Here is a 125406-nt window from a genome sequence, read left to right on the forward strand (position 1 = left end):
TGGAATTGAGAATGTGGAATTTAGTAGCAGTAGATGTCCTTGAGAAAAAGTTCGTTAGGTAAGTACTGCCACCTTACCTATCTCTGTCGCCAAGCAGTAATGTCAGCATTACTGTGTTCCGGTTTGGAAGGGTAAGGGTGCTGGTGATATTACAGGCACATGGGACTTGTCAACTTGTCTCAGGGTGGCGGGCGACGCGACAGGCCTTTCAGATCTATTTAAAGGTGTGAGTGGCACTGTAATGCTATGGACAGGCGTGTCGCTTAGCACCAGGCGCACGACTTGTTCGTTCTGTCACTTGGTGTCATAAAAAAATGTAGTCGTCTTTATTATATTCGAATTTTAAACTATAAGGTGATTCGCAGACTGACAACAAATACATAATAATTTTAACAGATATATTGATATAAATACTATGAAACAAAGTGGTTTAACAACTTTTAAATAGACCATCGTTGACTACGTCTGTTCTTATTTATCAATTACGTTTGTTCTCAGACAAACCAGTATCATCTTACGTGCAGGCTTTCATGTCGCGTAAATGGGGCGGTGTGGTTTTGTCGAATCCGACAGTTGGGGAATGTAATGACGACAAACCGGTGCATACGCCTGTCGTTAGAGTTGTCATGGGGACTTTCTTATCGCAGCTGAGGAAGTTACTTGGCATTACCAATACAGTAAGATTTTTAAAATTTATTTATTTCTCTAAGAGAGACAGTTGCGTGCGAGAGATAATGTAGTTACGAGGATAAAAGGAGGAATGCTTCGATGGTTTTAGTCATAAAGAAAATATAAATGTTATAATGTGTCTGTTCTATTCTATTTTTAAGTTTCTGGCGTCTCTTGAAGATTCTGCCAATGTCTAATCGGTCATGGAGTTTTTTTTAATCACTTAACACTGCTCTTTGAGTCTATTCCGACTTCTGAAACAATACAAAACATAACGACTTACCGACACCGTTAGAGATATTTAAATACATAAGTTTATAATTTAAATTTGTTAATACAAATAAAATCAGTTATTTAAGAGGGGGTTTGTAAAGTATAATGTGCCTTTTTTGAAGACGGAGTAAAATGTCATTTGCAGGATTGACAGTTTTTATAAAATTTTAAATAGTCATGTAGTTGTTGTCGATAGTTTTATCGATGGATTGTGAAAGAAGGTAAAATTTTGCCAAAAATATCTGAATTGTGAATGTTACGACATTGTAACGATTGCTAATTGCTTTCTTTATTTTTGTTTTGACAGTTAGCCTAATAGTATCTGAGAAATATCTGTCTAGGGAACCAGATGAAGTCCTAATCCACGGAGCGCAATAAAACACGTCCGTTCGATACTGCGTTTAATTGACGTTTACGACGAATACGTTTTCTACCCACATACACCACAGTATCAAAATCGATTTTTATTCGTATACATTTAATAAGAACATTATTTAATTATTTTTTAATACTAACTGCCTCCGTGGCCGAACGGTTACCATGCCGGACTGTCACACAGAGGTCCCAGGTTCGATTCCCGGGCCGGGAGAAATAATTGTATGGCCTACAATTATTTCTCTCGTGAGTTTGGGTGTAATTTGTGGTTGTCTATGTGTGTGTCCATGGACCCGCGACACAGCGTTTCCCTAGTGCGGGGCTATGTTTAGTGTGTGCGTTATTTATTTATTTATCTATTAATGAATGAATTAAAATAAGAATTTTAAAATATGTCTCCTCCTTGTATTTTTAATAGTTCTAAATGTGGTGAATGTATGAACTTACAAAAATTGACAATTCAAATGTGCCTGTGCCTAGTAGTTGGACGATAATAACTCAAATTAAACAAGTTCGGCTATTTATTGTATAAGCGTGACCAACAGTCAGTCGATAGTCGATAGAATATTTATCGACTACAATCACCAGCTGCTTGCAAGCAGAGCAACACTATTGCGCAAAGAACTGTCATTTTACTCCACCTTTATAAAAGGCTGTAGTAGATTTAGGGCACAAATTTATAGAGATGATGTGGATGGAAACGTGGACAGAGGTAAACCTCCTTTAATTACCAAGAATAATATGGTATGTACGAAGAGAGAGGAGGCGAATTCACTCACTTATTGGGTTTTACCTCGAACCACTCATTAATTAGATTACAAACAGATCTATTGTGGATGTTGGGTACTGATAGCAGCACGAATCTGTTCGATACTGATCCAATACGAAATAGTATTCTATGAAATCACTTTTATGAACTATCATAAAAGTATCACACGTGGAAATGAACTTCGACATGAATTACACCCACTTAATTATTGCTAACGCAAATTGTCCACCCTAGGATCACATCCAAGGCGCACATATGGAGCCTCTACGCTCAGTAGCTCCACGTCTGTGGGAGATCGACAACCTGCTCCGCATGAGGACCTTAGAACAGCTCGTATCTGCTGAACGGACGCTGCAGTCTTTGGCACAATTGCTTGGTAAGTTAGTACATTAAAAAAACTTGCAACGGATTCTCGAACATTCAGTGTAGTCATAATGATTTGATTGATAACAAAAAAGTTACAGGTCACGAATAACAAATAATTAAATTGATTTACAAGAAATAATTAATACGATAATTAAATCTTAATAATAAAATAATGATAATAATAAAAATAAGCTACACAAAAACAATAATTAAAAAATACAAATAAAAATATTATCAATTACATTACAAGTAAGTCACATTAATAGCACCACACGATACTATAATCAAACGTGTAGAGTGATTGCTCAACAAACCACGTTTTCAGGAGAAATGTGAATGAATTCCTTGATGGTGCACTTCGCGCGTTATATAAATTTGCATATATGCATATTGCATATATATACATAACTACGTTGACTATGTTAAAATTACATAGTACAAAACTTGTACTGGATATTTGTAATTTATTGAAATGTAACATTTATTACTATTTGTAACGATTCTTGTAATACAATATATTGTATATAATAATGTAAAGCTTACAAGATAATAAAATAAATCTAAATCTAAATCTAAATCATAAAGAAGTTTTCATAATAAAGGGATAATTGAAATTACGTTTAGTACATACAACCATTTTCTTAATATGTCTCGGCAATTTTCGTGTTACGGCTGTCGTCGGGTTTCTATCAGATGCCGTTAGCGGAGCAGTAAATTAATTTACTTCCATTTTTATTAACATTGACTTCCGCCAAGTAACGCCTGAATCTATCAATTAGTTTATTTTTACGTTACTAACGAGACTGGACTTCTTTTCGTTGCCTGAAAAATAAATATTATTATTGTGGATTACTATTCGAACCTTTGGTATAATAAAGCCATACGTCAAATCAAAATTGCTTTTATCACACGAAGGTCATAAAAATACTACGAAATATATGAAACAAATTATGTTTATATGAAATTGTATAAATCTATCGAGTTCTTAGGTTTTCGCGATTGTTACGCATAGGAAATGAAATCAGTCAACCGTGACCATGGGGCCTGTAAAGGGCCCGAAACGTCGGTTTGTTTGAAAAAACAAATATACGCGATTTAAATCCGGAAAAATTGTTTCATTTCCTTTGTATAAATCTCCTATTTAAGACTAATTTCGTTCTCCAAACCTTTCTCCTGAAAAGTTATCGTTTTGGAGATGTTATCTTATTTAAACTCTCGCCTCTACCATGGCCGAAACAATGAACTTTAAATTTTTGAAATAATATAGGCGGTATAGTGATATTAGTGAGAACTCGGAATTGCATATGTAATGGTATTGTGTTTACAGAAGAATTTGTGGTTGTTGTGTTGTGTGAATATAAGAAACTGAACATTTAAAAAAATGCAAAAAGATGAGGAGTAAAAAAGTGACAGTTATATCAATTCAAATGGCTTTGGTTGATTTCGCATAACAATGAAGTTGTTGAATCAATCTCTTTGGAAAAAATTAATAGCAAAATTGAGAACATATACTGATCACTATACGGTGTAAAAACACGGTTCCTAAAAATTTTCACGATAAAAAAAAAACACAAATATACTTCGAAATTTTATAAGAAAACCGCTGTACTTAATAGGTACTTTACATATCGCACTGTTAATACAATAGTGTATTAACTCGAAAAGTGTATTTTGCTCAGAATCGACGAAAAACTAATTACTCGCCTCCCGTGAAATATCTGTATAAATTTATGTATAGGTTATTTCCTACCTACCAAATATACATATTTAAAAAGAAAAGAGAAAAAATAATTTATTGTTTTTGAATAAGTACTATTTTGGCCAGAACTACCTCACATAAAGCGTGTCTCATTTTGAGTTAAATAGTTAAGTAGATATATTTTAGTTGTTTTTTACAATATTCTAACGACGGTTTTATTGACGTGTAGAGAATCAAATTTTACGTTCAACAATGATATAATCTTGATTTTCACATATTTCGAGTTTATAACACTATTGTAATAGCAGTGCGATATACCAATTTTTTTTTTTATATCAACTGAACTAAATAGAACACGTATAGTAATACGACATACATTTTTCAAATGTAATAACAATAATAAGAAATAATAATGCGTACACACTCATAGCCCCGCACTAGGGAAACCCTGTATCGTGGTTGCCATGGACAGACACACAGACAACCACACATTACGCCCAAACTCACGAGAGATAAATAAATATACGCCATACACATTGACTTACATTTATATGGACGTCGGGTCCGCGCTAAAAAGTGTCCGAACTTATAGGGCGTTAAAATCGTATACAGAGCGCGACACTCCGCTTTAGTCTTCATTTGTTCTACTGACAGCGCGATACTGCGATGACATTACAATTTAAATTTCGAATAGGTTGACTTGGGACATTTTTTTCGTGGTTTTTGTATTAGACCCGTCGTCCATTTATTTGTAAGTCAATGGCCATACAAATATTTCTCTCGGTCCGGGAACCGTATTAGTACGAGAAAAATTGTCTATATAATGCAGTTCCAAGATCTTGCTAATATCACTATACTCCCCTACAATGGCACAGTCGGCCGGGATCAAGGATCCAAGTTCAACAACCTGTCAACGATGCGAGCTTTATCGAGCAACACCCCTATCTACATTTGTCCTTGTAACCATTATTATTATTATTATAAAGGGTGATGGTGTGATAACTATGTAAAATTCAATTTTAGGTGAGATATCGAACATAGTAATCAACGACGAGGTGGGAGCTTCCATAAATTCGGCAGTCAGGAGTATCCATAATGCCAGCGAGTTCATGTCAACTGGGCGGTTATTGGAAGCCTATGAGACGTCGCAGAAGGCTTTCCAAGCTGCGGAGAGTGCGTTTATGGAACCCAGTCTTCTGGCGTTGTTGTACTTTCCTGATGATCAGAAGTGAGTTTTTCTTACAGGTTTTTTTTTATTAAATTACCTTTCTTATTGCGTCACATACGTTGCTCTGATCCCAAAGTAAGTAACTACAGTACTTGTGTTATTGAAATCGAAAGCAACGACCGTACCACAAAAAAGTTTAGTTTTTCTATATTGACTCGAACCCGGGATCTCAGACGGCGACACCATGAAAACCGGCGTGCAAGCCACTCGTCGTCGTCGTCAAATTACGTATTATATATAGTCCATGATGGTTACAGTGACTTTTCAAATTTTTACGTTGCATGCTTACTAGCAGTAGAGCTTCTTATGACAGAGTTCGTCCAGGGAAATACTGCCACCTTACCTATTTCTGCCGCCAAGCAGTAAGTACTGTGAGCATTACTGCGTTCCGGTTTGACAGGGTAAGGGTATTGGTGAAATTACACGCATATGGGACTTATCAACTTACGTATTTCTTTTTTGTATAATTGTTCCGGTCGCACACAAAAAAGAAACCCTTGGGCGAATTTCACTGGAAGTTATAGCGCTTCTTTGTGGCCTTTTATAAATAAAATCATATATTTGAATGAATGAATGAATGGATGAATGAATGGGTTGATATTTGTAATTGACGCTGCTGCTTTTAGGAATAAGTTGACAATATGTGCCTGTAATTTCACCAGCACCCTTACTGTTCAAAACCGAAACGCAGTAATATGTGCATGTCTGGCGGTAGAAATAGGTATGGTTATCCTTTAAGGCTGCCTTGGATGAACTCTTTCACAAGGAGCTGTACGCCACTAATTAAAGTACACTAATTAAACAATGCTGTTTCATGTTTTTTCCGCTCATTATTAAACAAGGCGTCTCTATGGTAGTACGGGAGGGACTTAAAATTACCCACCGTACTACCAGTGGTTCGCTTAGTGGTACGGTGAGTCCGGCGCGAGTGTGCGTCCGTACAAGGCGCGCGGTGGGCGTGCACACATACAAGCCGCGCTGCTACGTTTGAACTGAATTACCATATTAGTCTTATTATACTAAGCTAATACGTCTTAGGACGCTTAAGCAGAACGCCGTTGTATGCCTCTCATATGTAATGTTTAAAGTTTTGTTTTGTTTTCAGGTACGCTATTTACATTCCACTGTTTCTCCCAATAATGTTCCCAGTGGTTTTGTCGTTGAGAAACCTGCTGCGCTGGTTCCGCGGGAAGCCTATACGAAAAGAGAAGAAAGACTAGTGGCATTTATTGCTAGTACATAAGTTCTGTTGAGATTTAGTATTACATTTGAGATTCTTTTTTACTTTGTTGGTTTTATTGGAATACTCTGCAATAAAAAAAACCTTCTGTTACTATGACTAACCGTGATCATCATCCACCTAATATGCGTCTCACTGTTGGGTACAGATCTCCTCTTAGGACGTCTCTTCACGTTATCTACACGTATCTAAGTCATCAGTTATCTAAAGGTTGTGAATCTTCTTCAACATACCACTGTGTATGGTGTGTCGTGATAGAATGCCAACGGCAGGATTGTGCAAAGTTGAGAGCAGTGGCTTGTCACTGGCAGTCATCGAGTTACTATTCAAGTGCCATTGCAATTTATTGGATTCTGCTCTTCAATGGAGAGTCAATGGCACGTAGATCTTTCGTTCCCACTAGTACCACTATGTTACTAGTGAACTGTTTTTCCCACTAGTACCACCATCCGAAATTATGGCTCAAGTTAGTCCTTTGTTTCAATCCATTTTGAACAAAAAGTAAACAAACCTGTTTGGTTAAAATTCTAAAGCAATCACTCAATAAATCGAATAAGTGACACTTTCACGTATATTTCGAAGATTTCGACTTGATATATCATCACTTTTTCCAACAATATTCATTTGAATAGCATCGTAAATTATTTGACAAAAAAATCAATTTGAAGACTAAATTCCTGCTTCAACGAGATAAAAATTAACATGTGCCTGTAATTTCACCAGCACCCTTACCTTTTTAAACCGGCGGCAGAAATAGGTAAGGTCGCAGTAGTTCTCAGGACGAACTCTTTCACAAGGAGCTCTACTGCTGCTATCGTCTTCTAATATTTAATGTTACGGTAAATAACATTACTGTGTGATATTTCGACCCCTCCTACGTAAAATATCGTGTGTCGAAATCGCCAAGTTTACAGGGGAGCGTTTTAAAGCTTTGAATTCACTGAAATGGGCATAACACGTGACTTTAGCATTTCTCAGTTTTATTCGGAAAAGCTCGTTACTTTAAAACTCGTTCTCGAATAAAACTGAGAACTGCTAAATTCACGTGTTACGCTTATTTTAGTGAATCCGGAACTTTAAAACGCTTACCTGTAAACTTGGCAATTTCGACATACGATACTTTACGTTGGAGGGGTCGATTTGTTTATAGGCTAAGTTATGGTGTGTTTAAAAGATCCATTAATTGCACATACGTTGCATACTAAATATTGCGTGGTGTGATATGTCACACTGTGATATGTTATATATGTATAACAATAAATATTATTATGAATGATACATGCCGTATCAAGCAATACCGTATTCTGTATTTATATTGGAAGTTACACGGAACAAAAATCCAACTTGAGAGCCAGGCTAATTAGAATTCACCCTTTTCAAAACTATTGGGATTCGTGTCGGTGATTTCATGCAATAGATCGAAATACTGCAGACGTTTTCCGGTTTCGGCTTTTACAAGATCCTCATCATGCGAGGTGGTAAAGAAACACGAGCTTATTCGCTCGCAAGAGTAGTTCAACGGTTATGGATGGATCTCAATACATTTTAATGCGGTCGTTTTCAATTATTTCAATAGTTTCAAATATATATTCTAAAAAGGCAACTTCTGTCCAACAGAACTGAAAAAAATAAGTATTTTCTTAGCTTGGAATGTCTTTATCTTCTCCAGAATATTTATGCATGAAACGTCCGATTGGCTAAATATAAATATTCTTTACAAAATATAATAGATTAATTTAACCTTTTTATACACTGCCGTACACGTTACGGGCAATTTGATTAATTGGATATTATAAATAATAACCAGTTACACCGGGCCAAAATGATAGAGTACTTTGGCCGGTCCGTATTAACAATACCCGACCGCCCATGGTCCATTTGATTGGCTTTATTTGGAGCCTTAACGTGAATTTATCACTAATTCCCTCTCTACTTCTCGCTGGCAATAACCAAACCTGACCAAAACATTGTAGATCATTTTTTATTTGAACATTTTATGATAACATGAATGTTTGTTATGTTGCAGTACTCTACCAGGGGTGACGTTCTGGGGCTGAAAGTTTTTAAATGTACACCTTACCAACTACATGATTGCAATAAATAAATAATTACTTTGACCAAAACAAGGTGTTCATTATTTTTATTACAGTGCCTATTTGACGCTTTATTAAAACAGACCGGTCATTATTCATAGTGTTCATAGGCTTATCAAATCCGATACGTACACAAAAATACCTTCCCAACGTCACGCATATTATTTGTGTATGGTACGGTGTGACGGGCTGTTGCCCGCAACAATGACATCCAGGCGCCTATTTTGCGTGTGTTGGGTGCAGGGTCCTCGTGTCACCCAAGCTCTTCCAAGAATCTCAGCACCCTCCTGGGTTTGCTGAAGACTTCGGGGAGCTGACGTCGGCACTCCAAAGTAGTACTTCGCCCTTTAGTTGGCCACGCCGGAGCATTGTAGTAGGATGTGCGCGACAGTTTTTATTTGTATATCAATATATCTATTTATGGCTCCTGTACGTAAATTTTGACATTCTGACGCAAGTATTTAGCACATTGCAAATTCTAACACAATCGGAATTTAAAATACCGTTCTTTAAGGGTCAAAGCGAGCATAAATGGAAATAAAAAGTTTATATTTGCTTCACATTACAATATTTTAATATGTAATACTGAGGTACTTTGTCACAATCGAAAATTATTCAATAAAATCACTTACATACTAATTCATGCTACGATATAAACGTGCAGAATTACAAAGTCGTGTGTTTTATTTATTATAGCCTTATATTCTATTGAGTTTTATCAAATTAAAGTTATACATGTTGAAATGTTTTCGTCCATTTTGAAAGCTGTTGATATGTGTGGCAACATTATTCAGACTGTTTTGAATTTTTAGCCTACTAGGTCTTCCTTGCATTGAAGATAAATTAATGTCTTCATTCGCTGTATACATGTGTAACTTGAGACTTCAAATTCCTTTATCTCATGCGAAACCTTTAAAAGGAAGAACGCCACCAAGAAGTGGAAAGCACTTCACTTCGAGATGTAATAACGAGGCATGCGCACGCCAGGGCACTTATTTACATAGCAATGTCTCACTTATATTCTGGTGTGATCATTATTCTAACTGTAATACACTTTCATTTACTTTGCATTACTATTATCTAGCTTGGGTTCTATTTTGAGCGGGGTCACTACGTTAACTTCGTCCAATCGTCTATGATGGATGACTCGTTGACCGTTTACAGAACTGAGGCTTTAATAAACGATAGACATTTCATCGAGAGTTCTTTTCACCTAATACCATAAGGTCGAGCAGGTTCACAAAAAATACTTTTCAATGGCGACATATGTTATAACAAAATATCATTTTATCAATTAGAAATATACTTGCTAACTAGCAATTCATTGATTTGGATGTTTCCATTTTTGAAAAATTTGCTCAAAACTTATTTATTTGGGAAAAATGAAACGTAGATCTTTGGTCCTTCGATGATTTATTTTTAAGTGAATGTGCACTGAGCCACAGTATTTAAATTAAATTACTTACTTGTTCTCTGATGTAGTATTTATCAAACGTACTTCGATGTGTCAAACATTGTATGTACAAATTATATAATCGATGAATCATCATAGGTGAATGTAATTAGACAAAAGTTTTTTCGTGATGACGTAGTGAACCCATTAGCATTTAAGTGCATTATAAATTATTAATATAGGAAACTTAGCAACACTTAAGTTTTAGTAACAGCCGTTTTGTTTTCATATGTTTTAGATATTTTCTTATATATTTTAGACACATTTCTGGTATAGACACAAACACTAACATATAACTGCATCAACAATAATATGCAATAGGATATTATGATTCAATCCAATCAGTTTCAGTTATCATAGCGACATTTTCTCCTTTGCCTGGTAAGTATTCGAATTCCCAAAGGGAGTTCCCAAGGACCAATGTTTCCCCTTCATTTACTTCCAAGTGTTGGGTAAAGCAGTCATCTTCACAAGGAGAACGAGGTCTGAGTCTCACCAAGGTCTTCCCTTTGAGTTGCGACATTATTATCAAACCGACGTCAAGTTCAAGATTCTTATATCTATGGGTGTCATAGTTTTTGGACAACAAGAGCCAATTGAAATGGGAAGGAGGGATATGGGGGGAGAGGAAATAAGGCCTAGGAGCTAGAATCCTAAAAGATTTAACTGCCTTTATATCGCAGTTTTGAAAATGAACGAACCAACTCGGTATGTTGGTGTTGGTTATTCGGGAGACTACTTCTTCTAAATCCATTGGCTGGCGACCGATTCGTATATTGGTAAGTATGCGACAAGGTACGGAGTCGCGAAGTCGGTTATCGTCGCTTATCAGACTGGTCAGGTTAAGTTCTGAACGAGATATAGACCAATCGTAATAAGCGTCCGTTACAATGACTGGAGCACCTCTTAAAAGGTGGTGGTTGAACACCTCGTGGTAGTTTGTGTCTGAGAGCCGAACGACATTTTCTGAAATAATAATTTATAATTAAATTTTAAATAAATTACTATCTAAATTATGTTGAAATAATTAACTGACCTATTATTATTTAGTACTGCTAAACTAAAAAGATTTTACGAACAAAATATTTTATTCTCCTTACATTTTGCAGTAATCGATCTCTACTGCAGCAAAATAAAATTTAGGTTGGCATCACGTCGGCAAATACTATGATATCTTCAATGAAACAACATTATTACTAAGTCTTACAAAGAGCCAAAATGACCATCAAAGTAGGAACTTACTGATAGCTTCACAAGCAATACAGTCTGAAGGCGAAACGAGGTTGTTGTCCATATTCTGAGGCTGAGAACGTTCGATCAAGCATTTATTGTAATATAGAGGTGTCCAGTCCCAAATCGGCAATATCTTTATCAATATAATTCTTGTGACTGCCGAAGCATGCCATTGGAACGTGTCGGTTTGGCTTACAGTGTATCCGATGGCGAACACCATCACCAGAAATAAGAAGAATCTTGTCCATCTCTTAATCGATGCCTTTCTCACTGCACTGGTCAAAGGGCGGCATATAATATCCATTTCCTCGTCAGAAATTCCCGCTTCTTTACAATATTCGTAAAATGAACGCACTTCATTGTTAATAAACTCGAATTTCTCGCGTTGGGACATTTTCGCCCCGTTTTTAAGACTCATCATCGCGGTGACCTACAAATTCGCACTTCGATCAATAATAAACTCACGACGCGGTCTATCGATAATGAAAATTCGCGCGCGCGCGAAGGATGTCATTCTGTTTGTAATGTTGCCGTTCTGGAGGATGTCAATGACACAGCAAGAATGTCATACAAAGTATATTTTGCATCTTGTTTATAGTCATGTATGTAACATAGATTCTGCAAGTTCCTATACCTCACTTCTTTGTTTGTTGCAATGCAACTATAATATTCTGTACAAGGTTATTGCCATCTGCAGACCAAAATAATTAATAACTGAATTGAATGAACTCAAAAACAAAATATTTGTTGTAAGTGTTGGATCAGCAATTCGCAAGAGTAATGCAGAGTGAAGTTCACATGTTACACGTTCAATCAATTACCAACAACAGAGGTTGACTGGAAACAATCAGCAGTAACAATTATATTTTTATATATCGCTTTTAAGCCACTTTGTTACGTGTATGGGGTCACATTATTGCCACATTTAAATGGCAGCACTGAAAAGTCAAAATTAATTGTCGGCCATATTGAAAGTTCTATAATGGGAAGTTGATCAAACGTTGACCCTATTATGAATTTCTATTTATTGTGAAGTGATATTTATTCCAAACGTGGTCCAAAAATTAACTCATATATTTATTGAACAACTTGTGATGAAGTGCATGTGAAAGATTGCGTATTTGCTTTTTTGCAATCCGTTTGGTGAATACGTCACAGCGCCATGTTGTATTCCTGCGCTGATCGCAGGCACGAGAAATCTGCCAATCTTATTTTTCGGGAATAGTTCCCGAGAACTAAATCGAACTGCGATTTTGTACTCAAATATATTTTAATTTATATTTGTTGGCAAATGTAAGACAACTTTAGTGTATTCGATGCATCCCTGTTGTCGCATTTCGAGTGCTAACTCATAATTTCAACTGCAGTTTTGTGCATCCGCGAAAGTTGAAAGGACTGTGTTGTAAAAGAAAGAAGTTCCAATAATTAGCCAAAATTCCGGTCCCTACGCGCAGACGAGAAGGTGCCTACCCACCGGGGCAGTCAGGCGAAGGAGACATGAACAACAAACGCAAAAATCGACAAGGGCCGCCGAGGTGAGTGTAGTTTTGGTCATCAACTTTCGTGGTTCGGGATGTCATGTCTTTGTTATTGAGGGTGCCCATCAACATGGGCGCTGAAGAGTGTGGTGGCTGATCGTTGTCAGAGTGACAGTTAGTGTGAGCGCGAGCTGTAGTGCGGTAAACAAAGCGGCTGGTTTGCGAATTGGATGTTTTGTGGCGCGGAGCACGTCGCGAGCGGCGCCGCGGCGCGGTGCGGCCGTGTACGTTAATCTAGATGTTTGGCCTACTTTTGTCGTGTACTCGAGACGATTAATTTAGCCGCGTGTGATCAGCTGATCCCAGTGCCTGTGTCGCAAACTTAGCTAATTAGTCACATTTAATATCAAATAGTAGTGCTGTACTAATTTAATTTGGGTTTATACATTGATAAGTGATTGGATAATTAGTTGAGACATCTCATGTGTAAATTGTGGTGATGACAGGCACTTCTGAATGGAAAAAGAAGCCGAGGACCAATTCTAGGCCATAAGCAGTATGTACATTTACCCTTACAGCTGCTTTCTTGGTATAATATGTAGGAAGAATAATGTTTGGCTGTGCTCCAAAGTTCTTAATTAGAAAGCTTTCTTTTCTTTAGTTCAAGCATGGTCAGTTCAAAGTTTAAAAATAGAGTGAACAAGGCTTGATGTGTGCCTATTGTTGTAATATTTATGTTTAGCAGTGTAGCATGCTGATCATGTACTGTTGTAGTACTGTCATATTTAACTTGATATAAGACAAACCTGTACAATTGTTATTTCATTCTAAACAGTGACTTCAAAACATACAATATTGGTGTTATTCTTTGAGAATGTACATTTGGTGGTTCGATTTGGCTTTCAAAAGTGTCCAATCTAACAATTGACACTTAGTCACTGTATGTGTTAATAGAAATAACACATGCTTTATAGTCATTGTTATAACCAAAATGAACCTATGGTAACATTAGGCATTTACAAACATCTTTATTCTTCTACTATCTTGTTTCTTGTCATATTAACTATTTTATTTATGTTAAATCTAAATCAAAGCTACTTTGTTTGACGTGTAGTACAATAAAAAAAGAAAGTACAAATTAATAATGAAACAAATATGTCAAAAGGTCTAAAAGCAAAGAAGGACCAGTCTAATTTATGTTTTTTGCGCAATATTACTTTTTTGGCAGACAATATTGCCTTTAAATTCGACTTTAGTGTTTTCAAATAAAAGATAATTTACAAAACCACAAGCCTATTAACAACTGTGTTGATTGAACCATAACATTGTGGTACACAATGATATAGTGCTGTCCATCTTAAAGTTTATTCATTATTGCAGAAAGTGTTTTTAGCAGGAGCACTGTAGTTGTAGCAATGCTAACTAAATTAAAAGGTCATTTGAATAACCATAAATTACTTTGCGAAGCACTGGGTAGTTCCTAACAGTGTATAATTACGTTTTATTGAACTATAAAAAGTTATTGATATGGGAAACAAGTTCTTGTGTACTGTGCAGTAAATTGCTTTTCGAAGTTTAACACTTATTCAAAAACTTTTTCAAATTTAAAGTTTCCTCCTTGTCAGCCTCTGCAGATTTTATTCTTTTATCACTATCAGATCTTAATTTTATCTGTACATACATCAATGGCAGTTCAAAAAGTAAAAGACATTAACTGACACCAGGTTGGAAATGGGTTACGCGTAGATGATAAATCCTGGTTGGAGAAACAAACAAACAAACAGCATTACAAACAAATTTTGCATGCAATTAATTCTCCTACATTTACGTTTTGACTGTCATAATAATGCCCAAAAGAGTAGACAAAGTCCACTAGAAGAAAACTAGTAGAAAATGGAGACCCATTTTACAATTCTAAAAAACTTCTGTCTTATACTCCATTCTTAACAACCCGTACATGTATGCTCTTAAGGCCACTCTTAAGTGTCTACTTATTCTGTTTAAAAGTGAATTCAATTTCTACACAAATTCTTACGCTATCGTACAAGCTTTAGTTAACATAATTGATTAACAATGCACAAAAGCAACTTAACATAAAAAAAAAATTTGAACTTGTCATATTTAAGTGTGAAGACTCAAATGGGTTTTAACAGTAATTACATTACAAGTATTTTTTTACTCAGTAGTCTTTGTGTAACCATATGGCTGATGACAGCTAGTAAATAAGTACTTGAATGTTCTTATTAAAGACATTTAATATATTTTAGAAATGTAGTGTAGGACCCAAGTTACTCTACCTCAATTCAATTTTTGTAAGTCCGTAAACCATTTTCGAAAATATATTTGATGTTTCATGTCGAATGTCAGAAGAGCTGCGTACAACGCTTAGGCTTGTATTTGTTTACATACATTACACTGTACATTTCTATTCAAATATTGCCTCCAATGAAATGGGAGAAAATTCGTCAATGTGTAGCTTGATTTGCTGCCGTCTGTAAAAACCCACTGCTAGAAACTGCTGTTTTTTTATAGTATCAATATCAAAGTTTGGTAAGCCATGGGTGTCCATTTAGGTTGTGAAAGCCCGTACCCTGGCAGAAGGCACAATACTGGTGAAACATTTGCGGTTTCACATGTTTCAGAAGAAATTATTTAACATTATCCAGTATGCAAATTTAATGACAATGTTTGACTGCACTGTTACATTAAGCGACAATGTTAAAATTGTTGAATGGATTTGTTCTTTCCCAAATCAAAGAGGTGTGTGAATGTTTTGAACTTTGGTTCTTAACACAATAAAAAACAATTGATGGGCAATCTGTATAGTTCGACATTTGTACGCATGAATTTGAAGATCCTGAAAAAAGATATATGATATTTCATGTGGTCTCCAAATGTTACTTATTTTTTAAATTCGCACTCAAAATGTGTTTGTGCAATAATAACAAACGAGTGAAAAATTGATTAAACACTATCACTAATTTATTACTCTGATTCTCTGTATCTGGGGGTCTACTCTTGATATCCGTCCGACATCCGTTCAATACAATTACTGCCAAATAAGCAATACTTGACCAAATGAAAAGACGCGTGATGCGAATGAAGCTTCATACTTCAGGATCACTTCATATTTGTCTTTTAATTTTGTCGAATATTACTTATGTGACAGTAATTGTTTCGGACGAATGTTGTACGGAGATCGAGAGTAGACCCCCTGCACCAAGTCCAGCTTCCCCTGTAAAGTATAAGTAAGAAATTTAAAGGGTTCCTCTTTGTAAACAGATATTTGTATTTTAAAATATCATAAGTAAAAGAAACCTGAAAAATTTATCAGTATCTCTTCTTACTACAGATTTATAACATAGCACTGCTAAACTGTTTTTTTCTGGACTACACTGTAACAGTTGATATGAAATCCTACACGTGTGTGATACATTAACTCATATGTTCTTCATGTCAACTGATCTCAGAGGCAGCCATAAGTCTTTCCAAACTTGCTAGATCTTCTGGGCAATAGTGCACGATCTGTCAACAAAAGGCCTACCTCCTGTATAGGATATACTAACAGAATGAAAACTGTGTGACAGAAAGGGTACTTATAAGTCACCAATCTCCATATAACCCTCAACCCTAGAGGATATTTGTGCCAAATATTGATGTAACTTGATAATGAACGAAGAAGCTGCGAGTCTGGTTGATTAGAGATTGGAAAATTGAGTAAATCTAGTACATACGTATAAATCAAATGGTTTATAGAAGCAATGTAATGTAAATGTAAGTTCTAGATGTGATGAATGTGGCTAGATCTTAGGTTATTATATGTAGGTAGTTTAGAAGTAGCTCTTTCTCTGACTAATTTTACACAATATTGAACCGACATGCTTTATTGGGCCCTGTCTACCAGGAGACTAGCTGGTGCCTTGGACGGATATTTTTCAATAGAGAACATATTACATTTTACAGGATTCAGTGATCAACGAGCTTTTGCAACCATTAATAAACTAAAACATTTAATATAAATGTTATCTAAGTGTAATTATTTAATATTAATTACCTAACATCATAGAATTTGGATTAGGCTGTCTTTGAAAATAGGCCTCTTCCAGCTTATCCCATTAACCGTTGTCTCCAGCTCATATAATAGGAGTTTTAGTTAGTGATACCAAACTGACATCTTCTAATGTGACTGTGGAAAATAATGTTGCCACGTTTATTGTATAGTATTGTGCTTGGTTTAGTTCTCATTAAACTCATTGAAAAACAACAAAAAATGAAACGTTAGCAAATAATCTGATAAACAATATTTCATTTACATTTAGTCTCTACATACTTCTGTTATCAAATTCTTGATCATTTTTTTATGAACACCTACAAATTTTTGTAGTTTACAATAATTTGTAGTCCAAAAAGTCAAAAGTTTTATAGTCTACAAAGTTTTGAAAAAACAATTATACGCGATTTAAATCCGGAAAAATAGTTTCATTTCCTATGTCGCGAAAACCTAAGAACTCGAAACCTACAAATTGTTAAAAATGTATAATTTACTGATTCAGTGAAATAAATCCTTTAAGACAACGCTATTTTTACCGACTTCAAAAAAGGAGAAAGTTCTCAATTTGGCTGCATTTCTTTTTTTGTGTATGTAACATACAATTACACTGCATTTGTGAGTCGATTTCGATGATTCTTTTTTGTTGTGAAGAAGTGTGAGGGTACTTCAATATCGGACCCATTTAAATTTGAAAAATATGTTTTAGCGTTCTCCGGTTTTGCGCACTTTCAGGTAACCAGTTCGATAAAACTTGGCAAATATATGTAATTCCACAAACATTTGAGGTCGTTTTTTTAAAAAAAATGTTATATAATTATTATTGTGCTAAGCGTCAATTCTCTAATTTTCCGGCTATAGTTGTACGCCATCCTTTGGGCAAATACTCTTACCGCCTTTCACATACCTTCTTTTTCCTTTTTTGTTTTTCTAGAGTACCAACATATTATGTCTTGATCATTTCGACCCCTCCTACGTAAAGCAACGAGCTTTGCCGAATAAAACTGAGAAATGCTAAGGGTCTTATTCTAGAACTCTACTCAACGCTCAAGTCAGGATTTGAGTATGATTTAAAGCACTCGAAATCGTAGTCAAGTCCCTGCCATTAGGGTCGTATTTCCAGTGCATGTGTTTCCAGTGCAATCCTGACTTGAGCATTGAGTAGAGTTCTAGAATACGACCCTAAGTCACCTGTTATGCTTATTTCAGTGAATTCAAAATTTAACGCGCCCCGGCAATTTCGACATACGATACTTTACGTAGGAGGGGTCGATTTGTCCTTGAAGGATCTCATTCACCTTTATTGTAGCATCTACCACTCCCTACTGTCTCTTGTGTAGTCTCCATTAGTACTTAAAAATTCAAATATTTATTTAATTATTTCATAGGTAAGTAAATTACAGTTGAAATTGTCACATTGATTGAACCGTACTACTCATTCGTAAGATTTCCTCCCTCAGAAGAATGAATAAGAAATTTTATGTGTTACTCTTTGTAAATAATCACAGTACAGCTAGCACGACAGGGCGTGACTTGCGCGAGATCTCTATGCGAGAATAGCGCCCTGTCGTGCTAGTCCTTCAGATCGAGACAACCTGAAAGAGTTTGGCGAGTCGCTACCATAGATTGCCATCTAAGTACGTAGAAGCTGTATACCTGATTATAAAGTTTTTGTTTCACTGTAGTTTTAAACTTCGTAAATAGGAAGTATTATAGAAGCGTATATATGAATTCGTAATCTTTTAATCTTTGTAAAGACGACTGTTAAGACCAATCAGTTTGTTTTATTTCTCGTATTAACTTTATGTTTGTCACTTTTCATAAGTGTACTATGATGTTAGTGTAAATTTATCTTTCAAACACACTCTGTGTGTCTTTGCCTTGCAAAAACGTGCGGTTTTGCAAGGCAAAGATTCTAATATCGGCGGCGTTACCCCAAAGAAAACTGACGTATGGTTTTATATCGTTCATCACTTTTTACAACCTCTTCAAACGTTTTAAGAGTTATATGGATGATTATTATTTAGTTGATAGTGATGTGTTACGTGCAGTCAACAGTACATCAAGGTACACACTTTGGAATATCGCCTCCAGTGCAAAGGAACAACTTCTGTCAAATGTGCAGCTTGACGTACTGCCGTCTGTACATCAGTGACGCACTGATCAAAATTGCCTACTGGGTTATAAACCAGTGATCGGAAAAGGCAGAGTAGATTCACTTAAAGTTGAAAGAACACAACGTATAACACCTTTATTCGAAATAGCCTAACTATTGTATTTTTAATCGACTTCAAAAAAAGGAGGATGTTCGCTATTAGACTACTATGTTTACGCGATAACTCCGGTAAAAATTTGTGAACCGATTTTGATGATTCTATTTTTGTTGGAAAGGGGGTACCTCAGATGCAGTCCCATTTAAATTTGAAGAAAATATTCCACCTCTAAGGGTGGCAAACTAGGGGACGAATGACTTTTGAGGTCGGTTCTTTTAGTACTTTGTACTCAGATTATTGCATTCCAACAACTTTGTGCTTTAAGATACGAGTTTCAGAAACAAAGGCGACGATTTGTCGCACCTACCTTATAAGGGTCACCACAATTATTAACGCAGAATCGCATTAATCTGGTCAAAAAGAGCTTTATCTCTATGAGCGTAAGAGCGAAAAAGACGTTCATGAGTAATGGTAGCGGCTAGCGCACCGCGCCGCCCGTGCATGTCCCCTCGCCCTATCCGCTCCCCTTAGTCGTCTACACATAGTATATGGTAATTATTAATAATATTTAATTAAAAACATTATATGCTTGTGTTGTATTTTTAAACGATTTCAAAAAAGGAGGAAGTTCTCAATTCGACTGCATGTTCTTTTTTTTGTATGTATGTTACGCGATAACTTGTGAACCGATTTTCATGATTCTTTTTTTATTGGAAAGGTGGTACTTTCATAGTGGTCCCATTTCATTTTGAAAAAAATCATCCACTTCAAAGGGTGGCTATTCACGCATGCCGATTCATTTTTATAAATAGCGCCTAACTTTAATTTAGGAGCAATTACTTTAATGCTTGATTTTGCTATTTCTTCAATTCAAGGCGTTTTTCTCTTAATACACTTTGAGTAGTTTCGTAGTGAGAACCTATTTTTATTGTCTCCAGTGTCAAGTCCTGTATAGTGGCGAACTAGGGGATATTTCAATAAAACTTAGCAAATAGACGTAATTCCACGTACTTTTGAGGTCGGTTTTTTTTAGTACTCTGTACTGAGATTATGTTTTAAATTCTCATCTGGGCATTATAAATAAATCGACTCATCCGTAGAACAAAGATCTATGTCCAAGACTACTTGTTTTTATTACATAGTACATTTCGTTTGTTCTTCTTCGCTGTGGATGTCAAATCGACCGATGTTCGGTTTTGTATTTCCGAAACGAAATAAGATATATAAATTCTCAAAACATCTTTACATATGCCTTAGTTTGAATAACGAAATTATTCTCGTAACGTGCTTATTTTCTTTTCGCTATATAATCACATCGGACTCTGTTCTTCGGATGAGTCGAAATATAAATAATGCACACACTCATAGCCCAACACTAGGGAAACCCTGTGTCGCTGGTGCCATGGACACACACGTAGACAACCACAAATTACACCCAAACTCATGAGACAAATAAACGTAGGGCATACAAATATTTCCTCCGGCAATGGAACCCGGAACCTCTGCGTGGTAGTCCAGCATGGTAACCGTTCAACCACGGAGGCAATTCATTTCAATATCGCACGTTTGGTATTTGACAGTAAATTTTACATAAAAACCGTGACGCACCGTGCTCGGCATGTGGAAGCTCTTTAAACTTACAAAACCATTAAAATAATTATTTAACTTCGTAGTTTATTACTGTTTTCAAGTAAAAGTTAAAAAACAAACATTAATGTAAGGTTTTCGTGGCGTATGTACATGATTAATGAACTGAAGTTCAAGGATGTTAACAATTGTATTATCATACGTACGGTAACTTCATACAAACGCAGCAGCGCGGTTTGTATGTGTGTACGCCATTCGCGCGCCGTGTACGGACGCACACGTTCACATAATTTCGCTGTGCACTTAGGGCGCGTTCCCACTGTGTCGTGACGACAGTTTACAGTGTCGTGGCTTGCATTTTTAAATGAAGTTGTTCACATATAGCACGACACGATTAATTGTCGTTCACGATTTTTTATCGTTACAACGACAAACTGTCGTCACAGTGGGAACAGCTGGAATGACAGTCGTCAGACGATAAAAAAAACGTCACGATAAAAACATGACGACAGATTGTCGCAGCTCCTATTGTCTTCACGTTTTATTTATCGCTGTCCGCACGTATTCGGCTCCCTGCCCTCCCTTCTCGTACCCTGCGCCCTCTGCTCGCTTTGCAGTAGCGTTGGGTCGTAGCCAGAGATGGGCAAGGAGAATGTCGTGAAACGATAAAAAGTCGTCACGACAGTCGTTCAACGATAATAAAACGTGACGACATAGTGGGAACGCGCCCTTGCGTTGCATAGCGCGGGTTGTCACACCCGCCATTATTTATTATATATTTTTTTATGACATCAAATGACGGGACGAACAATTCGTGCGCCTGGTAAGCTACACGCCTGTCCATAACAGTTACAGTGCCACTCAGAGCTTTAAAGTGCAAAGATCTGAGGGGCATTACCACTGCGCCCGTCACCCTGAGACATAAGTTGACAAGTCCCATGTGCCTGTAATTTCACCAGGGAGCCTACCATAACCTTTCCAAATACAATATTATTTCAATGTAAGCTTAGAGTAAGTATATATTATTATATATATTACAACATATATTACTCATATTCGTACCATCACAAACCTGTCAACCAAGCAATGTATTATTGCAAAAGTGATTGAAAGAACGAATGATTTTCCAATATTGTCTATTCCTTACTAAAAATAGGAAAGAGATAACGCTATGTGAAGTACATAATGCCATCTCTTTCTTTTTTTTTTGATATTCCGAATCGTCTTATCGTAGTATAAATGTTTGAGTACTTACTGTTATTTACATTTAGAGAATTTTAACTGCCAAAAAAAAGAAAAGTATGTAATAATGAAATCTATTAAAATTACGTTGTTTTCAATTATTTTTTTGAAGAAAAATAAATAAAACAAGCCGAATCTTGATAGTCACGTTGTGAATTCGGAACAATAGTCTGGTGTCAATTGTTAGCTTCGCTAAGGAGCATATAGATGGCGCTGTTATAATTTTACGAAATAAACGTCGCGTATTTTTATTTAACGAAAAATTATTTTCTATGTGCTAATAAATAAAAAATAAACAGAATATTGAAGATATATGTGTAAATAAATAAGCTCAACTTAACTTTTAATCATTACAAATCAATATTAAGACAACAAAACTAAAAGTGATATTGTTTCCATTGCATTCGTGTAACTATTTTAAGATTGCTAAATCTGACATAAGAGCAATATTAGTTAGGAAAAAAAAAAGAAAAGTCAATGTAAGGTTGAACTAATATTGTTTTGAGAGGTTGTGGTAAAAGGCCCCCAGCACCCTTACCCTTCAAAACCGGAACACAGTAATGCTAACATTACTGCTTGACGGCAGAAATAGGTAAGGTGGCAGTACTTCTCTGGCCGAACTCTACTGCTACTAAAGTTATAGAATAGAAGCGGTGTTTCAAAAATGACACAGTTTGTGCTTCAAATTCAAAATTGTTCAGCATTTCGTTTCTATTTCATAATCTTATTCCATTATCTATGTGTCAGTCCGCGATACTTGTATAAAAGTATTGCATATAATATACCTACTGCATTTAACAAAGATTCTTTCAATATACTGCCCTCGGAACGAAAAATGGCACAAATGACTGAATGAATGACAGACTGGTTCAGTAGAGAGCTCCTTGTGTTCATCCAGAGAAATTCTGCCGCCAAGCAGGAATGGGAGCGTTACTGTGTTCCGGTTATGAAGTGTAAGGGTGCGGTACAGGCTTATGGGACTTGTCAATTTATGTCCCGCTATCCATAGCCGCTGCAGTGCCGTTTAAATCTCAAAGATCCTATACGCGCTATATTCTAAGTTTGCTGCCGACTTAATAAGCTTCTAACGAAAGTTCTTTACATAGTAAGGCTCATTATTAAACGTTGTGCTCGGAACCAATGCCACATCTTTATGGCACGACGAACATTATAATGTTACAAATCACCACTCCGCCCTTGTTAGGCAGATACTGTAAACCTATTTCACATTACGATAAGCATTAAATTGTCGGGATTCTTATCAAATTTACTAGAAATGATAATGCCAATCTTGTAGAGAATATCTGGTTTTTCCCTGGTTTTACACCAGTTAGGTCTAGCACGACATGGCGCGAGAGCGACAGAAAGCGCGAGATATTGCTATTCTCGCATAGAGAATTACTTTCGTGCTAGATTGATTGTCGCAGTTATTTTTATTTATGCTTAAAGTGTAATTGCATCCATGTATTTATTTTTTTCGCTTTATATAACGCGAGAATATAATTCCATTTATTATTATATGGGTAGATTTTTTTCGAACTAGGTTAAAAGTAAAAATTAGTGATAAAACGAACTACCTGTAAGTGAAGTTCTATCGTAATTACACGAGGCGCATCGTCCATCGCATCAAACTTAATGTTCCGTTTCTGAATTTATCTTTCTTTTTCGAGATGACTAAGGCATTTTTTGGAAAAAGAAATACGCTTAAATTTTAAATTGGAAAAAAGTTGATTTAATGTAAATAAACCGAACACTAAACAGCGAATGAAAACCAAATGGATCACCAAGCGAGAGCTGGTGTGCGTATTATCTGCCTACATTGTTTTTCCGTTAACTTAGGGTAGGAAGTGGCCACACGTATGCGTTACTACAAGTGCCAATCTCGTGCTAATCTCGAAGGACGAACCGTTAGTATAATGTAAAATATAGTGTCAATATTAAATATAATAATCAACATTGTGCGCAAAACTTTCCTTCACTGAAAAAAGTGTTCTTTAATATTTTTATCTATACTAAATCCACGTTGACTCAACTAGGATATGCGTCAAGTTTCGTTCATTTGGAACCACCGTTCTCCCAGTTTACCCGTGACCGGCAGTGCGACTTAAATTGCGCTAATACGTACTTTAATGCTTAACAATTTATAATATTCGTCACCAGATCGCCGCGCGGGCGCGTGGTCCCCGAGGGCGTCTATAACAACGCTCACTTTATGCACGCGGCCACATCCCACGTTGGGGATATTGTGCAGGTGCTCACGCAGTCCGGCAGCGTCTGGGAGGGAGTGTTTAAGACTTTCAGCGCTCAGTTTGAGGTGAGTAACATAGTTTAAGAGACGACTCAAATTCCGCATCAAATTGTGTCCGACTCGTTTGCGATTATGTCGACAGGTGGCTTCTTTCAGTGTGGTTATTGTACAGCTTCTGCGTAATTGGGTGTTAAAAATCCGTTTGGATCTAATTTGCTCTTTCAGGTTGCTTCTGCCTTATATATAATATTTTTAAATTATTATTCTTATTGATAAATGTGAACAAAGGTCTATTTACAAACAGCGACCAATGTAGTTTCTTTCTCGTTATTCTAAGGGCGCCTCCAAATTAGACGCTTAATAAAGTGCCACTGCACCACTACCCTGCCGCTACTACTTACGAACAATTTTTGAAGCGCTGTTGCAGCGCCATTGTCGGGACACGCGCGCACCAGTTTGGCAGTAACACTAAGTGCCATTTTCCACTAATCGACTAAACTAAATAGAGTATTGCACTGCTGTTATTGATAAGAAAGTATAGGAAAAAAATACAAAGAATATTCACAACGCAGGAATGCGCGATGCGGAACCATTCGCAAATTCTTGCGATGCGTCATGCGAGCTCGTAGATTTTGTGTTTCGACCCTTACTTCTTAGTCGCGGCCGCGTCAATGGGTATGGTGTAATGACTTAGGTAGCCGCCCGCGACTAGCGCTTAGTGGAAAATGCGTGTAAAACTGAAGCGCTACAGACGCGCGGCTGCCGCGTCACAGTAACGCCACTACAGAGCTACTACAAGCGTCTAATCTGAAGACTTAACTAAGGCTCTATGTACATTGGAATGGAAGCGCATTGTTGTAAGCATAGATAATAAACTTTATGCCAATTGTGTAACTTACTAACTAGATACGAGCCGAAATGTAGGTCGCGCGTCTTCCGGAGATTTCTCGCGCAGTATTCTACCGTATCGTATCTAGTTTGTACGTTACAAAAATTGGATTAAAAAATTATAACGTAAATTCAACCTTAGGGCACGTAACGCAGATTTACGAATGAATAATAAAAAATAAATAAGTATTTAATCAATTTCACTATTTCAAAGGCAATTATATCGTCTGCTTAAAGGTAAAACCACATAACATTCCACAAATCCACAAAAAATGTCCAATATGTACCTGTTGTAAGAAAATCACCATCTTTCTGCAGATAAAACCACTTATTGAGTTTATATCTTTTTTGTTATTGAGTTTCACCTGCAGAAAGATAGTGATTTTCTTACCATAGCTATGTCTTTTTGTAGAAATGTCACTTATGTGGTTTTACCTTTAAACAGACGATATATTACCTATGTTATAAAGCTAGCATGAATTAGAATTTACGAACTTCTAAGTTAAACAAAAGTGAAATAGCTATATAGTCTTCATATACATACAGCTTAATTTAGACTGCCGACTAAATCTGAAATCCAATGGGAGAAACAGAAAACTTCAGTTCACATCTTTGTGATGTATACTGCCTCCGTGCCGAACGGTTACCATGCCGGACTGCCACACTAAGGTCCCAGGTTCGATTCCCGGGCCGGGAGAAATATTTGTATGGCCTACATTTATTTCTCTCGGGAGTTTGGGTGTAATTTGTGGTTGTCTATGTGTTTGTCCATGGCACCCGCGACACAGGGTTTCCCTAGTGCGGGGCTATGTTGAATGTGTGCGTTATTAGTGTTATTATTATGTGCGTATAGACTCTTCTGCAACTTTGACGACCTGTTGGGTAGCACGACACGGCACGATTCGCGCGAGAGGGACATGAAGCGCGATATACTGCTCTCGCACAAGTCGCGCCCTGTCGTGCTACCCCTACTAATAACCAAGAAAGAACAAACTCAATATTAAAAGTTTATTTTAAAATACCATGTGACGGAACAATCAAGTCGTGCTCCTGGTGGTAAGCGACTCGCATGTCCATAACAGTTGCAGTGCCACTCAGAGCTTTAAATCATAAAGACCGTCACCGACCGACCGTCAAAGTCCCATACGCCTGTAATTTCGTCAGCATCTTTTTTACCTTTGCACCAGCTTTTACCATCAAAATCGAAAAACTAATGATCACATTACTGTTTGAAGGCAGAAGAAATTAATAAAGTGGCTTAGTGCTTACCTGGACGAACTCTGACAAGGAGCTACCGCTACTCACAGAAATATTACGTATTTTTAAGAACTGGTAGCTCAGTGATAAGCTCAGGACGCTAGATAAGGAAGTCGCAAGCTCGAATCCCAGTGGGATCCAATTGAAAAGCTAATCTTTCCAAATTTCTAATCTGAACGTGTAGGATAGTACCCCGGAGATAATGTACTATATGTACACTTTAAAATTTTCCTCTTTACCGAGGAATTCCACTTTTCCATACCACCTGTACTAAGATAGAAAGTTAAAGGGTTAGTCCCCACAATGAAACCGGATTCGAAACGTGTAAACAAACACTTTGATATAATATGTAGAAACAAACGGATCTAATAAATAGTTAACATTCCTACAGCGAGGTAATAGGGTCAAAATATTGTTGCCAAAATAAAGGTTCAGGGGATTATGAACCTTTTATTAGTCATCATAATCAACCCAACCCAATCAATCCAAGACTTCACATGTTTTCCGAGGGTTGAGAAGGTTCTTTCTACGTGCAGGTTCCAACACGATGTTGTCCTTTACCGATAAGCTCGAAGTAAATTTCAAATTAAATTTCGCACATAAATTCCGAGAAACAGAGGTGTAAGTTGGGATTCGAACCCACGGTCTCAGCTTGAGAAGCGGTAAGACAAACTATTAGCGCCCAGTTTCACGAGGCGAAAGTTTTCGCGCGGCCGCCGCTCGGCGACCACCCAGTTACCACGCCTTCATGTACATTAAGACCGTCGATTACGCTTCACTTTAAAGCGTTTTTAGGAAGATTTGCCCCCGTAGCATGGCTACGCATGATAGGCGCGCGCTATTGGCTGTATCAATCAGATCTAATTTAGATAGCCAATAGCGCGCGCTTATTTGAATTTCACGTTTTTTTTCACAATTTCAAAATTTCACAATTTTTAGTTACAACACTATTGTAATAGCAGGGCAATATCATGCAAGCAAAATAGCAATTATAAAAAAGTTTAAGATTAATGGTAATCGTGTGTTTTTTTACGCTTTTATGGAATTATAAAGACAACTGCCCCGTAGCATGGCTACGCATGATAGTTGCGAAGCGCGCGATAAAATTGAAATAAGCGCGCGCTATTGGCTATCTAAATTAGATCTGATTGAGACAGCCAATACCGCGCGCGCTTATTCCAATTTTATCGCGCGCGTCGCGACTGTCATGCGTAGCCATGCTACGGGGGCAGACCTAATTTAGATAGCCAATAGCTCGTGCTTATTTCAATTTTATCGCGCGCGTCGCGACTATCATGCGTAGCCATGCTAGGGGGCTGTTTGACTTGTGGCAGTGAAAAAAATGTGTATTATTCATCATATTATCTAAAATGCTGTTGTCCAAAACACGATTTCACAACATTTTCAATTTAAAAAAAAATTCAACGTTACCTCTTATTCGACGCTTTTAACGCAAATATGTATATCCGTAATATACCAAGTAAAATTCATAAGTTTTTGACGAATAAGGTATTATTACTCAACAATGAAAACCGTGGTTGTTTTATTTTTAACATTTTGAACCTAATTTTGGAAATAAACCCTTTCTTTGAGACGCGCGCAAACTATTGGTAGTTTCTTCTCTTTTACACATACGAAGGTCGGCAGTGATTGCTGAGACGCGTTGCTGGATCGACCTATGTCGCCCGCACTGCACCTAGCTAGCTAATTCACTTCATAAATTGTAATATAGTAGGCATGGCTTAAAACATCGATCGCTCAAGGTCATCGACGCTTTCTGCGTCTTAATGGCAAATCTGAATTCTATTTACTAGGCAACAATATTTAAATTCCTTTTAATAATACAACCGCGCGAGTGCCGTCGCGTGGACCAAATTTAAGCCAGACGCGCCCGCGTGTCGGGTCGCTCATTTAAGATAAAACGTAAAATCTACACGAATAGAGCGTATTTTGCCATGACAGTTAGACACACGCGGTCGCTGCGCGGCGGCAAGGCGGGTCCGCTCGGCGACCGCGGAGGCGACGCAGGGTGAACGCGATAAAATTCGTGTCCAAGAAATGCGCCCTTAGACTACCACGGATTTAATCTATATGTGCTTAGGTATTGGTAGGTATTATCTTTTTTTAGCGGCTAGATATCGCTCAACGTTAAGAGGGAGCAGAGGAAAAATTCCTAATCTTCGATTTAATTTTAGAGCGGTATATCCACGTTAAAGTTAAAAATAAAATATTGTATGAGTAACTACACGATATATTCAAGCATAGACATTAATCAGAAACATAAAACAATAAAATTTCCTCGATAGATATTAATCACGAAATGACATCTAATTTTCAAATTTTTTCGATTTATCCCCGAACTGCTACAGGTTATTAGAACAAAAATTAGATAATTAATTATATTTATGCATGATCGACAACTGTCACTACGGATTTTTTTTTAATCCCTTTAGTTTTAGAGTTATTCCGCTAAAACGAATTTGGTACTTTTAATGCGCAAAATTCAACATCTCCTGTCGCATGTGTACCCCTCTTTCCATGTGTACCCCTCTTTCCAACAAAAAAATAATCACTGAACTAATATTACAAAAGTATCCCAAAATGATCCTTCTCAAAATCAAACCTCCTTGCCCACATTGCTAACCGCAGAGCCACCGAGGTCGTCAAACGCGATCTCTACGCAAATAAAACGGTAAAGCTGTAAATGCCATTAGATACCCGTTATCGGTCAGTGTGTTTTCAATAACTGACTCATCGTGATTTTTCTACGCTGTCGCGAAAAACAATACGATTCGGTAGTTTATATTTTTCCCATGCACGATATTTAAATAACAAAATTTAGACTGATGTTCTATCTTTGTATTAATAATTATAATAAAGTAGTTAAGTAATGTCACAAAAAAAAGATAATCATGATAGTAAAAGTCGTGGTAGTCCATATCACATTACTAATAGTAAAGCGCTGGTCAAGGCAGTCGCTGGTAGCTGTAAAGGTTGAATGAAGAAAAACTTTGATAGATTTCTTCTATCAAATTGATAGATTTGATAGATTTCTTTAAGATTGAATAGATTTCACAGATAGCGCTACGGCAAAAAAATCGTTAAAAAGAAACAAAAACAAAGATCTGCAACAAGCACACACAAAACTCCGTTGGGTCGAGCATCAGACTGGTATGCTGAAGACGCAGGCTCGAATCCAGCCGGATCGAAATGAATTTTTGTCTGTATTCGATCTTTGTATTAATTATAACAAACAAGTGAAGTAATTTGTATGGGATTTGACGTCTTGATTGTAGGTAGTTAAGTTAGTTGTAGTTAGTTGTAGTTTGTAGTTAGTTAAGTTATAGAGTTGACGTACAATCGTAAAGTTTTATTTTTGTTTAAATACAAGTTATTATATGGATGCTTATGTGACCGATTGCGACAGAGTTATTGAATCAACTAAATTATAATAAAATGTGAATCAGTCGATTCACGTAAAGTAGAGCGCAAACTCAGCGTCTAAATCTTGTACGTGACCCGTACATAATTTACAAAAAAAAAATTGAATATCATGATAGTACAACATCGTGATAGTCAATAAACTTGTATTAAAATCTAAACTCATTAAGTACAGTCTATCTGTTACAATGGTCTTCGTGTTGGCGCGTTTGCACATTACATCCGAGAATTCGTTCCGAAACCGAGACTATATAAACTCGGACCCGCTCCGGAAGTCCCTCGTGCAGTAAGTCCCATTCGAATCCGAGAAAATGCGAATAATGCTTGTACATCTATACTCTAGCCAAATTCGATGTAGAACGTTGAATAACAAAACGTTGCTAGGCAACTAATGATGGCATAGAAAAACAACATTTTTTCAATACTCCTTTAATTGGAATTTAAATACGTAAGTAGGTAATTGAGTTATGTAGAAGTAATACTTACCTAGCCAATTATTATTATAAAGTTTACAAAATACGTTTTGATACGTGTGAGTTATGAATAAAAATAAGATGGTAGGTAATGGTAGATGAAAAGAAACAAAATGGTAAGATTTTATTTGATATTAATTTACCACATATTATATTATCCAGCATCTATCTCCGATTCTGAACTTGAATTACCACCAGAACTCGAATGTTTGCAATCTCTCCCTTCAAATCTAAAAGTCACTAGGGATGGCACAGTTTTACAAATAATTAATTACTGGTAATTTTTATGGGGATTTGAAACTTGTGTTGAACAATATTCATTATAAACATGACTTCAAGATTTAGTATTATCCATAATCTAGTTCATTTAGGGGGAAAATATTGAAATTGTGGTAATGTGAAAGAGTCTGAGATGAAAACCCTAAAAATCATATGTTTTTGTTTGTTGACATTTTTTTCTACATCGAATTGACCAGAGTATAGAGATAAAATGGTCTCTGTGACATTTAGGACCGTCATGTCTTGGATTCGGAACTGATAAATAGCTCTTGTGTTCTTTTGTTAATTATTCCAACTTTTGCCTTCCTCCCCACAATATAATATGACATCAATTTTATTGGACATTCCACAACTGTGCTTGTTATTTCGTGATTATTATATAACAAGAATATCAACCCATTTATACGTCCCAATGCAGAGCACGGGTCTCCTGTCTGGCGGGGTTTAAAGCCATAGTCCGCCACGCTGGCCCATTGCGGGTTGGGAACTTCACACTTTTCCGAGGGTTGAGAACTTTCGATGTGCACGTATCATCACAACGTTTTCCTTGTTCGAAAAGCTCATGGTAAATGTCAAATTATATTTACCTCAGGCGTGCAAGCCGTTCGAACCCACGGCCTCTGCTTCATTATTAATGGATCTCCGTTTTAATCCCATACGTTCAAAGCAATTCTAATAAAACTCTTTGTAAATAACTAATCACCATAAACAAATAACTAGTTCAGAATTATCATAATTTAATGAGTTCGCGTATGATTGTGATTAACTTACTTGCTTCCTGTACCGAGACACAACACCATAGCTTCTTGTAACTGTATTTACGGGAAGTTATAAGAAATGATTTAATTAAACGTTTCTTACGCTTTTATACGCTTTGCTACTACTACATAGTAAGTTTCTTACATTAAGACTGCGCCGAGGCAGCGATACGTAATCGCGAAATAATTGCTTTCGTTTGATCCCTTGCTGTATCGTTATTAGTAAAGCTTTAGTTATGAAATTAATGTAAAAGATGTCTAAGGATTCAGTCTATAAATCATACCCTTTAGAAACACGATTACTAAAAAAAATTCCAAATTATCTGTAAAAAACAAAATAAACCCTTAGGGTCGTATTCTAGAACTCTACTCAATGCTCAAGTCAGGATTTGAGTATGGTTTAAAGCACTCAAAATCATACTCAAGTTCCTGCCGTTAGGGTCGTATTTCCAGTGCTTGTGTTTCCAGTGCAATTCTAACTTGAGCATTTAGTCGAGTTCTAGAATACGACCCTTAGTATGGCGTGAATACTTTACGAGAAAGTCATCAGTTTTTGAATAATAACAAAAGTACATCTTTTCTATAACTTATACTCCGTACATTACCAAAATATGTATTTGTTTTAATAATACGAAGGAAATACCTAAATTCGCGGCCCGCCCATACTATCCGCCACGCTTCCCGCCTGTCCTTTTTAGTCCTGCTTCGGCCGTCAGACGTGGAGGTTGTGTCGCTTACACACGGCCGTAAAAACGTATACCACACACACACACATACACGGAGCGTATGGAATACCTAAAATCAATTAGCACCAGAAGCTCGGAGCCCTCTTAAGGAAGGTAACCAATTCTCAGGTTCTCGATTATTATAGATTTGCAAATTCTTCTTATCGTGTCAATACTTCTTTTATTAGAATAGGGTGGAATTATTTATTTCAGTCCATAGTAACGTAAATAATACAGTAAATTTTTCTTACGTGCTATGGTTAGTACAATAAAAATATTTTAGGACTATATTCACTTTTAATAGTATGTTGCGACTTCTTCCCTCGTACAGGTATTAGGGCACAAGGGGTACAACAGTAAGTGCTTCATGGACTGTGTTGAGGCACCGCATTCACCTAAGTTAGAGTAGCATCCCTGTAACCCCATTTACACAATTTGCCTCTTGAGTGTGAAGTCGGTTTAAGGACTTCCACACCTGCCACCGCAGATCGCAGTTTGGTGGTTGTTGCTCTGGAGGGATGATAAAACCAGGTTGTTGGGAGGTTTTCTGTTCATACAGTATAGTGACAAATTTTTATGGTTTTTAAGGCGAGCTCGGAGAATTTTATGACCATATAAAGGCTGTCGTTTGGAAATTAATCTAATTTTCAAATATATAATCGCTTATAATAACAATTCATTTATTTCTGACACATTCATCCATAATATTTGTTAGTGAAGAAAAATACTTAAGCTAGTGTTATGTTTAAAATAATAAAATAAAACAAAATTATAGGTATTAGGACGGGAACATAACGTACCCAGCCAATGCCGGGACAACTGCCTACGCATTGGCAGCAGTGTGTAAGCGCTTCCACCGCCCCAGCATTGGGGACTCCTTCTTTCCACCAATGTGCTCAAGATGCTGTTCGTACTAAGACGCATGCGATGGAGTAGCGATCCACTACGCTTTCGCATGATATCGTAGAAATCGTCTACATGTTTCGCAGCAGACATGGTTGACGCGCTACAGAAAGGTGGAAATCGGAACAGCATCCTGAACTTGTTGTTATTTCAAACAAAGCAATCGCTCTCTTAACAGGGGATCTACTCCCGTACTCTCCATCCAACATTCGTCCGAAACAATTACCGTCAAATAAGTAACACTCGATCAAATTCAAACTCACGTAATGAAACTTCATTCTTCACATTGCCTCTTACAGGTCCCGTGGTCACGGCTGACTGATTTTAGATGTTTTTTTTTATGATACGAAGTGACGGGACGAAGAAGTTGTGTACCTGATGGTAAACTACACGCCTGTTCATTGCGCCTGTCACGCAAAGACATAAGTTGACAAGTCCCATATGCCTGTAATTTCACACTTATCTTGCAAAACCGGGAAGCAGTAATGCGGATGTGAGCTTGGCGGCGGAAATAGGTAAGGTGGCAGTACTTCCCTTGACGAACTCTTTCACATGGAACTCTATTGCTACTAAAACTCTGAACTAATATTGTTGAATTTTGGTATAGAGATAGATAGGACCTACCTAAGAGAAGGACATAGGCTAGACTCACACTGGCGCGGAGTCGAAGCGTCGCGACGCGTCATGTTTTTCGCCTACAGCATATTTTCCCTTTATTAAGGTACAAATTTGTGTTATGCAAATATGGAGACGCGCGTTACTTGGGCGCGTCAGACGCCGACCACACTGTAATCCGGGCGTACTAATGCGATCGTCGTCGCGACAGTCGTTGTAATTGAAAAACAAGACGCGAAGTTTCGACTGCGCCAGTGTGAGTTGAGCCATAGGCTACTCTTTGTCACAAAAATAAATCTTAAAGGGAGTGAAATGTGTGGATGAAAGTTTGTATGGAGAATCAATAAAACTATGAAAATTAGTATAATGCGGTAGGCTACTCTAAGTAGTTATTCTTAGAGCGCGTTTATTCGACACGAATTTCATCGCCCCCACGCCGCGCGGCCGCCGCGCAGCGACCGCGTGCTTTTAACTGTCATGGCAAAATATACTCTATTTATTTAGCTTTTCGTTTTAACTTAAATGTGCATCCCGGCCGCGCGGGTGAGGTTGGCTTGTCTTTGGTCTACGCGGCGACCGCGCGGTTGTATTATTCAGAGAAATTTAAATGTTGTTGCCTAGTAAATAGAATTGAGATTCGCCAGTAATATACCTGAAAGCGTGGTACTCGTCGTGTAACTGGGCGCTTACGCAAACGAAGTGGCGGGTGCCAGCTAGTTCAAAATAAAAATGTAAATTGAAGAAAAATCCCGTTTTCTAATCTAACTTTATAATCGTAATTTTTTTCAAACATCTCGCAATTTTATAACCCAGAAACACTTAACGCGTTATTTCTATCATACAAAACAAATAACATTTGTTCTACATGCCTTACAATTCGATGAGCTGATGATTTATTATTTTATTACATTTGTATTTTTTAAACTCATAGAACCAAATTTATTTCTTTAAATAATAGTAATGCCGTGTAAAGAGATTTCGAGTTACTTATTGACGATGGACTGTGATGCACCTAACTTTTTCTTTCGATAAAAAAAACATAATGACACGTTTAACTACGCGATTTGCCGTAAATACATTCCTTAAGTAATATAAATCCGTTGTTATATTTTATTCTTATTGTTGACATTAAATTGACAACGATAACTAATTTTGTATATTAAAACTGATTTGTTATTGTTCAACTGTTTTTCTTTCATCTACCATTTTCCTCGCTAAACTTAGGTGAAAAAGTTGTGTGTTTCCTTCGGCAACAAGTTGTTTTGCGTCTCGTGCCTTAAAACCCTCGTTACGCTCATGATTCTATTTTGGAATCCTAGCATCTTTCGCTTGCTCAGGTTTTAATACAAGCACTCGTGTCAAGCAACAACTTTTGCAGCCTTGCATAACAAATAACTATTGCTTCTCAATTGCGTTACCGACTTGTAATTTCTAAATTATGTATTTTTGTGAATGTTAAGTAGTAATATCCTCGTTAACGGTTACAGAAAACATCATGGTGAAAAGTTCACATCCCTAAGAAATCGTATGAACTCCATCGGGGTAATGTAGCAGATGACTCAATACTCAATATATTTATTGTTTTCATAAGATACATAAGGTCTTAAAATTAAAATAATGTTACACATGAGCCCTGTCTTCGGGATAACAACAAGAGCAGAGTCAGGCCGTGGCTTAGATTTGTCACTTTATTGTTCACTATCAATATATATATATATATATATATATATTGATATATATAATAAAAGTATGTCACTGAGAAAATTTCGATTAAATTACAATAATATAGAATATATAACATAGTTCAAGATTTATTTATTATGTATTGATTTCATTATTAAAATTTATTTACAGTACTATTTTCACTTATCATGCTCTTGAAGTTCGTATTTATGCTGGATGTAGGCTGCATAGAATAGAATTTTATGCTCTAGTGCATAAAATAAAATCGTCGTTTAAGACCGAGGCAATGACGCCTGCGCCAACAGCCACGCACACCAGAAATTTATAAAATGAAGTTTTACTTTTATTTTTTAATCCGCGTTATATTACAAAATTAAAAACGTAGGCAACAGTAGTTCTAATAAGTTATAAGAAATAGAAATGCTTAAAAAATAAAAGCTTGTAAAATATAACTGACCATTATGTAGTCCGACGTGAGTCACGTGTAGAAAAAAAAGTAGTACATTTCCCGCCAATGTTCTTATTTTTTCGTGGCAATAGTTGTGTTGCAATTCGAAATTGTTCTACAATTTACGCGAAATAATGTCGTCAAGTGAAGAGGAAATTACACTCACACCAAACTCTTTAATGGAAAGGAACGCGACAAACGTCGTTGAGCAGATATTGCCGCCTAAATCTAAGCAACTTTATCTTAACACGTATGAAAATTTCATGCGTTGGAGGGTCGAAAATCAAGTGAATACTTTCTCGGAATAATCGTTTATTTGTAATATTAATGTTTAATTTCCTCGCAATCGAAGTGAAAAGCAGAGTGTATAACTCGTTTATAAAACCCATTTTACCCTCGACTTAAGTATCTAAATGACGCGTTTTATGCACTTGTTGTACAATCTACTATTTTGTCATTTAAATATTCACTTCAATTGTAGTAACATTTATTAATTAGGTATAATTTCAATTTATTAAGAAAGAGCGAATACTTTTTCTCATTCTTAATGATTGGCCGTTGAATATCTTGTTGATTATAACTTCACGAGTTGATGACAATGGCAAATTTAGCAGCAGAATCTTTCTGAGAATTCGTTCAGGGAATATGCCACCATGCCTATGTCATCCGCCTTGAATGGAAAATTTCGGCACATGAGACTTATCGACTTTGTCTTTGTCACGGCCGCAGTGGCAATGCCTTAGAGGTCTTTGCGATTTAAAGCTTTAAATGGCACTGCAACTGTTATGGATAGACGTGTCGCTTACCACCGCACAACTTGTTCGTCCCACCACTAGAATCTAATGCAATGTAACATCCGTTGCGGGAAGTACATAATGTACGAGTAAATAGTGCGTAAGAATCTTCTTGTATTACCATAGGGTCTCAGTCCATTGGGCATGTAGGCATTTTATCACGTATTTATTGTTCTTGGAGCAGGAAGCGGCAATCAAATACATAATTATGTGGGCCCCAATTCTGTTAATTTTTTTGAAATCATTGTAACTCTTTTACAAATAAATGGACGACGGGTCTAATACAAAAACCACGAAAAAAAATGTCCCAAATCAACCTATTTAAACGTAGTGACATGTAAAGGAATATGAAAAAGCTAAAACGTTGAATTCAAATGTAATGTCATCGCAGTACTGTCTAATTTTGCTTGCTTTGCTGTCAGTCGACCAAACGAAGACTAAAGCGTGAATGACGCTCTGTATACGATTTTAACGCCCTATAAGTTCGGACACTTTTTAGCGCGGACCCGATGTCCATATAATTGTAAGTCAATGTTGTAACTTCATTGTTTAACTGCCTCTGTGGCCGAACGGTTACTTTGCTGGGCTGCCACGGAGAGTGAGAGAACCCCGGAAGGGTTCGATTCCCGGGCGGGGAGAAATATTAATATGGCCTACATTTATTTTTCTCGTGAGTTTGGGTGTAATTTGTGGTTGTCTATGTTTGTGTCCATTGCACCCATGACACAGGGTTTGTCTAGTTCAGAGCTATAGGTGTGGGTGTTGTACATGTTCAACATTTCATTTTTATTTCATAATCGTACTCCATAATCAAGATACCATTCCGCGATGTTGGTATAAAAATATCAATACGTAAGGACCTGCTGCATTTAACACTAGGTCATTGAATCAACATAGCGTGAGATTCGTGTCGAACAAATGTCATAATCATAAATATAGAAAAACAATAAATATGGTAGCTTTTTGTGATTTCTTACATTTGTAATACTCTTACGTCAGTTGATTCCGTAGACCTTTGATATTTACCAGAATAGGAACGAATAGCATGAGAAAAAATTTCGGTGAAAGTTGCCTTTTTAGCCGACTTAAAAAAAAGGAAGAGGTTATACGTTCGGCTGTATGCATGTTTTCAGATATCTCAGTCAATTGTAGACCGATTTTGAAAATTCTTGTTTTGTTTGAAAGGATGCACTCTCGTGGTGGTCCCATTGTCACCAAGTCAGAATCTGATGAGTGAATCCCACGAAAATCGAAGGAAATCCTTAAATTTTATAGGCATGTCCGTGTATTCACTAATTTCTCCATCAATTGTGCACCGATTTTGAAAATTCTTCTTTTGTTTGAAAGGTTACTCTCGAGTTGGTCCCTGATGCTGTTCCGGGTTCGTTTCGGCTATCGCAAATTACTAATTATTTTCTGCAAATAAACGTCGACTTTTCACTTGACACAATACATGCACCTAATCAACACATCATCGTCAACTTGACAACCAGAAAAGAAAATGTACAAAGGAGTCTAGGAGTCTGTATCAGTCTCATTGTCACCAAGAAGTCAGAATTTGAGAGGGGATCCCAGGGAAAATGAAAAACTTACAATTAAGATATAATTTAACTAACTAAACTAAAACTAAATTTAGCTAACTTTTTTTTCTTCAAAATCTGTGAATGCCAGTTATTAATGGAGATCCATTTTAAACCCACACGATCAACGATTCCTAAGAGTTGTGAACTATCTTCGACGCGCAGGTTTCATATCGACTCATCCGAAGAACAGAGTCCGATGTGATTATACAGCGAAAAGAAAATAAGCCCGTTACGAGAATAATTTCGTTATTCAAACTAAGGCATATGTAAAGATGTTTTGAGAATTTATATATCTTATTTCGTTTCGGAAATACAAAACCGAACATCGGTCGATCTGACATCCACAGCGAAGAAGAACAAACGAAATGTACTATGTCCTAAGAAGAAGTACTCTTGGACATAGATCTTTCTTCTACGGATGAGTCGATATTATTATTATGACGTTTTCCTTTCTGTTTTTTTGCCTCTGTGGCCGAACGGTCACCATGCCGGACTGCCACGCAGAGGTCCTAGGTTCGATTTTCGGGCCGGGAGAAATATTTGTGACCTACATTTATTTCTCTCGTGAGTTTGGGTGTAATTTGTGGTTGTCTATGTTTGTGTCCATGGCACCCGCGACACAGGGTTTCCCTAGTGCGAGGCTATGTTGAGTGTGTGCATTATTATTACTGGTAGCGAGATTTATAGCTACTAAATATGTACAAACTTAGGAATTAAAGTCATTCATATTAACGAAATTCAAATTGCACTAACATCACATTATAAGTAATTGGCAAATATGTGAGCTATACACAACTCAATCACATTTACATTGTTTGCGATGTAAACATTCGTGTTTACAAAAATAATTTTATCAGGAATTACCCATTTGGGTATAATTTTTTTTATATAAATTAGACGCCACTGTTTCATCTGATGTCAAGCTACATATGTAAAGGACAATGATACGCGTTTGTCTAAAAAATGCCTTTTTACTCTAATTTCCCTTGAATGGCTTCAGATTAGTGTTGTAAAAATATTTGTTTTTTGTCTTGCGTCGGTTTTTTTCTTAAAGTACCTATGAAAATAAAATAATAATTAATATTATCTATATTTTTTTAGATTAAATTTGGCTCAACATTACCTACTTTTCTGTGTGATATCACTGTTAATACAATAGTGTGTTAACTTAAAAACTGTAATTTTTCAGAATTGATAAAAAGGAATTAATATAACAAAAAAATTATATAATCGTAAGTTAAAGTTTATCACAGGCATCTTAACAGTTTTCTACTTGCCTTATATATTTAACAATAAAAGGGAACAAGTAATTTCATATTTTGAGTAAGAACTGTTTTGTAAGTTTTGAAGGTTTGTCTCATTTTGAGTAAGTAGATATCTTTTAAATCTTTCTTACAATATTGTAACGACGGTTTTATTGACGTGTAGAGAATCAAATTTTATATTCAGCAATTATATCTTGAATTTCACGTTTTTTTTCACAATTTTTAGTTACAACACTATTGTAATAGCAGAGCAATATGATAAAGTATAAAAAAGTTTTAGATTCATGGTAATCGTGTATTTTTTTACGCTTTTATGGAATTATAAAGACAACTGCCCCGTAGCATGGCTACGCATGATAGTCGCGACGCGCGCGATAAAATCGAAATAAGCGCGCTCTATTGGCTATCTAAATTCGATCTGATTGAGAGAGCCAATAGCGCGCGCTTATTCCAATTTTATCGCGCGCGCCGCGACTATCATGCGTACCCATGCTACGGGGCAGTTGTCTTTATAATTCCATAAAAGCGTAAATTACTGCCACCTTAACTATTTCTGCCGCCAAGCAGTAATGTCAACATTACTGTGTTCCGGTATTAAAGGGTAAGGGTGCTGGTGAAATTGCAGGCACATGGGACTTGTCAACTTATGTCTCAGGGTGACGGGCGCAGTGGTCGTGCCCTTCAGATATTTGCGACTTAAAGCTCTGAGTGGCACTGCGACTGTTATGGACAGGCGTGTAGCTTACCATCGAGCGACTTGTTCGTCCGTCACTGGATATTTTATTTAAAAAAAAAACACTTTCCGTTAACCGGTTTTTACACAACTTGGCACATAGGTGTAATTCCAGTGGAATTAAAATTATATGGTGTCCTCGAGTTGATCTGATGATGAAAATGGCAGACCAATGAGAGAAACTCTTCAACAGTGTACAGCGGCTACCTTGTATTTAGGCTGATGATATTTCGTTTAGACAATAACTTCCATCTGTGTAAATGTAGTTGAGGAGGCCGCGGCAATGTTCACGGCCAAAGGTCTGACCACGCAAGGCGGCCACGGAAGCGTTCCGGGCGCGGGAATTTGTGTAATGTACGAGTTTATATGAACACTGGCACACAGAAACTCGCGGACGCGCGCTTCAATTCATTGAATTTCCCGCGCCCGGAACGCTTCCGCGGCCGGCCTCTGTACGGCCTGAGCTTAATAAGCAAAGTTTTAGACGTCGGTTTAAAAAAAAATAAAATTATAAGCCTAAATTAAACGCCTAAGAACCACACAGACCCCGTCAACCAATAACGTTGCTTTATTTTTTAATCGACTTCAAAAAAGGAGGACGTTCTAAATTCGACTGTATTTTTTTTGTGTGTTACGCGATCTCCGGTCGGCATTTGTGAACAGATTTTGAAGATTTTTTTTGTTGGAAATGAGATACCTCAGTATTGTTCCCATTTAAATTTGAAGGAAATATATTATTAGGGGTTAAAGTATGAAATTGCCGTTTTATTGCAATAGGTTCTTTGAATTTTCATAGAATCTTCATGGTTTGAGGTTTTCGAATGAAACTTTTTTCAAATGGTTTCTGTGATTTTTTTTTTTTAAATTTGAAACATTTGAATATCGACTTTCAATTGTTTTTGTTATTCAATTTAGACAAGAAAGATGGATACTGCGAAAATTCGAGTGATTTTTGAATACGAGTTCCGACGCGGAACTAACGCGGCAGAAACAGCCCGCAATATCAATGCTGCGTTTGGAGAGGGGTCTACTAATGAACGCACCGTGCGATTTTGGTTTAAACGCTTTCGTGATGGAAATTTCGACTTAAAGAACGAGCCACGAGGAAGACCGCCCACACAGGTGAATAACGATGAATTAAGAGAGATAGTGGAAGCCGATCCTAGTCAAACTACCCAGGAATTAGCGGCATGGTTTAACGTTACCTTACCCACAATATTGACTCACTTGCGTCAAATCAATAAAATAAAAAAATACGAAAAATGGGTGCCTCATGATTTGACTGATCTGCAGAAAGAAACGCGTGTTGAAACTTGTGTTGCCTTGTTGAACCGGTACAGAAATGAAGGAATATTGGATCGAATTGTAACATGTGATGAAAAGTGGATTCTTTATGATAACCGGAAAAGAAAAATGCAATGGCTGACCCCAGGTCAAATGCCACAACAGTGTCCTAAAGCAAAACTTACCAATAAAAAGGTAATGGTAACTGTTTGGTGGTCTCAGCATGGTGTTATTCACTATAGTTTTCTCCGATCTGGTCAAGCAATAACGGCAGATGTCTATTGTGCCGAACTCCGAACCATGTTGACAAAACTAGCAGTAAAACAGCCCCGACTCATGAATCGATCTTCACCATTATTGCTGCACGACAACGCGAGACCTCACACAGCACGAGAAACCATTTTGACCCTTCAGGAACTGCAGTTAGAAACCATTCGTCATCCTCCGTATTCACCAGACCTTGCTTTAACGGACTACCATTTTTTTCGTGATTTGGACAATTATCTACGTGACAAGAAGTTTTCTTCCCAGGAGGCAGTACAAAATGCTTTCACACAGTTTGTGCAGTCTAGATCGTCGGAGTTCTATCGCAAAGGCATTAATAACCTTCCCATTAGATGGCAGCAATGTATAGATAATAATGGCAACTATTTTGATTAAATAAATTTGTTAAAAATTTAAAAAATAAACAATTTAGATTTTCAGTACAAATCGGCAATTTCATACTTTAACCCCTATTATTAACATGGGGATAAATCCGGTTTCGCACACTTTCCGGCAGTGGTGGATTTGCAGTCTTGGGCGCAATAGGCCCAGGCCATGTAATCATTACCAGCTGCCCCTTTCTCAGCACTCATCATATACCTATTGGTAGATTACATAATGAATTATTTTATTGCCAACTTTTGTCAAAATCGATTCAGAAATTTAGTTAACAAAAATAGCTGCTTGTTTTTCATATTTTCGAAGGTTTCAGATTTAAATAAAACATTTAAAACGGTTTTTTCACGATTGGCCGCCCTAGGCCCAGGCCTACTGGGCCTTAGGGCAAATCCGCCACTGCTTTCCGGTAACCTATTTCAATAAAACTTGGCAAATAGGTGTAATTCCAAGAACTTTTGAGGTCTTTTTAGTAATCCAAAATAAAAGCGAGAGTTATAGTTGGCGAAATATTATTTGCACCGATTCGTCTTATCGCTACATCTTTAGAATACAATAGGACAACAGAGTGAGCCGTCGCGGTAAAACACGTGCCATCTGTGTAGTGCAAACAACTAGTTTGCAAACAACGATGGCACTGTATAGTGCAAAGACTTTTACGCATTGCCACTTTATTCTAACTTGATAATCTTTATGTGGCACTAACTTTGTTGATTTAATATGAATAGAATCGACAGTCGACCTTATGAGTCAAGAAATAATTGAAAACATGAATTCGGAAAATGCATTTACCGCGCCAATGAGTCGTACGATGAACCAAAATCATTAAGTCTATGTATGGTTTAAGGTTTTATTACCCTGGTGTAATAGAAAGGATAAGCCATTCCAGAAGATAACATTCATCGGTGCAAATAGTATTTCTTCAACTATATCTATATCGCTTTATTTTTTGTGCCCAAAGACCTACAAACATAATAACATATTCTATTTTTTTATACAGGGTGTAATCGTTAAGTGTGAAAAGATATCAAAACATTTTAAAACTGATATCGAAAATTCGTTACCTAATCGAGTAAAAAAAATATTATTTATAAATTATTTTTAAAATAAAACTAAAAATATCCACATTTTCACGGTAAACGCTCCCATACATTTAACATGACATTTGCAGAGAGACTTTAGTTGACCTACTTAAAAAGGTAACTGACGCAAAGTAATAATACTATCTTTTAATTGAATAAAAACAAAGTGATATTTATTTTTAAGTAAGTACAAAATTTTGTATTCAAAGCAGGTTGTTCGAAGGTAAATGTTACATATTAAATATATGAATGCGTTTAACGTTAACATTTTGGATATTTATAGTTTTCATTAAAAAAAAAAGTTATTGATGCCGTGTTACACGTCAGGTAATGGACTTTTGATATCAGTTTAGAGGAGTTTGGTATGTATTAATTATATTTACGGAAGAATCGCCTGGGCGCACTTAAAGTTTACACCCTGTATGGATATGTAAGATAGTTTCGTGGTTTAATTTTTCAACAAAGTTATATACCTGGCCCTATCTTTACATCCTGTATTCATCCGTATCCGTCCGCAGCCGGAACGGTAGTGAGTGCATTACTGCGTTTGGGTTATCTGCGGCGACCCCTACGAAATGGAAACTAGGTCAGATCAATAAACACAGTATTGCGCTTTTACGCTCTTTATAGCCCTGCCGACGCTGTTACTTATTGTTACACTATTTATATTTAGTACTAGGTCACGTTAAAACATTATTTATTATGATGAATATAATATTACAGTATATATAGCACTATATGTCAAATTGTCGCCTAACTTTCTCAAACTCGTATTTTGAAGCACATAGTTAGTGAAATGCAAAAAATGGATTGTATATAGAAATGCCGGCTAATTTCTCATCTCATTTCCTTCATATTCACACACTGGCTTTTACCTATTCTTAAAATAACGCATCCAAATTGATAAGAAATTGATATTAATAGAACGGTTTGCCATCTCCTGAATAACCACTCTTAATAAGATACCAGTTTGAGAAAGTAAGGCCACGAAATATATGAAATTATATTGAAATCGTCAAAACAAAAATGAAAAATACACAATAATTATAAAATTAACAACTCGTTGATTATAATATTGTTATCATTACATTACATACCAAATATCATTTTTCATGAAGGTTCGTCATAAGTTGATAAGAAATACATGACCCGAGGAAATAGGAGGAAATAAAATAATCTTAGGAAATGATAGGCATGTTAATGCAAACCATTCTATGTTTCACTATGGTACAAAAGTTATTATTAAAATTAATTAATTATTATGTTCTATATTTGTACTGGTCTGGATGTTCTGGGTGTCTCATAGATTCCTAGTTCAGGGAATTCCCTAGTTTGAGACCAGAAAATTGATGTGGTAGTCTGCCACAATATTACAGTTTGAGAATGTATTAATACAACTCTATAGTTCTTAGTAATAGTAGAGCTCCTTGTGAGAGAGTTCGTCCAAAGAAGTACTACCAACGCACCTATTTCTACCGTCAAACCGTAATGTGACCATTACGGTTATGCGCGCGGGCGAGACTTGCTTGTCGTTCGCCATTAATGTACGTGAAAGCGTGGTAGCCGGGCGGTCGCCGCGCGACGGCCGCGCGAATACTTTCGCTTCGTATAACTGGGACTAAGGGTGCTGGTGAAATTACAGAACATGGGACTTTTCAACTTGTCTTATGGTGACGGGCGTAGTGACAGTGCACATTGTGATTTAAAGCTCTCAGTGGCACTGCAACTGTCATGGACAAGCGTGTAGCTTACTTACCACCAGGGGCACTTGCTCTTGCCGTCCGTTGGTTTAAAAAAAAATTGAATTACTGCCACCTTAGCTATTTTTGCTGCCAAGCAGTGTTATGAGCATTACTGCTGTCCGATTTTGATGGCCTTATTCAGCGTGGCGGCGTGTAAATCAAATGTATGTAGACGCTCGTTGCGTTCACAGTGCGCGGGTAGATCTATTGGTTCGGTCCGCCCGTACCTTTCACAGTGCTTGGTCTAGCATCTAGCGTCTGTTTGCGATTTCGACGCGTGGATCTACCCGCTCGTAGCCGCTTCGGCACTGTGAAAGGGAAGACACCACGACTTCGACACAAGGGAATGAGCCCCAAGGCTGCTGGTGAAATTACAGGAACATGGTACTTATCAACTTATGTCTCAAGATGACGGGCGCTGTGGCAGTCTGGCAGTGCACATCTTTGTGATTTCAAGCACTGCAACTGTGATGGACAGGCGTGTCGCTTACCACCAGGCACATGACTTATTCATCCCGTCACTTGGTATTATAAAAGAAAAATTATTTAACTCAATTGTAAGACCCGTTTGTACATTTATAAATAAAGCAATAAAATTATAACTTAGTTTTATACCGAACTGGTTGTTGCCCACAGCAACTCTTATCGTTCGATAACGGTTATGTTCAATTACATCTACATGTGTTATTTTATTATTCTGTAATCTGAAATGTGGCACTTTAGATTAGTTCATTCCTTTGTCTTCCCGAGGATAAAGGCTTATTAAACTTCTTTTTCACTATATACATGTAACATGGTGATGTACAGGTTACAACACATTAAACTGTACACTTTTGTTCTAATATTGCTTCCAGTGCCAGTGCAACGAAACAAGTTCCGTCAATATGTACTTATTTCACATTACATATCGCACTGTTAATACAATAGTGTATTAACTCAAAAAGTCCATTTTCTCAGAATCGACGAAAAACGAATTACTCGTTTCCCGAGAAAGATAATTAAAATGTATGTACAGGTTACAGTTTATTACAAATAATTACCTACTTGCCAAATATATTTAGAAATAAAAGGGAAAAAATAATTTTATATTTTTGAATAAGAACTATTTTGCCCAGAACTGGCTCACATAAAGCGTGTCTCATTTTGAGTCAAGTAGATATCTATTAGTTGTTTCTTACGATATTCTAAAGACGAAGAAGAAGAAAGAAGAAAGGTTTTTTTGACGTGTAGAGAATCAAATTTTACGTTCAATAATGATATAATCTTGATTTTCACATATTTTGAGTTATAACATGTGCCCGACACCCTGAGACATAAGAAAAATCTTTTCACAAGGAGCTCTACTACTACTAATTTTGTCTGAATATGCTATCGATTGTCAATTCTTTCGTGCATTCATTACACATGCCAATTATAGTCAAAGGGTTACAAATAACGTCATAAATATAAAACAAAACACTGTCGCAGCATCCATTACAGATTTCCTGCGAGTTTTATCCGGCACTTATTATTACTTTCACGTCGTTTGCGGACGAATATCGACCCAGCCACCACGTAGCACGGTATTAAATATCGCGGCAACAACACGGTTCCTAGAACGGAGATAATGTACTACTATTACACAGTTGATGCGAATGTGTGCGCACTTGTGTCGATATTGTACTTGAACACGCGCTCGTGTGAAGATATCAAACTTCATGCAGATACATTAACTCACGGAAGCTGAAATTGGCAATGACCCTTCCACGTGTCTCTCGGAATGTCTATAAAATTAAATCACACAAAAACTTAACAACTTTATTGTAAAAAAGGTGCAAACCGAAAAAGCAAGGTTCTAAACTACCGCACACAAAAATGACACTACATTTGTGTATGCCATAGTACCTACTTATATTCATTAAATATATTAATTACACTTTATCATTGCGGGCTGATCCCGTCAACATTCTTGTATAAAAGAAAGTACGGCTATGAGAATGAGAGCGTTCTCGCGCTACATCCGATTCATATCAGGGGGTCTACTCTCGATGTCCATCCGACATCCGTCCGAAACAATTACTGTCAAATAAGTAATATTCGACAAAATTAAAAAACAAGTATCCAGTATGAAGCTTCATTCGCATCACGCGTCTTTTCATTTGGCCAAGTATTGCTTATTTGGCAGTAATTGAAGTGGTCGTAGTACTATTTATATGAGTTATTGCGCACTAAATCCGAATTCCGTCTTCCGAAGTCGAGAATACCTTCAATTCGACCAAATTTAAAAGGCGCGTGATACGAGTGAATTTTTTTTGTTTGGTCGAGTATTACTTACTTGACAGTAATGTTTTGGACGGATTTCGGATAGAGAACGAATGTAGATAGATCCTCTAATTGCATAGTTAAATATTTAGTGTGAATGGAAATATCACGAAGAAATTTTCATTTCGAAGAAAGGTCACTAAAGCCTTCAGTAAATCAATAGCCTGCATTCTTATGCACAGATTCTATTATTGCCCGAGTACAAACTGAGACTAGGCAAATCAATAGTCTAATTCCCGTGCAATTTAGTAACATGATCAGTCAGCTGTGCCCATGGAACTTATAAAGGGCCCGAAACGTTGGTTTGTTTGAAAAATAGTTTCATTTCTTATGTATAACACGAAAACCTAAGAACTCGAGAACAGTCGATTGGTTTTTCTAATAGGCAAATAAATAAAAATAGGAATGCTGATAAACGAAAAATGAATATAAAAACCTATCACGCATGTCATAAACCCACGCAAAACTCACGTATGTACTTTAAAATTATATTGCAAAATTTATATATAACGTTACATACGGCGTTATCTATACGTAATGATGAGTTTCGTATTATTTCTGCCACCAAGCAGTAATGTGAGCATTACTGCGTTCCGGGTTTGAAGGTGCTGGTGAAATTACAGGCACAGAAGACTTTTTGACTTATGTCTCAGGGTGACAGGCGCAGTGGCTGTGCCCTTAAGATCTTTGCGATTTAAAGCTCTGAGTGGCACTACAACTGTTAATGGAGACGCGCGTCGCCAGGTGCACGACTTGTTCGTACCGTCACTTGATGTTATACAAAAAATATAGTATTTAAGCGTTCGCTCGGTATTTAAAACATGACACAAAATCGTGAAACGGAAGACGTGTGTGTGGTTGAACAGATTTTAAAACACCTCTAATCTAAAACAATGACAGGTATATACATAATATTCTTGATTTCCGATAAAGATGGCTCCACTATCGCCTTACGTGTGACAGCGTGTTTTCTGTTTCTCGGTTTCAGCTACAATCTTTTACATAATTTTAAACTAACAATTTAAAATCAATAACATACCAAAATTACAATTGCAAATTAACATGACGGTAAATGTTCAGTAATGAAAGTTAACAATATAACCTAATCTCCGGTTAAAAAACCGACCTCGAAAGTTATTCATCCCCTAGTTTACCACCCTTAGAGGTGGAATATTTTCACATACATACAAAAAAAAAAACAGTCGAATTGAGAACCTCCTCCTTTTTTGAAGTCGGTAATAATACGCACGTCTAATTTAAGATCAAATACAAAATTGATCAGAATAATCGAGATACCAATTCTCGATGCTGGTATATATAAAAATATAACTATGTAAGCACTGTAATTAAGTGTTTTATTGAATGACAGGATTTTTAAACACCATGGTATTCAATAATTTTTTGTGAAATTACTCCACTAGTTTATTATAATTATTAATACAAAGATCGAATAGTTAGAAAAAAATAAATCCTTCAATCCGGCCGGATTCGAATCGACGTCTTCTAGCAAACCGTGCCATACGCTATGCCAACTAAGCCACGGAACGAACCAGCGGACTTCACGAATTCTTCTATGTGCTTGTTGTCGGATCATGTGTATCCGATTTTTAACGTCTTTTTAGCCGTAGGGCCATCTATGACGTAAACACTATATTTGACAAATTTTGTTACTGTATAAGCACGAGAATACTGGGCATGAACACCTTTATTTTTTCAAAAAATTTTTACAACCTGTAGTTATGTGACAACGGACGGGAATTGCACTACTTGTCTTGTTATAATACGGTATAAGCGTATCTGTGTTTAAAAGTTAGTACGTTTTATGTCTAAGCTGAACGAAAGTGAAGGGGACGAGATGACAGCGATAAACGGCTGTCATACCAAGTTTACGAGTTTTAAGCGACCACCGATTGGTTTCGACGATGGCTAGTGTGCTATTATGACGTTGGAAATTTGAAATGTCGTAATGGAACAAGTCGATTACGACCGTCAGCAATATTATTAACCGTATATCGACGGTGGACATTTGATATTTTATCATAATGGACATTTTCCCTTACGACAAAATGTCCCTTACGACATTTCAAATTTCCACCTTGGATAATTGACGATCTCGGTGGTTTAGCAGTTGGGTTATGGGCGCTAGATGTGGAGGTTTTGAAAACGACTTTTTGATTATCGTATTTTTGCAAAGAAATCCAAAGTCAAATGATCACTACATAGGTAAAATATTTACACATTTAAAAAGGACATTTTTTAGCTACTGCTCGTTTACTGCGCTGACCTCCGTGACACGAACTAGCAAGAAACTAGGGATTGCTTTTGTTTTTTCAAATAAACTTAAATGCTATGGAATACACTTTAAATCATAATTGTGTGGAATCTAGACTCATGTTGTCTTTCCATACTTTACCTAACACGTAGTCTTCAATTTTATAATATGACTATTCAATTAAAACACATTTATTGTACGTTTTAAATTTAGGAAATGATAATCTTAATATATGCTCCGGAATCTTATTGTAGAAACTTATACCGTTCGCACTAAAGAATCGTTTACCTTAGTCAAACGAAATCGTGGTACCATGAGTTTGAACTTAGCTCTAAAGTTAATAATATGGATATCTTCTTTCTTAATTAAATTATGTATATTTTTACGGGCATACAAAATATTTGAGTAAATGTACTGTTATCCCACAGTCATGATACCAGTCTCCTTAAACTGTTTCTCTGAGAGAAACCCGAGAATGTAAACGGTACACGAATACGCGCCAATACCTGTTTCCCATTTGGTGCAGAGACCATAAAACTCCAATTGCAATTCTCCTGACAAACCTCATTCACCTCCTCCACTCGCATCAGTCTTATACAAGCGCGTTATTTCTTCTTACTTTCAACCTGGCCCTTTTTAAGGACTTACCCATCCCCAATCTGATCGAATTGTTTTTTTTATAATACATATGATGCATATGTCGAACATAAATACGATTTACATTTTTCAAATTTCCGAAATGCAGTCTCCTTGCCTTGTTTAGAAATATCGATACCAGCCCCCGTAGCATGCCTACGCATGATAGTCGCGACGCGCGATAAAATTGAAATAAGCGCGCGCTATTGGCTGTATCAATAAGATTTAATTTAGATAGCCAATAGCGCTTATTTCAATTTTATCGCGCGTGTCGCGACTATCATGCGTAGCCATGCTACGGGGGCAGAAGTATCAATTAACATAAGGGACATTTTGTCGAAAATGAGTTACATATAACATTGGATTCGGAAGTTCCCGCTCTATCGATTGGTATTATTAAAATTTAGGTATAGCAGTGTAAGCAGGAAAATAAATAGAAAATTATACGTAATTCTATTATAAAGGAACACCATGCTCGACGGTTTACACATAACAATATTGGTAACGTAAGGCACAACTAAACATCTTTTTTTAATGTAAGGGACATGCTATTAAACCACCGGGTTCCCAAATCTTTCGTTTATAGCATGAAAGAAGAGGAAATTCTAAGAAACTTTGCTCTAGACATAATCAAAATTGGAATAGACAGTACAAAGTTATGGGCAGATTTATAAAAAATAAAATGGTTTTTTGGCTCTCCTGAAAAGCCGTGGTTTGTCCCTTACATTAGTTGATACATCTGGTATCGATATTTAAGAATCCCAGTAGAGACGATATCGTGACAAAGTGTTTTGAATTGTAAAGCGAAGTCCTCTTTAAAAAGGTACTCGACATAAAAGCCGATACGTTCTCAAGTCGCGAAGACAAAAAAACTCAAGTGCATAACTACTTGATATATTTGACGGCCTAAATATTTGTTTCGACACCCTGCTAATGTAAACACACACGTTTGAATACCCTCGATTGTCCTCACTTTATTATTGTTAATGCATTATTTTTCTTTCCGTTCTCATGATAGTACCACTGTTGTTCTTATATGTAGTTGTTATGTCTGTAAAGGCGTACGAAGTTATTATATTGACCTACGTACGTCCTGCTTTCTGACTGGAACTAATTTCTTCATATTTAACAACAGTCGAAATTAAATAATAGCTGAATAAGCGTGTTGATTATTTTGTACAATTTAAACTTCATGATTTTCACACATTATTTGATTTTAAATTCGGGACTTAAATCGTGTATAAATAGTTTTTTTGCACCTCACTAGCTCTGAAAGGCTTTCTTTCTTATTAGAAAACTGCGCGCAAAAGCGCTTTTGCACGCTAGCGTGGAAAAGGATTTTCAAATTCGAACCTGACGATGGACCCTGGTGCACCTGCCTTTTTCCTTCGATGAAAAAATAAATTATAATGACACGTTCAACTACGTGATTTGTCGTACATTATATATGTACGTGATGTGTCCTACATTAGTTATGTAGTGTAAGTTATGTTGAGTATTTAGATCCCTTGGTATATTTTATTCTTATTATGGTTGATATTAAATTGACCACGATAACTAATTTATATATAACTAATATTTAATTTTAATTCGTCGAAGAACTAAAATAATTTCAATAATCACACAAAATTATAAGTACAAGCGAGAATAAAAATTGATGAGATGCAAATTCAGAACGCATCCCAAGACAAAACTTTTTTTTGTGACTAAAAAAAATAGTGACGCGTTCCGAAACGCGATTCGTCATAAGTACATTAAGTATTTATATAATATTAACAGTTGGTATAATTTATTCTTATTATTGTGGACATTCAATTGACAACCATAACACTAATTTTCTTTATTGGATTATTTTAATTTGTCGAAGAACTAAAATAATTTCGTTAACCACATAAAATTATAATACAAAGAAGAAGAAAACGTATGTGGTGTAAATTCAGAACACACCCAAAACTAAACTTTTTTTAGGAAATGAAACTATTTTTCCGGATTTAAATCGCGTATATTTGTTTTTTCAACTTTGTTGACTGTCAACCGTGACCATGGGACCTGTAAAGGGCCCGAAACGTCGGTTTGTTTGAAAAAACAAATATACGCAATTTAAATCCGGAAAAATAGTTTCATTTCCTAAGTGTAACAATCGCGAAAACTTAAGAACTCAATAAACTTTTTTTCAAATTTTCATTTTAATCACTTCAATTTCAATACTTTGGATTGAATTGTACTGTAATAAATTGAAAAGAAACAAAACATAAGCGAGTCTGAGTCTAGCGGTGATGAAAAACTGATTTGTTATAGTTCAGCTGTTTTTCTTTCATCGACCATTTTCCTCGCCATAGTGAGGTGAAAAGTTGTGTTTCGCTCGACAGTAAAGTGTTTTGCGTCTCGTGTCTTGAAACCCTCGCCTCGCTCGTGGTTAAAAAATTGGAGGACATAGTAAACTACTTCGCTTGCTCAAGTTTCAATACAATCGTGTCAAACGACAACTTTGCCTTGCCTTGCCTTGCATAATAATAGTTATTTGTTATGCAAGGCAAGGCAAGGCAAGGCAAAGTTGTCGTTTGACGCGAGTGATTGTATTGAATCCTGGGAGTCTACTCCCATTCTCCATCGACATCCTCCGAAAAAATTACTGTCAAATAAATAACACTCGACGGAATTAAAATACGCATGATGCGAATGAAGTTTCATGGTTGACATTATCGTTTGACTTGGTCGAGTATTACTGAGTAGACCCCCTCTAGGTCTTGCACGATAGGGCGCGACTTGTGCGAGAACGACATATTAAGGGAGAATAGCAGTAACTCGCGCAAGTCGCGCCCTGTCGTGCAAGCCCTACTGAACTTCATAATGAACCCTGCCACACTGAACGACCGGGATTGCACGGTCGACGCGCGGCCGTTTCTGTGTGGCAGGATTCATATGAACTCGTACATTACAAAAATTCTGTGTGGACAGAGCATAAGTCAGTATCTGTCACTGTTATGTTACATATATTTCCGTACCTGAGAAACATTACACTGTAAGTGCTATTTTTGTAATTTTACAGGGGATGCGATTTTGTGTCGAAATGCAACATTTACAATATTTAGAATGGCTTGAAATAAAACTAATTGACTTTTAAGTACAACATTTCGAACTACCCTAATTGTCGTACAAACAAAATCGCTTCCCCCGTAAAATTACAAAAATGGCGCTTACACTGTAATGCTTCTCAGGTACGAATTTAAGGGCCTCAACAGATTTACGTTCCGTTACATACCACCATGTGATGGCAGCAAAACTCCTTGTGGAAGAGTTCGTCCAGGAAAGTAGTGCCACCTTATGTTGGTGAATTTACTGCCACTTTTCAACTTATGTCTCATTGTGTACAAACAAGTAATCTTTGCGGTTATGTGCTTTGACCAGCACTACGACTGCTATGGACAGACGTGTCGCTCACCATCAGGCGCACGACTTGCTCGACCCGTCACTTTTGTTATTATAACAAAAAACCTCTAGAAAAAAGTACTTCGTCTACCTAATCTTCTTTTAAGCTGTTTTTCTATCATATTCGATTAAGAGCTGGTTTTGAAAGTAAAGTGGAGACTCTGAAAAGGGTTGTTGTCTAGCTCTGTGTAAATGCATTCGGTTGAATAGTCGCGTCTGGTTTTAAATATTAGGCCTTGTAGGCACTGCTTCACCTAATTAATGTGCCAAATTAATGTCGGTGTACGCTACAAGGTTTTTTCCATGTACCCCATGGTTGTTGTACACGGCGATACTATGAGCAGCTGCTGGACTCTGTTTTTTTTTTCTTTATTTTGTGCACAAAATAAACTACATAAAAATAAACAAAAGTCATTTTAACATTTCGGAGCATGCACATCCTTCTCGCTCTGAACGCATCATGCTAAACATAATAATTATTGCTAGGTACAATCTAAAAATGGTAACCTATCACAAAGTCGAAATTATTTTTGTTCGAAATAACGTTTGTTTGAGTTTTCATTACACCGAATTATAACTTAACAGTTGTTCTTTCAGGATATGTTGAGTGTTTATCGCAAAGACACGATTAGGTTTGATTAAGTTAGGTTTCGGGGTAGTTCGTTGCCCAGCACGATGTGGGGGTTCCTCGGGGTTCCGTACTGTCTGCAACTCTCTTTCTGCTGCATATCAATGATATGTTAATTCCAGGTACCTTTGCGTATGCTGATGACAGCACAGTTGTAGATAGGTACTTGACCAATGCAAAGGTCAGTGGAGAGGAAATCCAGTCTTATCGTGAGTCCATGGTTAGCCGTTTACATTTGACGCTCAAGGCAGTGCCTTTGAGTTGATAACGACTTTTCGTGATATATCCATACCGATAGCCGACCGTCTCCAGCTACTTGGAATGGACCAGATACATTGAATCCATGGCCAAAAATGCAGCCAGGAAGCTTTGCATCCTTTCCAGGGTGAGGCGTTACTTCACACCGGGACAGTTGCTTCAGCTGCATCAAGCACAAGTCCTGTTGTGTATGGAGTAATGTTGCCACCTTTGGGATGGCTCTGCTACATATCAACTGGCCACCTTGGATTCAATTGACAAGCGTGCCAAGAGGCTTATAGGTGACTCGGAATTAGTAGAGGCGAAGCTGCAGAGCCTTGAACACCGCCGTAAAGTTGCCTGCTTATCGGTATTTTACAGGATATATCACGGAGAGCGTGCGATGGAATTACATGATTTAATTCCGCCTTCCCCTTTCCATCATCGGGGGACTAGGCGTAGGCTTGGCTTCCACCCCTACGTTGTGGATATTCCAAAGATTCGCACGAAGCGTTACGCTTCCACATTTATATGGCGAACGGCTATGGGGTGAAACTCCCTGCCTGCAGACTTGTTCCCTAAACGTCATAACTTGAACCTTTTCAAGGCGAGAGTGAATAGGCATTTTCTAGGTGTGCATGCTCCATCGTTGACCTCATCGTCACTTTCCATCAGGTGAGATGGAGGTCAAATGTCAAATGCACACTTACATTAGAATAAAAAAAGGAACACTCCGGGGGTGCCGTCGGGCAGCTCCCCTTCAGGGTTCAGTCCAGTCTCACATAATCTGCCCCCGCGGGGCCGGGGTATCTGTAAGCAGATTCCCCCGGATTAACAAAAAAAAAGGTTCAAAAGGAAAAACAATTTTCTCTCAAAATTACTTTCGAGGTTATGAAATTTCTACCAAATGTTATTTCTGGAAAATGTCATTTCGGCCTACTGATAGGTAACCTACAAAATTATTAATCATTTCGTTATTTGTTGTTTTCCAGGTGGTATTAGAAGTGGCGCACCGCGTAGATCAAGAAGGCGTGGTTGCGGTGGACTCGGTCGTGGAGAAGCTTATCTTCAAGCCCCAGGATGTGGTCTCCATCCGTGCTAAAGACTCTGACCTCGAGTACGCCACCCACGATGTGTTCCAGACCGATAGCGCTATTTCTAGCAAGTTTAATGGTTGGTACTAAATTTATCTCAAATTCTGTCATTAAAATCTATTGTAGCTGTCATTAACCCAACATTACATTTAAGTAGTTACGTGTCCGAACGGTTACCATGCTGGTATGCCACGCAAAGGTCCCGGATTCGATTTTCAGGCCGAGAGAAATATTTGTATGGCCTACATCTATTTCTCTTGTGAGTTTGCATGTAATTTTGTCGTTGTCTATGTGTGTATCCATGGCACCCGCGTCACAGGGGTGCGGGGCTATGAGTGTATACGTTATTATTATATGTTATTAACTTATACAATCGTATTGAGCTTCTTCAGGCTTGAGATTAAAATTCGAAGAGTAAATTGCAACTCTTATGTCATTTACGATAACAAAAATCCAATATTTTTTACAAAAGTGACGTGGTTATCGCGAGATGTATTACCTTCTAATATGTGAAGGTCCTAGATGTCTATGAACCTTTTTCGATATGCCAGGTTTCATTACGGTGTTTTCCTACATCCTTAGCGTAGGATATATATATGTAATAAAAAAGTTTGATAACACCATTTTCAATTTATGTCTCAGGGTGACGTTCGCACTGGCGGTGCCCATAACATCTTTGCGATTTAATGCTCTAAATGACATTGCAACTGGCATGGATTGGCGTGTCGCTTACCATGTATTATAAAAGAAAAGTATGCATAAAGGTCCACGATATTGTTTTTTTGAGAACACCTTTCTAAATAATTCCAAAGTCATTGTTTTGTTATGCCAGCGGACCGCACTAATGGTTTGTAGCCTTCATCGTTCTAGGGAACGGGCGATCAGGCGAAGAGCGCCATCTAGAGCCCTGGGACGGCTGCGACGGCGACGCCGGCGACACGCCCTCGCTCAACGGAGACGCCCGCCTCGACGACCTAGAACTCGACCACAGAGCCAACGGCTGGGACGCCCATGAGATGTTCCGCAAAAACGAGGAGGTGTACGGTGTACATAGCACGTACGACCACTCGTTGGCTGGATATACGTTGCCGCTGCAAAGGAAGGATACTCAGGATTACAGGTGAGATTTTCACACATTCATCTCGGGGTGCACCACCGATGGAGCACGGATAACTTGGCCCTCAGGCGGAATCTACCACCGGTAGTCACGCAACACTCGACTTTTGGTATACTGATAAGTCCACGCCGTCTTGAAAGAAACTGCTAAAGCAAGTATTCATTTTTTGCCCAAATTCTGTACTTAGATACAACGGATCCATTAATGGAAATGTTTTTATTCTCAATACAAATTGCAGAAAAAAGTAACAAAAAGAAAATATAAAAATAAACGAGTATCGTTACCGATACCGTTCGACGAAACGTGTGTTATCCTGATTTGACAGCTGTCACTATAGCTAATAACCGTTGTAGAAAATAAGTCGGACACCAATTGGTTAGCAGTCAAGAGAAAGTCCGTAAAAAATCAGTGATGATTGTATCAAAAAAACACCAGAGACGCGGATCAAATGAAACGAGAAAATAAACCATGACGTTGACGTGTCGACCGCTTCATGAAGCGAGTCTCCTAGTCTTTTATCCAACCTAATTACGTATTCTACTTTTTTAATTGAATATTGTATTGATTCGTAATAAATAATTTATAAAAGTATTAGTGGATACTGCACAGGACGATTAGACCTATTTTTTAAATAATCCCGATAGCTAGATACACGGACATTGCCATATATAACTATTGTATTACCAGTTATTTATCGAACGATAAATTTGAGTGGTACAATTTATATATTTTATTTTTTTACGTATTCACCGTATTTTTTTATTAAAAAATTTTGTACTGGTACATGTTTTGAGCAAACTTGAAATGAAGAAAAAACGGATTCTTTAACGTACTCGCCATGTGCAGTAGTCAATTTTCAAAAAATTGACTACTGCACACAACAACAAGCTACTTGCTAACTTCTGAAGAAGTTTGATAGTCTTTAAAAAAACTAAAAATTGTTATAATTATTAATACAAAGATCATAACAAACAGACTATAACAAACTACTGGAGTAACTTCACAAAAACATAATTGAATATCAATTCAATACAAATTTGATTACAGTGAATAGGGACGGCTGGTAGCTGTAAAGTTACCTAACTGGGTGACGTAATACTTTCACAGATTTGTCATAGATGGCGCTGCGGCTAAAAAGTCGTTGAAAAACCAAAGTCAGTCAAAGATTATTTATTCCATAGATAAAATAAATTTACACTTGAAAACGTCACATTTAAGCTACTGCTCGTTCACTACGCTGACCTCCCTTAGAAGAACGAGCAAGAAACTCTAGGGATTGCTCTTTTCAAATAAACTTAAATGCTATGGAATAATACACTTTGAATCAAATTTGTGTGGATTCTGGAGCCATGTCGTCTTTCCATACATCTTTATCTAACACGTAGTCTTCAATTTTGTAATATGATTTTTCGATCAAAATATTTTTAATGTAGTTTTTAAACTTAGGAAATGATAAACTTAATATATGCTCCGGAATCTTATTGTAAAAACGTATACAGTTCCCCATAAAAGAGTTGTTTACCTTGGTTAAACGGAATCGTGGTACCATGAGTTTGGACTTAGCTCTAAGGTTAATATTATGGATATCTTCTTTCTTATTGAATATACAAAATACAAAGATCCGACGACAAACACATAGAAAAATTCATGAGATTCGTTGGTTCGTTCCGTGGCTTAGTAGGCATAGCGTCTGACACAGTTTGTTAGAAGACGTCGTTCGAATCCGGCCTGATCGAAGCAATTTTTTCTAAGTGTTCGATCTTTGTATTAATAATTATAACAAACTAGTGGAGTAACATGAATTCAATACAAATATAACTAAAAATTGGTTTTGTCAAAGTATTGTATAATAGTCATCTGTTACCATTTTTCCCATAATAATCGACTGGAAGAGTTCTATGCCTGCGGCAAGGTCTTAGGCAGTGTTTACTAAACGCTGATGACGTCAGAACCTCTTGTGACGTCAAAGCGATCGCACTCAGCGCCCGAGATGGCACGAAGTGACGTCCTGATATTAATTTATAATGTCATACACTCGATAACAAAATGACAGTGAAAGTACGAGAACTATTTTTAAAGTGTTAAAGTTAAATTTCGTGGCACTAGCGTTTTATGCCAATTGACACGTGCTAAATATGACAAATTCTATTTGATGTGAAAAACGATTTTACAACCATATTACAACCGTGGTCGGTAAGAAGTTTTTTTTATTTGTTGCACGACATACATAGGTCAGGTTCAAGTTCAAACAAGGAAAGGAGGTTGCCTAACTTCAAAATTAAAACATTCGCTTAAAATGTTATCTAAACAAAAATTTAATTGCAATTCAGCCACATACTTACCACCTTAAATCTTAGTATTAAGAATTTCGTACAATTGATTTTAATTATTTTGTGTATAAAAATTTAGCAATTTTTTTTACAATCCATCAAGACGCATACGTCTTTGCTTTTACAACATTTTAGTTCGAGTCGTATTGTCTGTAGAAGAATAGCTAGCTGGCCGTCTATTGATAAAAAAAACAAAAACTCGCCATTTGCAAAATTGTGTTGTGAATCATATATTTTAATCTTACAAGAAATAAACATTGTATTTATTTCCTCGCAAATGTGATGAAAAACATTGTATGCAACACGAACAGTAAAAATTACAAAACTCGAGTTATTAAAGCCCTCAGCCTTCGGCTTCGGGCTTCTAATAGTCCCTCGTTGGTGTTTTCTTACCGTCTTTAATACACAATGTACTGTATTTAAAACATTAGTAGGTAATCAATCAAACATAAAGGGGTGTAATCGAAGGATTGCACCCCGTTACGTCTTCTAATTTTGCTATCCTAATGGTGCCACTTCTAAATTTCAATTTTATTTTCTTATGTGCAATGTATATTAAGTCTCGTTCATTCATTCACCGAGCATCATTATTTAAGTGTTGTACTAATTTTACCATTGATTTGTAATTCACTTCGCGTGTGGATATCGGGCTGTCACTCAGCCATATTTCTTTACTTTTTGGACCAAAAAAGGGGTGGCTGTTTTGGTAACAGATTGAAGATAAAAAAAAACCTTTGACTTTGATTGTTTTCTTTATGTCCATTTACATAAGGCTTATTGTTTCTAAACAGGGACGCAGAAGCGAAAGCAGAAGAAATAGCAGCGGAAATAGAAAGCGCGCCCTCATACAAGGCGCGCATAGAACTTGAGAACGGTGACGAGGAGGAACGGTTCGCGGCTGTTGTCAGGCCAGCTGACAGCGGCAACGGTAGTGGCAAATACGTCATACCTATCAAGAGGAAGAACATGCAGGTACGTATCGTCATGCAGTATTTACACGGGTCGACTAAACAGCGATTCGAGTGCCGTCGACGCCATAATCCAAAGTCAATCGCGTCACAGAAACACAATAAATCGAAAATCGGAACATTCAACTAACTCATAGTTTCCCAAAGGGCCCGCAGCGAGCGCTAAAACTGTAATAGGGTGCTAACGCATTTGAAAATCTGAATTATCTATATAAATTACACTACAAATATATAATTGTGCCGTCCACTAACTAAATCGTGGCTAAGTGAAAAAGATCAAATAACCGTTTTTAATAGCAAAACATAGATCACAAAATTCTCTTTTAGAAGACTTATCGGAACTTACCCTAACGTCGCGTAGCTGGAATATCATTAAACAATTTCAATATTCTAATACTGGGTTATGGTTTTTATGATATCTCAAAAAATTATTTTGTCACTTAGCCACGTTCCACTTAGAATTTCTTTTCGTTGTGATTTTTTTATGTTAAGTTAATACAAAAAATACGTGTTTTCTCATTGACTTACAATTATATGGACGTCGGGTCCGCGCCAAAAAGTGTCCGCACTTGTAAGGCGCTAAAATCGTATACAGAGCGCCACACTCCGCTTTAGTCTTCATTTGTTCTACTGACAGCGCGATACTGCGATGACATTACAATTTAAATTTCGAATAGGTTGACTTGGGACATTTTTTTCGTGGTTTTTGTATTAGACCCGTCGTCCATTTATTTGTAAGTCAATGTGTTTTCTATTATTTTTTTGTAGTGTAGTGAAATTTTTTTATCTTGCCTAAGTGGGCGGTGAACATCGAGTATATAAACCAGAAATAGAGACGAAATGTCATTTATTTGTTTGAAAACTATTCTGCCATATCATTACCGTGACAACTGCGCTCCGATTGGCTAGTCCGAGTTCGAAACAATTGACGGGTGTCATCAACTATTTCACTTCAAATCACCCAGTTAACTTGAACTTTGCTATAATGGACGAAAATTGCAAAATTACTTAATTACCGATGAAATGTGATTCCGTTTGTTTTATAATTAGATGTTTTGCTGTTTTTCCCACACCACCGAATAGAACAGCACGGCATTGTTAGAGATATTATCTTTATTACAATAAATACAGAATATTTTTTGAAATATACGGAGACGTACGCACAGGTCAGTAGTTGGCCTGTTTATATTTCCGTGCAAACGGGAGATGATATTTATAAGAGCTGTATCGCTAATGTGTTACCAGAAATATATGGCCCTTATTTCGTCTCTATTTCTGGTTATATACTCAATAGCGGTGAACCAAAAGTTTGTGAACCTATGAATGGGGTACGTAGGTATTCTCCAGCCCCCAGCAACCGCATTCTGGTGTGACGCGGTCGTCGACTCTTTGAAATTAGTTTTGTCGACAGTCGCTTGCCGAAAGCGACCTAGGTCTGGCCCGGCCCGGAATTACAGTCGTCAAGCGACTCAGTGTTTACACTGGGTATGTTATCATCTTCTGTGGTCAACCACAAGCGACCTGTCGATCTACTGTAAAGACGTCATCAAGATATGTTTGAATCCATTGAAATGTTAGTTCCTAACCAAGAAGCTCCTCCATAATCGCGAAGCGAATGGACCGATCACAATGAGCGTTTTATTCTATTTAATGTGCATAGTTGCAGTAGAGCTCAATGTGAAAGAATTCGTCCTGGGAAGTACTGCCAACCTTAACTATTTCTTCCGCCAAACAGTTCCGGGTTTGAAGGGTAAGGGTGCTTGTGAAATTACTGGCACATGGGACTTTTCAACTTATGTCTCAGGGGTGACGGGCGTAGTGGCAGTGCCTCTCAGATCTTTGAGATTTAAAGCTCTGAGTGGCACTGCAACTGTTATGGACAGGCGTGTCGCTTGCCATCAGGCGCACGACTTGCAGCATAAAAAAAATAAACAAAATGCGCGAAGGCACTGTAAATCCATTATAACCGACTCTGTTCCTCGCATGTCGTATTTATATTTATTCATGTCACGCAGAATTTGGCTTGTGCTTATGTATTTTATTTTCTTTTAAATCTGTTTGTCAGTACTCCAAAAAAGTTACATTTCGAATTTCGTCGCTTCTGTTATTGAGGACTGTGATATATTCGTGTTTTTTTTTTCTAGACTGGAAGACCCGCGACGAAACCGCCGTTAACAAACAACGGCGGATCGTCCCCCAGCGGGACTAACAAGCCCCCTTACCCGCACCATCACGCGTCGCCGCCCGCGTCTCACGCGTCTCACGCGTCACATGCGTCACACGCGTCTCACACCTCGCGGGATAAGGACCATCGTGCGCCGCGACACGCTGGTTCGCACGACGATCGGCGGCAGGATGATAGTGCGGTAATTATTTTACTTCAATTCTTAATGTAAACTTTTCTACGTCACCGTGAATATCGATTTTTAACAATGTCTATCAGAAATCTGTAGATCTAATCAAATTAAAAACAATAATCACTAAAATTAGCGGGTAGAGTATTGCATTAAACGAAATAAATATATAAACAGATAAACACTTTATGTATTAATTTGTCACACATTAAGCGTCTCTTAACTACCTTAGCTCGAATTCGAAAATTCGGATCGAGCGGCACTACACTGGCTTTATTTCAGAATTTACTTTTTTACAAACGAAATTAAAACCATTCGAAAAATATATCGACCCCTCCCACGTAAAGTATCGTATGTCAAAATTGCCAAGTTTGCAGGGGAGCCTTTTAAAGTTCTGAATTCACTGAAACAAGCATCATACGTGACTTTAGATTTCTCACTTTTATTCGGCAAATCTCGTTACACACGTTGAGTAGATGATCTATTAGATGATCACTCTATGTGTCAAGAGTAACAAGCTTTGCCGAATGAAACGGAGAACTTTAAAACACTCCCCTGTAAACTTGGCAATTTCGACATACGATACTTTACGTAGAAGGCGTCGAATATCGTATACCGTACGTGTTCTATTCAGTTCAGTTGCTATAAAGCATACAAGAATACAACGCGTTTGTGAATCGATTTTTATGATTCTTTTTCTGTTGGAAAGAGGGTACCTCGGTAATGGTCCCATTTAAATTTGAAGAAAATATAACACCTCTAAGGGCAAACTAGGGGATGTATCCAGTTTCGCGCACTTTCCGGTAACCGATTTTAATAAAACTTGGCAAATAGATGTATATCCACTGACTTTTGAATTTTATTTTTTTACTATATATTTTTTCCAAACTGATTCATTTAACACTTTCACTGTTATACGGAACCAAAGACATTTAGGGTTGTATCGACCCTTCAATATAAAATACACTGACTCGATGTAGGTATACTTAAGTTCCTTAAGGCGTTCGCTTTCAGTTAGGACGAATAAGCAGAACTAAACTATTAAAGTTACTTTTACATTTTTCCAAAAACGTTAAACCGTTTTCAAGTTATAATAAAAAGAACTTTATTACGTATTGCTAAGAAAACAAAGTACTAAAACGAGCCAATATGTATCGGTGGTCTATTACTCCGAGTGTTTATGTTGGCTTTTATTCTCGAGGTGAAGACTTTAGTTTTCACGTCGTTTGCCAGAAAAGAAATATTTCAATCGTTTTCACCCTACAACAAAATTATGAACCAAAATTCTGAAGTTTTGTGTTTTTTTCCAATCAGATACAGATACAACAAACGCACTGACGCAGGAAATGTATATGGCGCCGTCGTCTATGCGGAATAGGCATGGAACTAAAACCGAGCGTACTACTGACTGTTTGAATTTGTTCGCTCGAAGTAAATTAAAAAATTAGGTACATTTTACTCCCTAAGGATAGGATGCACTTTACTCCCGATACATAAAGTACTTTTAGAGCATGAGGAGGGAAATTAATCTGTTTGAATTTAATTAAATTAAATTATTTTTTAAATTCAAACAGACATTGTCGCGTCAGTATGGCCGTAATTTTAAAGCTAAAGCAACGTAGCAGCGCTGTTCCGTGAGAAATAAATTAAGCCACATTTTGTTGGGAACGGATGTCAAACTTGTTTAATTGAAGACACCAATGATTTGATGACATTTTAAGGAAAGTGTGTCTTTAAATTTGAAATAACTTTGTTTTTGAAAATGTATCAATAGTGGTTAGTATGCTTGACAGATATAATAATCAAGAAAGATTGTGCGTTTATAAATACGTTTCAGAAAAAGCTATTCATAAAATAAAAATCATTTATTGCAGACAATATACGGCCCATTTTGTTAGTACACTTACTTACTTACAAGCTATCTATTCTACTCTTTGTACAAAAGTTACAGAATAAAAATAAATTGAATAAATGAAATTAATTGAATTAATTATGTGAATGAAATGATTACGCGATACATGATACTTGCTAAGTTCACCGAGCTCCCAGGAGGTGAAGTTCGGTGAACCTAGCAAGCAGGTCGGAGTCTCACCTGTCCCCTATCATTTTAAGAACTCTGTTTGAGCTCTCTCGCACTTTGCGCTGGCAGGATGCCACCTCTTTTCGCATTAGTGCGTAAAATCCTCTACACTGGCATCGGCATACATGCTCGACATACTGCAACACCGAGGAAGCCCAAACAGAGTTGTAGGCCTTCTGAGTAATACCGACCGAGTAGAATGTCTGGCAGTATTGATTACTAGAATAAGCGAAAGTAGAATCGCTCTAAAAGTCCAGTAACTGACATTGACCTTGTCCGGCGCCACCGTATTTGCCACGATCGCAACCCCGACCCCGCAGAGCGCCAGCACCCCGCCGGCGGCCAGCGCCAGCGCCGCGGCGTCGTCCAGCAACGTGAGCGCGGGCAAGAGCTACGCGGCGCAGGCGGGCGGCGCCTACCACGCGCCCTTCCCGCACCAGGCGCACTCGCCGCACGCGCCGCACCCCGCGCACCCCGCGCACGCCCACGCGCACGCGCACCACCCGCAGCACCCGCAGCACGCGTGAGTGCTCCTCTATATGCATTGCAGGCTTGCAATTGAAATGAATAAAAAATCATATCAGTGCGACCGGGCGAAGAAAAGAGAGATTTTTTGTCCTTATCATAATAGAACACCCGTTTTACCTCTGTGACCGAACGGTTGCCATGCCATGCAGAGGTGTCCCAGGTTCGATTCCCGGGCTGGGAGAAATATTTGTATGGCCTATATGTATTTCTCCCGTGAATTTAGATGTAATTTGTGATTGTCTATATGTGATTGGAACAGGATTTCCCTAGTGCGGGGCTATGTTGAGTGTGTGCGTTATTATTATTTTAATAATAAATTTCTATTGTTTGCACGAGTTGCTCGACGCTGTAACTTCCCATGATGAAATTTTCTTATTTTATTTTTATTTTTTTATTTTACTTTGTTGACTGAAAAATAAACAATAGATTTGACAAAAGAAGCCTCAACAACATGGCCGCTATAAACTGTCAAAATCTACCCGCCCTTGCTAGCAAACCCGATATATTGTCTCGGGTCTGGGTACTGTTAGGTCATGGTAAAATTTCCATTTTTTTCTAAACATATTTTTCAGAAATTTAAATATTTTTCCTTTAATTTTCCACATCTAACGTTGACACCTGTCAAAAGTTGAAGTTCCTAAACGAAAACGGTGGAGCCAACAACTTCACTGTTGTGAAATCGTTTTAAATATCATTTTTCTTTACTTGGCTTTAAGCTATAAAAGTTCATTGTACAATTACGCTAAATAAAACTTCGAAAAATATTTCTAAATACGTTTTGATCTGAGTGTTTGTGGTACCGTCGTTGTTCCCGATTTTCATAACACAAGTGCTTTAGTTACTTTGGGATCAGAGCAACGTATATGTTGTTGATGTTGTATATTTCTTGCTGCAGGCCTGCGCCGCCGGCGGGCAAACTGAACGGCGAACCTCGCGCACCACCGCACCCGCGGCCGAGCTTCCCGCCGCACCATCACCCACACGTACTTTCAAACCTTTTTTTACTTGTAATGCTTTATAAATCAAAATAAATAATAGCAATCGTTTAACCACGTACCAAGTCGTGCACAATTGCACGCTGATGCATGCAGCACTTGGTCCAAAGTTTTTACTTCATAAAAATTTGCAAGGGTAATTTTTCCCTTTTTTGAAGCAAGATGGCGCACATACGCCTTCAGAGTCGACGAAAGGACGTGAAACTTTTGTGTGACCGTTTAAATTTGAAACCTTTGTGCAGAATCCGCCTCCGCCTGGCGAGAGTCACGGCCGCCCGCGCCTGCATCCTCCGCCGGAGCCTAGAAGGCAAGATGAGGTGCAGGTAAGTATCGGTGTCTGTTAACCTGACTTTCTAGTGCAAAGCTGTAGTGAGGCATTATTTATTATAAGAGGGTTCTTTGTCGTGTAGAAGTAAACGACTCCTAGGGTCGTATTCAAGAACTGTACTCAATACTCAAGCCAGGACTTGAGTATTGCAGTGAGCACTGAAAATCATACTCATGTCCTTGCCATTAGGGTCGTATTTCCAGTGCTTGAAATCATACTCAAGTCTGCTCAAGTCCTGACTTGAGCATTGAGTAGAGTTCTGGAATACGACCCTTAGTGTCTCTGAGAGATAAATTTATTGAAATAAACATTTTTACACTGGCTACATTAGTGCATTTATGAAAATATAATTTATGTTGAGAAGACTTAGGCATTATTTTGTGAAAAACGACGATACATTATATTAATATGAGAAACAAAACTAAATTGGCAAGTCTGGGCTGTCGTTTCCACAAAGTCACCAACGGTTCTACAAAAAGACCGTGTTGGTACCAAAACTCGTTATTCGTGAATAAAAATTACATAAATGTTTATTTAATTTTTGTTTTAGGAGTTACGCAAGTTCGGACAAGAGTTCAAGCTGGTGTCGTCCCCCGCGCCGTCCGCGCAGCCCCCGCCGCAGCTGCAACAGCAGCCGCCGCAAAACACGCAGCCGGTACTTGTCGACTCACTTATTTGCACTATATAAAATAAAATCGACGATGTGGAGTTCGTTCAGGGATGTACTGCAACCTTACCCATTTCTGCAGCTAAGCAGTCCACAGGCACATGGGACTTGTCAAATTATGTCTCAGGGTGTCGGGCACAGTGGAAGTGTCCATCAGATCTTTGCGATTGTGGAGCAATTTGACGTAACTCCACTTACGCCATTCTTCCATGAGGGGTGCGATATTACAACCACGATCGTAAATGCCCCGCAGCTGGTGCCGCCGCCGGCGCCCAGCACGCCCGAGGTGTCGGCCAACGCGGTGGCGGCGTCGGAGCCGCACGCCGGGCCCAAGCGCGAGCGCGCGCCCAAGGCCGCCGAGCCCGCGCAGCCCCCGCCCTCTGCGCAGCCGCAGCCGCAGCAGGCGGCGCCCGTTCACAAGGTACCCCCACCCCTCAAGCGTAGTAGTAGCAAAGGGCAAGTAAATGCCTACATTTCGCTCGGAGCGTACCTAAGATTAAACTTCAAAAAGAGGTTCTCACTTCGACGGTTTTTCTTATGTATGTTACGCGATAAAGTGGGTACCTCAGTGTTTGTCCCATTCAAATTTGAAGAAAATATTCCACCTCTAAGGGTGGCAAACTAGGTGATGAATCGGGATTCGCGCACTTTCCAGTAAACAATTCTAATAAAACTTGACAAATATATGTAATTTCAATATAAAAAAAAAGTTATTTAAACACCGAGTGCCGGCTTCAATTGTGCTCGTGTTAGCCGCACTATACAAAGCAGGTCCACCGCGAGATTATGCGAATATGTGCGTCGGTACACAGCGCACATACAAGCCACGCTGCTACGCTTATATCGAGGTACCACACTCGTCTCAATACACCGTGCCTCAAGGCTAAGTATCCGTTGTGACCCGTGGCCCACACGTGGTCCACAGCCGCCGCCCGCGCCGCAGTCGGAGTCCCCCGGCGCGGCCGAGGAGCGCACGGCGGCGTCGTCGCCCGCGTCGTCGTCGTCGCCCAGCAGCGAGCGCGCCGCCGCCGCCGTGGACCGCGCGCAGCAGACGCTCAAGAAGTCCACGCTCAACCCCAACGCCAAGGAGTTCAACCCGGCCGCCAAGCCCTTCACGCCGAGGAGCCCCTCCACGCCCAACCCCAGCCGGTATTTATGCGTGTAGTATATATATCGCACCCCTCATGGAAAAATGGCATAAGTGGAGTTACGTCAAAAATGTTTATTGCTCCATTAGATACAGAGAAATATAACCCACATCGTCTCCAAGTCTTGTTTACTCTATCGACTAATGTCGGTTGAGCAATAAACATTTTTCACGTAACTCCACTTATGCCATTCTTCCATGAGAGGTGCGAGATTGTAGTAGCAGTAGAGCTCCTTGTGAAGAGTTCGTCCAGGGAAGTACTTGCCACCTTACGTATTTCTGCCGCCAAAGCAGTAATTTGAGCATTACTGCGTTCCAGCCTGAAAGGGCAAGGGTGCTGGTGAAATGAACAGGCACATGGGACTTGTCAACTTATGTCTCAGGGCGACGGGCGCAGTGGCAGTGCCCCTCAGATCTTTGCGATTTAAAGCTTTGGGTGGCGCTGCAACGGACAGCAGTTGCAGTGCCACCTGGTAGCTACAGAGCTACCAGGCGCTCGAACTGTTCGTCCCTTCGCTTGGTATTTAAAAAAAAGTTACATGTAATTTTATTTTAAGAGGTCGTACTCACAAAAATAGAGAAAGATGGTGATTGGAGAGGTGGTGAATGTAGACGGCCACGAAAAACGCTTTCAGATCAAATGAGGTGTTTAGACAGGCTAGATTATGTAATGAGAAGGATAAGAGGGTCAACATGAAAAATCGATGAATGTAAGACAAGTACCTACCATGCCACCACGTCTTTCTTTCACTGAAGTAGACAGAAACTATGAATATCGACTGCACTTCGCCTTTTCCTCTCCTATAAATCTTTTCCTACACACCTCTTTCTGATTTTTGTCTTTCACTCTCTATCCAATATCGCCTTGATCTTTGTTAATAGACCATCCTAATACACTTCCTTTTCTTCTTCTCGTTTCGATGGCATACACTATAATGCTTGCCTTCATGGTGAAAGGATTTGCCAATCGGCGTAAGGTACTCACCGATTATTGCCCAAGTTACGCCAGACGTACAGGAAAGGTACGGTACGTCGTCCGTGGAGGCCCTTTTCGTGCATCCAGGCCTACGTATTAGAATATCGCACTTAATTACTGACAGCTCCAAAATAACGAGGTTGACAAGTAAAAATAAAACATAATTATATGCAATCGAAATATAAAATGCTTTAAACTATTAAAATGTAAGTAAGATCAGCATTAGTTATTGGTTTGTAATTTCGATAATTAATTGTGGAGGTTTGTAATAGACTTTTTTTGATATTGTTTAGTATTATCCACCATTTTTAATTTATAGCTGTAAACCTTCCTAAAATAAGTAAAATAAATAAAATCAAATATTACGGTTTGTTTCCAAAGAAATAAGTGATTTTCAGTAACTCGAATAATGTTACTATTTTTTTTTAACGAAAAGCAGTTTCTACACACGCTTGTAAGAATTTATTATTTTTGATTTGTGACAGTTAAAGCCGGTGTGCAATGTAACATTCGACATCAATTATATAAACTGAAATTTGTAGAAATGTATATCGATTCGTTTTTGCACCCCAGGCCGCACACGCCAGGCACCCCGGTGGGGGGCGTAGGCGTGGTGGGGGGCGTTGGTGTTGTGGGCCCCGGCGTCTCCTACGTCCCTGCGCCGCACCCGCCGCCACCGCACATGGTAAATATACTATCATTTTATTACATCGCTCTCATAACAAGAAACAGTTAATTTGATACTTGAAATTACTAGAGTATAATACAGTATCATTACACCCTTTCTATTTTTATTTTAACTGCCTCTGTGGCCGAATGGTTATCATGCCAGACTGCCACGCAGAGGTCCCAGGTTCGATTCCCGGGCCAGGAGAAGTATTTGTATGGACTATATTTATTTCTCTCGTGAGTTTGGGTGTAATTTGTGGTTGTCTATGTGTGTGTCCATGGCACCCGTGACACAGGGTTTCCCTAGTGCGGGGCTATGTTGAGTGTGTGATGCGTTATTATTATTATTTTTAAATGGAAAATGGTAAAAATGGTAAAAAAGAGATGCGTATATAAAACTCGTGCTAATAGCAAGTCGTCTCATTCGCACCTGTTAAGACTAAATAGAAAAACAATGATTGAAGAATTCTTCATTACATGTTTTTATATTATTTAACCTAGTTTTGGATTTTCTAATGCTCCCTCATCTCGTGCTATCTAGACATACAATCACTGTCAGTTAAATTCCCTATTAAGTATTTACTACATTCGAAAGCACCTGAAGTAGAAATTGAAAGAACATTGTTTCGCAGTTATGCCTGCAGACAACAACAACTACCTTTCTCAATTTTTACGTCAAATATAATGAAATTTTTTATACATGAACAATTTTATAATTTATAAATTATTTATGTAACTTGTGTTTCAATCCTGAATTAAAAAACTATGATAAGTAGTTTGGCTGTTTGAATCAGATGCCAGCGATGCCGGTGTATATCGCAGCTGCGGCTGCGGCGGCCGCGCAGCAGCCCTCGGCGTATTTGCCCCATCCGCACCCCGCCGTGAGTATTTGACACTTAATAATACTTGATAAGGTTCGCTCATTACTTAATTTTAACGAACGAAATTTATTTTCACGAACGAAACTTAAGCGTTCAGTCTATTTAAGATTGTAGAATACCGACTCTTCACTATTCCCTTTAAGAATCTATACAACCTCAAATGGCTTTGGTTGATTCCGCAGTGAGAGTGTTGAATCAATATCTTTGGAAAAAAATATGGCAAAATTAACGATATACACTGATTACTATATGGTGTGAAAATAGGATTCTTAAAAATATTCACGATAGAAAATATACAAACTTACCTTGAAATTTCACGAGAAAACCGCTTTATTCAATAGGTATTTTACATATACTAATGATTTTTTTTTTATATATGAACTGAACTAAATAGTTTAATTTCGTTTGTAAAAAAATAAATTTCGAAATAAAGCCGATATCCCAGCAGCTCGACTCAAGCAAAATGAACCGTATTAATACGGGAAAAATCGGTCTGTGGTTAGTATAGACTCTTAACTCATAGTGAAGGGGTAAACAGGAAGTCAAATCCAATCGGGATTTACTGTATTACATTACTGTATTTAAATTTTGTTCTACTACTATGCTGTTACTATTATTTTTTATATTACTAAGTTTTATTATCTCTCATATTTCGACTGAAGGACTTGAATCCAAAGTCATGAAATTCGGAAGATAATTGATAACGTAATCTTCCTATTCTGTTATTGCTAGTTTAATACACTTATTATTATTCGGCGAGGTACATCCCCAAACGAGTTCAATTACACTAACTATAGTAGTTGATTCAAATAATTGAAGGAGTGAATTTCGAAGGAATTTATTGAAGTAACAATGCTGTGTAAAGGATACCATTCTAATTAAATCGTAGTTTAGTCGAAGTAACTCAGAAGATCTATAGGGTGGTATGACGCAGATGGAGATGGGGTGCGAGTGCCGGCAGTTCGCGCCTCCCATTCTCGTGGTGGAGAAACGCGACCGCCCCGACGCGGTGAGCGTACACCTTAGCTCAGACACGATATTTAAAATCTACAATAATTCCTGGGAATAGAATCTTACTTTCCATGGGGATTCAATCCCATTTCATCTGGTTTACAGAGTTGAACCCCATCCGTCAGATAACTAACAAGTTGAACTTCACTTTTAAATTTATATTGATAGTAAAGTAGATATGCCAACTTCATATAAACGTAACAGCGCGGCTTGTATGTGTATATTCACATAATCTGGCGGTGCACTTGCGTTGCATCACGTTACGGGGCAAGCACGACAGGGCGCGACTGGCGAGGTGTTGCTATTTTCTATGCGAGTACCTATAACAGTATGTCGCGATTTATGTCGGTCTCTCTTAGTGTTAGGTCATGGAATGTCCCATTTGGAAAAAAATCATATTTTTCAGATATTTTTCCAATATTTTTCGTTTAATTTTCCACTTTCGACGTTAACACCAGTCAAAAGTGAATTTTTCGATAATTTTTTAAATTTAATTTTTCTTTATGTGGGTTTTAGCTATACAAGTTTATTTAATAAAACTTCGAAACATATTTCTAAACGTAGAACATAATATGAGCCATCCAAATTATATTTTTCCAATTTTTTGGGATTTTTTTTTTTATTTTTATTACACAACAGTACTCTCACGCAAGTCGCTCTATCGTGCTAACTCTACGATTTATGGCAATGTGTACGTCCGTACAAGATGGGCGGGCACACATACAAGCAGCGCTGCTACATTTTAACGGAGTTACTTGTCTTATACTATGGTTTTACCGTGTCTGAGTTTTAAAAGCGTGCTGTGATTTTAGCGTTTTGGTGCGCTTGCTACCTTAACCACTAGCTCACGAAGGCTTCCGGTTTCCTGTTCTCGTGTATACAATTACAAATTTGAATAATATTTTTAGGACGAATAACAAGTTTTATAAGAACTTAGTAGAAAGTAGAAAACGTATATTTTTGATATTTCAAGGTGTTTGTAAAGCCATTGGTTCAACAGACGGTTTGTTTGTTATTTTTAGTTAGTTGTCTTTTAACTTAGAATGCAGTTAGTTAATGTCAAAACAATCGGTTAAACTAGAAAGTCAACCATTTCATACTTTTGTCAAACCCGTTCTTTGTGTTTTTTTTTTGAAGTTCATGAATGCGTTTCAAAATACATTTCACGCTGAACGCGATGCTGACTTACAAAGAATGAAATTAAATATCCTTTACATTTTGGAAACCCATTATTAGTACAATATTTGAGAACTTACTGTTAAAAGCCATTTTTTATATTAACTAGTTTTATTTTTTTCAACTGGACACTGGCGGCGTTCGCCGTAATTTTTATTTTATTTTTACAAAACTTCCGTACATAAATTCTTAACTCTGACATTTGGCAAAATCATCGTGAAAATCGATGAAGCCATTATAAAGAAATTGGAATCAGTTTTATTTTGTTCATTATTTTTTTACGTCAGTTTCACAAAAATGTTACTTTTCGGGCTGACTTTCAAGTTAGATCTATAGAGAGAATTAGTAAACGACGTCATCATTAACTCCCTAATATGATTGTTGTAGTTGCATCTCTATTTGACTATTGAACCTTTGGCTCTTATACTTGTTACTAATACGAGTGCAATGACTTGAGTTTGCAGTGGTTTGCTAATAACTGTCGTTTGCCATCAAGTTCAAAGGTGATCAGTAACTAACATCTTTGACCTTAAATCTTTACTATAGTGTGACGGTTAATCTTTTTTTACAATTAAAATTCGTCCAGGAATGTACTGTCACATTTGACGACCACGGTGTCCTAGCTGGATTCGAAAATCCCAATTTCGATTTCCGGTAGGACCAATTCAGGAAGTTTTTAAAACCTTTGGTCTGGGTGTTCCAAGAACAGAGAAGTACAAGGAAGGTTGAGACGAGACAACGGGTGTGATTTTTCTGACACATATTATTATTATTATTATTATTATCTATTTCTTCCGCCATGCAATAACATGAGCATCACTGCGTTCCGTTATTGAAGGGTAAAGGGTGCTGGTGAAATTACAGGCGCAAGAAACTTGTCAACTTTAGGGAGACATCAACTTATTAACCCGGAATCGTCTTGTGCGATCGTGTTTGAATGAAAAAAAGTGAATAAAATTTAGAAAAAAAATCTGCTCGTTTCGTACAAATAAACATTCGGTTTGGTGTTATTTTAACTTCAATTTAGTTTAATTAATTATTATACAAAGAGCGAACACTCAGAAAAACATTACTTTTTGGTTTTTCAACGACTTTTTAGCCGTAGCGCCATCTATGAGAAATCTATGAAAATATTTCGTCACCCAGTTAGATACCTTTACTTCGAAGGAATGTTTTTCTGAGTGTTCGATCTTTGCATTAATAATTCTAACAAACTAGTGGAGTAATTTCACATAAAAAATAATTGAATTTCAATTCAATAAATAATTTAGGCATATTATTACCATATCTATTTCTTCCGTCAAGCAGTAACATGTGCATTACTGCGTTCCGTTATTGAAGGGTAAGGGTGCTGGTGAAATTACAGGCGCAAGAGACTTGTCAACTTTAGGGAGACACCAACTTATTAACGCGGAATCGTCTTGATGCGATCTTGTTTGGCCACACTCGACGAATTAAGCACACATTGTCGTAAAAAATGAATGAATTTTAGAGAAAAAAACTGCTCGTTTCGTACAAATGAACATTCGGTTTGATGTTATTTTTATTTCAACTTCGTTTTTCTACTTACACAAAGGCTATTTCATTTATAAGCTAGGCTTTCTTTCTCATTACAAATCTGCGCGTAAAAGCATTAGCTACGCTACCACGCTAGTGTGGCAAAGATTTTTGAAATTCGAAGTTGACGATGGACAGTGGTGCACGTAACTTTTTCTTTCGATGAAAAAAAAAGATAATGACACGTTCAACTACGCGATTTGTCGTACACTATTTAAGTGATATGAATCGGCTGGTATATTATCATTTTCCTCTATAGCGAGATGATACGTTGTGTGTTTCGCTCGGCAGCGAAGGTGTTTTGCGTCTCGTGTCTTGAAACCCTCGCTACGCTCAGGATTCTAGTCTTGGACTCCTTCGCTTGCTTGGGTTTCAATACAAGCACAAACAAATAACTATTTTTTATCGGGAATTTCTTGCGTATAAGTTTTTTTAAACAGATTTGTCAAGAAAGTCGTGACAAATATTCATCTTCATTATTTATTTGAGAAGCTACAGAGCTAGTACAGTTGTTAGTGTGTGTAATAGATAAATTCTATTAACAATAAATATGCACTGGATAGTGGTACTTGAGTAAATAAATAAGTATCTTTTAATTAATATTTTTACACACTTTAATGGAAAATTTTAGTATAGGTTATTTAAAATAATTAAGTACCGAATGTTATAAAGAATTCCTTGGTTTGAAACCCGCTAATTGATGTAGTTCTACGGTATATTATTATTTTAAATTCTCAGCTCTCCCCTAGCTTAAAAGATAAATTTTGAAATTCACGAGATTATGAAGGCAATGAAGCATCGACCCGGATCAGAGACTTAAGTTCAAGAACCAGTAAAATAATAATAATTTATTGGTATTATAAGAAGTTTACAAGTTTTTCCTCAATAAAAATCAGTAAAAACGAACTATATGAAAATGCGTATGGGAGGTTTACACTCTAAGGCGACGATATAAACAGTACTCATGTCCTTTTTACGTAGACATTGCGGTTAGTCGCTATATATTGTATGAAATCGTGATATGATTCATCCCTTAAACAACCTCTTCAGCTTTCAACCCTACTAATTTCTCAGACAAAGACCACAACTCCGATGCCAATACTGGATCTTCAGCCTTCCTAGACATTTTAGCTGCCGCGCAGTCAACAAAGTAACCACCAGTTACACCACTACATTCACCTGACGCTGCCAGATAAATCGCCGTCTGCGCACCTTCCTCTGGAGTTTTAAACAACGTATAAAGTATCAAACATCTTAGCTTCTCATAAATCGTAGATCTGAATAACGTTGTATTGACATGTCCAGGATGCAGACTATTGACACAGACTCCTGTGCCTTCCAATCTCCTTGCTAGCTCATTACTAAATAACACGTTGCATAATTTGCTATTGCAATACGTTTGCAAATAGCCATATTTTCCTTCTTCGTTTATGTTGTCTATTGTACCAAACTTATGTAAAACCGACGATACTATTACCACTCTACTGGGTGCAGATTTCTTAAGCAAAGGCACTAGAAGTAACGTGAGCAGAAACGGCCCAAAGTGATTGACTTGCATATCCCTTATGATGCCATCTTGAGTTTTCTTCAACCCCATTCCACTTGCTCCGGCATTATTAATCAAAACGTCTAATTTTGCTTCAGTTTTCTTGAAATTATCGACGAATTCTCTAATAGAATTCAAAGAGCTGAGATCTAAGAATTCGTACCTTACTTTAGCATGCTTGACTGTTCTGGAAATCCGTTGAGCGGCTGCCCTTCCCTTCTTTTCGTCTCGACAAGCTAAAATAACTCTTGCGCCTCTTCTAGCTAATCTTAAAGCGGTTTCGTAGCCTATGCCACTATTGGCTCCTGTCACAATGACCACGTTCCCCGTCATGTAAGGTAAAACGTAACATCTTCCTGTTGATAACTTATTGAATAGTTTTATTAACAACAAAGTCAGTATTACCCATAAAATCCACATCATTGTTGTTTCTTGACTATTTAATATTGATTCTTTTCTCAGAGAAAAACTCTAACTTTAGTTGAATAAATTTTCGTTCGCTCAGTCGACTTTAATCCATTGAGTTTAGGGTTTTTGACTATTCATCATGTAGGTACGTTATAATTACTAACGCGTAAAGATAGTCCACTTTCGCATAATTTAACTGACTAACAAAAACTATGTCCTTTCAAATCTTTTATCACAATCTTTCACTTAACGAGTTCCGTATAAGTAATTGTTCTGTGCAAATATTGTTTCTCCTAATGGCATCGTAAAACAATATCGTACAATGTAGAGCAGGCCACAACGGTGATAGGTCCAAATTATTTTAACATTATTACGCCACACACGTCCGTGTACCACTTGAACAAAAGGTGACTGAATTTATCTATTATATTGAACTCTATTGATTAAGATACGTGAAGGTTATCACTTTAGGTGGGATTTCGCATGTCAACTTATAAGACTTGGATTATAATTAACACACAATATTACAATTACGATTTAAATTAGACTCTTTTGCCACTTGTGCTAAGAATACTATGCTATTTAGTAGCAGTAGAGCTCCTTGTGAAAGAGTTCGTCCAGGGAAGTACCTTACCTATTTCTGCCGCCAAGCAGTTCCGGTTTTAAGGGATAAGGGTGCTGGTGAAATTACAGGCACATGGAACTTGTTATCTTACGTCTCAGTGTGACGGGCGCAGTGGCAGTCTCCATCAGATCTTTGCGATTTAAAGCTTTGAGTGGCACTGCAACTGTTATGAACAGGCGTGTAGCTTACCATCAGGCTTACTACTTGTTCGTCCCGTCACTTAATATTATAAAAAAAATACAACTATGATTACAACGGTCACAATACAACAACGTCCAATTAGAAATAATAATATTAACGCACACACTCACAGTCCTGCATTAGGAAAACCCTTTATCACAGGTGCCCAACACATAGACAACCACAAATTATACTCAACCTCACGAAAGAAATAAACGTAGGCGATCCAAATATCTCTCCCGGCCTTGAAATCAAACCCAGGACGTCTGCGTGGCAGAGCAGCATAGTAACCGTTCGGCCACGGTAGCAGTAAAAGTAAGCCAAATCGAGTCTTAATTTGTATTATTAATCATTATTAAATTGGAATGTTTCATATACGGTATCACTGACAGTGATAAAGTAACAACATTTTGTCCCATATCTACTTTTTATGTACAATTAAGTTAATGACATTTGAACAGCTGATAACAGGAAGCCAAAACCATCACTCTCTGGACCGTGTTAATAAACAGTTTCTATTGTACGGCTGAGATGTTACTTGGATGCGCTTCAAATACCTGCATTACCAGACTTATATAGATAATATCATCTCAAGTTGGCATTAAGACGTTGAATTTGTGTTGAATGTAGTAAGGTAGTGGTGCCAGTGACCGCGACCTTACCTATTTCGCATTACTGCGTTCCGGTTTGGAAGAGTGAGGGTGCTGGTGAAATTACAGGGGACTTTTCAACTTATGTCTTAGGGCGCGTTCCCATTATGTCGTGACGTTTTATTTATCATCTGTCGTGACTGTCGTGGACAGTTATTTTATCGTTGAACGACTGTTCCCATAAGATTCCATTTTTATTAACATGGACTTTCGCAAAGTAACGCCTGAATCTATTAATTACTTAGAGACGGCATGCTTAGCCTACCAGGCACATTATTACATCAAACTAACAAAACAACATCGCGTAACCGTTCAGAATGTTTGGTTTAATCAACAATGTAAACATTTAAATGTTGTACCTAATTATATACATTTACGTAGTAACAACACTAATAAGGCAGCTAGGATCGCAATCGATAGGGCACAAAAAATATGACTTAACGAGGAATCTCGCCATTGATTTACCATTAGAGATAATTTAAAATTACATCTTAAAATACTTTATTCAGAGCTGTCTTTTAAATTATATAATATTGAATTTGATATTCTAGACCAAAAGGCGAGATTCTTCGCGTCACAGGCGGCTCATAAAATGTTTCTTACCCAGTCTAACAAATTGCGTAGGCTTACGGAATCTAGATCTAATTCTTTCTTCAATAACACTAACTCGCAATCAACAATCTGTCACACCTTCCACCCTCGTGTAAAAAATCTTACAACTGTTGAGTTTTTGGAAGACGAGATCAAATTATTAAACAATGGTTTAAATTTAAATTTACGCCCTAAAATTAATCAAAAATCATTAGAAAATATTGCTGTGGATTCTGAGGTCGCTCGAGTGAGTTGTCCGTAATAGCAACGATGTAGATACTAAGGCATTATTAGTTGCACATACAATTAAAAGATTTCAAACTTAGGAAATGAAACTATACGTTGTTGTTTTGTATCCAAAACAAGACACACGTTTGCGCGGCGCCTTAAGTAATAACAACCTTGATGTGACCCTTTGTTTCAGATGAATGTATTATTATAAATATGGTGTTTTGTTTGTGATGTATCACTTTCTAATGCTCTAATTATTTATTTAACAGTAAATGCACTCAAATTACTCACTTTCTATAAAAAATAATCATTCAAAAAATCAGATATTTAGAATTGTAGATTTACAACCTAAAAATGAGCACTAAGGCTTCGGCAGTAGGTACTAAAATATAAAAATTTAAATTTACAACGTCTTTGCCCTCTCTCCACACCTCTCTATTTTGTGCCACTAAGGTCCAGTCCTCATTCCTGTCTTAGGGGATCCATTTGTCCAGTGGATTTCGACTCCTCTGACATACGACAGACATGAAATTAAAATAATCAAAAAATAATAATAAGTATACATAGTAATAAGAGTGAAAGAACGGAGTGAACTACTTTATCGCTTTGAAAATTGATATAAAGCCGACTCAAGTAGATTCCGGTAATAAGTGTGGTAACTCTCCCTTAAGAAAAATAACTACATCAGTAAATTAACAAAAGCCAATGATCACTATGGGACTGACTTCCTCACAATCACTTTATCACGTGTATACATTATGTTTGACCTTATAATTATATGAATTAAAGATATTGTACATCGCAAACAACTGAGGAAATACCGAGCTATTTAGCATCTTGCACAAACGAACTCTAGGTTCCATATTCGCATCGTGAAATTAGAAAAAAACAATATCTCTCTATCAACGCATATTGACGCACTTTATGCACGTGAAGAGCTCCTTGTGAGAGTTCGTCCAGGGAAGTACTGCCACCTATTTCTGCCGCCAAGCAGTTCCAATTTTGAAGGGTGACGGGCGCGGTGGCAGTGCCATTTGAGCTACACTGCAACTGTTTTGGACAGGCGTGTCGCTTACCATCAGGCCCACGATTTGTTCGTCCCGTGACTTAGTATCATAAAAAAAAATTAAAAAGAATGAAATTATGTATGTTATGTATTATATTATTATATCTACATTTGCTACTGTAAACATTAATTCGTCGTTGGTCGTTTGAGAACAATCACCAGACGTATGGCACTAGCAGAGAACCCGCATATCATCGGATCCACTTACTATGGGCGTCTGCCCGCTACTCTTGATTTGACCATTTGGCGAACCATTCAGACGCCAGCTGAAAAACCTTTACATAAAGAACGCTTTGTTTAACGATCTCAATATACTCGTAATATCTAATACTTTGACATGTAGTGCAACATACACTGTACATTATACTTCAAAAATAAATAATCTAATATAAAACCAAGTCCTTTCATCATCATCGTCTAACTTCATATACTGTACTATACTGGGTATTAGGTCTCCCGGAGTTTGTATACGATCTAGCGTCGCGGCCTCTCTTTTATTGTAGTTTAAAAAGTACGAAAAAATTTAATTCTAGTTCTATTGAGCTGTGAGATTAAGGGTGGTACAGAATTTGACGTATAACAAAATGGTTTCACTGTGGCTGGACAAACATTAGGCATACAAACATACTCGCATGTACTTTGTTGTTTTTTTTTAATAATTTATAAAAATAACTGTCTGAGTTTGACAACCCTGAAGTGAAATAAAACTTTCCTATTCTTATTGATATCGAAAAAGTTGCCCAGGTGGTCATTATTTAGGCCTTCCCAAACATTTGTCAACTATAAGAAAGGAATTTTCTATTGTCTAATGTTCTGGTCGACATATACTGCATGTATATGCAGTTACTTGTATTAATGAGCGTGTTCTAATCGACAGTTGTACGGCGCGGCGCTCGGTGGTGGGCCAGGAGTCGCGGGGGTGCCCGGTGGGGCGGGGCAGCACGCGCAGCTGCAAGCGCAGCCGCCCAGACCCTACCCCGCCAGGAAAAGTAAGACCTTTGTTTATTCTACACACTATACTTGGTGGAATTATGCAAATAAATAAATTTGTTATATTAATATTAAACACCAGATACCTAATTATGTGTGTATACAGGTGTAAGTGTTATCTCTCGTTTAGCTCAGCGGCACGCAAAAATTACTTTTTTCAAATATTTACGATTGCCAACTTACTGGTGAATTTTGGTGCTTATAGCTTTTTTTGTGACGTAATTTTTGGTGATGGCAACATTTAAATGCATTTTTCATTAAGCGGCTGGCCGCGCGCGCCTCTTATTTGTTCAAAAAGTCCCTAATACCACACCCATTGACGCGGCCGCTCTGAAATTCAAGCTAGTCACTAAGTGGAAAATGGCACTTAGCAGTTAACTGTCATAGGTTATTGTAAAGTCTATCTATTGAGTCACGAATGTGAAGTAGCTTATTACATTGTATGCCCTTTGTCCAGTGCCGGGCGTGCAAGTGGCAGCCGCGACGGGGCAGCCACTGCAGTTGGCGCCGGCGCCCATGCAACAGTTCGTGCCCTACCCACACGCCCATCCGCCGCCGCAGCCAGCTATTCAGTACCAACACATGGTGAGTAATAATCCTTATAATAAGTCGTACACGAACGCTTCTTGTGCTGAAAAGACGCCTCAACCACACAAGTTGTGACGTTGCGTATATGGTGGTAATTGATGGCCCGTTCAATTAACGCTTCAACGCGCTGCATGTGGTGCCCTCTAATTGGGCTACCAAATAAATGAATATATAAATAAATAAATATAATATAAAGTAATTAATGTGCTTACTAACGTAGTTCATATGTTTGTTACTATTTATATATGGATTCAGGTCCGAAATAAATGCTTATTATTATTTTAACATACCGGCTACCGGACACCCACGTTGCGTCACACGTCGCAGACAATACCGGTTAATAATGTGTTTGATCATATAGTTATGTATGTTAGTCTGTAAGGTAATGTATTTATGGGTCTTTGTAACCTGAATATATATAAATAAATAAAAATAATATATATATAGTTCAGGAAAATGGACATGCGTGATACACGATCAAAAAGGAGAAGAGAATGAACGTTTGACTACAAAATTTTGTTAAAATGGCAGGTGCGCATGTACCACGGGGGAGGTGTAGGCGGCGTGGGTGGCGTCGGTGGAGTGGGTGGCGCTATGGCAGGCGGGGAGGGCGGCGTGGGCTACGCGCCCCCTCCGGCGCCGTCCCCCGCAGCGGCCTCCCCCGCGCTCTACCCGCCGCCCTCGCCTGCGCACACGCCGCACCCACACCAGCACCCGCACCCACATCCCCACCCGCATCCACACCCACACCCGCATCACCATTACCAACAGCAACCATTCCAGGTAACTCTTCTTTTTCAAATCCTAACAATACCATAACGTTAATAGCAACGTCGACCTTTGCTGAAGGCATAGTAAGAGAAGATAAAAAACGAAACGAAAAAGGTGGAAACCTATCGTACTGCTACACGAAGCGTGGGATGTTATGAAAAGAAACTCTACTGCCGTAGCCAAAAATGTTTGAATATAGCGATAAAAGAATTACTGTTTTTAAAAAATGTTATCATATCAAACTTGGCCTGGTAACGGTATCAAGCATGTGGACGCTGAAGAGTCCTATTGGCGCGGCAAGGGCTTCGGAAACAATTGAGATGCGCTGATGCTCCCCAGCCAGGGAGTGCTACCGCTTTTGAAAAAAAAAACCTGAATTATCTATACATATAAACTGCACTACAAATATATAATTCTGTTTCCTTGAGATTTTTGTGTTAATATAAAAAATACGTGTTTTCATTTGTTTTTACGGGTGGTGGCGTTGAAATTTTTTTATCTTGCCTAAGTGGGCGGTGAGCTGAAAAGTTTGAAAACCTATGGTAATGGTAATTTAAGTATTACAAAACTAGGCCCGTTCATTTTCCACCGCTATATTTTTTCTGTGCGATTCATGATTCATTCAGGCAATTGGTGTACAATATTTTGTTTTATTTGCGGTGTTATTTTCTCAAGTCAACGGCGGTAAACTCTTCAACCACCAACAGTTGACGTCTGATGTAAATTTGATAGTATAACTTGGTATAATTGCAGCTAATATGTTAAATTTAAATATTATAAAGTTAAATATTCTGTCTGCTACTCGGAAAGTGGCAAAGCTATTTATCTACAAAGATACGTCATTTGTACACGAAACACGCCATACTAAACACCTTATCCTCATTTGACATTTGCGCGTGCGGCGACTCGACCCTCGTAATGCACATTTTCTCGCGCGTATGAGTTAATTAACACTATCAAGATAAAAATTTGGCTTTGCACTCGTGTTAACATAACCTAACCGTGTAAACTAGACTGTATATAACTATTAAAAACAAAATTAGAACTCTTATAAAAGTTAATTCGAACTGGCCGTATTCGAACTAGCACCTTCAGGCAATCCGTGCTACATACTCGTCAATTAAGCCACGGAACGAATTTGTCTATGTGCTTCTTGCAGACCTTTGTTTTTGCGGTATATAACAAGGAATACTTTTATGATGAACTGATAGTGACGTTGGTAATAACGACCTACAAATATAAGATCGATTGTGGAGTTTTGAATCGCTGTTTTCGCAGGTGCTGTATCCGCTAATGGGCGGCGGCGGCGGCGGGCACCACCACCACCATCACCATGTGACGTACCTCAACCACGCGCCGCCCACCAATTCACCCCCCACCACACACCCACCGCTGCAGGTAACCGCATTGGCGACAGATATGCCGCTGTACTAACACTATGACTCCATAGAACCGTAAACGAAACTGTTAAAACCAGTTGCTTCTAAAATTTAAAGAATTAAGTCCTAGAACTGATGTTATTATTATAAAAAATGAATGAGATGCTCTTAAAACTGAAGCGATTTGAACCTTATATCTTCAACCTTATGCTACAATAACTGGGAAACGTTAAAACTGGAATATTTATGTCCGAAACCAAGTTTAGTCCTGAAACTGAAGCAATTGTGTCCTAAAATTAATTTTTGCATTTACCGTTATCTTATTGGATCAGTAATTCATATTTATTGCTTAATTAATACCGCTTCCTTAACTCATAACGATGTCATTCAATCAATTGTAGGTTGATAAGTTGAATATAGACCCTGCAATAATTGTTTTTACTATAAAAAAATCCTACGTTCCTGCCTTATATTGTGTTGTATATAATTAACAGTGATTGGAATTGGGGGAGTTAATTTACCTAAAGTATGAACATTTTCTTAGTATGGACATGCCCATTGCGTCATCAATGCGTATAAAATTTCTTTTTTTACTGTTTATTTTCTAAACATTCCAAGATATGGGTAGTGTCATATTTATTATTTAAATGGCAAAAGTAATTACGTAAGTACCTATAAAAACACAAATTATTTTTTCAGACAACAATTTTTAGTAAATTTCATTTAATAATAAACATATTCAAATGTAATCAGTTTTGTAGAAGGGAATGTCCACGTTATTCTTTAGTCTACCTAAGTGGAGGCCATCAAGTTCGATCACTGATAAGTAAGAATATTTGTATTACATAACATGAGTGCATAACTTCATTTATTATCCAATTTTCTACTACTCGAGGGTCCATAGCTAACTTGCCAGCTATTAAAAAACTTGTATATTCAAAAGTATGTTTTTATGGTGTGTTTTTCTGCCCAGCAGTATGACACAGACATGCGAAGGTACGGGAACGGCACAAGGTACTACATTCCTCGCACCTTCGCATAGCTCCTAGCAGTGGAACGTGTTTAGAATATTTGACTCTTGCGAATATCACACACCGAATGTGCCGCGGCGCTATGTCCTTGTAAATAATGACAGCTATAACAACCGTGCATTGTGTGTGGTACACGCAAGGGTCAAAACAAGATATAAATCGAAATTCTTTTCTGTGACCGAATATGTAAATGTCACGTATTTTTTAATAACAAGGAACTACTGTAAATGAAAACAACGCTCCCTCTGTGTTCCTGAGTAAGAACTAAATTTTTTAATGTGAAACATGTTTCGTCTTTTGACTGTAGATTAAAAAAATCTATGGGAGTTGTCCGTTTAGTTGTTTCAAGTTATTTCTTGATGATATTTTAAAATAAATATTATAACTTATGTATGTGAACGAATATCGATTTACAAAGAAGAACCTCTAAAGTTTCTTACTTATTCTTCTCGATGAAATCTGCCTAACGAAGTAACTTTTATTTAATATTAAAAAAAATCATATGTACAATAATAGTAACAAAATGGAATACAAAAAATATATATTATGCAAGAGTTAAGTTCAGGTTTTGAACATTCGGTCCACAGGAAAGACTTCATTTTACTTTTTTTTTAAATGAAAAACTTTGAAATTTTTTATTTCATCAGATGGCCTGGCTTTTAATTGCGTTACCACTGAAACTATAGAGAATACTATCAAAGGTTTATTTTAGTAACTTACCGAAACTTGCTAAAAAAACACCTTTCTTATAAAACTGCATGCATAGTAAATAACGACAGACAAACTGTATTGTTCCATAGCGTTTTTTTTTACTTTTTCAAATAATACTCCGCACTAAAGTTAAATATAGACTAGGGCTTTCATCCCGGAACTATCAGTCACAAAAATTTCGATTACTGCCGTCCACTAACTAAAAAGAAACAAATGGTATGATATCCGCTTTAAATAGCAAAAGATAGAGCACAAAATTATCTTTTAAAACAGTTAAAATTAGTTACATGTTGGTCTTATTGGAACTTACCCTTTTTTTTGACAGGGGTAAATCTTTATAGATACCCCTGAGCACAGGGAGACGGGAGTCACGTTTACCTCTCGCCGGGTGAGTCGGCGCCGTGGGATCGGTGAACAATCACCACGACTATTGGAACTTACCCTAACAATGCATAGCTGAAATATCATTTAAAAAATTCAATATTCTAAGTCTGGGTTGTGGTTTTTTATATCCCAAAAAATTATTTAGTCACTTGCCCGCGTTTTACTTAGCGGGCGGCAGATTATTTTTTGGTATTTTCAAGACTAGAGGCTGATGTTATTAAATATCGATACTTTTGAGACTTAAATTACTTAATTAGTCAGCATTAAAAAAACTAACTAAACCTACAGTCTGCAAAAAAAGGGCCAGGTTCTCGATTCAACTGCGTTTTTTGTATGTTATCCGATTACTCCGAAATTCGTGAATCAATTTCGATTATTCTTTTTTTTTTGTTGGAAAGTGGGTCCTCAGTGGTCCCATTCAAATTTGTAGAAAATATTTAACCCTTAAGAGTGGTTTTTTTTTATTATTATTACACTTTTCAATTTACAATTAACAAAACAAAAACTGTGCATATTTTTCCTGTTTACCTATACAGATTTTTCGCACATTGTGCAGTCGTCATCTACACAATTTAAAAAATTGAAAACATTGAATATTATAGTAGGTAGCATAATTATATCTCCGTGACAAATATCACAGACAACACCATTTTAGAAAAAAGCAGACACATACACATACACTACGTATTATTGCTTTTTTATTTACGTATTTTGCTACGCATTGACAGCTGACGAACGCTGTGATGTCACTGCGCATTGGCCCCTTTAACCGATTACAATAATTTATTCCACTTACATGAAGATGGCAATGCTGTAGAGTTTAGTATAACAGATTGAAGGACGATAGGAGTGAAATCTGCAGGCCTAAACAGGCCGTAATGGCAGAATCATAATATGTTTAATTGACAATTCATATTATGAATTTCTTACAATTCATATAACGCAATTCCTCTGGCAGTGTTCTTTGGAGACCTCCATAGAACAGTGTCAAATAGATGAATTACGTTTTTTGTTGTGTTTGAAAATTCATAATATGAATTGGCAGTTAATAATATTATGATTCTGCCAATGCGGCCTTTTTATCGTCGTCGTCTCTATCTGAAACTTCACTAAAAGCCCATAAAGTCGTAAATTTTGACTGCCTAAACAATTAGCCTATAAAAACTTAAAAACGTATTTTTTAAATAGTCTCGAAAGTCTCGATCTTTTCCCGGGACACGGAAATGCAGCGAGATTGAAATGAAAGCCCTAACTATTGCATATTACACCTTCAATAATAAAGTGATAAAAACTATTTAAGATTCGTGACAATCTATATACGCCATTTGGTATATTCAGCTTTATTTCGTAGGTTTTAAACGTTATTTACTCTGGTTTTCAAAACTTACTTTTTTAATTTCGTAATGTTATTATTGAGAGTGTGATATAAAACATTATGAATCTAACATTCAGTTATAATTGCACACAACGTTCTATTGTAGCCTTTTTTAATATTCTCTATAGAAGAGCTAAAAAAGTCCCTACGGGTCTCCTCTAGTTGACGCGAGTGGGTGTGGTGTGATAGCTTTGCGTACACTTATTAGTTTCATAAATACATATTTACATGTCGGTTGAATCATTTATTTGCATTAACGTGAAAACAATGATAATTGCATTAATTTCTTTTTTTTTTGGCCTATTAATCTATCCTCGATATTGAGTAGAAACTTTGAATATTGTTTTTGTTTGAAATGCCTGTTTTCTTTTTTAATTTTTTCGTACTTAATAATTTACTTGCTGAATTTATATGAATATAAAAAAGACAGATTTGAATTCTTTCGGTATTTTTTTTATTTTATTTTACGTTTTGCAATTTTCTACACGCGGGCTTGAATTTGTGTTATTTTTGTACCGTCGATTTGCTTCAGAAAGTAGTTACGATGATTGCAAGCTACGCGCGCCCGCACCAACCAGGGGAAGCCCTTGGATGTGGCCCTCTCCCTTGACCGTGTATAATACTCTGCCCCCCACAGCAGGCGGTAGTGGTTCCGCCGCAGCACCAGTCGTCCGGCGGGTCGACGACCCCCGGCGTGCACTCGTCCGCGCACCCGTAAGGCGCCACGCCCGCCCGCGCCACACAGCGTCGCTGCCTCTACACGCGCCCGCCGTGCTAGGCTAGCAGTAGTACGTACTCCGTTCCCCTAGCCGTCTTTCGTTCAAACGCTATAGTAGGTTTCTTGTGAATATGGTCTGAATCTTAGTCTAAGCGGAGTGTCGGTTCAATACAGATATATACTCTAAACGAAACTCAAAGGAGGGTGAATAAAGAACAATATGCGGTGCAACGTGCGGCCTTTCTAACTAGCGGTCTCTTTTTTGGCAAGCTTAAAAAGAATTGCTTCGAGAGTATTGTAAGTAATGGTGTATTGAAACTGTAGGATATTCTATTTATTGGAAAGTTCCTAAAGTCTTAGGTTATGTATGGATTGAATGGACATGAGATTCCATTGAAAATTCGTACATACATACGTCACATCACACTGAAAATTCATCATTGATCAAGTGATGTTTATACTTCACCTAGTATAAGTATTTGAATAAAATTTATCTATCAATATAGATAAAATTCTTTTGCGTCAAATTTGTCGTAACAAAAACGAGAACAAAATGTATCTGGTACACTAGTCTACAGTAAACAATAAGGTAGGCTATGATATTAGAACCTCAAATGTGTGCCTAGATTTAAAACTAGTAATAACTAGACCCCGTTTATCGATTTGGCGTTTTACGGGCATCCACGAACGGGTCTTGTTATATTAGGCCACATGCAACGGTCCCAGGCCGGGTCCACGTTTTGTGTCATTTTGTCGTATAGTGATATATACCCGCTGATATAGCGACATACAGCTGTCAAATTTGAAACTAATTTGACAGATGTATGTCGTTATTCATTATCATATAACACGGAGGTAATATACGCTAAAATGATGAAAGCGTGGAACCGGCAAGTGCTAGACTGTTGAAACAAAGATGGACGCAGCATGCGCCCTGTTCAACACAATTCGTCCCCTGTATAACGAACGTGAGTAACAATTTTGACTGTTAAAAGTTGTTTATATACAGTCGATTCAGAATTTCATTCTCAAATTCTGTATGATTTTTCGTCAAAATTATCGGGAATATCCATTAGTGTTGTAAGGGACGAATTATAAGAAATATATAAATATAATTCAGACCATATATCACTCTGTTTAATTGTTGTTTATTTCCAAATGAGAGAGTCAAAAAGCTACCAGATATGCCAATAAAATTAGCACTGCCGTACCGAATGCTCAAATCGCCGTGTTTACTTTTAAAAATAATTGTATGTTTGTTACTAACATTGAGTGTGCTCAGTAAAATTATTTTTACTTAATATCGAACGCCTCGTTTCTTTATATTTCTTTGGCATATCTATGTAGTTTTTATGTCTATAATGGCGTTGATCGTCATTTTTAGTTGAAATATTATTTTAAATTGTATTGTTAATTTTAACAGTGAGAACTAGCTCTTTCATTTGTTTATTACGATTTTGTTTTGTCAAAAATTGCACTCTGGCAACTTTTGTAATCGTCTGAAAAGTTGCAACAAGGCAACACTAATTTGTAATTAAAAATTTAGGAGTTGTAAATTTGTTTAGGCACGTTACTGGATTGACAACACTGTATTTTGTATAATTTGGTCTTGTAGCTTTGGTAACTTTTGAGATAGCATTGAGCAAAAGCAAGTGTTTCCTTATTAAAAAATAAAATTAACATCTATATTCGTCAATATAACATCCATCACATTACCAGGACTTCAATTCAACCTTACGTAGCTATATCAAAGTTAATGGACATAAAACAATGGAACTTTAGAATTACTTTAACATAGTATGGTCTGGTGAATTGTCCAACCGATGAAAGTAATGAGCTGCTTCGTGAGGTTTTCAATAAACACTGTAATATGAGATCCTTAACAAGACGTGAAGAATGGCCGGTATGGTGACTGTTTATTAACGAATTTTAATATTATACAGTGTTGCCAATTTCCAGTGATACTTATTACACAGTATATTAAAATTAGTTTAAGTACAGTGTTGGCTTAGCACGGCGGGGCACACTAACGAGATATAACTTCGTATGTAAGAGTAGTGACGCCCTGCGCCCGACGACGTGGATTGTCGGCCGCAGATTTTCATATAATATAGGTAGATAATTACTATTTCAATTTATTAGTTTCCTTTTGTATGTGGGGAAGTGGGAATTTCGATTGGTTTTCATTGTCAAAGATAGATAAAATCAATCATTTTGTTGAGTAAACAAAAATGAGATTATTTGTGTCGTAATCAGTTGATCCTATTTATTGGGATGTTTTGGAAAATAACTCCACCAGTTTTGTTATGATTATGAATATATGTAATATGAATATAGAAATCGAACACGTGTAAAAAATTTTGTTTTCGTCGAAAAAAAAACATTTTGCGTCGAGCCGGTGAAAAGCTATTCCAAAAAAAATCTCTTACTAAATGTTACTAGCGGCGACAAATGCCGAAAGTCAGTACATAGATCTATAACAAAAACACATAGGAGAATTTCGATGATTCGGTAACTGGACCCATGGCTCATATGGTCAGAGCAATGCTACGGTGCAGCATGGACGTAGGTTCAAATCCCACCGGGTCATCAAAAACTTTTTTCTGTTTATTCGATCTTTGTATTCACAATCATAAATGTTATAATCCTTTTAAGCTATCGACAAAAACCCATTTTGGAAAAACATTATTCAAATTCGGAAAAGAGGACTTTTTGTTTATCTGCTCTAATTTTATCTTACTTGAATAATAGATAAAACAAAATTTTATATAATACATTATTTTAATTATCACTTTGTTGTCTTATCTTGAGCATACATTCAAAGAAAGGCTGCTGGCGGCCTTATTGAATATGAGCGTATTATCACTTGAAATCAAAATTATGCAATGGCAACTCAGACGGGCAAAGTGACCAATGTGTTGCGTCTTTTACAAATATCACTACTAAGACCACTAAATAGCAATTCAAACGCCATCTACTTTTTTAAAACAACTCTAGAAAATATCGATAATTTCAGTGTTACAAATGAACTTGGACACAATTACAGGTCTCAAGTCACCCGTGGCCATGATTGAAAGAAACAAATATACACGATTAAGATGAAGAAATAGTTACATTTGCAATGTGTAACAATCGCGTTAAACCTAAGCACTCGGCACTTTAGCATTTGCTAAATAAGACTTTGTTATTTATAATTCAAACAATATCTAATACCGTTAAAACGTTGGTAGTATTAAAAAGGCGCAATTTCGCTTGAAAATTACAAGTAAACAAAAATTTTAACATAAAAAATCACTAAAAACACGGCCCTGACTAGTTGTTAGCATCTTATTATTATATGAAATCGTATTTAAATTCTTTATTGCATTTACCAGAATCTAACGTCGGATGGAAAAGGCTTAATGCGAATTATATTTAGAGAGAGAGAGAAGGGTTTACTCTTTACAATATTTAGAAATTTAGAAATCTTGCTTTGTTTCATTTTACATACGTTCAACTAGAAATTAAAGAAAGCATATTCTTTTGATTAGGCTTTTACTCATCTCATAAATTATCTTATTATTTTCACCTAAAGAAAACAAAAAAATCGAAATTCTCACGTTTTCCAAAAACTCATTTTGAATAAACGCGAGCCATCGATGGCCGAATCTTTGGCTTGGCGTTTACGATATTTATTTAATGCTACGATAGTGTTACAAATACCCTCCGTGATTTTCTTTTTTATTATGTAATTATTCGCGAAATTTCTGTGTCCGATTTACACATGAAATCTGTTCGCGAATGTCTATGGGCTTGTTTATGGTTTTTAGGGCTTTTTTTTGTACGGATTTGTTCGTCGAAAGAAACGATTGCTCCACGAATAATTTTCCACTGACAAAAATGAACATTTTTCGTGTATTTCGTCGTTATTGGTTATATCGAATTTAAAAGTGTCTTCCTGGGCCATGGATCTGTCAATCAACTTTGTGAATACAGTTTAGATAACAATTTCAAATCAAATGACATAATCTTCCATAATTATCACGCTTTGCCAACCAGTTGTTGATCAAGTTGCAGAAAGACGCTTTATAGCGGGAGATATTATTATAGTGGAGGGGGATAGAGCAAACTAGAAAATATTTCATTAACAACGTTTTATTTATTTATATTTACACGACGGTATGATATCTACTTGGCACGATATAATTCATCAAAGAATTATCTCTGATAATTCTGACACTATCACGGTAAACCGTATCTAAATGTGCACAAACAAACACGCTGCCTCTCTTCCATCGTGGATAAAAAAGTTCCTTACGACGAACGAACTGAAATCCTTGCAAAGTTCTTTATCGTCGTAATTGTAAACTTGTAAAACAAATCGGTAATTGTAAAGTATGACAATTTATTTATTTCTGCCTGAAACTGTTTAAAGTTGTGCTAATGCGCGAGTTTTGAGTCGGTAGTAAAGTTGACAATAAAACAAATTGTTAGGTTAGATTAGGGACGGGCTTGTGTGGGATAACTTATGGGCTTTATTTGTTACAATTACGTGCTAAATTCCAAATACATTTTTATAAATTGACTGAAATTATAATCGCTTTATAGACATTACGCAATTACGTATACGTATTTTAAAGATAGAGCCTATTTACACGCACGTCCAAAAAAATTAGGCACGACGAATGATTTCGACACCCATACCCGACTGTGGACAATTCTGTCTTGTGAAGAAAACGATAAATATCACCGTTTTAATTTTATTCTTGATAATTTTAATTACAATACCTACTACAACAAATCTCCAACACCAGAAGTTATCCCATAACGAGCAGTATAGCGTATATAAAAGCTCAATAACGTAAAGAGGTGTTAGTAAATCTACAAATAGCCACTTAAATGTCTGCCACGGTTGATGGACTTAGCGAATGCTGTTGTTAAAGAGGCTAGTCTTACCTTACTTGTCTAAAGCGTTTTTGAAAATGTTTATATTTCGACAAACTGTATCATTTCCTTACTCTTGGCATACATGGTACAAGCGTTCCTTGCATAGCTGAAGACTGATGTGGGAAGTCCAAACTTCTAGACGAGCAGCTACTAACCAAAAAGTAATATCCTTCCTATAAAAAGGAAATTTCTGTATCCGATTTACACTTGAAATATGTTCGCGAATGTCTATGGGCTTGTTTATGGTTTTAGGGCTTTTTTATACGGATTTGTGCGTCGAAAGAAACGATAGCTCCACTAATTATTTTCCACTGACAAAAATGAAAATTTTTCGTATATTTCGTCGTTATTGGTTATATCAAATTTAAAAGTATCTTCCAGGGCCATGGATCTGTCAATCAACTTTGTGAATACAGTTTAGATAGCAATTTCAAATCAAATGACAAAATCTTCCGTAATTATTACTTGCTTGACCAGTTGTTGATTCACTATGTAACAAATTTTCAAGAAGATTCTGTTTCTGGTTTGACAGTATTAATTGAGCAGCAAATATGGAAAGGGTAGCTGTACACCAGGAACTTTGCTTTTGTGGCTACCACATTGGTATTTACACGGTCTCGCAAATCTACACATTTCTAGATTCTTGGTCATCAAAATTTAAAGAATTTTATTGGAAATATACTATTGATTTTGGTGGTACCATCGTCGTTTCCGATTTCCATAACACAAATGTTTTATTACTTAATTACTTCAAAACTTAATACTTATAATTATACTTATAATTATAATATAGTAAATTATTTGGTCAAGTGTGAGTTGTCCATAAAAATGACAAAAAATTTTTCAACATTTCGCTGTCCTGACCATAAAAGCAAAATTTTTGCACGAAAAGCTTTTTCATAATTTTATGTGAAGTTAAATTCGTGTTACATGGTGTTATTAAGGTAACGGTAATGGTCAAAGCAGAAAATAAAACCTTTGTTATTTAGTACAATTAAAAGATATTTTTTAATTATTCATATGGCAACCCTGGAATGTGAATTTTTTTGTCTATGGCAAATGCGTGTGGGCATTGTTTTTGCCCCATTTTATTTTACTGTATAGTGGACAGAATCACAATGATCCAAAATATATAGCATCACGCTTGCCGACTTTTATATGTTTTTATATACATAAAATGCATCTTTTTCGCTCTTATGCTCAGCCCACACAGAGGCGGCCGCGGCAGCGTTTCGGGCGCGGGAATTTTTGTAATGTACGAGTTTATATGGACCCTGACACACCGAAACGTTTCAGTGTGGCAGGATTCATGAGTATTGGTATATTACAAAAAAAATGCTTCCGCGGCTCGCCTCTGTGGGCCAGAGCATTATTGTAAGTACGTACAGTTTTTTCAGACCGACTGCAGCCGATTACCCGGTCATTTGTATAGTGACTTATTAAACCTTTTTAACTGATCGCTGTTTCAAACTGACACAAAATACCAAAAAAAAAAGGTTTATTGAATCACAGTTCATTGCACAATAAAATAAAATGGGAATGAAAAATGGCCACTGGTATTCGTCAAAGAGAAAATTAATATTTCAGTTGAAAAAAACAAAAAAGAAACAAGTATCTGATCATCTTTTCCCTATTTAACCTATTAGTTCAGACGTTCGCATGAAGCTAATAAATAATAGCAACGACGACGTCAACCGGCCGACTATACACAACAGATTGGCGTCACAACATCAGTGTTGCTATGTAATTAACTAAAAATATTTCTTAAATCTACTAAACTACAAAGTTTTGTGTTCTGCATTCAACAAGTAGCAATTTTTAAATTTTATTTACGTGGAACAAACACACAGTAGTGTCCCGAATGTCACTTTGTGATATTGTAATTTTGTCCCCTGTGTGTCCGACTCGGGGGAGTTTTTTAAAATATCAAGTGACGGGACGAACAAGATGGTCAGCTACACGCCTGTCCATAACAGTTGCAGTGCCACTGAGAGCTTTAAATCGCAAAGACCTGTTTTATGACCATTTCCTTTAATAAAATTGTATTATATGTAAAAATAGTATGCACGAAAAACGCATAATAAATAAGAAAAACAAAGTGTTTTTTTTAATAGAAATTTATTTCGAACGATGACGAGAATTATTCTGAAAATACGGAATGACAGTTATGCTATTGTTACAATTTAATTATTACGTTAACATTGGCCCTTTTACGCCGTAATAAGGGTTCGAATCTATATTGGTAAAACAAATATCGACTCCAATAGGTTGTAACATTTTCCTATTTGATTTTTACGAAATTCAAATATGATAACCGATTATTTGTATCACAGCAGCTTTAAGCTTCTAATACAAAAGTTATTAAAATCGAAAATTAATGCAACGAAAAAAGTTTTCATAACGTTCCTGTTCGTTTGATTATTTAATTGATATTCAATTTGAATTGTATACAAACTAAGTTGAATTTGATAAACGTTTTAACATAAACATTTTCAAAATCGCTATGATTCATATTGTTTTTATGTCGGAAGAATACCTGATTTCTTTTTTATCCGTAGCAGTTGAACATTTTTTCTAAATACCGATTTATATCTATGCATTCAACCACGACAAGAACATACCGACAGACAAAGAATCTTTGTTATTAAGTACTGCTTTTTTATTTCCTCACTTTTTATTGAAACAATTTGTCTGGTATATAAAAAGTCTTATTAAACTCAAGATGTATAAAGAAACCATGTGAGGTCAAGGGGAGCTAAGTCCATGACCTCCTCGCGGTGCTCCCTGGGTCGCGCCAAGTGTGGACGAGAACAGACCGTTTATCCTATTATGTGACTAGGTCTTAGTGGCTACTTAATATGGCATACAATTATCAAATCTTTAATTGCAATATTCATTTATTTAATGTCATAATTACTATCCATGACATCCATAAATATTTTTTGTGAATATACTCTATGAGTTTGTGGTTATTATTGTTCTAAATGTCGAAGAAACTTATAGAAAATACTCGTTGGTTCGAAGGATTTTTTTGTTTGTTAGATCTTTGTACTAATAATAACAAATCTTTAATTTCTTTTGCTTTAACTTCTAAATTATTTTGATTTTCTTTATGAGATTACAAATATTCCGTCAAATTATCTACATGGCATATTTGGGTAATTTTCAGTTTTGTTTTCTGTACCTAATTTTGGTGGCAATTTTATTATTTAAGCATTTGAGTATATTATCGCGAAATATTAAATAAACCACATTTATATAAAAAAAAACTAACCTGAATTAACCTTTACATCGTTTTGTCAAATGTATTCCATATTAAATAAGGTATCATGAAGTACCGTTAACAAATATCTTGCATTTCGAAGTTAATAATAAAAAATAGTCCACTGGTAGCATTTCGTTACGAGCCAACAATAAACAGTTTGTAGCGCCACATTATTTTATTATAGAAAAACCAATTTTTAACAGTCATATTGACCTAAGAATATTTCCCTGAAATTGTGTCTACAACTAACACTATCACGTAAACAAAATACTTCTTGTGTTATAGTTAGAAGTTCCGTGTTTCGGAAAACTAATGGTAAACTTACACCGACACGTAAGCTCTTTCCAACATGTTCTTAGATCATTATGGCTGTAACATCATTCCGAACCTGTATTTTTACTTGCAAATATTAGAATATTTAGAATATACAATAGACATATTTACAATTTAATTAAACAAACAAAATTGCTAAAAAAGGTTCGTAAAAAAATTAACGTTACTTATATAAAATCTTCTATAAGTCCATAGATACCTAATAGAATAGCTGTACATATGTATATAGAGAAAATATAGAGGGATAACGTGTCCTTTCCCCCGATAATGGCTTATATAAGTTATAATTTGTGATGTATAAAGAATTTGAAAACTGTAACATTCATAAAAATCACAAAAAAATGAGAAAGGGCCTACTGGATTACTACCGTGTTCGGTTGATTCTCTTTTCGTGAACGCGGTACTGGTCGTGTGTATTTTTAATTATTATTGTTTTTCTTTTTCTCTTTTTGTTTTGATTTAAATTTTATTATCGCGTGAATCCACGTATGTTGCTACGAGTAAGAGAGTAAATTCTATGTGCGTGTGTTTACTGTTGAGCGCCATATAAATAGTTTTATCATAAGAATGTATCGGTGTCACAATTCCACTGTGACGCTAGCGAGTGAACGGACTCTTCACCAAGTTCTCCTTTTGTTAGTGACTTTTCTTTTTAATATTAAGCATTCTGTCGTAGTCCCTTTGACCGACGCGACGGTTGTCGATAATATTTTGTACAAGACTTCTCCGTGATTTTGCAACAATGTTGCTAACAGAGCAATAATGTTTATGAACATACAAATGTATGTAATTGTATGATATGAAAAAAATGTATGTACCATCGCTTTGACGCACACTGTTCCGCAGTAGCATTTAGGTGATGTACTGAGTTTATAATAATTATATATATACTTATATATCTATATTATATTTATAATATATGAAAAAATGCAACGTGTAATCAATCAGTTAATGTGGTTTTTATTTCGATTCTTTTAGGACACTGGTTACACGTTGGACTAAACATTAAATGATATCAGAAGACGTACAAAAGGCAATACGGAAATATTGTTCAGTTGTGGAATATACATTATATAGTCCAGAAGATTATTCTTGTGCCTTGGTGTACGGCGTTTAAAAGTAATGATATTGTAACATGAGATTTCTATTGTCTAAACGTCGCATTGAATTTACAAAAATGTACTGCAGATTGTCCCAAAAGAGCTGTCTTCATGTCACTTTAACAACTATGTATGTTTTAATTGATATAACGTTTACAAAATTGGGACAATTTGTATAACAAACTTGATTTGTGAATATTGAATTCATCGAGCAGCTTTCATATATTTTTACCTCGAAAAGGCACTTAATTGATAATGTAAATATATATCAACACAGTACGATGATTCGAATATATGTATAAAAATGCCTTATTGATGTTTGCTACCCGTTTCGGGTGCAAAAGCGTTACCATCGATGTAAACCGTAGCCATGCCAAGAAAATCTAAATTCCACTGATACGAGAGCTTTTATTAAACGCCGCCAGATGGCGGGGTAGTGCCACTGTCAATGTCGAAAAGCCCTATTGGTCGACTTTGACGTAACGCCACCTCGCGCCATCTAGTGGACGTATTGGTAAATTAGCTTCAAAGATTTTGTCAATTTATCAAATTCGAAAACGGCATGGTAGACGGTAATATAATTATGTATAAAGACTGAGAGTATTGAAAGGAAAATGAATGATGTAAAATTGGGTTTTTTAATGCGAGCGGAAAATATTCGAAGCCTAAAAATTAGATTGTACGACGCTTTACGCGTTCGCGAGGACGATTAATTTCAAAGCTTGTCAACTCGCTCAGACGAGGTGTAATATTTGGGATGTGCCAAACGCATGGCAATCTTTATTTACTGCAATTGTTAACGGCACGTAACACCTGTGTCGATGAATATTTTTTCAATAAAAAAAGTTAAAAAATGTGTTTTGAACACAACAGTTGAGTGTTTTAATTAAATACCTGTTCACTTATTTCGCTGATATCCGACTTGTCCCTTAAATTTATCCTCCACATGCATTGACTTACAAATAAATGGACGATAGACCCGTCGTAGATACAAAAACCACGAAAAAAATGTCCCAAGTCAACCTATTTAAACGTAGTGACATGTAAAGGAATATGAAAAAGCTAAAACGTTGAATTTAAATTGTAATGTCATTGCAGTACTGTCTAATTTTGCTTGCTTAGCTGTCAGTCGAACAAACGAAGACAAAAGCGTGAATGACGCTCTGTATACGATTTTAACGCCCTATAAGTTCGGACACTTTTTAGCGCGGACCCGACGTCCATATAATTGTAATTCAATGTCCACGTGATTAAAAATCGACCGACTTTCCTGTCCTCCATTAAGATGCCTAAATTGCTCGATTTCTGACGATCATCACTGTCGCCAAAGGTATAATTGAACAAGTTTGTATTTGCATCCACGCCTAATTTAAATTCTCCAGTGTCGATCATCTGTTGCTTGCATATTTATTCGCTTTTGTCCGATCACACGAGTCGGTCGTGAAAAAATCAAGCAAATCTCTAGGTACCTTTAATGCACTCCAGCGCCACTTAGTTATTACTAAGAAATAAGCTTATACTTAGCCACAACCTCACCTGATGCCTATTCGCTCTGTGATGTGACCTCCTTACACCGTCATCCCACTTTTTTGTATCGCCTCTCCATTCGTATGGTATCGTTTTTTCTTCTACTCTTATTTAAATTTAAAATTTTGAATTGTTCCATTTTACCCCGCATTCTGATTTTGTTTCTTTCCATCGCCACTCTCTACCCGATCGCGATACCGCACGTATCTCTACTTATCTTTTTGAACCGTTTACCATTTTACTAAAAATCTCTTGTACAATATATATTTTAAGATCATAAATATTGTTGTACAGGCCAGTGGGCATTGAACCACTTGTACATAGAGCATCATATCATTACTTTCACAATGTTGGCGGGCGGTGACCAACAAACGAGAAACTCCCTTTAACTGTGTTTTTTCCTCTATTCTGATAGGCTGGTATATATGCGGGAATACGGAAGTTTTGTGAATGTAGTTCGAAAGGGGAAGTCGACCCAATGTATATAGCATTATTTATCATTCACATATCTAAATTTGTCACGCATCTTCATTAAAACTTCTATTTCTCTTAAATTAACTACCTTCCCTTCTCTTACAATAATCCTCCTCTATTATTGCTCTTGCTTTAATGCTTATTTGCTATTTCTCTTGTTTTAACCTTATTTGCTATTTCTCTTGCTTTATTCCATCTTGCTATTCCTCTTACAATATTCCTTCTTTGCTATTCCTCTTGCCTTATACCTTCTTGCTTTTTTCCTTATCTGCTATTACTCTCACTCTATCCCTTCTCTACCACTATTCTTACTTTATTCTTTCCATAATCCTTTCTCCTTAACTTTTTAATTTAAAAAAATCCTGAATGTTTTTTTTTCTCCGGCCCCCCCGCGTATTGTGACGGTGTGACCTCCTTACACCATCATCCCACCTTTTGTATCGCCTCTCCGCTCGTATCGTATCGTTTTTTCTTCTACTCATATTTAAATTTAAAATTTTGAATCGTTCCATTTTACCTCGCATTCTGATTTTGTTTCTTTCCATCGCCACTCTCTACCCGATCGCGGTAGCGAACGTATATCTACTTATCTTTTTGAACCGTTTACCATTTTACTAAAAATCTCTTGTACAATACATATTTTAAGATCATAAATATTGTTAAAACCGGAATAAATACTTTTATAACTGGATTTATTACCATTACCCTTTACCCTTTTGAACTCCCGAACGTTAAACTCACTAAGCAAGATCTGCGGTCTACTGAACATTCCAAGCGGTACCAGCAGCGGCACACGCTTTCACTAATGTGGATTGCAAGCTACATTACAATCTGCGGAATTCCACCAGCGCTCTACAACTCTAACCTCGAATAGCCCTAAATTACTATTTAGGTAAATTAGGTCCTTAAAGTAATTAAGGAGTACCTTTAGGGAAACAGATGTCGGTCGGCAGTATCTTCCACCCCTTGGCCGTACGCATTACGGCACGGAAAGAAGCAAAGCGCGAATTTGTGGTAAGTCAATGATATAAAGATGGAGTGTTCTCGAATTCCTAGTACACCGAAGGAGAAACAGTGAGGGTAAAACTAAATTATAAAGTTCCTGCACACACTATAATTATTCCAAAAACAACAACGCTGAATTTAAAATAAAAATTGTGCATTGTGTTGTAGGCAAATACGAAAAGAAGGACATTAAAAGTTGTTTTTTTGACATAGTATTTTCAAGTTTTTTTTTTTGGTTTCGTTCCGTGGCTTTGCTATACCAGCGTCTGGCACGGTATGCTGGAAGATGTCGGTGCGAATCCGGCCGGATCGAAGGGATTTTTTTTGAGTGTTCGATCTTTGTATTAATAATTATAATAAACTAGTGGAGTAATATACTCGATGTTTCACAAAAAATAATTGAATATCAATTCAATTTTAAATAGTATTTACACTTCGGCAGTTTGTCCGTGCTCCTAGCGGATGGCTGGGAGTTGCGTGATAAAAATACTGCCTAGTTTTTCTGCACGTTATATTACTAATTACGAGCAGATATGATGGAAAAATAATTAAAACCTGTTTTAGCACGGTAGTGACGGCAGAGTGTTAACACCACACACAAAACCTATTCTAATTCAAGTTATTGGAAGGCCGTTTCAATAATTCAACAACACCTTTTCACAATATAATGCATCATCATTAACCCATTTATAGGTCCCATATGTTGGACGCGGGTTTCCTCTCAGGCGAGAGCTTAGGCCCTAATCCGCCAGGCTGAGTCACTGCAGGTAGGGGACTTCACACGACGTTTCCTCGAGGGTTGTGAACTTGTAAAACTTCTTCGACGTGCAGGTTTTCATCACGAAATCAAACTTATGGTAAACTAATTAAATTTCGTACATAAATTCCGAGAAACTCATGAGAGCCGGTAAGTCCAATAATTTGACTACCCCGGTTTTTTACCGCAATATCATGCGGTATTCCAGAAGTTCATATTTATTGCAAAGCACGAAATGAATAAAAATACTGTATTATTTAATACATATATTAAATTAACGTCTTATTAACTAAAATACTTAACAATATTGAAAGGATATAACCCGCGCAATGCACTTTACATCTTATTAGGAATATAGGATACAATATGTAAAAACGTCAAATGCAGACAACAAATACCGTAAACGAAGAATCTCACTGGAGAAAATAAAAATATAGATGTTTAAAAAAGTCGTATGACATTTTTTTGTATTTAATCTTACTCATTTTCATTACCCATTTGTAAACGACAACAGTAATTTTCAGGTAAGTTTTTGTGCTCAATTTTGGTGACAATTTTTATTATTTAATTACTCGAATGTGTCATCGTGAAATATTAAAGAATATTTCAGGTTACCACACTCGAATATTACATAATGCTTCATGATGATATTCTATAAATATTTAAATAAAAAGAAATGTCACCAAAATTGAGTACAAAATATTTACCTGAAAATGACCTACAAAAACTTTTTTCCCATACAAAACACAATCGACTTATCGAACGAAGTCTTTGCTAAATGGATATAAATTCCTAAACAATAGGTAGTTGTTCAGCATTATCTGTGATTTCAGGCGTACTTTTTTTAACACCCTGAAGTTCCAGCTTATAATACCTGAAGTTGAAATAATTTACAAAATTTATAAATATACTGTCCCTATTATCAAGAATAGACGTAATAACTTACAGCATTGACGGAAAAAAGTTTACATAACACGATTAAGAATTTTTTGTTCTTTTTTTCGCTTGGTAGCCACAGCAGTTGCAGTGCCACTCAGAGCTTTAAATCGCAAAGATCTTTTGGGCACTGCCACTGCACCCACCACCCTGAGACATAAGTTCACAAATCCCATGTGTCTTGGTCGAACTTCACACGACTATTTGTATTTGCGTACTTGATATATTCATATATATACACAATCACGTGTAGTAAAATTGTTCGCCTATTCGACAAATACAGCAAACACGAAACTCGCGTTATACACACAATGACTATATTCATTATCTTAACCCCTTATTTGGTTCCATGTCTAGACAGCGCCGGGGCGCTAGCTCATGTAGCGCCCGGGTATAATCAATACCCTGGCGCCCTATAATAGGCACGCGATTAAAATGCAATATTTACAATTATACTTTCTTCAGTGATAAATGATCTTGAAAAGCAGTAGCTCGTTTATGTCGCATGCGCCGCGGGTGACGCAGGCTCTTTGGAAGCGGCGTACAGCGCCCCACTATACCATAGGTAAAGTCGGCACTGTGTGTAGACCTTAGACTATATTTTTTTCCATCCTCTAAGGTGTAGACGGTCATATATGTCAGCTGTACGTCAAATATAATGTGAAGTGCATAATGGAACCTAACCGTATTACGACTAATACCTTTTGACGTTTTAGAAGTATTTCTCTGCGTACTACACTACACCTTATGCATCAACTACTCTTACTTACACAGTAAACGTATTGCCGTTATAGTCAATATTGCAAGTTGCATTTGTAACTCTCGCACTTACACAAGTATGCGTGATGGAATGCTCGTGGTAAAGGTTATTTTTAAAATACTAACAACCTCCCAGGACTATATTACTAACATCATAAACAATAAATTTTGTTCCATGATTTTTAATAGCTTAACAGATTTTACTTTGGTACAAAAATAAAAAAAATGAGCTAAACCACGGTTTCTTAACCTCTGGTCCAAGGACCCATACGGGGTCCGTGTGATGTAAACCCATGGCGAGCCCACTTATCATATAAATTGGTCTACAATGTGTTGTGTGTAAAAAGATATACTGTCTCCGTATATTTCAAAAATATTCTGTATTTATTGTAATAAAGATAACATATCTAACAATGGCGTGCTATTCCATTCAGTGGTGTGGGGAAAAACAGCAAAACATCTAATTACAAAACAAACAGAATCAAATTTCATCAGTAATTAAATAAGTAATTTTGCAATTTTCGTCCATTATAGCAAAGCTCAAGTTAACTGGTCGATTTGAAGTGAAACAATTGACGACACCCGTCATTTGTTCCGAATTCAGGCTGGCCAATCGGAGCGCAGTTATCACAGTAATGATTTATGGCAGAATAGTTTTCAAACAAATTAAACGACATTTCGTCTCTATTTCTGGTTATGTACTCGATGTGTGCGCGTGACCTTTTTAAATTTTAATGCCCTTGACGGTCATCCATTATTGTAGTGAGCAATACAGAAGCACGTCAATTAAATCCGCGAGCCTTCCGTCTTCATCATCTTTCCGAAAGGGTCCGTAGGGTCTTTGAAATTTTAAGAGGGTTCCATGACTACAAAACTAAACGGTGATACCTCTATGCGTTAACAAAAGAAAGAGCTAACATAAATACTAGCTCGGTGCAAAACGTAGGAGCGGGGGTGGGGTGGTGTGCACGTTTGAACTAGCTACCTTACTATCAAATACTGGGACCTTAGTGTAAGTTTTGAAATATGTTAACTTAACTATCGCGTTTGTGTTAAGATTTTAATTTAAACCCTATAAATATATAAATAAAAATCTTAACGCAAACGCGGTAGTTACGTTTTAATAATTACAAATTTACACTCGGGCCTCTGATCTAAAAAGTGCTGTGCTATATACTTCGTTTCAATCCATTTTAAACAAAAAGTAAACAAACGAATCATTGACCTGACCATAGACGGTTAGTGATGGCCAATTGTTTTAAACTAAAAATCGATTAATTAATTGAATGAATCAATTTGTTTAATTGAGTCATACTAGCGGATTTCCTTACATGAATAGTAAAAATACATAACCTTTACAAGCATATATTTAAAATTTCCGAAATCTTAATTTTAAATCCTCCAAATATTTACACTTAGATACTCGTTCGGATGCGATTGAAATTTTCGATTTACCAATCGATTACAAAAACTAATTGAATGAACGGAATTTTTTTTGTTTAGCACTATGCAACCATAGACAACTCATGGAAGTATAGATGAAAAATAACCTCACTTTTGAACTACCATTTTACAATACGATTTTACGATGCCATTCAAACGAATATTGTTAGGAAAAGTGATGAGATATCAAGTAGAAATCTTCGAAATATACTTACTCGACTTATTGGGTGATTGCTTTAGAATTTTAACCAAACAGGATTGTTTACTTTTTGTTGATAATGTATTGGAACAGACTATACAAAAACTTTGTTTATTTTTGGTAAATTTATTAACACTAAGATCTTATAGCAAACCGCGTCAGACTCTATGCCAACTAAGCCAAGTAACGAACCAACGGACCTTAGGATTTTTTCTGTGTTTATGGTGTTTGTTGTCAATCTTTGTTTTTTTGTTTTAAGACTTTTTTGCCATAGCCGCCTGTGAGAAATGTATATCTTCATTCAGCCACTCTTTATTATATTTTGTAAAGTTGTTAGCATTTTACAAATAACCCTGTGTAATGCAATTAATGTCGCGCATGCGTCTGCAATGTAAGTCGAATATTGCTTAATTCCCCTACACGTCCATTCGTGGTGTACAGGAGGATATGTCAATGTTCTCTCGTGGATCAAAGAGAGGCAATACGGAGTTAAACATTTTTAATATGCCTAGTGTGAATCCTATGCACTCCTTGCATAGCCGACTTTACCTCTTCCAAAAAGGACGTGGAATTGTGTACTGTTGTACCTCCAAGCACTATTCTGACTCCGGGATAGTTCTGATTGACTTGGTGTACACAGAAAGCTTCCTCGTAAGTGATGCCCCCTACAATAAATACAATGACATCCTGTGGTCTTCTGCTATAGGATCCGTCGTCGCCACCTAATGTTGGGTAGAGATTTTCCCGAAGTTTTCCCTTGATCAGATCTTCTAGTGTGTCTTTTAAGAGTGGATTGTGTTGAGTGTAGATATTTTCCACGCCGCTTAAACCCTGAAACATTTAAAACCAAATTGAGGATCTTGAAATGGCAGAGCCGCAACTATTCGGAAATCTGCAAATTTAAAAAGACCAAATTAAAAAAGCGAAAAAGTTTCAACCCTTTCTTCACTAATGATATTTTATCATACACGGCTTTCCAAAGCGAACAATGCAATATATTAATCGTTGTATTAAATTTGGCCACGTTTGATGTTCCAATGTTTTGCTTTGGATATACATTACAGGAAAGTGAGTGGATCATCTAGTGTTGGGTCATGGAAAAATTTAACGCTAAATAAAACTGCAAAAGATATTTCTAAACGTAGAACTTAATATGAGCCTTCCAAATTTTCAAATTTAAAAAAAAATTCCACTATTTGAATTTACCGACAGTAGGGTCAAAATTACACTTACATATACTTCACACCCTTTTCCCAGCGGGGTAGGCAGAGACAACGACCATAGCCCAATAATAATAATAACGCACACAGTCAACATAGCCCTGCACTAGGGAAACCCTGTGCCGCGGGTACCATGGACACACACATAGACAACCACAAATCACACCCAAACTCACGAGAGAAACAAATGTAGGTCATACAAATATTTCTCCCGGCCCGGGAATCGAACCTGGGACCTCTGCGTGGCAGTCATGCTATGGCAGCATGTTAACCATTCAGCCACAGAGGCAGATAAATGAGGGCTTCACGTTTTTCAAGGATTCTTCCAAGAAAAAAGTTTATGTGCATGCAATAAGAGCGAAAAAAATTTGTACGTTTTGCACCTGTGGTCCCAGCAGAAGCGAAGCACGCAACGTATTTTACGCTCTTATTGCATAGAAATAAAGCCTTTCTTGGCCTGCTCTTAATTGATTTTACGTTAATAAGTGTGGTGATCTCGGAAATAATATTGTCAGTAGTTCCATGTGCTCTATTCCACATGGAACAATTGTAACCTTAACATGTCATATTTATTCCCTTTAGCTCCATGTAATTTTAAGCTACTTTTACACCTAACTTTTCGTCCTCATCAGATCTTTAGAAGTTCATTAACCACATTTCCAAGATGGACAAATATTTTAAAGAGTATAACTGCAGAACATGCGATTGCGAATAAAACGCTGTTTATTATGTACGTGACACCAGTCATATGTGACTAAAGTCTATAACGTTTTTTAACCATTACTTATACTCTGTCCAACCATATTATGATTAACTTTTGACAGCTCGAATCTAACCAATTAGTGATGTCCTTATGCGCTTCCGATTCGATTTTTTATAACAATCGATTTTACTTATGAAGAAGTTTTAATCGTGAATTTAAGTGGGTTCCAAAAAGAAGATATTGTCTGATTGGGATCGTGGCGTTGCCTTTGACAATTTGTGTACTCGAGAATTCATAATGAATGTTAATGAGGATTCAAATATTGATTCCCGTTCATATAGAGAAGAATCGGACGATTAATTATAATAAACAATAAAATATTTATAATTTACTTCATTTCATTATAATTTATTAGATAGGTAGGTACCAACATTCATCAACTTGAATAATCTTCGTTACATAACCTGTTGGCTTGATAAATATCGGAGCTAAAGAGCACGCTGCTTCACTAAAATTAAAAAATAAGAGTCCAGGAAGCATTTCATTTTTTGTCGATGAATGAATGAATGTATGAATGAAGTTTTATTTATTTCTCAATCACAAAACAGGCTTAAGAGTAAGGAACTTAAGGTTAAAATACAAGACTAAAAATTGGTCAGACAGTTTTGTGAGAGACTGGTGCCCGAGATAGGTATAGAAAAACCTGAATTACGGGTCACCAGGCTTCCACTCTGCAGTTGAGCAATTTGGTTGTGGCACAGAGGTTGTGACAAAGGATAAAATATATAAAAGTTAGTGGAATATTCCTGATTTAGAATAATAAAGGTACTAGTGAACTAAACTTATTATTTAAAAGAACCCTCTCAAGGTTTAACACTAAGTAAACTCACAATATGAAAAGTGTGAGAATGGGTGAGGGAGTGTTTATAAGGTGAATGTGTTACTGATTAGGAGTGTAAGAATTGTACGTATGGGGTGTGTGGAATGTATAGTGTGCGAATGTGTTAAGGCGAGAGAACTACGACTTGGGAACAGTTAAATGAGAGATGTTTTATTTAAGGATAAGAAGAAGTTACCCAGTCTCCTCATAATTTTGGGTTTTAATCAAATGGGATACAGTTTTTTTGCAGAGAGATTTTGGGAGAGCGTAGAAAGAAAAGTGTATTTAATTTGTTGTACAAGTAGGGAGCGAGGAAACAGAAGAAATGTTGGGAAAAATTGGTGTTAACAGAATGGGATTGGCAGACCGTGCCCTTTCTACGTTTATCCTTGGTGATATTAGGATCAAATGCAAGTAGGGAGTGCTTTTTGTGGACAGTGTTACAAAGAAATAGTTTTCTAACGGTAAGCACATCCCATAGCTTATAGAGTGATGGCATGCATATGTCTAAAGTTAAATAAATAGTTGGACAGAGTATAATGTTGCATTTTTCTCTCATCATTGTCACTTTATTGTTGAACGTACGATATAGAATAATTTTCTAACCTTAAAAAGCCTCTGGGTTATCTTCACAGCGTCCTGAAGCCCGAACAAGTCACTCTGCCTGGCATGGGCGCCTCCGTACTCCACCAAATTGACCACAGCTCGCACCAGCTGTTCGGGCGTGTCACGAGATTTCAGCGCGTCGATCAACGACGGTAGAGCGTTACTGGCGTGTTTCTCGTAGCGTAGGGCGTATAGTGCAACCAATTTTGCTGCGTCGTGGTGTCGTACGCTTTCATTGGAAAGTAGGTTTTTGAGCCGCTGTTGGTAGTCAAAACGTTTTGGTTAACACGAATGTTATACGTAAATTAAGTTATTGAGTACAGTATGAAAGTTTCTTTACCTTTAGAGCTACCAGAAGACTGACAGAGATGTCGCTATATTTCATTGAATATTCTGTTCTGTTCTGTCCTGTCATGTTTTTATTGCCATGATTTATTCAGATATTTTTCGTATAACTACTCTTTTTTGTATTCTTTTCTTACGATATCAAGTAACGGTACGAACAAGTCGTGCGCCTGGTGGTAAGCGACACGCCTGTCTGAATAACAATTGCAGTGCCACTTAGAGCCTTAAATCTCAAAGATGAGAGGCACAGCCCATGAGGCACAAGTCTCATGTTCTCATATTACTGCTTGGCGGCAGAAATAGGTTAGGTGGCAGAATGTCGCGAATTAAGTCGCCATTTAGTATTAATTTTGAAATATCAAGCATTCATAAATTTAGTCTGTTGTGATACCTAAGATTCAGAGTCGACGGCTTAGAAGTGGCAACCGCTAGTTGTGCAATGCGCAACGGGAGTGAACGTGCCTACAGCTCCGGTACCTATCTGGAAAATAGGTAGGGTACTGTACGTGCACCCGGGGCGGCTCACCCGAGCCTCTCGAAGAACCGGATGAAGTCACAGACCTCTGTCAAGTGACAGAAGTCTGTGACAACCCTGTACACTGGCTGATCTGGAGTCAGAACCTGAACTTGTAAGGTTCCTGTGCGCGCACAGGTCATAGTGCCCTTCCAGCATAACCAAGAGGTTGATAGGGGGAGCACTATAAACAAAACTTATGTAGAATGATATGGGACTGTTGTGATTCCTAAGAGTAGGGAACCAACACGGCAGTCCAAGTGTCTCAAATTCTGAAGGTGAGATAACAGGCGTCTGCTGGGAATGCACTGGTTGGTCGACACTACAGTTGGTAAGTTTGCACAATGCTTGTTACCAACATAAATACAGTATTTGTTGACTACACAGCCTGAAGATAGAGTATAACGAATCAGTAACAGAATTAGGAGACCGGCCACTTGTACTAAAGGTATAAGGTGGCATGAAGCGGTGGCAGAGGAAGGGCTGTAGGCGTGTGTGTGGCGGCTCATTATAGGGATCAGAGCATCCCACTAGTTCAGATCCAGAGGATTATATGAGGTCAAGGACCTATTAGGACAATTATAGTAATCCTATGAAGTAGAACGGAGCTAGAAGAAGTGTACGCGAAGAAAGATGCTCTATTTAAAAGCTGTTGTGATAGAAAGAATGTCGCATATGTATTTTACATTATGATAGAACCTTAGGTGTGACGAGACAGTACTTCCCCGGACGAACTCTTTCACAAGGAGCTCTACTGCTACTAAACTCCATTAGTTTCTTTTACTTTATTGAATATCATAATGTTTTTAAATATTGCAATTAATATAGCGACATCTCTCGTCAGCCTCGTGTTGCTGTAAAAGTTTGTGAAGAAACTTTCACAAATTTCTCACAGATGGCGCTAATGGCAAAAACACCGTTACTAAGAACTGCAACAAGCACATCTTGCTGAATCGGGTTGCCCCGGTGTGGCAACAGACGCTGGTTCGAGCCAGTCAGATCGAACGATTATTGCTATGCATTGTTCGACTTTATTATTTATTAAGTAATCATTAAATATGACATTAAAAATGATAAATTCATTCAAAGAGCAAGCGCTAGTTTCTTATTCATTCTTCTCAGGAGAATTCGCCTTACGAATTAATAGTAATGTTTAATCAATGTAACAATTTCAAGTGTAATTTGCTTACCTATAAAATAAAGATTATTTAAGTTTGAACATCTTACCTGCAAATGTTTAGAGTGATCACTCTGGCAAGCAATCTCTTGTTCGAGCTCGGACACTTCTAGTAAATTGTGTCTCGTAACGCACGATGACAGTTCACCAACCACTGTCACGTGCTTCGTTACCGTGCCTGACATTTTCTGCAACAATCGTACAAAATGTAGGTATATGCCATTGTTTACCGAGCTGACCCATGTCGTTGAAGTATAATAATACAAAATTTGACTCAAGTAATAAAGTTATACTGTGTAAAGTTTTATACAAAAAAGATGTCTACTTACTTTCATGTACAATTATTTTAAAACAAGAGTTTTGTTTTTGTTAATAAAATTATTATGAAAAGATTGCTTATTTTAAAAAGCAAACTTTTAAGTGTTTCTTTCTATGTGGTATAACTAAGTGTACCTTAAACAGTGGATACGTTTCGACGAAGTTCTTCATGTCGTTAATGCTCTCAACCTTCTGGTGGCTTTTGGCTTTCTTCTGAAACTCGTCCATGAGGGACTTCATCGTTTGTCCGATTTCTCCGAAGTTTGAATAGAGATTCTACAAAAAAAATGTTATCATCAACACATTTATTTATTTATTTATTTATTACATAGCTCTATGCACAGTTTCCCAAAACGACATAGATTAGAACTACTAAAAAAGATAATTAATATCGAGTTCTTAGGTTTTCACGATTGTTACACATAGGAAATGAAACTATTTTTCCGGATTTAAATCGCGTATATTTGTTTTTTCAAACAAACCGACGTTTCGGGCCCTTTACAGGTCCCATGGTCACGGTTGACTGAGGTGGTACAGTCTTCAACCAGTTATGTCTAATATTAATGCAAACCACCCTATTTTTTCACTATAGTTACAATAGTTATTAATTAAATACCTTATTTTTAATTTTACAAAATGTTTGGAACGGAATGTTTTTTTTCTAAGATAATTAATATATAAAATAAATAATAAATTTTACATTCTTATTCGATTAATGCGAACATAACTTCCTTATAAATAAATGTATATCTTGGTGACGAGCAATCACGGCATTGGCCAATAACGCCCTATGAGCAGGGGCATGTTGTGTAGCATTACAGCGCGCAGTGCCTATCGCAAATACAGGCTGTTGTCAAAGGCGCAAGTATTTGTCAGGGACTCTTCCGGATTGTCAATTTCATCACAATTTAAATATATATTATAGAGTCGAAGTAACAACGCCATTCGTCTCAACTCTAAGGTATCTATGCGTTCCACTGTTGAGCACGGGTCTCCTCTCAGGTAAGCGGTTGTACAATATGCGTTAAGGGACTTCACACGTTTTCCGAGGGTTGTGAACCTTATTCGACGTGCAAGTTTCATCCCGATGTTTTCCTTCACTGAAAAGCTCATGGTAAATTTCCATTGACTTACAAATAAATGGACGACGGGTCTAATACAAAAACCACGAAAAAAATGTCCCAAGTCAACCTACTTAAACGTAGTGACATGTAAAGGAATATGAAAAAGCTAAAACGTTGAATTTAAATTGTAATAACATCGCAGTACTGTCTAATTTTGCTTGCTTCGCTGTCAGTCGAACAAACGAAGACTAAAGCGTGAATGACGCTCTGTATACGATTTTAACGCCCTATAAGTTCGGACACTTTTTAGCACGGACCCGACGTCCATATAATTGTAAGTCAATGTAAATTTCAAATTAAATTTAGCACATAAATTCCGAAAACTCAAGGATGCAAGCCCGGTTTCGAACCCACGGCCTCTGCTTGGGAGGCAATAGGTAAAATCATTAGGTTTGATAAAGTAAGTTTAACAATTGTATCAGAGTGCCACGAAAAAGTTCCATATTTGGAGAAGGAAAAAAGACCATCAAGACTAAGAATATTGCATAACAATCGTGCATTTAAACTTCCAAATTATAACAATGTATATGGTACGAAAATATGGTCATTTGTACTTCCAGATGAGTTAAACAGGGTACCAAAGAAGTTAATACAAATATTAGAATCAACAAATAAAAGGATCTGTACCACATTTGTTAGACGACACTTGGCTTAGGAATAATATTATATAAGAGCTGTATAAGTAAATATACTAGATTTTTAAATAAGTAATAATGTTAAGATGTCGCTGTGGTTAGAATTTACTAAGGTGCATAATTTTACAATATAAAAATTTTAGCTTTCGTAATGTGAAATAACTTTTGTCATTTTTCGTAAAATTTTTAAATTTCTTTTTGCTACCACGGCGTTTCACAAGAATAATGTAATTTAATAATAATATGCCAAACAACAAACCGGCCTCAAAAATTCGTGGAACTACATCTATTTGCCAAGTTCTATTGACGTCACCTACTTTGCCACCCTTAGAGGTGGAATATTTCCTTCAAATTTAAATGTAACCAATACTGAGGAAAGATTGACTTTTGTTGGAAAGACTGACCCTCTTTCCAACAAAAGAAGGATCATCAGAATCGCTTAGCATAAAAAAAGAAAATACATTCGAATTGAGAACATACTCCTTTTTTAGTGGGTTAAAAACCGCTAGAAAACTTAATGAATTAACCCGTCATTATTATTAAAACAAAGATCGAACACTCAGAAAAAAATCATTCGATCCGGCCGGATTCGAACCGACGTCTTCTACTAACTAAGCCACGGAACGAACCAGCGGACATCACGAAAACGCTATACCAACTAAGCCACGAAACGACCCAGCGGACCTCACGAATTTTTCTATGTGCTTGCGTCGTATTTGGTTTTTCAACGACTTTTTAGTCGTAGCGCCATCTATGAGAAATCTATGAAAGTTTTATCACCCATTTACCGCTCGTTTCAAACGTTTCCCGTACTAATACGGTTCATTTCAGAATATTGAAATTGTTTAATGATATTCCAGCTATGCGTTGTTAGGGTAAGTTCCGATAAGCCGAACAGGTTAACTAATTTTAACTGTTTTTAAAAGACAATTTTGTGCTCTATTTTTTTCTATTTAAAACGGTCATTTGACCATTTGTCACTTAGCCGCGTTTTTGTTAGTGGACGGCAGTATTGAATACCGCGGTTTTCTTGTAAAATTTCGAGATAAGTTTCTTCTCAATTTTATTATTATTTTTTTCCTGACGATTTAACACTTTCATTGTTGTGCGGAACCAACCAGGTAGTATAGACTCTTAACGGTAAAATCATGTCCTTACTTTGGCATAAAATTCGTCCTGTTCCGAAGAGAGAACTACTTCTTTGAAGTGCGCCAAGCTCACGCGGTTGTTGTTTATCGTCAGCAGCTCGTGCACCATCGCTTGGTACGTCCACTGGAAAATTAGAAAAGAAACTTGAGAAGATCCAAGGTTTATTTGTTAGAGAACAAATCACATCATACTTTTAGAAATGTTTTTTAATAGTTGGTCATTGACTGCATCCAGATGGGCCTGGATCTCAGCTGTCATGAGCAGTTACTGAGGCTCTGATGAGGACGTTAATTCGGCGGATAATTTTGAGATCTGAGGGACTACTGTCGATCTCCGTCCGACATCCGAACGAAACAATTACTGCCAAATAAGCAATACTTGACCAAATGAAAAGACGTGTGATGCGAATGAAGCTTCATACTTGATTCTTGTCTTTTAATTTAGTCGAATGAATAATACTTATTTGACACTAATTGTTTCGGACGGATGTCGGTAGCCCCCTGATTCATCTTTAAGCTGAGTGTATAGTCCATCTATTTCTCTGTACATTGTATGTAGTAGAAAGTCGTCCTGATACTGTCAGCGCAGCAGTCAAGTCAGAACTTCTTCTTCAGTCAGTCTTTGTAATCAGTCAGTCTCCTGGTCATCATCCATGGAGGCTGGACGCGACAATGAGTGTTAGTCTGTCTCTTTTGAATATGGAGTAAAATGACAGTTCACTGCACAAAATTTGAGATTTTTTTTTTTCATTTACTGCACAAAAGTGTTGCCCACTTACAAGCAGCTAGTGATTGCAGTCGGTAAATATTCCATCGACTATCGATTGAATATGGGTTACGCATGCAATAAATACAACAAATTTGACATTTCTTTAATTTCAATCATCATCGGTCCATTAATCGTCCAACTACTGGGCATAGGCTCATTTGGATTTCCAATTTTTGTAAGTTCCTTCCTACATACATACACTGCATTTAGAACTGTCTATTAAAAATACAAGAAACATTTTAAAGTTTTTCATTTTAATGCAATAAGATAACCAAATCCACGTTTTTGTTAAAATGTATATGAATAAAAAATTATTTTGATACTAGTAGTAGCTGTCAAAGTAAGAATGAAGGAGACAATAACGTAATTAGTAATCATTAGAACGTCGTAACATTCCCAAGTTAGACACTTTTGGCAATCTTTCAGAATCGATTAATAAAATGTCGATAACGACTACATGACTATTTCAAATTTTATGGAAACTGGCAACCCTACAAATTTCATTTTACTCCGTCTTCCAAAAAGATGAGGCCAGACGTCGAGGTCAATAGTTCTAACCTGATTCAACAGCGGCGTCACCGGATCATCTCTCCTATCAATAATCAGCAATTGCGGCGTCGGAATGTCTCCATTGAACGGTATATTGTTATCAATAAGCACCGCTTCACGTCTTTGCAGGTCTCTGACGCGTTCGGCCAATCGAGCACATGGTTCTGAAGCTGCTTCGTAGCGGACCACACAGCGTCGTTTCAGAGACATGAGTAGGGCGAATAGGCCTTGAGCACAGCGCTGAAGATGGTGCTGGTTCCATGAACGACCTGGTGAAGTAGAAGTTAAGTATTGGTCCAAAAGGCACTAAAAATAGTAAGTTTAAATAGTAAGTTAGGTAATGTATTACTTTTAATGTGCTATAAGCAGAGAATAAAAAAGTAATGACAAAGGGCAATCTCCACCCCTCCCTAGCAGTCACATTGACGGAACGGCAACAAGGCTGCCAGCGAACCGTTCGATAAGTACGATTTTGATGTGATTTTTGTATTATTAAAATAAAATATTCATCTCTTATTATGTTAAGGCCTTTGTTTGAGTCACTTATTTGACTTCGTTTAACTTAACTGGTGTAATTTACTGTTGATTTAATATTTAATACATAATAATAATAACGCACACACTCAACATAACCCCGCACTTGGGAAAATCCTGTGTCGCGGGTGCCATGAACACACACATAGGATCGTATTCTAGAACTCTACTCAATGCTCAATTCATGATTTGAGTATTGTTTAAAGCACTCGAAATCATACTCAAGTCCCTGCCATTAGGGTCGTATTTCCAGTGCTTGTGTTGTCAGTGCAATCCTGACTTGAGCATTGAATAGAGTTCTAGAATACGACCCTTAGACAACCACACATTACACCCAAACCCACGAGATAAATAAATGTAGGCCATACAAATATTTCTCCCGGCCCGGGAATCGAACCTGGGTGGTAACCGTTCAGCCATAGAGGCAGTTTAAAATCAATTTAATATCACATTAATAATATAAAATCATTAGTATACGTAACGATCATATTATTTATATATACAATACATTCATTTGCTCTTACAAAGTCACTGTGCAGGTTAAACCAGAAAGTAAATAATTCAAGGAAGTGATGGATAATCCTACTACTTGTCTGCACACAATTGCGTGTGTGCAGGCAGCGCCTTGCTATACGTAGTAATAGTAGGTAAATAAGTTTCCACCATTGTATGGAGAGTTTGGGGTGTGCTATGAGGTAATAAAATACCATGTAAGCAGCCCACGATGTTGAAGGAGAAAATATGTCTGTCGACAGCGAGGTAGTCCGCAAAGACCTCCTGTACCTCCCTGACAGCTTCCTGCTCATCACACTCGGCCAATGTCTTGATGTCTGCCTTTGATATTACGTTGCTGAAATCTATAACATAAAATTGAAATAAATTGTTCAATAGAAAAAGAGCGCCTTCAAATTAGACGCTTGTAGAAACCAGGGTTGTTGCTGATGCAGGTTTTCTACACATCAAAACTCGAAAAACATACATGCTTACGTACTGAATCTACCTACATAAAAAAAGCATTCTATTTTGTTTGGTATGGTAATAAAAGGTTATTTCAATGATTTTGTGACATTTGTTAAAAAAGGAATCAATTTGCCTAGCTTAATCGTTGCAGAGTTTTATCAAAGAAAAATTTAATAAAAAAAAACAGTTGAGCTGCTTTATCTGCTTGCAGTCTGTTTCTGGAAAGTTTGTAAATTATTCCGCGTGCCTTTTAAGTCATGTTCCGACTCTAACACTGAATATCAGCATCGATGAATATGGATGCTGATGCGGACATTTTAATTTATGCTGATTATCCGCGGATGCGGGCTGATATTCGCGACAACACTGGTAGAACAGCGCTTCTATAATCGTGTAATTTGAAGACAAACTAAAATTAGTCTATTGGATCCAAAACAAGATTTGGCAATCGTTTTTTCATATTCTTAAGACTTTCGTGGTCATTCTGTAATGATTATGATTTTTGTCGTACGATTTTTAACCGACTTCAAAAAAGGAGGAGGTTCTCAGTTCGACTGCACTTAGGGTCGTATTCTAGAACTCTACTCAATGCTCAAGACAGGATTTGAGCAGACTTGAGTATGATTTGAAGCACTGGAAATACGACCCTAATGGTAAGGACTTGAGTATGATTTTCAGTGCTCACTGCAATACTCAAGTCCTGACTCGAGTATTGAGTAGAGTTCTGGAATACGACCCTTAGAATAGAATATAATAGAAACCATTTATTACAAAACGTCTCAACGAAAAGAAATTTAAAAAATATATAAAGCTAAATTAAAACAAAAATAAAATAACAAACCAGTATTGTGTACATACTAAATAGATGTCATGTGTGCGGCTGTGTCTTATGTAAAAGAATCCACTCAGCTAATGTCACCGCCGAGAAAAGGCTGTGATGCTGATTTCTTTTTTTTTTTGTGTATATTACGCGATTTGTGAAGTGATTTTAATGATTGAAACCGGATTCATCCCCTAGTTTGCTAACCTTACAGGTAATATTTTCATCAACTTACCAAATCGTGTAACATAATCAATAAAAAAATACAGTCCAATTTGAACGAACCTTCCCCTTTTTGACGTGAAAGTGGTCTATGTGTTTAGCACTTTCAGGTTATTTCTACCTACAATAAATGTGAACAAATATTAATTTCGAGTTCTTAGGTTTTCGCGATTGTTACACATAGGAAATGAAACTATTTTTCCGGATTTAAATCGCGTTTTTTGTTTAAATTGTGTTTTTTTAATTTAGCGTTACCTTTTTTTTAAATTTCTTTTCAATGAGACGTTTTGTAATAAATGGTTTCTATTCTATTTTAAATGCAGTTGAATTGAGAACCTCCTCCTTTTTTGAAGTCGGTTAAAAATCATTTATGAGGGTTAAGTTTATGGCGCAACAAAAGCACACAAAAGGTGTACAGTTTCTATCTACAACAAAAATCTATGAAAGTGGTCTATCTGTTTAGCACTATCAGGTTATTTCTACCTACAATAAATGTGAACAAATATTAATTTCGAGTTCTTAGGTTTTCGCAATTGTTACACATAAAAAATGTAACTATTTTTCCGGATTTAAATCGCGTATATTTCGCGTACGTGGGACCTGTAAAAGGCCCGAAACGTCGGTTTATTTGAAAAAACAAATATACGCGATTTAAATCCGGAAAATAGTTTCATTTCCTAAATATTAATTTATTAAAAGCAATTAGGCAAAGAGTAATGATCTGGCCACACATAGACTGCCGCAGAAGCATTGCGGGCGCGGGAATTTTTGTAATGTGTGAGTTTATATGAACCCGTACATTACATAAATTCCCGCGCCTGGAATGCTTCCGTGGCCGCCTTTGTGTGGCCTGAGCATAATAGTGTGTAGTCAATTGATAATTTCAAGTCTTACTTATAAAAAAAAGATATTTTGAATTTAAATCTACAATGTATCGGACTTACATATAAAATACACTCCATATTTAGGGAACCTGAGTTCCCTAGATAGCAAAGCAATATTCTCTGATGTAGGTCTAACGAAGACAATGCATTTCATATGCTTCAAGTTGTCCCATTTGGTGTGGCTGTCAATGCGCTCGAATAGATACACTTCCTTTTGCAGAATCTCTGACTGGCTGAATACCATGCTTACTATACTTGTCTACAAAAAAATTGCTGTTTTACTTTTACATGTTATGTGTGTGTAGTCATAAATATACAAAATCGGTGTCTTGTAGAAAAGACGAAAGTTAACGACTGTTTTGAAATATTTACATCCTGTTTTAAAATTAAATTTTGGTTTAATTAAGTTTAAGTTTTAAAACAAGATGTAAATATTTTAAGACAGCTGTGAAAAATTAAAACCTTTTTTCCGTGAAATTTGTCGAAATGGCGCTTTCGCTCTTCCTACAAAACTCCAATGACAATATAATAATAATAAATTGTGTCAATGCAATTGTACAGTATCTGAAAATAACGTGACATTATTACATGAGGAACATTTTAAGATATGTTTAATGTCAAAGATTGATTAATTAAAAAACTAAACATTGTGATGTCTGATATTTTTTATAATATCAAGTGGCGGGACGAACAAGTCGTGCACCAGGTGGTTAAGCTACACGCCTGTCCATAACAGTCGCTATGCCGCTCGGAGCTTTAAATCGAAAAGATCTGAGGGGCACTGCCACTATGTCCCTTCACCCTGAGACATAAGCTGACAAGACCCATGTGCTTGTAATTTCACCATGCCTGATCATTCAATAACAAAAATATTAAGAAAAAATTGTGAAGGCGAAACTTTTGAATAGAACATTTTTAATTTCAACAACTGTTAATAAAATGTTAATAAAATGCTTGTCAATGGGTCACATTCTATATGCTGGAGGATTCGACAAAGTTTAAAAGGCTACACAATGCTTTTGCAGGTGTAATTGCCAGCTATTGCTTCAACAAGGTGAACTGTAAATTTAGCACCTGGTCATTGGTCAGCACCTGTGGGGCAGCACGAACAGTCTTCTTACGTGGTACCAGGAAGGTAGGACAGCCTTAAGTATTCCCTACTAAGCGCCTACTAACACTATATATGGACATGTAAGAATTCAACAAAATTCTTTCATTTTATTTCAAAGTTATTTCTAAATCAATTGTTATAGCAATTACTATATTTGTTACTGTGAAAACATTTGGTTAAACGGTACTGAAGGGTACACTTACAAGGCTTTTTTTACTTTGTTATAAATTCTTTTAATGCTTATTGCAGATAGATTTTCCTCTCAAGTTATCAAAAAGGCGTCTGGACCTTCGGTGCTGTGCAATGCATTGTTTCAAATAACAAAACAGAAAACCGCAAACCAATAAGAAAAAAATAAGTTACTAGTTTTAACTTCTGAGTCATAGGTTTTCTGAAAATTAGGTTTGGCTGAAAGTCGCAAAGTAAACCAAGCTTTGTGCTAAGAAATATGTATCATCATGGAAATACCAAGGCTTATTTGTAATTCAGAGACCCGTTTAAAACAATTCAGACTAAAATCCAGTATTATAGGGGAATAACTCACTGTTTCCTTATCCATAACAATAACTTTCATGCCTGGGCCGCTTTCTTCCGTCATCTTTGTTATATACAATTTCACAGCTTGTATCACATTCATTTTGGCTTTTTCTTCCTTTATTAAGCAAAATTACAATAAAATCATTTAGTTTTTACTCGAAAATTTTTAGAAATCGAAATGTTTCTTCTTCTTTTTCTCTCGCCCATTCAGACTATGACAGCCTTAGTGACAAATGGTAACTGCGTTCTTTATTTTTTTCCATCCTCTAAGCTGCGTTCCGTTCCAAATAAAAATGCTCTATTATTTTCATCTTATAAGATCTTAAAAAATCTGATAAGATTTAAATAGCTGTCAAGTCAATGATTGTTTTTGAACGATTCCTGGAGTTTAAGTCGAAATATAGACAACAAGAATCGATTTTTCGAGTTTCAATCAATCGATTTTTTTTTTATTACGTTTTTACGGTAATTTATGTGACGCATAGTTTGACAGCGCAAAGTATGCAGTTACATCACTAGTTTATCACCAAAGGTCAGCTGGGTCAGGTGGAAGTTTTTGCCGAATATTATAATTTACATTATAACTTGGTAACTTTCATTAATATAAAATTGCAAAAATGTTCTCCCGTGTGCTGAAGCCCGTCACAGTCGTGGCCGCCCAGAATGGCGCCAAAAACTTCTCCACAACCTCGCAGGTAATAATTTCATAATACACTATTTATTGGGACGTGGTACCAAAAATACAGCATTATACATATCATATTTTCCTTATTAGTAGCATTTCCAATTATATCTCAACATCATCGTGAATTTCAATGATAATGCAATTTTCCAGAGGAATTTCAAAGTGGTGGTGGCCGGCGCATCTGGTGGTATCGGCCAGCCCCTGGCCCTGCTCTTGAAGCAGAATCCCCTGGTGACCCAGCTAGCTCTGTACGATATCGCGCCGGTAACTCCAGGCGTGGCAGTGGACCTCTCGCACATGGACACTCCAGCCAAGGTCACTGGCCATAAAGGCCCAGAAGAACTATCCGCAGCTATTAAAGGTACTACACACTTAAATAACCCTAAAAAGTCGGAATAACATTGCTGTAGGAATATTCTAAGTGTTACATAACAGTAATCATAGATAGGTGTGGTATAAAGTTTAGATGTTTTCAGGTTATTTTTGGCTGTAAACAGGCGTTATAGAGGTTGTTTATAGTGTTTTTACGCTACAAGTTGGTGTAATTTGATATTTCTATGAATTTGAAGTGTTTTTCCAGTGGTTTTGTTAAAAATAAATTGATTTATGGTCAATGTTAGAGTAATGTTTATATCAATTGGTTATTTTGGTTATGTTAGCTGGTGTGACTGTTGTTTGTGTGTGTTTTATGGTTGGTTATATCAGGGATCGAACCTGGGAACTGAACAAGGCCATCAAAATCTCAAGAAATAAAAAAATTACAATATCTTTTATGCATGTATTTCCACTAAAATCATCACTTTTTCACCTGAAATTGTTTAAATTACAAAGCCCAATAAGAAATTATTGTTCACTAGAATTCTTTCCTCATTTAATAACCAGTATATAACAGTTCCGAATATAGGCTTTAAAATTATGTTGAACACACGTTGATTAATTTTATATAAATTATATTAAAAACCAGTTCAAAGTCAAGTACCCAGTTACATTACACTTTTTCCACCTGCTACATTTTATTTTGAATTTTTATTTATGGCACAGTAACAGACGTTAGATACAAACAATGTAGAAAAAAAAACACTTAAAAATTAATACAATAGGCATAGATATGCCTACTGCCCAATTATAACTGTGCTCAACATTCAAAAGTACTTAAACTGACGCTAAATTAATTATTATTATACAAAAATACAAATACATTATTTATGTTACAACAATGCAAGAAGTGACCTCTTAAAAGTAGGGACCCCGCAGTTAAAAAAATCACAATCAGAACATATTTCATTGTAATACCCATATATCCTATACAGAGGATTATTTTGTGTTACATTATTCTTTGTATGGGGTATAGTGAATAATCATTGATTATTCACAGACCGAGTCAGAATTCTGAACAGCAACATCTCTAATAAGCCACCATCAGACAGTCCATTGGCAAGTTTATGCAGTGTACTTAAATCTGTCATCCACCTAAGTTTTTCCAAAGAAACCATATGAAAGTAGCTCAAGCGATAATCATATTCCCGTATTGTTTTACATATACCACTTTTCACAGACAAAGCTCATAGGAATCTGTGCTGAATAGCCTCTGTCCTATCTATATGGCTGTTATATACAGAAGACCAAACCGACAAGCAATACTCCAAGACACTTCTGACTAGGGCTCTATAGAAGATGACCCACGATTTGACATTCTGAAATGGTTTTGCTTTTCCAATCTCTTTGCTCTCTAGCTACATCAAGTTATTGTATTCCCTGTAACCTCAAAGTCAGACTACAAGGCTGCTCACCAACTGATCTTCAAATGAACACTGTAACCCTTAAAATCTCCCCTTTTCCAGGTGCGGATGTGGTAGTTATCCCCGCTGGTGTTCCACGCAAACCAGGCATGACTCGTGACGACCTGTTCAACACAAACGCCTCCATCGTTCGTGATCTCGCCAAGAGCGTCGCTCAGAACGCGCCTAAAGCCATCCTTGCAATCATCACCAACCCTGTGAACTCCATGGTGCCTATTGCTTCGGAGATCTTAACAAAGGTAATTATTAATTTATTTACACCCAAAATAGGCGCTTTGTCATCGAGTTGCGGAATACCAGCCCGTTGCACCAAGTACCAAGTAATTAATTTGTATATCCTGTCCCTGGTCCATGTTATATGTATAATACTTTTCCTTCCTCATTTGTTGACAAGTTTATAATATTATTGCATATTATATTCGTTTCATTGTAGTCTAGGGAGAAGCTTGAAAACTATTTTGCTACATTAAATGGTTTAATATTTATTATTAAATAACGGTGTTTCAAAAAAATACGCAGTACACCTAAGGATATTGTCTACAGAATGTGCTAATGTGTTACACAATAGGACGTACATTACCCGATCATATAAAATCCTGAAAACAGGCCAAAATAAAAGTCTAAAACTAATTAATTAAGAATAAAATATCTAAAGAAGGATTGCAACATCCCGTGTATTTTGTGGCCCAGTGTTTTTGACGACGTGCAATAAAGAGACCAATCAATACAAGTGATTCATTAGCAAAGCATCAAAAGCTAAATGAATACAGCCTGTAGAAGCTGGGGATGCCACATTTAATATAACATTAACATGTCCTATCGCAATGAATTTGTCCCAGGTCACAGCTGACAGGAAACATTATTATTTCCTTAATGGCGTAACGCCAACGTTAAAGAACTTCTTCGACGAACTGTTGTTGTGGAGACCATACCTGAGGTGAAAAAAAACAATCATGGACTGACAATTAACTAAAGCATAATATTATTAGAGATATAAAACCACACAAAATGTTAATAAAGGGCTCGAAGTGGCACGAGCTGTCCTGCAGCGGAAAGTACGCGTCTGTCAAATCTCAACCCCTTCAGAACTAGTTGGTGAAACTTCCAATTTTAACGAAAACGAATTATTTACTATAGAACCTAAAATTCTGAACCTAACTATATATAACTTATACGTTTATGACGGCGTCTGTGGTCAAGTGGCTTGCACATCGGTTTTCATGGTGTCACCATCTTTGAGGTTCCGGGTTCCGTCGCGGGTCGGATCAGCGTAGAAAACTAACTTTTCTATATTGCCTCGGGTCTGGGTGTTTGTGGTACCGTCGTTGTTTCTGATGTTCATAACACAAGTACCTTAGTTACTTACTTTGGTTTAGAGTAACGTAATATGCGATGTTGTCTAATATTTATTTATTTATTTCCTTCTTATGTGTAATCAACAAATTACATCATAATATTTTTTAATACCGTAAATCAAGCATTGATTGCAATCAAGTTATCTTGTCTCTATAGAGTACAGATTAATTTGACAATTGCTAAAACGATTTGTAGTATAGAACGCCATTGACATCATAAAGATAATGCTTATCAAAGCTGTAGATAAAAATATGAGTCAACACACTATTGTGATAAAACTATCTCTCTCTGCTCATTGCATATTGATGTAATATTTCAAAGATTGCGTTATGATGGACTTTTGTAATGTAGTGCTATTATTTCGAGAGACATGTGCTAAGTAGTGGGACTCTATACTTTTATGGTTTGTTAGAGATTATTCTTAAAATAATTAACAATTTTTTAAAATCTTTATTTGTTTATGTGTTTACATAGTGACCCACTCAGTCTACACATTTCTTAGCCTAATTGTCTCCTTAACTCTTCAGAGGTCGGAGCTGCTAGAACGCTATTTATTTTGCCGAGAGCTATGTGCTAAGAATCGATGCTACCTCACCTCGAATTCAAATTTTTCCCGTACTAAATCGCTTCTATTGCGCGGGTCGAGCGACAGGGATACTGGCTTTAAAAAAATAAATTCTGAAATAAAGAGAATAAATTCTGAAAGAAAGACATTTGAAAAATGTATGTGGAATATATTATACGTTTTCTATTTAGTTCAGTTGATATAAAAAAAATTACAGCAGTTTTCTTGTAAAATCTCGAGGTAGAGTATACTCGCCTAATTACGTGGTATATCTAATACGGTGACAGAATGTTTGGAAGCGAATATAGATTTAAATGACAAGATTTTACCCTTTTAAAAGGAACGTTAAGGTAGAAGTGTCCTTTTCCTTTGTAAAAGTCTAAAACTGCACGCGTGTCTTAGTCCATTCAAATCGCGTGATCGGATGCGACAAAAATAAACGTTACAGTGGTAGGTGCAACTGATATCGCGATCAAAGTACACATTGAAGGTTTTATGCACATTCTACACTCTCTACAGAGCATCAAAAGAATTCGATATCTCTTGAACAACTCTTAGATATAATGTTCATAAAGACAAAAAATCTTGTACAATTTCGTGATAACGTAATTAGGCAAGTGTGTATCATGGACTTAAAGTGACTGTCACGTAATTGCCCAAGTTAACAGTGTTTGATAGCTGAGTATTAATTCTAGAAATATTCGTCGTAATATATCTTCAATAATATGACTAAAAGACAGATTAACAATCCTAATAAAAATATTAATTTTTTTTTCCAACAATCAGTTGTTTTATTACACAGTTATGTTTTATAACGAAATTTACTAACTAAGTTTGTGGGTTTTTTTTTTCTATCGTGAAAATGTTTAGGAATCGTGTTTTCACTACGTATAGTAATCAGAAAAAATGGAACCTGTCAAGAAACGGAAACATTGGTTTGTTTGAAAGTAGAAATGTATAAAGTATAATTTTCAATATTTCGAATTTATTTTAGTAACAAGTCAAATTTGATACCTCACTATGTTGTATAATTTTAAAATGTCAATACTAACGCCGTATTTCAGGGTTCAAAATACAATTGTCAGCCTTTCTAAATTAATACCTAGACAGAAAGGCTTATATGCGTTAAGTCATATTTCAATGAAAAAATTACGTATTAAATAAGCATGATAATATTTTCCTAACTATAATACGAGACTAGTGTTACTGGGCATTGTTTCCTGTGGAGAATGTTTGTTTTAACATTCCGTAATTCGAGTCGCTAGGTCGCATTACGGTACGTTTGCTAATCACTTCAACAATCAACGTAGATTGCTGCCTCTGTGTTGATTTGTTTAAATCCGATACTTGTTCTATTTAGAATGTTTTTGATATCTAGTTTGTTTCTAAACCTGTATTTTTTATCAAAATGTTACTGCGGTATTATCAAAAGTAAAATTTTGTTTTTGATAATATTAAAATACAATAAGTAAACCAAAAAAAATTTGAGCATATTTATTTTTTATAATTATTAATACAAAGATCGAACACTCAGAAAAAAATTTATTTGTGTTTGTTGTCGTGTCTTTGTATATGGTTTTTTGCAACGACTTTTTAGCCGTACCGCCATCTAAGAGAAATCTTAAGTATTTCGTCACCCAGTCAAATACCTTTACAGCTACCAGCCCCGGCTAGAGATGTCGCTATTCATTGTATTTAAGTTTTTATTGAAATGATATTCAATTATTTTTTATATTAAATTACTCCACTAGTTTGTTATAATTATTAAT

General features: G+C 36.8%; 6 protein-coding genes across 16 annotated transcripts in view; 3 read left to right on the plus strand and 3 right to left on the minus strand.

Moving 5' to 3' along the window:
• Positions 1 to 33: 33 nt before the first annotated feature.
• LOC113225467 (GPI transamidase component PIG-S) lies at positions 34 to 6647 on the plus strand. The gene is made up of 5 exons (XM_026457784.1): positions 34 to 58; positions 499 to 677; positions 2321 to 2462; positions 5175 to 5379; positions 6485 to 6647. The coding sequence occupies exons 1-5, from the start codon at positions 34 to 36 to the stop codon at positions 6597 to 6599; spliced, it is 666 nt and encodes a 221-aa protein (XP_026313569.1). The 3' UTR covers positions 6600 to 6647.
• Positions 6648 to 10126: 3479 nt separating this feature from the next.
• Positions 10127 to 11903, minus strand: LOC113225403. Its single transcript, XM_026457707.1, has 2 exons — positions 11408 to 11903; positions 10127 to 11131 (listed from the first exon to the last, which is right to left on the minus strand). Exons 1-2 carry the CDS (start codon positions 11817 to 11819, stop codon positions 10491 to 10493), a joined length of 1053 nt encoding a protein of 350 aa, XP_026313492.1. The 5' UTR covers positions 11820 to 11903; the 3' UTR covers positions 10127 to 10490.
• Positions 11904 to 12406: 503 nt separating this feature from the next.
• On the plus strand, positions 12407 to 89019 carry LOC113240681 (ataxin-2 homolog). 11 transcript variants are annotated; one of them, XM_026478054.1, is made up of 20 exons: positions 12407 to 12933; positions 24127 to 24280; positions 55323 to 55503; positions 56280 to 56544; positions 59663 to 59843; positions 61984 to 62205; positions 64594 to 64796; positions 65697 to 65784; positions 66039 to 66119; positions 66675 to 66779; positions 67045 to 67212; positions 67717 to 67940; positions 69488 to 69599; positions 70360 to 70464; positions 80383 to 80494; positions 80953 to 81080; positions 81615 to 81866; positions 83133 to 83252; positions 84207 to 84247; positions 87372 to 87506. In XM_026478054.1, the coding sequence occupies exons 1-20, from the start codon at positions 12896 to 12898 to the stop codon at positions 87379 to 87381; spliced, it is 2790 nt and encodes a 929-aa protein (XP_026333839.1). In that variant the 5' UTR covers positions 12407 to 12895; the 3' UTR covers positions 87382 to 87506. The 11 variants fall into 11 exon arrangements, with proteins under 11 accessions (XP_026333839.1, XP_026333843.1, XP_026333841.1 ...); XM_026478058.1 differs by having other exon boundaries at positions 84207 to 84229; XM_026478056.1 differs by having other exon boundaries at positions 84210 to 84247.
• Positions 75015 to 76797, minus strand: LOC113240683 (retinol dehydrogenase 14-like). The gene has a single exon (XM_026478062.1). The coding sequence runs from the start codon at positions 76175 to 76177 to the stop codon at positions 75242 to 75244; it is 936 nt and encodes a 311-aa protein (XP_026333847.1). The 5' UTR covers positions 76178 to 76797; the 3' UTR covers positions 75015 to 75241.
• Positions 89020 to 104055: 15036 nt separating the features above from the next.
• Positions 104056 to 119333, minus strand: LOC113225399 (vacuolar protein sorting-associated protein 45). The gene is made up of 9 exons (XM_026457704.1): positions 119240 to 119333; positions 117645 to 117843; positions 115406 to 115555; positions 114174 to 114433; positions 112857 to 112970; positions 110075 to 110215; positions 109672 to 109809; positions 107586 to 107843; positions 104056 to 105007 (listed from the first exon to the last, which is right to left on the minus strand). Exons 1-9 carry the CDS (start codon positions 119330 to 119332, stop codon positions 104666 to 104668), a joined length of 1695 nt encoding a protein of 564 aa, XP_026313489.1. The 5' UTR covers position 119333; the 3' UTR covers positions 104056 to 104665.
• Positions 119334 to 119769: 436 nt separating this feature from the next.
• LOC113225468 (malate dehydrogenase, mitochondrial) overlaps positions 119770 to 125406 on the plus strand; it is an 11431-nt gene continuing 5794 nt past the window's right edge. The window contains exons 1-3 of the mRNA XM_026457785.1: positions 119770 to 119927; positions 120068 to 120278; positions 121759 to 122036. Coding sequence (XP_026313570.1) covers positions 119850 to 119927; positions 120068 to 120278; positions 121759 to 122036 — 567 coding nt within the window. The 5' untranslated portion in view covers positions 119770 to 119849. The remainder of the gene's footprint in view (positions 119928 to 120067; positions 120279 to 121758; positions 122037 to 125406) is intronic.

This window comes from Hyposmocoma kahamanoa, unplaced genomic scaffold (genome assembly GCF_003589595.1).
Source record: "Hyposmocoma kahamanoa isolate Upper Pololo Valley unplaced genomic scaffold, ASM358959v1 160, whole genome shotgun sequence".
NCBI classification, from domain to species: Eukaryota; Metazoa; Arthropoda; class Insecta; order Lepidoptera; family Cosmopterigidae; genus Hyposmocoma; species Hyposmocoma kahamanoa.

Bases quoted from the DNA above. Each gene is read 5' to 3' on its own strand.
- LOC113225467 (XM_026457784.1), top strand. From the start codon at position 34: ATGTCCTTGAGAAAAAGTTCGTTAG. The intron at 59-498 runs GTAAGTACTGCC...GTTTGTTCTCAG, and splicing joins CTTGAGAAAAAGTTCGTTAG to ACAAACCAGTATCATCTTAC. The intron at 5,380-6,484 runs GTGAGTTTTTCT...TTTTGTTTTCAG, and splicing joins TACTTTCCTGATGATCAGAA to GTACGCTATTTACATTCCAC.
- LOC113225403 (XM_026457707.1), bottom strand. From the start codon at position 11,819: ATGATGAGTCTTAAAAACGGGGCGAAAATGTCCCAACGCGAGAAATTC. The intron at 11,132-11,407 runs GTAAGTTCCTAC...TTATTATTTCAG, and splicing joins TATTGCTTGTGAAGCTATCA to AAAATGTCGTTCGGCTCTCA.
- LOC113240681 (XM_026478050.1), top strand. From the start codon at position 12,896: ATGAACAACAAACGCAAAAATCGACAAGGGCCGCCGAG. The intron at 62,206-64,593 runs GTAATTATTTTA...CCGACCCCGCAG, and splicing joins GGCGGCAGGATGATAGTGCG to AGCGCCAGCACCCCGCCGGC. The intron at 67,213-67,716 runs GTACCCCCACCC...CGTGGTCCACAG, and splicing joins AGGCGGCGCCCGTTCACAAG to CCGCCGCCCGCGCCGCAGTC.
- LOC113240683 (XM_026478062.1), bottom strand. From the start codon at position 76,177: ATGATGTGGATTTTATGGGTAATACTGACTTTGTTGTTAATAAAACTA.
- LOC113225399 (XM_026457704.1), bottom strand. From the start codon at position 119,332: ATGAATGTGATACAAGCTGTGAAATTGTATATAACAAAGATGACGGAA. The intron at 115,556-117,644 runs GTAAGTCCGATA...TTTATGTTATAG, and splicing joins ATATGGAGTGTATTTTATAT to ATTTCAGCAACGTAATATCA. The intron at 109,810-110,074 runs GTACACTTAGTT...CGATTGTTGCAG, and splicing joins AAACGTATCCACTGTTTAAG to AAAATGTCAGGCACGGTAAC.